The 139,701-nt window shown below is 56.0% G+C and overlaps 1 protein-coding gene across 4 annotated transcripts; it reads left to right on the top strand.

Moving 5' to 3' along the window:
- The first annotated feature begins 36,004 nt into the window (after positions 1 to 36,004).
- Positions 36,005 to 115,359, top strand: B4GALT5 (beta-1,4-galactosyltransferase 5). 4 transcript variants are annotated; one of them, XM_070051709.1, is made up of 9 exons: positions 36,005 to 36,260; positions 92,551 to 92,685; positions 103,045 to 103,158; positions 105,027 to 105,151; positions 106,035 to 106,151; positions 108,750 to 108,937; positions 109,577 to 109,699; positions 111,257 to 111,358; positions 112,435 to 115,359. In XM_070051709.1, the coding sequence occupies exons 1-9, from the start codon at positions 36,020 to 36,022 to the stop codon at positions 112,580 to 112,582; spliced, it is 1,293 nt and encodes a 430-aa protein (XP_069907810.1). In that variant the 5' UTR covers positions 36,005 to 36,019; the 3' UTR covers positions 112,583 to 115,359. The 4 variants fall into 4 exon arrangements, with proteins under 4 accessions (XP_069907810.1, XP_051700895.1, XP_051700894.1 ...); XM_051844935.2 differs by lacking the exon at positions 36,005 to 36,260 and adding an exon at positions 68,415 to 68,433; XM_051844934.2 differs by lacking the exon at positions 36,005 to 36,260 and adding an exon at positions 77,895 to 77,949.
- The last annotated feature ends 24,342 nt before the right edge of the window (positions 115,360 to 139,701 follow it).

Below are 139,701 nucleotides of genomic sequence, written 5' to 3' on the forward strand. Positions count from 1 at the left end.
TCTCGAGTAGATAAAAATACATTTTAAAAAACAAGAACAGAAAGCAATATACGGATACCATGGCAGTGGATTTGGTAGCCCAGAACCTGCTGAGTAACTACCAGGCAGGTAGCAAACTCAGTGTGGATACACTGGACGGGGGACGAATCACACCCCAAGCAGGGTGGAGCCAGACAGTGCGAGATTTCATCAGTCTGCTCAGAATGGCATGCAATTTAAATTTACAAGGGCTGGCACCGTGGCATAGCAGGTAAAGCTGCCACCTGTGGTGCTGGCATCTCATATGGGTGCCGGTTCAAGTCCCAGCTGCTCCACTTCTGATCCAGCTCTCTGCTGTGGCCTGGGAAAACAGTAGAAGATGGCCCAAGTCCTTGGGCCCCTGCACCTACGTGGGAGACCCGGAAAAAGCTCCTGGCTTCAGATCAGCCCAGCTCATGCCATTGTGGCCATCTGAGTAGTGAACCAGCGGATAGTAGACCTCTCTCTGTAACTCTGCCTTTCAAATGAGTAAAATAAATCTTTAAAAACTTTATGAATTGTGCTTGTTTCTGGAGTTTTCCATTTCGTGGTTTCAGAGCACAGTTGGCCAAGCAGAACAAGACTGCTGTGGACAAGGGAGGCACTGCTGCCGCTGCCAGTGAGAACTGCCCAGCGGATCCAGACAGGTGTCTGTCGGACGACTGGATAATTACCTCTAAATAGTGGGTGGGTGATGGAAGGAGACAACAGTTCTGTTCAGAGTTCCCCGCTCAAGGTGACTCCTCCATCCCCGAGCGGGCTGACCGGTTGCTATGAGAGCCTGGGCCTTGGGCCAGGGTTTTCCTTCCTTCTGGGCTGGGTCCCTTATCTGGGAGTCCTTTACCCTGCAACCTTGAACAGTGACTCATGGGGTTCTGAGTGGAGGGTGAGGCCCCTGCCGACCAGCTGGTCACCTCCTGGCACTCAGTTCAGTGGCTCCGGGGAGACTTCTCAGGAGCGGGCTTGGTGGGGATGAGGGCTCCTGTGTGGTCTGCCGCCACCCCAGGAAACAGCTGTCAGCTGTGCGGGCCACAATGGTAGCAGGTGGTGTTAGGTTCAAGGTCTGCCAATGAACTTGAAGTGGGACCTGTATCCTGTTCCTCTGGCCAGCCGGAATGTGGATGTGATGGTGGGAGCTGGAGCAGCCCTCGGAAATCCAAGGACTGAAGTTGTGTGTTAAAGACGGCAGAGCCACTGCCAGGCGGAACCTGAGACCCTGGCTGTGGGGCCACCTTAAGCCCTGGGTTGCTTAACGCAGGCAATTGTGCAAGAGAGGAACAAACTCCGTCTTTAAGGTCATTGCTATCTTGATTCTTTAGTACCAGAGCCAAGCCCGTGTTTTAGCCACTGTGTCATCTCCTGTGGGAAAGACATCAGCTACAAAGTGTGGAGCGTCCAATGCTCCTTAAAAATTCAGAGAGTGGATAGGGTTTGTATCCACAGTGTCTCCCCGTGTGGAAGACCCTGCCGACCGCCCTGCCCCGCCGCCAGCCTGGAATACATCCGAGAAGAGGAAGGAGTTCCTGATGAGGAACGGCTTACGTCAGGGCGGTACTGAATACAGACGCAGGGCTCACGCCATGGAAGCGCAAGTACAGAGACCGATTGGGCCGGCGCCGCAGCTCTTGGCCACAGCACCCGAACAACAATCACCTACAAATGCACCACGCTTTTTTTGTACAGAAGTGTGGAGTTGATGGACGCCGCCTCTTTGTCCGTTTCTAATAGGAATCTCATGTTTACTAAGGTCAAGATATAGGCCGGCGCCGTGGCTCACTAGGCTAATCCTCCGCCTTGCGGCACCGGCACACCGGGTTCTAGTCCCAGTCGGGGCGCCGGATTCTGTCCCGGTTGCCCCTATTCCAGGCCAGCTCTCTGCTGTGGCCAGGGAGTGCAGTGGAGGATGGCCCAAGTGCTTGGGCCCTGCACCCCATGGGAGACCAGGAGAAGCACCTGGCTCCTGGCTTCAGATCAGCACGATGCGCTGGCCGTGGCGGCCATTGGAGGGTGAACCAATGGTAAAGGAAGACCTCTCTCTCTCTCTCTCTCACTGTCCACACTGCCTGTCCAAAACATAAATAAATAAAAAGTTCATAAAAAAAAAAAAAAGAGACCGATGGGAGAACCATGGGATTCATGACTCCCCTCTCACTCCCACTCCTGGCAGTAATGGAAACACTGTTACTATTTAAACCACTGTAGGCTTTTCCCCTCCTCTCTCCTGGTCTGCATGAAGTAGTTACCTCGTAGCCCAAAATGTCTGCTTTAGCCCCTGCCATCAACACTTACTTTCCCGTCAACAGTTGGAAGAAGGGTCACACGTCCACACCCAGTGTCTCCACTTACAGTGCCTCTGGCCAGACCATAGTCACATGGTCACAGCTAGTGTCAAGGGGGCTGAGAAATGCACTCTCTATTCCAGGTGGCCAAGTGCCCGGTTAAACTTGGAGTCAACGAAAGGACATGGATCGGGAGAGCGGTGTTCCTGGGCAGAGCACACCAGAAGTTGCTATAGCCATTTACTGAGCTCCTCCTGCATACCAGACACTTCACATCATTGACTCTTCTAATTCCACAACCCCCTGGGGCAGGTGGGATTTATTATTCCCATCTCACAGATGAGAAAGTAGAGGGCAAGGGACCAGGCCACACTTGCAAAGCTAGGCATGGCCAAGCAAGCTGAATGGGGGGCTGCCGCCGCTCGCTGGGGGACCCGGAGATGGAGGGGGCTCCTGGTCAGCTCCTTAGGAGAACACCTCCTCTGCCCCGTGTCAGTTCTTTCTTCTGAGACAGCTCCCCGGGGTTCCTCCCGCCGCCCTGGCCATCATCGTGGTGTCTGCGATTTTCCGGGTGAGCAGGTGTCGCTCTGCTCTGTAGTGGGAGTTCTGGTTGATTAACGCTCCTGGGAGCAGCTCTCAGACAGAGTTGGTGGGCAAAGACCTCAGCTCCCTCAGCCCTAAGCAGGAGAGTCCTCTGGTCCCTGGCCAGCTTTTGCCCTGGTTGTCCCAGGGGTCGCAGACCCGGTGACCCTTCCTGCGCTGGCTGCCTCTCGGTCCCTGCCCCGCCTCACGCCCTCAGTCCCCTAGTGGCGCGGCCAGGGATCGTCTCCCATCTCCGCACTGATCCACCTGCACCTCCATTCCTGGTCCCCAGCTTCTCCTCCCGTCCCCATTCCCCGGCCTTGAGGTCTCTGGCTCAGGTAGGACTGACCCTGGCCCCCGCCTCCAGGGTCTGGCCTGTCACCCCACCAGGCCTCTAGCTGCAATGATGCCAAGAAGCCCAAACCAGGCTGCCACCCACTGCGTGTGGGATTTCTGCTTTTGAAATAGAACCGCTGGGGCTCCTGGGCCAGGAGGGTGTTGAGGGCTCATAAATCCTCTTAGGATGAAGCGGAATCAGAGTGGGCAGCGCTGAGAGGGGAAGGAGCAGCCAGCTCCCGAGGCGTCCGCGCACCCTCGCCGCAGCACAGGGCACAGGCAATTTTTAGTCTCTTTTGTAGGCTGGGCCCTGAGCCCGGCTGTCCCCCATGGGCAGAGCCAGTGTCCTGTCTCACAGGCTCACCTTCCTCCCCTGGCGCCTGAAGCCATGCGGGTTTGCCGTCTCTGGATCTGGCTGGGAAGCTGTTCTCACCTCGGTGCTGCGAGCCGCTTCCTTCGCGACAGCGACAGCGACAGCGTGGCCCCAGGAGAGATCTGCAAAGCTTGATGCTGGGAGAGCCTGAGTGAAAAATCAGCTGCCTTTCATTTTCTCAACTGCAGGTCACTGGGAGAGAGAATGCATCCTGTTTCCTTTACTGTTTGCCAAGCGGGTTTCTTGGGCTTCTTTTACCCCCCACCCCCACCCAAAGCGTGATTGACAGGCCATCCTTTCCCAGGGTCCGATTATAACAGGCAGGGTCACCTCTGATGGGGGTCCGGAGGAACTTAATCCAAAGACGGAGTCTCAGCCCCCAACCCCGGTGACTCCGTCTCAGCCTCTGGGGACGAGACCTGCGACTCAGCCTTCCAAACCTGTGTCTCCGCCACATCACGGACAAGCGTGAGATTCTTTTCCTTGTAAATGTGGAAAACCCATTCAAAATGGGTTTCTGCCAAAAAAAAAAAAAAAAAAAGGCAATTTATTGGCTTAAGGAACTGAAGAGTTCTGGCGTCAGGCCTGGCTGGATTCAGGCGCTCCAACGAGGCGGGCAGACGCTGTGTCTTGCCATCTCCCGGCTTCCTTCTGCAGGAACTTGGCGCTATTCTGTCTCCTCCTGACAGCGAGATGGCAAGCGGCAGCCCAGGCCCGCACTGTGCCAAGAACAAGTCTGGTGGGAGAGCAGGTCATTTCCTGCAGTCGCAGCCAGGGCCCCTGCACACACGAGGAGCAGACTGACTGTGGCCCTGGCCGGTCCCTGAACCGTCGCTGTCACCTGAGGCCGCCGATGCCTGGGTCATCCAGGCCTGCTCAGTCACAGCCCCCTCCCTTCCACCCCAACCTGCAGGGACAGGAGGCAGCGGAGGGAAAACTCCTCAAAGCCATCCCGGGTGCCGGGCGTAGACTCGGGGTGGGCGGGGGAGGAGACAGATGCTGGACAGACAAGGACGACCTGTGTCTGGGGCGGAATCCCGTCCTAGGCCACAAACCTCCCCCTCCCGTCTGGGGGCTCTGAGCCTCTTGGCACCTGTGTGGGTCCAAGTTGCGCTTTGCTACAGATCACAGAGGAGACCCAAAGTACACACTCAGGAAAATCGCTCAGCCCACTGAGCAGATCTTGCTGACTGATTCGTTTCCTGCCTCGCTTGCCAATGGAACCTAGTTTTGTCGGGGTGATGAGCAACAGGCCAAGCCCTATTGAATTCTCGTGGGGCCAAGCCCGCCATGGAAATCTTGCACCCCTCAGTCTTGGTCTTGGGGAAAGCATGAGACCTGGTCCTGGCCACTGAGGGTTCAGGGGGAGGTTTGCTGAGGCTTCTGGGAAGATTTTCCCCCATGTTAAAAGAGGAAGAGGGAGCCGGCACCGTGGCTCACTTGGCTAATTCTCTGCCTGCGGCGCCGGCACCCCGGGTTCTAGTCCCGGTTGGGGTGCAGGATTCTGTCCTGGTTGCTCCTCTTGCAGTCCAGCTCTCTGCTGTGGCCCGGGAGTGCAGTGGAGGATGGCCCAGGTGCTTGGGCCCTGCACCCCATGGGAGACCAGGAGGAAGCACCTGGCTCTTGGCTTCGGATCGGCGCAGCGCGCCGACCACAACACACCAGCCATAGCGGCCACTTGGGGGGTGAACCAACAGAAAAAGGAAGACCTTTCTCTCTGTCTCTCTCTCTCTCTCACTGTCTAACTCTGCCTGTAAAAAAAAAAAAAAAAAAAAAGAGGAAGAGGGGCCGGCACTGTGGCGTAGTGGGTAAAGCCGCTGCCTGCAGTGCCGGCATCCCATATGGGTGCCAGTTTGAGTCCTGGCTGCTCCACTTCTGATCCAGCTCTCTGCTATGGCCTGGGAAAGCAGTGGAAGATGGTCCAAGTCCTTGGGCCCCTGCACCTGCGTGGGAGACCCGGAAGAAGCTCCTGGCTTCTGGCTTCAGATCAGTGCAGCTCCGGCCATTGCTGCCAACTGGGGAGAGAACCAACAGATGCAAGACCTCTCTGTCTCTCTCTCTCTCTCTCCCTCTCTGTCGATCTGCCTTTGAAACAAATAAATAATTTTTAAAAAATAAGACCCCTGCCAGTTGGATTCAGTTTTGTCAACTTCATTGTAAGCATTTGCAACAGTTGCAAGATGGGCTGCCCTGGGAGTCTGAACTCTAACATTTTTGTTTTTTACACTTTTGTTTGCTAACGGCTTCAAACTGATAGAAAAAAAGTTGCACAAACAAAATAGAACAAAAAATGCCTGTGTACCCCTCACCCAGATCGCCCGTTGTCCACCCGAAGCTCCGTGTTCTTCATCTCGCGCCCCCTACTCCCGCGTGCGCATGCGCAGAGACACACGTTCGCACACGGTTTCAGGGTAAGTCACACACGTTCTGTCCGCTTCACACTGTGTGTTCGCTGAGAGTGTGCACGTCCTGTTGCGTAGCCTCAGTACGGCCATCAGCCACGTCATCTTTAATGCTAGCGTCAACCTTTTTTCTAACTCACCGCTCGGGTACCAGGGTTGCTAACGGATGCAGAAATATCCTAAAGGTGTTTTTCTTCCCCAGTGCAGGATCCGGTTTGGTGTAGGAAACTGCATTTTGGACGTTTGCCAGCCTTTCTTTTCCGACACTGACATTTTTGTAGAATACGGTTTCCCACCTGTCAGCCTGCTCTTTCCGCAAGCCCACTCCTCACTCTGTGTTTATCTAATGTTTCTTCATGATCCGATTCAGCCAACACGGTCTCCACCTGGCCTCTGATGTTGCTTCTAGCAGAGCCAGGCCGTGCGACTCCCCTCTTTGAGCCTTAATTTCATCTTTTTTTAAAAAAGATTTATTTATTCGAAAGAGTTACAGAGAGAGAGGAAAAGACAAAGAGGTCTTCATCTACTGGTTCACTCCTCTGGCCAGGGCTGGGCCAGGCCGAAGCCAGGAGCCAGGAGCTTCTTCTAGGTCTCCCACCTGGGTATCAGGGGCCCAAACATTTGGGCCATCTTCTGCTGTTTCTCCCAGGCATTTGTAGGGAGCTGGATCAGAAGAGGAGCTGTCCGGACTTGAACCGGCGCCCCTATGGGATGCTGGTGTCGCAAGCAATGGCTTCCCTTGCTGTACCACAATGCTGGCCCCTGGCATGCCTGATTTCTAGCAGCTGAAACAAATGGGAAATGCCGGCATCTTTGATAGCAAAACACCTTGCCCCGGCCAGCACTGGGCTCCACAGAGAGTCACGGGGCCAGTACAGAGAGGAGGCTCCATTCCAGAACAGGGTCTCAGTGTAGGGAGAAACGTTTTCCCTGTACATAGAACGTTTTCGGTGCAGTGAGATTCTACACTGTACAGAGAGGCTGACAGCCAACACTGATGGGCGGATATTAGTGAAGATGATCACAGCCAACATCATAGAGTGCTGGTCACGGCCCGGGCGCTGTACTCCATCTCACTGAACCTCAGCTCTGCTGCTTGACAAACTTACTGAGCCCTGGGGCTGGCGCTGTGGCGCAGCGGGTTAGCACACTGGCCTAGAGCGCTGACATCCCATATGGGCGCCGGTTCAGGACCCAGCTGCTCCACTACTGATCCAGTTCTCTGCTATGGCCTAGGAAAGCAGTGGAGGATGGCCTGGGTCCTTGGGCCCCTGCACTGGCGTGGGAGACCTGGAAGAAGCTCCTGGCTTCAGATCAGCCCAGCTTCAGCCATTGTGGCCATCTGGGGAGTGAAGCAGCAGATGGAAGACCTTTCTCTCTCTCTCTCTGTCTCTCTCTGCCTCTCCTCTCTCTGTGTAACTCTGACTTTCAAATAAATAAATAAATCTTAAAAAAAAAGGAAAAAAAATAACTTACTGGGCCCCTCTGTGCCTCGCTTTCCCCCTCTGCCCAGTGGGCGTCGCAGCAGTGCCTTTTTAAATGGGCTTGTTCTGTGGATCCGATGGATTAGCCCTCTGGGTGAATACCAAATATCAGCTATTGCTATTACTTTTTAAAAGATTTGTTCACTTTGAAAGTCAGAGTTACAGAAAGAGAGGGAGAGACAGAGAAAGAGATCTTCCATCAGCTGGTTCACTCCCCAGAAGGTTGCAATGGCCAGCACTGGGCCAGGCCACAGCCAGGGTCCAGGAGCCTCATCCAGGTCTCCCATGCGGGTGCAGGGGCCCAAGCACTTGGGCCATCCTCCGCTGCTTTCCCAGGCCATTAGCAGGGAGCTGGATTAGAAGTGGACCAGCTGGGACTGGAACTGGTACCTGTATGGGATGCCGGTGCTGCAGGTGGCAGCTTAACCCACTAAGTCACAGCGCCAGCCCAGCGATCACTTTGATGACAACTTCTCATTCCTTTATCACCACTTCTGAAATGAAAAGGCCGCAAAGGCCGACAGTTGCCCAGAAGTCTGGCGCCAGTTTCGGGGCAAATCCTGACGTGACCTGCAGTTATTCATTCCTTTGTGTTACCCACTCCGTGTGCGACGCAGCTGTTTCACGTCAACATGTTTGGTTACGAAATGCTATGGACTATACGGCATGGACCCCACATCATCTTTGTAAAACCTACACATTTCTGAATTCTGAAACACTGATTTCTGAAAGGGAGATTATCAGCCTGGGCTGCCCATCTGACGCCTCTACCAGGTGGCCACAGCTGGGCCGATCCGAAGCCAGGAGCTTCTTCCAGGTCTCCCACGTGGATGCAGGGGCCCAAGCATTTGGGCCATCCTCCACTGCTTTCGCAGGTGCATTAGCAGGGAGCTGGATTGAAAGTGGAGCAGCCAGGATTTCAACCAGCGCCTATGTGGGGTGCTGGTGCCACAGACTGCCGGCTACTCCACAGCGCCCGCACCAGGAAAACAGGTTGAAGTTGCAGGACTTCTCAGAGCCTTTAGTGTGCCAGCAGGTGCTTTGGATCTCCAGCTGGGCCATAGAAAGCAGCGTTGTCTGGGTTTGCAGACTGGATTTCAAGGTCATTTTTCTTAGGGACTCTCCCGGTGCTGAGACTTTGAGAAACAGGAAGGCTTGGGCAGGACAACCTGGAGGAGCTGAGGACCCTGGGCAGGACAGAAGAAGCACCAAGGAGCCAGACCCAGTGGAGAGTCCTTGGTGACACCCACGCTGCTGCCAAATAACACTGTGTGACCTTGAAAAATAGCCCTGCTCCTCTGAGAGCCGTGGCCTCCTGACTTGTGAAAACAAAGGACAAAACCCTCTTTGAGGGCCCTGGCTGCCCGGTGCCTTTTTGCTACCATCTTTGGAAGAAGAGGAGACAAGCTGACGCCTTGAAGTAGACGTTCAAAAGAACTTCAAGTGGCTCAGCAACGCCAGGATCCCCATCCTGGAAATCGCTAGAAGCCTGGGCTGGGCTGGGCGAGCCGCTCGGAGGCAGGGAAGCAGGCAGGGGGGTTCTGGACGTCCCTGGAGCCCCACGACCCCCACGGAAGATTCCAAGCCTGCAGTGACGGAAGCCGACATGCACATTGCTTTCTTCCCTCTCCCAACAGCCTCCTGGAGGCCACTGCCAAGGGCGGCCCCGCCAGAGTAAATTTGTGTCTTCCGTGCACTTCAAAGAACGGTAGAGCTTGGTTATTCCGCGGAATTTTGAAGTTCTATTAGCTAGTTTATGAAATGATGAAAGCTGGCCCAAGATAAAGCAAATTGAAGCATGGTAAAATTACCTAGAAAAATTAAGTCTCCCAGCCCCCTCCCACTGCCTCCTGTCTCCCGCCGCAGTGGCATTCGATGTTACCAGCCTTGTAGTGCTCCCTCCAGCGCTCTCTCTCTCTCACTCTCTCTCTCTCTCTCTCTCTTTAAAATTCATTTGAGAGAGATCCGTCTGCTGGGTCACTCTCCAAATACCTATAACGGCCAAGGATAGGCTGGGGCCACCGCTAAGAGCCAGGAACTGAATCTGGGCCTCCAGCTTTGGTGGCAGGGACCCGACTACTCGAGCCGTCACCGCTACTTCCCAGGGTGTGCATTAGCAGGAAGTTGGAATCTGGAGCGGAGTGGAGGTGGGGACTGGAACACAAGCACTGTGACGGGACCTGGGCCGAACGCCGGCGCCTGGACAGGCTGGAGGCGTGCAGGCAGTGTTTGCAGCTGCTGGCACACTTTGGTCTGCAAGGACAAAACCACACGTGGCCTACAAATGTACGACTCCCTTGTAAGAGTTCTGGGCGAGGGCCGGCGCTGTGATGTAGCAAGTAAAGCCGCTGCCTGCAGTGCCAGCATCCCATGTGGGCGCCAGTTCAAATCCCGGCTGCTCCACTTCCAATCCAACTCCCTACTAATGTGCCTCAGAAAGCAATGATAGACAGCCCAAGTCCTTGGGCCCCTGCACCCGCGTGGGAGACCTGGAAGAAGCTCCTGGCTCCTGGCTTCGGATCAGCACAGCTGCGGCCATTGCAGTCATTTGGGAAGTGAACCAGTGGATGGAAGACCTGTCTCTCTGCCTCTGCCTCTCTGTAACTCTGCCTTTCAAATAAATAAATAAATCTTTAGAAAATTTTTTAAGCAAAGAGTTCTGGGTGCAGAGCCGTTTCAAGGTGGGTTCATTTAAGGGAGCGAGGACGTCACCAGGGACCCCGGCTCTTTCCTGTTCCTGCTCTGGTGTCCTTAGCAGGGGGACTTTGCGTCATGACCCGGGAGACGTCAGAGCATGTGCAGTGGGAGCGTCCCGGAAGCCGTCCGGTACCAGGACAGTGAGCAGTGGCTTTAACCACACCCGGCAGAGCTGGGGAGCTGCCTGCTCGCATTCCCACAACCCAGGAGAGGAGATTCTCCAAGCCGGCTTCCCGGTGGCCGACCTCCGCCATGGCTCCTGCAGCGCCAGGTGGGACTAGGAGAGGCAGCGTCTGACCGCCTGCCGTGGACACACCGCGTTCTCAGGGAACGCACATGCAGGGCTGTGCGATGGACCCCCGGAAAAGCCGGACAGGGCCGGGAGCTGGGCCTCAGTACGTGAGAGGTAAGCAGGAGGCAGAATCCACGGTGATTCTAATGTGGTTTTGGGTTCAGCAACCAGGTTGCTGAGTACGGCAGCTGTGGGTCTGCGAAGCCAGGACTCACGAGTTCGATCTTGACCTTTTTTTTTTTTTTTTTTTTTGACAGGCAGAGTGGACAGTGAGAGAGAAAGGCAGAGAGAAAGGTCTTCCTTTTCCATTGGTTCACCCTCCAATGGCCGCTGCGCACCGCGCTGATCCGAAGGCAGGAGCCAGGTGCTTCTCCTGGTCTCCCATGCAGGCGCAGGGCCCAAGGACCTGGGCCATCCTCCACTGCACTCCCGGGCCACAGCAGAGAGCTGGCCTGGAAGAGGGGCAACCGGGACAGAATCCAGCGCCCTGACTGGGACTAGAACCTGGTGTTCCAGCGCCACAGGCGGAGTTTTAGCCTAGTGAGCCACGGCACCGGCCTTGATCTTGACCTTAGTAAACATGAGATTCCTATTAGAAACGGACAAAGAGGCAGGCGTCCATCAGCTCCACACTCTGTACAAGTGAAGCATGCATTTGTAGGTGATTGTTGTTCTGGTGCTGTGGCCAAGAGCGTCCCATTAGTTACAACAGGTAGTTACGCACGTATAGACCTGTATCCGTGCATCCTTCTAGAATCCACCTGGAGGATGATGCTTGTCACCAGCAGTGGTGGATGTCCCCGGAGGTGGGGAGACCAGGAGGGAGGCTCGGGAGGCTCCGGTTTGCACGATGTGTTTTTTCTACTTGAATAAGGAACTGGAGGCTCAGAGACAGCTTGCCTGAGGTCACAGCCAGGGAGCGGCAGGGTTGCTTTTGGGGTGTTTTTTGTTCATTTGTTTTGTTTTTATTTACTTATTTAAGTTGAAAGGTAGCGTGACAGGGACGGGAGAAACAATGAGGGAGCGAGAGCTCCTGTCGGCCGGTTCACTCTCCAAACGCCTGCAGCAGCTGAGGCTGGGCCAGGCGGAAGTCAAGAGCCAGGAGGTCGGTCGATCCAGATCCCCCACGTGGGTAGCAGGGGCCCAGCGACCTCTCAGTCCCATTAGCAGGACGCTGGATCTGAAGTGGAGGTGGGACTCAACCGCGGGCGCTCTGGTGTGGGATATGGGCATCCCAAGCTGTGAAAAGACCCACTGCCCCGCAATGCCCGTCCCAGGGCCAGCATTGCAGTGAGGTTGGACCTGCCCCCGAGTTCAGGTGCCTGCTGCTCTGAGACTTGAGGGAGCCGCTCCGGGATCGGTGCGTCCGGGCGCACCTGTGCCTGGGCTGGCTCCTCTAGGTGTGTGGCTGCGGCATCTCCCATGGCTGAGCACCAGCGAGAGCCGGGAGACCCTACCTGGGCTCAGGAGAGGCCATGCCCCCTCTCCTCCCCTCCATCATGGGGGCCGCAAAGCCGTGGCTGCAGCTGCACCTGAAAACAGAGCTGTGCAGCCCCCAGACTGCACGCCTGCCCCGACACACGACGTCCCCTGCCTCCTTTACCTAAGGACTGAGCTGCTTAGGCTCTCAGGCCAAGAGGCTGGGTCCTGACACCAGCTCCATCACCGCTGCTGGCGGGTGTGACCTTGGGCAAGTGACTCAGCCTCTCTGTGCTTGTCTCCTCATCTGTACCGTGGTGTTAGCAGCAGTAGCCATTAGGGGCCAGTGAGTCAGCAGATGTCAGTCACTTGGCTCTCTGCTTACCTGGCCATCACCCTCCCTGCCACAGGGCCTTTGCACAAGCTGTGCCCTGCGACAGGTGAGTGCCTGCTCATCCTTCCTTCCCTCCAACATCTGGCTGCCGCCTCCACGAGGCCAGGACCGTTTTTCTTCCAACACACAGTGCACACTGAGTCTGATCAGCAAGCTGGCAATCATCGATTGTTCATTGAGCGACTTTGTGATCTGTCCATGCTAATTGATTCCATAAACGCTGGGTAAACGAGGCTAATAAGAACCCATCTCACTGCATCTTTGCGAGGGTTCAGCCTGGGCTTGTAGAGTGTCAGGGTGGGCACTTAGCCCAGGGGTGCGGGTGCCTGGGTTCAATTCCCAGCTCTGGATGCTGCTCAAGTCACTGGGTCCCTGCCACCAACATGGGAGACTTGGACTGAGCTCCTGGCTCCTGTCCAGGCTCAGCCCCAGCTGTTGTGGGCACTGCAGGAGTGAACAAGTGGGTGGGCACTCTCTGTCCGTCTCTCCGCCTCTCAGAGAAGGTGTCTATAGCGATGCTGGTGCCTCGGGCAGGCGTCCCGTGGCCTCCTGCTGGGCTCAGGCTCCCTTGGCCCAGTCTGTGCCTCCCCCAGCTGTGCGAGCAGCCTCAGCCCTGTTTTTTTGTTTTTGTTTTTAAGATTTATTTTATTTATTTGAAAGGCAGAATTACAGACAGGCAGAGGCAGAGAGAGAGAGAGAGGTCTTCCATCCCCTGGTTCACTCCCCAAATGGCCACAACAGCTGGAGCTGAGCCGATCCAAAGCCAGGAGCCAGGAGCTTCTTCTGGGTCTCTCACATGGGCACAAAGACCCAAGGACTTGGGCCATCTTCTACTACTTTCCCAGGCCACCAGCAGAGAGCCGGAATGGAAGTGGAGCAGCTGGGACTCGAACCGGTGCCCGTATGGGATACTGGCACTGCAGGGGGTGGATTCACCTGCTACTCACGGCGCCGGCCCCTGTCATTGCTTTGTGTACAGCCCTACAGCCGAGGATGTGTCTCCATTTGTAAGTAGTTTAACAAATCAGAAGAATGACATTTTGTGACACAAGAAATTCAAGTTTCAGAGTTCAGAAATCAAGCTTTATTGGCTGACAATCACGCTGGTTGCTTTCTTCGCTCTGCACAGCGGGTTGCATAGCTGCGGCCCATAAAGAGTAAAATATTTACTATGTGGCTGAGGGCTCGCCAGCCCCGTCTCATTCCATTCTTATCCCATTATTCCTTTCTTCCACCGAGCAGCCGGGTCAGAGAGGTTCTGCCAAGGCCAGGGTCACCCAGCAGGAAAGGCTGGGGTGGGGATTTGGGCATCCTGGCTTCGGAGTCTGGGGCTTAGGCACCGGGCCTGAGCCCCTCTCGCTGGCTGTGCGCTGAGAAGCCCCCCGCCCGCCCGCAGCCAGGGGCCAGCAGAGTCTCCTCAGATGGCCCCGCAGGGCGCCCCGCCAGGCCCTTTCTCCTCCGGAGCCTGGCCTGGCTCACACAGGCTGCTCTGTGCGGCCGCGGGCAGGCGGCCTCTCGGGCCAGCAGTGTTCGGTTACCCCAGTGACATTCAATTGTTCCTGAGAGAGGGGGCCCTGTCTCTGGCAAGTCCCAGACCTGGATTCCAGGAAGCTCCGCCTGACCCCTCTTCTGTTTGTTTCCAATCTGCAAATCTGCCTGCATCGTCTGCACAGGCTGCCCGCTCTGCTCACCAGCGAGGAGGAGGTGGGAGCTGCTGGGGCCCGGGAGAGACCCAGGGCCCATCCACAGGGTTCAGCACCTCTGGGAGGGGCCCAGGCCACAGCTCTGCCCAGCGCCATGGCTTCCACCATGCAGGACTTACCCAGACCAGGAGCCCAGGCTCCGACCCCTGGGGTGGCAGCAGCTCTCTGGGTGACACTGGCACAGCCCCACTGCAGATCAGTTTGGCCGGAGCCGGGAAAACAGAGGCAAATGTCTGGATTCAAATCCTGGCTCCATCGTTTGCTGGCTGAGTAATTTTGGGCAAATTTCTGAAACAGAGCCTGGGTTCCACGTCTGTACTCTGAAGATAATAACAGTGAAACCTCTCCGATTTGACCGTAATAAGAACAAATCGTTTGATGCTGGCTAAGGGCTTGGAGAAATGCCTGGAACATAATGAAGGCTCAGCAAATGCAAGCAATTATTATTATTATTAAAACAATAGCTACTACTGTTCAGCATTCACCAGATCAAAACCGGCATGCAAAGGGTGGCAGTGTGGCGCCGTGGACTAAGCCACCGTTGGCAACAGCAGCATCCTGCATCGAAGCGCTGGCTCAGACCCTGGCTGCTCTGCTTCCAATCCAGTTCCCTGCTGCTGTGCCTAGGGAGGCAGGGGGGGATGGCGCAAGGACGTGGACCCCTGACACCCATGTGGGAGACCCCAGTGAAGTTCCCAGTTCCTGGCTTTAGCCTGGCCCAGACCTAGCCATTGTGGCCATTTGGGGAATGAACCAGCAAATAGAAGGGGCTCTCTCTCTCACTCTCTCTCTCTCTCTCTCACTACCTTTCAAATAGATAAACAAACAAATCTCTTTTTTTAAATATTTATTTATTTTACTTGAAAGTCAGTTACAGAGAAGCAGAGGCAGAGAGCCAGAGAGGTCTTCCATCTGCTGGTTCACTCCCCAGATGGCCGCAATGGCTGGAGCTGCGCCAATCCGAAGCCAGGAGCCAGGAGCTTCTTCCGGGTCTCCCACATGGGTGCAGGGGCCCAAGGAGTTGGGCCATCTTCCACTGCTTTCCCAGGCCACAGCAGAGAGCTGGATTGGAAGTGGAGCAGCCGGGGCTTGAACCGGCGCCCACATGGGATGCCAGCACTGCAGGCGGCGGCTTTACCTGTTGCGCCACAGCACTGGCCCCATAAATCTTTTCTTTTAAGTGCCATGCATGTCCTAAGGAGGTATACACAGCAATATTCATTGCAGCTCTACCTAATAGAGGCACCTGAGAAACCACCTAAACATCTCTCAACAGAAACAGCTAAACAAACTAGCCCACACCCACGCCCTGGCGTTCTGTGCAGCTATTAAAAAAAGAAAAAAGAGGCAGATCTATAAGATCTTCCAAATACAGTGTTCAGTGACAAAAACCAAGTTCCAGAAGCATACACTGAGCACGAAACTTTATGTAAAGCGCAGAAACGCAAAGCAGTCCCTGAGTGTACACACATATGTAAACGCACGAAGAAAATCCAGACGGGGCACCTGCGCCATCTGATGTGGCTGTCACCAGCATGCGGCCATTTACATTTAAATGCAAAGTAATTAAAATGAAACACAATTTGAAGCTCATTTCCTCCATGGCATCAGCCGTCCTGGCCGCGCAGGCAGTGGCGGGCGGGTCCACCAGGGCACAGCACTCTGTCGGATGCGACTGTTCCAGGAGGGTGAAAAAGTCAGGTTGTGACCAGCAGCGGCCTTGGTATGGGGAGAGAAGGCTCACAGGACTTTATTTATTCTAATTTCAAAGGCAGAGAGAGAGACAGAGAGACAGAGAGAGGTACAGAGACAGACTGAGGTCTCCCCTCCACGTCCGCTCCCCAGCTGTCTGAAGCCAGGAGCTGGAAACGCCCTCTGGTCTCCCACGTGGGTGGCAGGGACCTCAGGACTTGACCGTTGCCTGCTCCTCCCAGGTCCACGTCTGCAGGAAGCTGGGATTGGAAGCAGAGCTGGGCTCAAGCCCAGGCACCCCCACACCGGATGCCAGTGTCCCAACAGGTGTCCCAATTGTTGGGCCAAACGACGGTCCCTTTCTTTTTTTTTCTTTTTTTTTTTTTTTTTTACAGGCAGAGTGGACGGTGAGAGAGAGAGACAGAGAGAAATGTCTTCCTTTTGCCGTTGGTTCACCCTCCAATGGCCGCCGCGGCCGGCACGCTGCGGCCGGTGCACCGCACTGATCCGGTGGCAGGAGCCAGGAGCCAGGAGCCAGGTGCTTTTCCTGGTCTCCCATGGGGTGCAGGGCCCAAGCACCTGGGCCATCCTCCACTGCACTCCCTGGCCACAGCAGAGAGCTGGCCTGGAAGAGGGGCAACCGGGACAGAATCCGGCGCCCCGACCGGGACTAGAACCCGGTGTGCCGGCGCCGCAAGGCGGAGGATTAGCCTAGTGAGCCGCGGCGCCGGCTCAAACGACGGTCCCTTTCTACTTTTAACACGTGTTCGTGGAGTACCTGCCCTTTCTTATTTCTTATTTAAGATTGATTTATTTACTTGAAATGCAGAGTTGCACACACATACACAGAGAGAAAGAGAGAGAGAGAGAGAGAGAGAGAGAATCTTCCATCCTCTGATTCACCCCCAATGGCTGCTACGGCCGGGGCTGGTCACAGGCAGCAGCCTGACCCACAGTGCCCAGCCCAGGCCAGGGACTGACTTCAGCACTGGAGACAGCGGTGTACAGAGAGCCCCTGTGCTTGGGAGCCGTGGCAGAGGAAGCAAGCCCTTGGCGATGGCCGGCGCGAGGGCGTGGGTGGAGGTGGGAGACGGCTCCGGCCTACCCGCCAGCTACTTCTTCCTCACGCACCTCGGCTGCTTCTTCAGATGAGGGGACCTTCTTGCCCGTGATTACAGCGTGTCAAAGAAGACACGAGCGCCCACCCTTGGAGAGAGGAAACCCGAGTTCCTACCCAGTGCCGATGCCGCCACTGACTCAGCCTGTGTCAGGCCAACTCAGCCTGTGTCAGGGCCCGGTGGCTTCCCCGCTCTGGGCCCTCTGTCTTTTCTTTCTTTTGTCTTTTTCCCCCTCAAGCTTTGCTTATTTTATTTGAAAAGCAGAGTTACAGAGGGTGGGAGATACACACACACACACACACACACACAGAGGGGAGGGAGAGAGAGAGAGAGAGAGAGAGAGAGAGAGAGATTCTCCATCGCTGGTTCTCTCCCCAAATAGCAACAATGGCCAGGGCTGAGCCAGGCTGAAGCCAGGAGCTGCTCCCAGGTCTCCCATGCAGATGCAGGGGCCTAAGGACCTGGGCCATCTTCTACTGCTTTCCCAGGTGCACTATCAGGAAGCTGGATCAGAAGAGGAGCAGCCGGGACCCAAACCGGCGCCCATATGGGATGCCAGTGCTGCAGGCGGGGGCTTAGCTTTCTCCCCCACAGCCGCGGCCCCGGCCTTGACATCTGACTGCTTCTAGGTTACTCCTGGTCTCACCTCCTAGGCTCCAGTGCCCACCTGAACAGCGGGGCACAGCCTAAGTGTGCTGGGTACGTCCCATGTCTCCCAGAGCTGCCTCTTTGTGGCCATTTGCCAACCAACCCTTGAGACAAAGCACAGAGGTAATGGCAGACTTGAGCAGTCAGGGCCATGTGGGGAGCAGGCAAGGAGGGTGCCAGCCCAGGGACCCGCGGGGGCCTCCCTGAGGACGTGACATTTGCTCTGATACCTACAAGATGAGAAGCTGCAGGCTGCGTGGTGTGGGCGGGAGCACCGGGCAGAGAGCAGCATGTGCAAAGGTCCAGGGGTGGTAGAAAATTTGCAGTGTGCAAGCAACAGCAGGGAGGCCGGTGGAGCTGGAGCAGGTGGAGCAGGGAGGACGTGACGGAGAAGAGGAGAGGCCGCAGAGCTGCTCCTGGGGCTGGAAGGGCACGGAGGCGCAGCTGGACTTTATTCTGAATCATACAGGAAGGATTGTGAGAGCGTAAGCGGTGAAGAGCGGGGGTTTGGGCAGCCCTGCCGTGGCTGATCTTTCTTCCTGAAGGTGGCGTGGCTGGGAGACAGGTGCCTGCCCGCCTCTGCTCCAGCCTGGCTCCCCAGGGCAGCTCCTGGGGGACGTCCTAGGCCCACCCCAGGCTGCTCCCTGGCCTTCCTCCAGTCACTCCCGTGAGCCTCCTCCATGCACACTGCCCAGTCTCCCCACAACGGCCCCAGGCTGCCAATCACTGGCTGTGTGGCTTCGGTGAACCTGGCCTGCAGCCCTTATTTCTGCAAAATGGGGATTTAAAAAACGTCGCCTGTGAACGGGGCTGTTGGGCGGATTAGGAGATGAATGTGTGCAGCATTGGCTGGTGCGTCTGGCGCCCAGTAGGTGCTCAGCGAACACGTGCTGTCCTCAGAGCTGCTCCTGCTGCCCAAAGTCCAGGGGCGGGAAGCTCGCCCATCCTTCAGGGCAGAGCCTGGGGGTTAGTGGAGCCCGAGCTGCTGCTTTGAGCCTGGGTGCGTTTCTGCCTTGATGAGCCACCTTAGCAGTCCACAGGGTCTAAGACTGAAAACTGGCACCCAGAGGTGGGGGCGCCACTGAAACAGATCTCTAAAATGTGGGAAGGGGGCCCGCGGCGTGGGGCTGAGCTGCTGCCCATATCTGAATGCCTGGCAGCATGGTTCCACCTTCTGATCCAGCCTCTGCCAACGCGTCCGGGGAGGCAGCAGAATGTGGTGGTTAAGTCGCTGACACCCACGTGGGAGACCTGGACGGAGTTGCTGGCCCCCTGGTGTCAGCCTGGCCCAGCTCTATTGGGGACATTTGGGAGTGGACCTGCAGATGGACGATTTCTCTCTCTCTCTCTCTCTCTCTCGTGTGTGTGTGTATCCCTTTCTCTGTCACTCTTTCAAATAAATTTTTTTAAAGATTTGTTTTCTTTATTTGAAATACAGAGTGACAGAGAGAGGTAGAGAGAGAGAGAGAGAGAGATCTTCCATCTGCTGGTTCATTCCCCAAATGGCCTCAACAGCCACAGCTAAGCCAATTCAAAGCCAGGAGCTAGGAGCTTCTTCCGAGTCTTCCTCATGGGTATAGGGGCCCAAGCAGTTGGGCCATCTTCTGCTGCTCTCTGAGGCGCATTAACAGGGAGTTGGATTGGAAGTGGACCTGCCGGGACTTGAACCAGCTCCCATATGGGATGCTGGTGCTACAGGCTGGGGTTTTAAGCTGCTACTCCACAGCATCAGCCCCTCTTCAAGTCAATTTTCAAAAATAGAAGCTTTGGAAGTAGGCAAAGGTAACGGCTGCAAGAGTTTCGAGTAACCGGCTAGGAAGGTCTACCCTGCCGTGAACAGAGGTTAGGTTCAAGGGAGATTCTGGGGGAGCTCAGAGAGAGGAGCCAAGCTCTGAGAGAGCCTCACTCGTCTTAGAGAACAGGTGCATGGCAGGGAGCGGCACGCTGGCGGGAATTTAGTCAGGTCCCCATGAAAACGAGAAACACACCATTGGAAGCTGGCAGAAAGGCGATCTTTGTCACCAAGAGGCGGAATCCTGTTTGTTGTGGGGACGGCAGGAGCTGTGAGTGATGAAACAGAATATCGAGCTGAACCAACTGCTAGCAAAGTGTTGAAGGCGTGGCTTGGTTTCTCTTGAGTGCTTGTGGTAAAACAGAGGAAGGCAGGAATGACGTAAAGGCAGAATTGTTCATTGAAAGGGGAGCCGAGTTTTAACATATGGAAAATTCACAGCCGGTGCAAACTGGAGAGAGAGAGAGAGAGAGAGAGAGAGGAGAGAGTTAGTTCTGGAGAGAACGATGGTGGAGTGAAGTGTCCACCCAATGGGGCGGGCGGCGTGGATTGGCCATCTCAAAGAAGCCAGGGTCTGCCGTCCAAGGGGGTGGACATCCCAGAAGTCCCGGGCTCCGAGGGCCAGTGCCCGGAGGGACAGAACAACTCCAAAGAAGGGGCAGTGGGCGCACCTGGACGTGACTGCCAGCGTGGCCTCAGGCCCTGCTCTGCTTCCGCGGGCTCCCCAGACGCAGTGTCTGGAGGCCCCAGGCTGGGGTGTCCTGCACCCTGCAAAGCTGTGGGAGTGTGAAAAGCTCGATGTGGGTGTCAAAGGGTGCCTAAAAGCTGAAGAGCCCACGCGGAGACCCATCACGGGGGCACAGCCGCTGCGGGGAGCCCCACTGTGTACACGTGCCACAGAGCCGCGGGCTACCTTTGCTGAGAGCCCAGGCCATCAGAGCCCCCAGAACCATGATTCCAGCCTCCGGGAGTCCCAGGCTCATGACTCCAACCTGTGAGAACGGTGGCACAGGCTGCACCCCACAAAAGCCCTGAACTGGGGCTGCAGGGACCTTTGGGGGCCAAACTGCTCCTGGCTAAACTGGGGGGTCAGGTCTTGCGTCGCATTGGGTGCAGGAGACAGAGCCTTGAGTAGAGTTGTTCCCAAGCTTTGCGACTGTGGATGGCCCCTTCCTTCTTTCCTCTGTCTCCCTGTTGGAATGGGAGCAGCTGGCCCTGTCCCACCCCGCCACTGCCTCCTAGGAGCCGGTGATCATCCTGACCACCCAGACTGGCCTCTGGAGAGCCATTTGCCTCTGCATGAGTCACGCCTTGGGGCTCACCCGCAGCTGACCTGGACGGCATTTGGACGAGACCTTGGACTTGCCCTTAAGTTCGTGGAGGAATGAGTTAGAACTTTTAGGACACAAGTGTGGTGGAATGAGAAGGCCATGCCAAGATGGCCGCTGGCAAGCAAGCGTTAGTTACTCAGGAATGGCTTTGAAACCCACATGGCAAACGGAGCCTGCCTGGCAACAGGCTGTGATTGGATGGCTTTGGAAACTGCCTGGCAACGGGCTGTGATTGGTTGGAGCATAGACCGCCCCTTGACCGGATTGGCTGGTCTTGGCTATATAAGCTGTTGTACTAACTGAAATAAACGAGTCTGCGGGCTGCTTGCCTCAGTCCCGCTTTCACCGGATTCCCGGGGTCTGTGTGGTGACTCCGCGCCTCTTGCCCCTACCACTCTGCTCCTCTCAGAAACGAATCCACTGCAACATTGTTGAGAAATCAAGTTTGGAGGGGAAGTTAGGAAAGTTTGTGCCCCGTCCAGTCCCAGTCAGAGATGAAGGGAGCCCCCCCTCCGCCCTGGGAAAGAACTGACAACAGATGCAATAGGAGAGCAGACAGGCACATTTGTTAACGCGCCTGGGGGACCACCGCGTGGGGGTCCACCCTGAAGCACCAGGTGGCTGAGGCTTAAGCAACTTCCCGAGCTATGGAGAGAAAGAGCCTGGAGTCTCCCGGAGGCTCCATAGCCGGATCCAAGCCGTGCAGGGGCGAGGGGAGTCCGGCCTGTGGGTAGAGCTGACTCTGACTTTTCCAGAAGAGAAATGAAAAGCTGTCCAGAGACTGGTTCATGTTACTCTCTGGTTCATTATTCCCAGTTACGGATATTTCATAACTATTGCATCGCTACTGGGCAGGGCGCTGCAGAGGGAGCCCCTGTCTACACCCTGTGGCAGAAAGGATTCAAGACAGGGCAGCGGTGAGGATGGTGGGGGAGACTCAGGGCCCTTGAGCTGGCTCCTTTAGATCAAAGCTGTCGTACTTCGGGGTTTGGTGTGCTGTTTTCTGAGCCCCCAACAAAACCTAGTGACAGAGGTGGTGGCATTAGGAGGCGGGGGGCTTGGAAGGTGACTGGGTCACAGGGACAGAGCCCACGTGGCTGGGATTAAGAGGTCCCAGAAAGCTTCCTTGTCCTCTCTCACCACGTGGGGCACAGCAGAAGACACCGCCCATGAACCAGAAGCTGAGCTTTCACCAGACACCTGCCGGCACGGTGATCTTGGACTTCCAAAATTCCAGAACTTGCAGAAGTCAAGTTCTATCATTCACAAGTCGCTCAACTATAGACAAGACAGCGGGGAGGGGCTGCGGGCCGGGGGTGGAGGTGCAGGTCCAGGCAGCAGGAGAGAAGGAGCTTCAGCGGCCACGAAACACATGGCTCTTAAATATATTCAAAGATGCTTGGAATCTCACAGGGGAGGAATGGGAGTTGAACAACACAGACAAGCGTCCGCTCTGCCGGCCTGGCAGAGGCCCAGCGCCGTTATACGTTGCTGCTGGGCATGGAAACTGGCACAAGGCCCCAGGCCACACTGGCAGCCTTGGGCAGCATCACAGGGTGACTTCTGGTCATTTATCCCCTCCAGCAAGCTGCTCATGTGCAGACAAATGGGAACCCATTGTGGCACTGTTTGTTACAGGAGAAAGATTCGAAACAGGCTGAATTGCTATCAGTGGACCAGTTATACTAATTATGGTTTAGTCATAAAACTGAAGGGCATGTGGCTATTAAGGAAGAATCGGGTGTTGACGCACTGACACACCACAGCGAGTGGAATGCACTGACACACTGTTGAGGTTGATCTGTTCCGAGAGGAGGAGCGTGGTGGGGGCAAGAGGGGCGGAGTCACCACATAGACCCTGGGAGCCGGGTGAAAGCAGGCCTGAGGCAAGCAGCCTGCAGACTCGTTTATTTCAGTTGGTACAGCAGCTTATATAGCCAAGGCAGCCAATCCAGTCTAGGGACAGTCTATGCCCTAACCAATCACAGCCTGTTGCCAGGAAGTTTCTGAAGCCATCCAATCACAGACTGTTGTCAGTCAGGCTCCATTGTCATGTGGTTTCCGAAGCCATCCAGTCACAGACTGTTGCCAGGCAGTTTCTGTTGCCAATGGCCATCTTGACATGGCCTTCTCATTCCACCACAACACACCCTGGTGAGTGTGGACGCACTGACACACCACGGCGAGTGTGGACGCAGTGACACGTGTGTAGGTGGGAAGGGAAGAGAGGGCAGGAGTAGGGCACATGGTTCTTGTGCAAGAGTGGGGGAAGAATCTGCGTATTTACTTTTAAAAGCGTAAAGACTGGAAAAACACAAGAAACTAACCATGACAGTGAGCTGTGTGTGTGTGTGTGTGTGTGTGTGTGTTCATGGGGTGGTATGTAGTGATGGGGTCTGGTTTAACAAAGAATAGGAGTGGGAGGAGGGGATGGCCGTTGGGATGTAGTGGGTTGGGACACCTACAACCTGTTTTGGAGTGCCTGAGATTGAGTTTCACCTCTGCTTCCAATCCGGCTCTGTGCTAAGGCGCCTGGGAGGCAGCAGAAGATGGCTAAGCACTTGGGTTCTTGCTACCCCCGTGGGAGTCCCGGATAGAGTTCCTGGCTCCTGGCCTCAGCCTGGCCCAGCCCTGCCTGCCTGTTGCAACCATCTGGGGAGTGAACCAGTGTATGGAAGATCTCTTTCTCTCCCTCCTTTTCCCGCTCCTTCTCTTGTCTCTCCCTCACCCCTCTCTGTCTCCCTGTCATTTTGCCTTTCAAATAAATAAATAAAAATGGCCTTATTGAATGGTAAGTCACATACCATATGACTTAAATGTGCAACTCAGGAGTCTTTAGTCTATTCACACAGTGAATCCTATGCACACAGACTCCTACAACACGAAAGTGTCTGCTTCTTCCATGGAGTTTCACGTTTTCAGGATTCACGCAGTTGTCAATACATCGTCTTTTTTCATCCATCTTTTTATATCCATTGCGCGGATCCCTGCCCCCCACTCCCTGTGTGTGGATCGCTGCCCCCCGCTCCCCGTGTGTCCATCCTCGCCGGGAATTTGCACTGTTTGGGATTGTTTCCACCTCTTGCTGTGAGCGCTGGTGTGGAGCCTTCTGTGGCCATGAATTTCCATCTCTCTTGAGCATCTACAAGGAGCGGGATGGTGATTCTTCGAGTTTATTACCTGTTGAGCATTGCTAAGAGTTTTTTTCCAAAGTGGCTGCACAGTTTCCTATTTCGCATGAACAGTGCCTGAGGGGTCCCATTCCAGGCCACCTTTAGTACGTTTTGTGTTTTGTGATTCAGCTACCTGGCTGTATTGGCATACAGACCTCCAGAAAAAGGCCAAGATAGGAGGAGGTAGTGGGAAGGGGTGGGATTGACGAGGATGGCCAGTGAGCGACCACGTGGGGCCGTGCAGGCCTCCGTGGGGTGTGGAGCTTTGTTGTGACCTCAGTGGAAGCCTTCAGAGCAGAATCTGCGTGTGCGAGTGCACGCGTGTGTTCTCACTGCTTTCGTACTGAATCCGTAAGTGGGTGATAATTCGTGGGCCCCTCCCTCTGCGATGGGCAACTTCTGTTCTAGTTTCTGATCCTTAAGAATCTCTAAGCATCATCAGCAAACGCAGACACTGAGTCTTGTTTCCTGCTGTTTTGCACGGACGGCAGGTGCTATCGCACTTGCTTTTGAACCTAGCAGTGTATCTTAGAGGCTTTCTCTGCTTCAAGAGAGTCAACGCTTTTTTTTTTTATAAGCTGCTGCGTAGTATCTACTGCCTCTAATGGATGATGGCATTGTTTTCCATTTTTTATCTTTTACTGTTTATTACAAACTACACTTTTTTTTAAATTTATTTGACAGAGTTAGACAGTGATAGAGAGAGAGAGAGAGAGAGAGATCTTCCTTCCATTGGTTCACCCCCCAAATGGCTGCCACGGCCGGAGCTACGCCAATCTGAAGCCAGGAGCCAGGTACTTCTTCCTGCAAACCACCCTTTCAATACATAATTTTTACCAATATCATCTTAACGTATATACAGGCTTACTGTAGGATGAATTCCCAGATGCAGAGTTGCTGGGTTGAGAGCGTACATGCACTTGTCGTTTTGAGAGTTTGCCAAAGGCCCTGCAGTGAGGTGGGGCCAATGGCCTCCCCCGCCCCCAGGAATCCTGAAGGTGCTGATCCCCTGCACCCCCCCGCCCCCCCGCCGGGGTGCTTGATCCCTGCCAGTGTGGCAGATGGAACCTGGCTGTCCCATCTTTGCATTTGCATTTCGTAGGCTGAGAGAGGCTAGGTTTACAGCATCTGCACTTCCTTTTCTCTAAGCTGCCTGTTTGCAACCTTTGTCCATTTTTCTTACATCTCCAAGCAGCGCCTGGCGGTGCTAATCTCTCCCTGTGGGAAGCAGGTGTTTGCCCAGCAGTGAAGATGCCCACATCCTGCGTCCCAGAACCTGGGTCGATACTGAGCTCCACTCCTGACTCCAGCTTCCTGCTAAGTTGATTCTGGGAGGCAGCGGTGATGGCTCAGGTAGTGGGGTCCCTGCCACCCATGAGGGAGACCCTGACTGGGCTCTGGTCTCGTGGCTTTGGCCTGGACATTTGGGGAGTGAACCTTCAGATGGGTCATCTCCCTCCACCTTTGCCTTTCAAATAAATAAAAAATAAAGAAATAAAAATGAGGGGTGGGGGGCTGGCGCTGTGGTGTAGTGGGTAAAGCCGCCGCCTGCAGTGCTGGCATCCCATATGGGCGCCGGTTCAAGTCCTGGCTGCTCCACTTCTGACCCAGCTCTCTGCTGTGGCCTGGGAAAGCAGTAGAAGATGCCCCAAGTCCTTGAGCCCCTGCACTCACAGAAACTCCTGGCTCCTGGCTTTGGATTGGCACAGCTCTGGCCATTGTGGCCAACTGGGGAGTGAACCAGCAGATGGAAGATCTCTCTCTCTCTCTCTCTCTTTCTCTCTGCCTCTCCTCTCTCTGTGTAAATCTGCCTTTCAAATAAAAATAAATAAATAAATAAAAGACAGAAAAATGAATTTTAAAAATTCTGTCTAGTCAATATATTAATCCTTTCCTTTTAAGTTTGTGCTTTTGTGCCTGGTGTAAGAAATTCCCTCCTCTCTGACATCGTACAGATACTCTTCCGTATTTTCTTTCTTTTAATCATCTGAGAGTTTTCAGGAAAAAAATTTTAATCTAAAATAATGCCAAAGAAGACTGTGAGAGGCTCTTCTGCTCCTTGAAGGGGGATTTGAATTTTAAAAAATTGAGAGGAGATGGCTCTATGGCACAGGGTAAGCCTTCACCTGCAGTGCTGGCATCCCATATGGGCACCGGCTCAAGTCCCGGCTGCTTCTCTTCTGATCCAGCTCTCTGCTAATGCACCTGGGAAAGCAGTAGAAGGTGACCCAAGTACTTGGCCCCTGAGTCCACATGGGAGACCTGGAGGAAGCTCCTGGCTCCTGGCTTCTGCTTGGCCCAACCCCAACCGTTTTTGGACCATTTAGGGAGTGAACCAGTGGATGGAAGATCAATCTCTCTCCCTCCCTCTCTCTGTCTCCCTCCCTCCCTCTCTCTTTCTCTCTCTCTCAACATGCTGCCCTCAAATGTGCCTCTTTGACATGTAGAGTGTTTGAGCTAAAGTCTGTTGAGAGCCAGGAGAAATGTTCTCAATTCATGTTCAAAGTGAAATTTTTCATTTGTAAAAGGCTTGCACAATGCACATGTCATAAACTTCCGCTTGCTTTTCTTCTGTCAACCCATCTTTGGCAGGTCGAATTCACAGAGCCCCAGCTGAAGAACCTGAGGTGTGGGGAGGAAGAGGTGTTTTTTTTTTTTTTTCCTTCCCCTCCAGGCTCTCGGCCAAGGCCAGAATATTTGCTGTCATGTGGGGGTGATTGATTGTGGCTCGAGTACAAGATCCCAGACTCGGGCTTTCCCTCCCTGCCTTTGATCAGCATCCCTCACCCCTGCCTGTGACCCTGGGGCTCAGCTGTAGCCTGGGCTCCTCCCTCTGGCTGGCTCAAAGCCCTCCCCTGGGACCTGGAGGATGCCTGGGGTGGGGTGGGGGACGGAGGGAGGGGGAGGAGTAGAAACAGCTGTTGTTCCTTCCTGAGCCTGTGACTATATCTGATTCCATCAGACGCCTGCCACCACATCATGTCCGGGCTAATTGGCCTCCCCTGTGGCCGACAGGGATGGCTTCTCCTCTCGTTGGGGTGATATTTGCAGTCCTGCGCATCCCTTGAGGGTCAGATTTTCTCACCCAGAAGCGAAGAAGCTAAGCTCAGCCTTGGAGCGTCGGTAGTCTGCTCGGGGCTGAGCTGGAGCAGGGACCGCAGGCGTCCGGGACACAGGGGTCCTCAGACCTTCCCATAGGAACTTTCCAGACACTTCCTCTAGGTCTGGCCATTTTAGGATCCTCCTGGGTCCCTGACGTCATTACATTGAAGGCCTTTTCCACATCACTCCTGGTGGCCCACTACACCCTGTGAGATGGGCTCATCTAAGTCTAGAGGCGGTTGACCAGTTGGCCCAAGATTAGGTTTGGTAGGCATTTTAATTAAACATCCACCTATCTCAGTTTGGAAATTGCCTCTTATATTTTGGAGTCGATACTGGTTTCTAGGTCTCAAACATCTTTGGGTGCACTTGACACATTTGGGGGCTCTGGGCTCTGGCCTGCAGTGTCCACCGCTAAACCTGGCCAGGCCCCGGCTTCCCTTCGGCAGACCAGATTTCCCCAGCCCTCTTGAGCGCCTAGACTCCTAAGCGCTTGCTAAGCACCTTCCTGTCTTGAGGAACTGCTTCCAATCTCCCGCAGCACCCGGGGATATTTGCAGAGGCTCTTTGTCCTCATGCGGAATTGGAAAATGCTCTCTGGGTTCCTGCCTTTGTGTGAAATCTTGGGGTGCAATCAGAGCCCCCAAAGTACAACTAAGATCCTGGAGCATTTGCAGCATTCACATCTTGTGCATCCCGTCGTGGCCAGCGTGCAATCAAGAACTACTTAGGGGCCGGCGCCGCGGCTCACTAGGCTAATCCTCCGCCTTGCGGCGCCGGCACACCAGGTTCTAGTTCCGGTCGGGGCGCCGGATTCTGTCCCGGTTGCCCCTCTTCCAGGCCAGCTCCCTGCTGTGGCCCGGGAGTGCAGTGGAGGATGGCCCAGGTGCTTGGGCCCTGCACCCCATGGGAGACCAGGATAAGCACCTGGCTCCTGCCATTGGATCAGAGCAATGCGCCGGCCATTAGAGGGTGAACCAATGGAAAAAGGAAGACCTTTCTCTCTGTCTCTCTCTCTCTCTCACTGTCCACTCTGCCTGTCAAAAAGGTAGGAAGGAAGGAAGGAAGGAAGGAAGGAAGGAAGGAAGGAAGGAAGGAAGGAAGGAAGGAAGGAAGGGAATACTTTAAAAAAAAAAAAAAGAACTACTTAGAGAACCCTCTCCTGTCCGTGGGGTCACTAGCTGCAGGCGGAACTCCCGGCATTCATGGTGGAATGTACAGAGCAGAGCACCCCTTCTGGGTGGAGAATCGCTGTCTCCAGTGAAGGAATCACTCACTGTGTGCCAAGGCCATGGTAAAAATCAAGGCAGGTCTGCTCGGCCCATTTCTGTCTGTAGAATTATGCAATCCTTAGAAGGCCCCCTCAGCGACATGTGGGTTAGTCCACTTTTTGTTACCATAACAAAATGCCTGGGGCAGGCAGCTTATTTCACCCACAGCTTTGGAGGCCGAAGGTCCAAACAGCGTGGTGCCTGGCAGATGGCGGGAGTCTGTGTAGGAGGCAGTGGTCAGTGACAAGGTAGGAAACAGGGTCTTGGTGGGCCAGGATCAGGCTTTTGTAACGACCCGCTCTTGCAGCAAGTCTCCGAGGTTCCGGAGGAAATACTTTAGTCCCTTCTGAGGGCGTCCCCTCCCCCACCGACCTGGGGCTCTCCCACTGGGCCCAACCTCTCAAAGGCCATCCCCCTTCCCCTGGGGACCAGGCTCCTGGCACAGGAACCTTTGGGGAGACAAACCCACTCAAACCATGGCAGTAAGAAGTGGCAAGATGCTGACAGGGCGCTTCCCGTGCACAGAACTTTGTGTTGCTAGAACAACTCTTCCTGCTGGTGCGTGGGGTCGTGACTCTTCTGGAAGAGCGTCCTTGCTTACGTGGAATCATGGAATGTTTCCAGATCCCCTTCTTGTGGCCTGAACTTCGTGTGGTTCGCAGAACCACTTGGGAGACCCGGAAGAAGCTCCTGGCTTCAGCCTGGCCCAGCCCTGACTGTTGTGGCCATTTAGGGAGTGAACCAGCAGACAGAAGATCGATCTCTCTCTCTGTAATCTGACTTTCAAATAAATAAAATAAATCTTTAAAAACTTTTCTTTCTCCAAACAAAGCAAAAGATCGAGCTTGCAGAGGGCAGTTACTCCTGGTGAAACTGACAAGACGAAGATTCACCTTCTAGAACCGGAACCAGTGACCCACAAACCCGGGGCCATGTCTGGCCGAGCTCCCGGCTTCACAGTCGGAGCTTTGCTGGACTGGAGAAACATACACTTCTTTCCATATTGCCCGTGGCTGCTTCTCGTCTACAACGGCAGAATTAAGTGGTTGCAACAGGTGCTGCATGGCTGCGAAACCCCAAATTCTGTCCCTTTATCAAAGAGGTTTGCTTATCCATGTTACAGTACCAAAAATATAGAAACATCTTATTTAATGTTTGGATTTGGGGTTTTTTGTTTGTTTGTTTTCTCACAGTTGGATTCGTAAATATTTCATTCATTCACTCATTCAACCAACATCTACTGAACACCTGCCATAGGCCAGGCGCTTATTTGGACACAGATGGTGCAAGACCAGAAGTCAGACAGTTCTGGCCATCGAGGACACATGAGCCCTGGTCCCAGCTTCCCATGGTTGATAAGGAAGTCCCTGTGTGTGACTCTGGACAAGTTCCTTTACCCTGGGGACCCCAGCGCCCTCGCCTATCACAGAGGACAAGCATGAGCACTTCCAGAGTAGAGAGGGCGCATGGCAGGTCGGGGGCGCCCGGATTTGTCGGCATCACTGCCTCTGGCTGGTCGGCCCATCCTGGAACTGTCACTGTCACCAGAGTACGGTGTTCTCACTGGCCAGGTTGGTTCCTATGGCAAGGCTGCAGGCAGAACCGGAGTCGGCAACCTCTCGGGCCACACAGATTGGGAGGAAGAGGAGAAAGAAAAACTGGGGCTGTGGCAGAAATCAGGTGAATGGAGACCAACTGGGCAGCAAAAACGTTCTAGAAAGACCTGGTTCCCAGGCAACATCTTCACCGTAGGCCCTTGAGCACCTAGGAACAGTGCCCATGCCTAGTTTGGTTCTTTATGAGTATTCGTCGAATGAATCACTTCTTCATTTTATTTTTTAAATATTTATTTATTTGCCAGGTAGAGTGACTCAGAGAAAGGGAGACACACACGCACAGAGAAACAGAAAAAGTGAGAGCGAGAGCGAGAGAGAGCGAGAGAGAGATCTTCCATCCATTGGTTTGTTCACCAGATGCCTGCAACAGCTGGAGCCGGGAGCCTGGAACTCACCCAGGTGTCGCACATGGATCGCAGGGACATCATCGGTGGCTTCTGGTACATTAGCAGGGAGCTGGAACGGAAGTACAGGGTGCGGGCTTCCCGCGAGGCGGCCTCACCTGCTGTACCACAGTGCCTCCCCCAAGGGGCTTGTGCCCATCAGGCTGCAGTCTCTGGGAGCAGTCCTGTCCTGCGTGGGCCTTGCCATCCAGGAAGGGGAGGGCAGTGGGCAGAACGCAGACAACACCTCCGAGTCAGTCTCTTCCACGCCAAGACATGGACTTTCGCTAACCCTGCCACCGCAGTTCCTCGTGTCTTACTCCGGCTTCAGGGGGGCTGCCACCGGCAACTGTGGGTGCAGCAGGAAGTGGCCCCACTGCTGGGAGCCTAAACGGGGGAAACTCTCCTGGAGAACACTTTGGAAATCGCTGCACAGTGGATGCACCTCTCTCTGCTGCTCAGTAAGTCGCCTCTTGTGTGTCCGTGCTTGAAGAGACCCTGGCCTCTGGGCACAAGGATGCTGTCCCTGTGACCGCTGCTGCTACCTCCCAGAGCCCCGTGCTTGGTGCAGTCAGGTGACAGCCATTTCAGCTAAGCTCACAGGGTGGGAGGGGCGAAGTGGGACGGCCCGGGCCTTCAGCAGGGAAGGAAGACTGACTGCGGGCGGCTGGAACATCTCAAGGTTTGTCCTCTCGCCTCCGGCTTCATGTTGGCTGTCGGCTGGGACCGCAGTTGCTCAGAGCACACGCGCCTCTCCACGCCGTCCAAACTTCCTCACTGCCTGGTGGCCCCAGCCCCAAAGGTGAGCACCCCGTCACGTGCTCTGCAGTATCTCAGGGGCTGCACAGTGTCACCCCCGCTTCTTACCGGTCATAGCGATTCACAGCCCCACCGAGATTAAACGGGTGGGGAATTAGAAAAAGCTCTAGAAGAGCCTGGAGAGGAGAAACATTGTAGAAAACACATTCTGGGACTAGCGTGTGGGCAGTAGTGAAGGCGCTGCCTAGGGTGTCTGTGCCGAGTCCAAGCGCCCAGATTCGCGTCCTGGAGTCCGCTGCTGTGTACCCTGGGAGGCAGCAGGGACTGGCTCGAGTGGTTGGGGGCCTCGCCACCCGTGTGGGAGACCCGGATTGAGCGTCGGGCTTGCAGCTTCTGCCTGGTCCATTGCTGGCTGTTTCAGGCATTTGGGGAGTGAACCAGCAGATGGGCGATCTCACTGTCTGTCAGTCTCTGTTTCCCAAATAAAAAACATTTTCCTAAAAAGGAAAGAAAAGTGTGTCCTGCCCCAGATGCTCACTGCGGCTGTCTGAGCTGGTTCCCAGCTGTCACCCTAACTCCGTGTGTTTCAGAATTTAGAAACTCTTAGACTTTTGGGAGGTCATATGTTGCATTCACTGAATATTCTACAACAGCCCTTGAGAGGACTGGCTTGCCATGTATATTTCCTCAGTGGAACATACGAATATCTGCCTTCAAGAGAACAGAAGTTATAAATAACTTTCCATCTCTTCAGGTTTTGCTACTAAATAAGTTCCTGTCAGGTCAGGTCTTGCTGCAAAATAAATTATTTTAAAAAGCTGTTGGTTTTTAGGTTTTCTGGATTTTGCATTGTGGCTAAGGATCTATGGGCCAGTAAGAATAAAAAACTGAAAACAATGTAGACATCAGGAAAAGGGATTTTTAAAAGTATGGACTAGTTATCTGATGAAACACTAGACAGCAGCAAAAATGCATACACAGGAGCGGTGTGGATCATTACGGAAACAAAGAAGCAACGCGAAGAGAAAGCAAGTGGCGATCACGGGAGGGAGTGCCGCCTGAGATTAAGGAGGGAAAGTAAGTTGCAAGACGTTTCTGATCAGCCGGGACAGGCCAGGTTGTGCTGTAAGAAGGGATACCCGCTGTGTCTCAGCGGCTTGGAGCGAAGTTTTCTTTCTTGTTCACGCTACGTGTTCATCACCAGTCCGTGAGGCTGGAGAAGTTTCCTCCTCGTTCTGGAACTGAGTTTGTGTCCTGACTCCGCTCCTGCTTCCAGCTGCTGGCTCGTGTGTGCCTGAGGAGGCAGCAGGTGTAGTTGGGTCCTTGAGCTGGTGTGGCAGCTGCTCTGCCCAACATTGATGGTTCCTTGGTGGAGGGAAAAGAGGGCTGAAGGATGCGAGCTCTTAAAGCTGCTGATGGGGCCAGCGCTGTGGCGTAGCAGGTAAAGCTGCCGCCTCCAGTGCTGGCACCCCATATGGGCGCCGGTTCAAGTGCCGACTGCTGCACTTCCGATCCAGCTCTCTGCTGTGGCCTGGGAAGGCAGTGGAAGATGGCCCAAGTGCTTGGGCCCCTGCATCCACATGGGAGACCCGGAAGAAGCTCCTGGCTTTGGATCAGCGCAGCTCCAGCCATTGTGGCCATCTGGGAGAGTGAGCCAGTGGGTGGAAGATCTCTCTCTCTCTCTCTCTGCCTCTAACTCTGCCTTCAAATAAATAAATAAATTTAAAAAAAAAAAAAAAAAAAGCTGCTGGCAGGAGGCGATGCCTGTAGCTTCTGCTCCCAGCCTCAGTTAGGCCTGAAAGATGTTGATTAAACCCAGCTCAGCTGGGGACCACCAAGGTGAACCTCATGGTCAAGGTTCAGTCAACAGGATGTGCTGGCCCTGGAAGCACTCGATGCCACGGCTCCTGGGACCTGGCAGGCAGTCACACACTTGCCTCTGGGCGTTTCGGCTGGGGCCGGCGCTGCTCTGCGATGCTATCTTGCCACTGATGATTACTGTTTATGGATCGCACAACAGCTTCCTCCAGCAGAGGTTGAGGGGTGAGCCAGGCTCGGGTGTTACAGGGATTTTTAACTTCAGGCTGCGCATTCCGTGTTTGATCTGGCCCAGCCCCTGACATCTGTCCAGGCGCCTCCCTTTCTTCAGGCCCCGCTGCCCCTGCACTAAAACCGCCAAGGGCCCCGTATGCTACACAGACACGATCTGGAATCCTGGCGGCGGCCCAGGAAGGAGGCCCTATCTGATCTCCACTTCCCAGATGTGCAAGCAGAGGTCAGAGGGGTGAAGGGACAGGTGCAGACGACGGGGCAGGGCACGGAGGTGCAGGTCTAGTGGCCACCAGCTCTGTCTGACTCCAGGCTGCCGCAGAGCCACCACGTCAGCCCCTCCAGTGTCACCCTCACCTCTTCTTTTTCTTTGCAGGGACCCGCGGCTCCAGCCAGTCAGGCCTCCACGCACTGCCCCTTGAGCAGAGGCGTCTCCCATCCAAGTCCTAACCAGGCCAGACCTGCTTAGCTTCCGAGATCAGACGAGACTGGGCACGTTCAGGGTGGTGTGGCCGTAGACAAGTGTCTCAGAATCTCTACAGAACCATCTAGAATTTCCCAGAGGGCTTTCCCACAGGCAGCCTGCTCACGCTGTCCCCCGGTTACTCACCTTCCTGCCCATTTAGTCACCTCTGCCCCAGCCTTGCCCAGCACCTGTTCACTGCGCACCTGCTATTCTGTCCACACTCCTGCTGCAATTATTGAGCACCTCCTGTTGCTGTGCCACCTACGAGGACGCGGCAGGGAAGGAAGCTACGTCTCTGCCCTTGTGAGACAAATCTTCTGACACATGGGACAAAAATGGACACACGAACACGGGCCTGTGCCCAGGATCCGGGAGACGGAGGAGCAATGGAGGAAAACAGAGCTGGGTGGGGGAGGGGGGGGGTGCTGGGGCGGGAGGGGAGCTGCCGCGGAGGAAATGACATTGGAGGCGCAGAACGTGGTGGGCGTGGTGAGCTGGGGACCTGAAAGGCCAATGGACGGATGAATGCTTGAGAGAGTTCGAGACTTAACGTGGAGATGCAAAAGGAATAGGGAGGGAGGACTTGGAGATAGGGACTCCCAGCATCCTCCAGGGCTGGGCCATGTGGAGGTGGGAGCCTGGAACTCCATCCGGGTCTCCCACACGGGTGCAGGGGCCCAAGCCATCTTCTACTGCTTTCCCAGGCCACAGCAGAGAGCTGGATTGGAAGTGGAGCAGCCAGGACTCGAACTAGCACTGCACATGAGATGTTGGCCTTGCTACTGGTGGCTTAACCTAGCCGGCCATAACTTTTGCAGTGTTCTTGCAACTTCTCTGTATGACAGAAAATGCCTCCTAAACATGGGCTGGGAGAGGCCGCTATGTGAGCTTGACAAAAGGTATTTGCGAGGCTGATGATTCCAGCTGCTTTGGGGTTTCTGGTCAGGGCCTCCCTGCACTCTCACCCGGTCCGCTGCACCACACCCCTGTGGAGAGGCAGCATTGGGCCCATTTCACAGGTGAGGACAGGTGAGTGATCTACCTGAGGTGGCACAGCCGGGGGATACCACGCCGAGGTTTGAACCCACAACCACCTGTGTCAAAGCCCGTCTCGCTTGATGTGTTGCTCTAGCCTCTTCTCTTCCACACCCCATTTCCAGGGGTGTTGGGTCCGTGAGAGCCACGGGCATTCACCGTGTGTCACCCGGATCCTCACAATGCCTGATACAGTCGTTAGTGGTGCTGAGGAACAGAGAGGTTAGGTAACTTGCCTGAGGTCACACAGCTAAGAAAGCAAGAGTTGGGAGTTGGAGAGCCTGGGCAGTCGGGCTCTAGGGCCTCCTGGTCAAAGAAGCACCGTAAAAAAAAAAGTACAAATCGCTTGAGGGACACAAAGCAGGGCCCTGGAACCCCTGCAACGTCCTCTCCCCTCCACACCACGCTGTAATTCCAAGACAGCGCACGGGTTCTAGGTGTGTCTGCGAGGGGGGCCCTGCCTCCCCAGCTTAGCTGGCTGCTGGCTCCTCCAGCTGCTGCCCTGGAAGTCAGGGTTCACGGCCTCGGGGGCCCCACAGACCGCGGCTGCTCTCCAAGCACTGCTTTGGATATGGCCCGGGGTGGTCTAGGGGGGTGGGGAACACCAGCTGGCCTGCAGGAAGGAATGGGGAATACCAGACAGGAGGCCAGCTCCCGCCGCGGCCCCTACTGCCAGGCCGGCGGGAACCGCTGCTCCCTGCCGAATCTCACCACAGCAAGGGTGGGCACCCAGGGCTCAGGGCAGCCTGGGGTCGCTCGGCACAGATTTCCACACGGGTGTCAGGGACTGTTGGGTGGGAGGTGCACCCTGCCTGGGGCTGCAGCTCACCCCCACCTCTGCCTGCTGCACCGACTGCATCCGCCCCGGCCTTGCGCACAACCTGGGGACAGCTCAGACCTCTTCCCACCTCCGGGCTTCTGCACCTGCCGTTCCCCTCGGGAGTGGGAGGGACCCGGCCGCCCCGGGAGCCGCGGGCCCTTCCTCGGCCTTCGGAGTCTCAGCTCACCGAAGCCGTCCAGCGGCGGGGCCCTGCTTGGCCGCTCTGGCCACGCTCCTGGCCGCGACTAGCACCTGACACAATTAACCGACTGGGTTCTTGCTCGCTCCTTCCCCGCGAACGCGAGCGCCAAGAGGGCAGAGGCTTTGTCTCCTAGCGCATCCCCAGCTCCAGCAACCCTGCCCGGCGTTGAGTCCGCCCACGGCGCAGGGGATGGGCGGGCGCGCACACCAGGCCGAGCCCCCAGCCCCGCCGTTTCCGTTCTTCTGCCGCAGTGAGCAGACGCGGCTCAGACTTTGCAGACGGCCCCTGGGCCCCCGCGAGGGGCACGCCGGAGCGCCGCGCCGACCGGCACTTGAGAGACGCTCCCCGGGAGCCGGGGCGGTGGCCGCGCGCAGGCACAGGGGGCGTCGCCATTTGGCGGCACTCCCCGCGCTCCGCCCCGCCGCGCCCGCGGGGGTCGGCGCGCAGCGCGCGGACGCGGGTCTTTTGCGACGGTGCCCGGCGGCGCAGGCCCCGCCCCCGCCGGGCCCCGCCCCGCGCGCCCCTGCCCGCCCCGCCCCCGCCGCTGCGCCCGCTCGGGGCCGCTCCGGCCCCCGCCCGCTTCATGTGGCCCGGCCCGCGGCGGCCGGCGGCTGGGAGCGGCGAGGCGGCGGCGAGCGGCGGCCCGCGAGGCCCGGGAGGCGGCGGGAGCAGGCCCGGCCCGGCCCTGGAGCGGCTGCCCGGCCGCAGCATGCGCGCCCGCCGGGGGCTGCTGCGGCTGCCGCGCCGCTCGCTGCTCGCCGCGCTCTTCTTCTTCTCGCTGTCGTCCTCGCTGCTCTACTTCGTCTATGTGGCGCCCGGCATAGGTAGGGACGGGGGCCCGGGACCCCAGCGGGAGCCCCCCGCCCCGCCCTGGGCGGCCCCGGCCCTGCGGAGATACCCCCCCCCCCCCCAGCCCGGAGGCCGCCGAGCGTGGCCCGTGGGAGGCTGCGGGCAGCCCCCGCGCGGCCGCCAGACGTTCCCGCCCCCTGCACCCCGAGGGCACCCGGACCCCCGCAGCCCGGACCCTCCGGGAGCCGCCCCCCCCCCCCCGTTTCCCGCTCTTCCCGCTCCTCGGCGGAGAACTCCCGCGTCTCCTCCCCCGGGGTCTCCCGCGTTCCCCGCCCCCGCCGAGCCCCTGCGCGCGGTCCCCCTCCCCTTCCCCTGCAGCCCGAGCCCCCCCCCCCCCCCGTCCCCCGCTGCCCGCGCGCGTCCACTCCAGCTTCTCGCCGGCAGGTGGCCGGGTGGCACCCCTTTCCCGTGACGGAGGCCCCCTCACCCGCTCTCCGACGCCCCGCGCCCCCGCCGCCCCTCAAGGGCACCCCTGGTCCGCCCCGCCCCTGCCTCCCAGCCCCCCGGGCGCAGCCGCGGCTTCCTCCCGGTGGGGGACCCTTCCTTCCTCCTCCTCTTGCCGGGCCCGAGGGTAGGGGGTGGCAGCTCGGCCCTGGGTAGCGGCGGCTCCGGGGACGGAGGGGAAGTTTGGCCCCGGAGGAGGGACCGTGACCCGGGCCTTGGGAAGGGAACTGGTTCCTCCCCAGGGCTTCGCTGGAAAGGCGGCCGCGGGAGCACCCGAATGCTCCACCCAGTCTCCCCCTGTTTGAGGTCCTGAGACCACGAAGCAGGCATTTGGGACGCGGAGAGATGGGAAGAAGTGACAGGCCGAGGGCTGAAGGCAGAGGACGTCTAGGTCAGACTTGAATTCCAGGTGGTGCCCTCTATGACCTTGGACAGGTTACCAAGCCTCAGCTTTCCCTCTCTGCAAAATGGGCGTGCGACTCCCAGCCTCAGGTTGTGAGGATGGAGGGAGAGTGATGCCCACTGGCGCTGATACCTGATGCATAGAGTTTTCAGGAAGTGACAGCTGTTAGGCGCGGGGGGAGAAGGGAATCCACGACGGGTCTGACATCACCAGGGGGCCCACAGAGGAAGCCTCGCGGGCGGGCAGGGAGGGGGATGCTGCCCTGGCCGCTCTGGGTGGTTTGGTACCGTGGTAATCACCGGGTTTCTGTTGCCCGTCAACACTGAACTAGCTGAACGGAGAAGTTTCCGGACAGCCGGACGTTTCTGTAAGCACATTTCCCTGATGGTTGACGCGGACGTTGGGTGCTGTGCCGGGGTCGCGGGAGGTGGAGCAGGCAGCCTCGGGCTGCCCGAAGTTTCCAGTGTCCCAGGGGAAAGCCCTGGGGCGTGGCCTGCTGGCTTTGGTGAGTAGGTGCTGGAAGGTTAGCAATTGTGGCAGACCAAGAATAGATTGCTAATTAGTGGAATTAATTGAGAAGAGTCCATTAACATAACAGATATTAGACTGGGTGTGGAAGGATGGGTTGGACCTCCCTGCTGCCTGGAGCTGTCACCCCACATTTCTCTGGTAGGTTTGCAGGTCGGGGGAGCCCCTCGTGGAAGGCGGGGTTTTACTTCCCTGTATCACTGAGAGCTGAGACACACGCTGTGTGGTTTCATTTTCGTTAGCATCTCGCTGGGTGGAAGCCTTCTAAAGGGCACACCTGCTTGGGATTCGAATTCTGTTCTGGCAACGGGGAGCCTTCAAAAAGATGTGGAACCATCTCAGGGATCCCACAGCTAGGGTTGCGTTGAGCTCTGGGGCAGTTGACTTAGCCAGTTTAATTTTTCAAGTGTCTGGCTTTGGACTGGTCTTCCCCAAAGACTAGAGCCATCTCAAGACGAGTGAGGTTCTCCGTGGCTTGGCGTGTGAAGACCTTGAAATGAGTTGAGAAAACAGTAGCAGGTGAACCGTATGAAATTTCCGCTATCGTAGGTCAGAAGCGGTTGTACATGGAGGCTTTCCTAGGGTTCAGTCTGCCATCTCCAAATAGTGACAGGTGTGCTCCCGGCACGGTGGGAAGTGTTGGGCTCGTGTTTCCTTCCAGGTTTAATATTTTCCACGCCTGGCTTTTGATTGCTTTGTATGTCCTGTGGCCACGTTGTTTTCAGGAGCTAAGAGAAATCATCGCTCCTAGAGTGTATTACAGCTGTATTCAGAAATAGGTAGACTGGCATTCGAAATAAGAGAAAAATCGTGATTGGATACCCATTTGGTTATGCTGCCCATAACACACGGGAGATTTCTACCTAGATAACCCCACAAATCTGCGTTCAGGGGTGCTCAAGGTAGCCTCCCCCATCAAATTAGTAAGCCTTTGTCTTTAGGCTCCCAAAGCAACTTATCTTTTCATTCTGTTTTTCCTTGAACTGTTGAAGTAGGCTTGTATAAACACGGCACATGTTGAGCTTAGCCATTGACCTCGTATCTTGAGAGCTAATGCTGGATCTTCATGGTGGTGGCCTGTCATCCGAGGGAACTGCTCCTGGACCCGAGGCTCATCTGTGAGGTGGGGATCACGGCACCGCCTGACCTAGGAGAGTGTGTTGTGTTTGCAATGAACACAGGATGCACTTTGCTGCTGGGATCTCGCCATCCCCACACTTACTGTTTTAGATACGGCTGGGGACAGGTGTCTGCCCTAGGAGTAGAGTTGCCGCTTGTGGTGCCTGAATCCCACATCGGAGTGCCCTGGTTTCAGTCCCACACTGCTCCCATCCCAGCTGCCTGCGAATGTGCACCCTGAGAGGTAGTGGCAATGACTCAAGTCGTGGGGTCGCTGTCTCCTGTGGGAGACCCGGACTGAGTCCTTGTTCCTGGCTTCTGTCCGGCCCAGCCCAGGCTGTGGCAGACATTTGGGGGAATGAACCAGTGGATGTCTGTCTGTCTCTCCAATAAATAAAAGAAAATAAAAGTATGGCTGCATTGGGTGTTATGTTTTAGTCATTAATTCAGAAGTAGTGTTTAATCAGCAATTTAAAAGGGATGAAGAGGATGGGGTGGTGGGTTTGGAAAAGGAAGAGGGTGGTGACGGTGGGTGAAGCTCTGGCTGCCCTCTGGCCCCGCCCGTGTGACTCACCGAGTCACTTTGACCTGGGGTGTCCCTACGAAGGGCTCTGAAAGAACTTTGACCTTCTTTATGACCCTTTAACTTAAAAGAAATCTGAGAGCTCAGACTACTTACGATATTTCAGTCTGATCAGGTATTTTAAAAGATAACAGGTGAGCTATTTATAAATGCTTATGTGCACATGAAGTGCTGATTTGAAACATCGTAACTTTATGGTGCTATCATATGGCAAGGTTGTATAGCAGCGGCTGACCTTGGCCAATTGTTAAAAACAGCTGCCAGTTTTGAGACAGGTGTCTGTGTGCAGTTATGGCGATAGTTGATGCATTCGTGACTTCTTAGTGAAGTTCTGCCCTACCATTTAAATTAATTCCTCTTGCCCACTGTTTACTGAAAGAAGGAAATGAGGAGTGATTTTTCCATTTTGGCCTGCTTAGATGCAAGAGAAGTGATTCATGGTTGCCTCTTGGAAGGCTGGAGCCAATGAATTCTAATCCCGCCTGATTTGGCCAAACGACCTTGACAAGTCCCCTGCCTTTTCTGTTCTGAGACTTTCAGAAGACAAAGCTGTTTGAACAAAGTGGAACTGCATCTTAAACTTGTAGTGAGTTTTTAAAAAATTGGTTATACCTCAGTAAAGCTCGCGAGGTATGTGGGAAGGCGCGTTCTTTACAAATATTGGACCTAGGGTTTTAGAGGAGGTGCACATTTTATATAATCACCACAAGTGATTTTCAGATGTCCTCCCATCAGGAACAGTATGAAGGGGGCCAGCATTGTGGCACAGTGGGTTAAGTTCCCTCCTGCCACGGCTGCATTCCATTTGGGCGCTGGTTCAAGTCCCAGCTGATCCACTTACTATCAACTCCCTGCTAATGCACCTGGGCCCAGCTATTGTGGCCTCTGGGGAGTGAACCAGCGGGTGGAAGATCTCCCTCCCTCTGTCTCTGCCTCTCTCTTTCAAAAAAAAAAAAAAAAAAAAGTATGAAGGCAGCCACGGCCGCTGTGTGGTTCTTTCATGGGCGTGTCTTCTGCACACTTAGTGTCTGAGCTCTTCTTAGATTTATGTATTTGAAAGGCAGAGTCAGAGAGGGAGAGCTTCCATCCTCTGGTTCACTTCCCAAATGGCCACAACAGTTGGGGCCCAACTCTGCAGCTCCCACGCGAGTGTCAGGGTCCCATATTCCGCTGCTTTCCTGAGTGTGCTGCCAGGGAGCTGGGTCAGAAGTGGAGCAGCCAGGGCTGGAACTGGTGCTCATGTGGGATGCTGCTGGAGTTGCAGGAGGCGGCTTAAGCCACGGTGCCCAGTGCTGGCCCCGCATCTGAGCTTACATGGGAAGATGTGGGTTATTTCATTTTAGAAAATGAAAAAGACTCCTGTTAAAGATACCTTCTTTCTCTCCCCGCCCACCCACATTCTCTCTCCCGTATTTCCTCGAGCTTTGTGCATTCTCCTTAGAACGAATCCTTATTTGGAGAGCAGCAGGTTGAGGATTTAGAGCCGGACAGCACCGCGTGTGACAGACCTCGCCGGTGGTTTATGTCCTCTCTCGGCAGAGGTTTTGCTGTACTGGACGCAGAGTCTTGGGTTTGGAGTTGAACTTTATGTTTTCGTTGTGAAAATATGCTGGACCTGGACCATTTCTGGAAGCAGCTGTTCCAGCAGTATCAGTTACTGTGCTCGGACACGGATGCCCTAGCCAGGGGTGGCTCTGCTCCGATCCTGACATTCCGCCCCTGAGCTGGGCAGGCCAGTGGGAGCCTGGTGGGCCGGGACTCTTCAGCTCGTAGACAGCAGGAGTTGCAGAGCAGTGGGAGCCCGACTTGCTCAGTTCTGCAGGTTTTTAGGTCAAGGACAGTACATTGGGTACATGCAGCAAGCAAGGAGTGAGGGATGTCACGCTGGTGAGACCTGTCAAGGAAATAGGGACAAGTGGAGGTTGACCCCGCTCCAGGTAGAGGGGAAGCAGAAGCCAGCCATCGGGTTGTGTGTGGGCTTGGGCCGCAGAGGCAGGTCTGCGTGTCCCGCCAGTGATCACACGGCTCTTCAGGCCCTGGAATGAGCCGAATAACGGTCCTCACGCCTGCGCCCGTGGCGTGTGCTCTTGTAGAACTGGAGATTGGAGGGATTCACGTTCTGCAGGACTGTCATGCTACCGCCCTTGTGAGATCTTTGAATTCCAAGCTTTCGATGAATTCTTTCATTGTGTGTGATCCTATCAGCCCAGATTGAGTCATTGACTCATCTGAAGTTGAAAAATTAGGACACCCTCAGGCACGTAGCGCATCCCTACAAAGACGAGTTTGGTCACAAGATGCAGTTTGAGAAAAGTGAAAGTGTGTGGCCGCTCGCTGAATTGTGTGATACGGACCCTTCGTGGGAGGGTTTTAGATCCGGGAGAGGAATGTGTATTTGTTCAGCAAGTGTCTCTTGGGGAGACTTGGTCAGCTCACTGTTGGGTTTTGGGTAATCTACAGGTGACTAGGGCACATCCGTTCTGCCATTGTGGTGGGGAGGCTTTTATTCCATGGCAAGACATCCACGTGCAAGAGGATTCCAGGTGGTGCACCTGTTAGAGTTTGGCTGGTTGGGAAAAGCCCCATTGGAGAGAGACTATTTGGCTCAAGGGCCTGTCAATCACAGGTGGGGGCTGCTCAGCACTTGTGAAAGGGTGAGCATGGGCTGGGTTTTTGTGAGTGAGGGAAGTGGTGGGAGAGGAGTTCCGGAAGGTGAGGAGGGGTCAGGCAAAGGAGTTCCCAGCAGGCCCTGGGACACTTGGGTTGGAAGTCTGCAAGACCTTGGTTGAAACCAGCCCTGGCTGAGTGGGCACTGTTTTCAGTGTTCTTACGCATCAGATAGAAAACACTGCCTTTCTTGGGCTTGGTGGAGTTCAGTAGAATGTACAGATAGAAGGGCTTACAGCACAGAGCTCGATAGAAATTTCCACGTGGACAGAGCTCTCCTCTTGGTGTAATGCGAGTGTTGAGCTGAGGGTTAGAGGTGGGCTCCCGTCCAGCCGCACCAGCACTAGGGTAGGGGACTGTCCCTGCAGGTTGTGTGTCTGGGGACTGAGCCAACTGTGCCTAGTGCGGCTTCCAGGGCCTCTTTCAGATCCACAGGTACAGCAGATGTGAGTTGAGCCTTAACACAGAAGGAACAGTGACTTTTGTCAAGTAGACACTCCAGTTATTAAAAGAGCTTATTATTATTATTTTTAAAAACTGTTTGAGGCCGGCGCCGTGGCTCAATAGGCTAATCCTCCACCTTGCGGCGCCGGCACACCGGGTTCTAGTCCCGGTCGGGGCGCCGGATTCTGTCCCGGTTGCCCCTCTTCCAGGCCAGCTCTCTGCTATGGCCAGGGAGTGCAGTGGAGGATGGCCCAGGTGCTTGGGCCCTGCACCCCATGGGAGACCAGGAAAAGCACCTGGATCCTGGCTCCTGCCATCGGATCAGCGCGGTGCGCCGGCTGCAGCGGCAGCCATTGGAGGGTGAACCAACGGCAAAGGAAGACCTTTCTCTCTCTGTCTCTCTCTCTCACTGTCCACTCTGCCTGTCAAAAAAAAAAAAAAAAAAAAAAAAACTGTTTGAAAGGCAGAGAGAGACAGAGACAAGAGACAAGTCTTCCACTGGTTCACTCCCAAATGCCCACAGTACTGGGGCTGGGCAGGGCTGAAGGTGGGAGCCAGAACTGCATCAGGGTCTCCCGTGGGGGTGGCAGGAGCCATCACCTGCCGCGTTCCAGGGTGCGCTCGAGCAGGACACTGGGCAGGAAGCAGAGCAGGGGCTCGAGCCCAGAAGCTGTCACGTGGGATGTGGGCTCCAAGCGCATCCTAACCGCTGGTCACTGGGACGCTGTGGTTTCTGAAGCTGGGGCTTCCCATTGGCTCCTCCTCGCTTTAATGAAGTCCCGAGCCCCAGACACTGTCCCCAGATGTCACAGGCCACTCTCTGCGGTGCAGGGAGCGGTGCCCCCTATGCAATGCCCACGTGTTGGGTCATCTGCCTGGGAACTGAAAACCTGTGATTTCTACACTGAAGCCTCTTTGAAAACATTGTGACAAAGAAAAGGAAGCAGAAGAAATTTGGGTTGTCTTGGTCGAAGGCAGGACCAAAAGCATTTTATGGGAATATCTTCGGGATGTGAAGATCATTTTCTCTTTCCCTCCTCTGTGTTTGGGCTGTTTTGTCCTCAGGGTGATCCCTGTAAGGTGGAATCTGCCAACTCAGGCCCTTCCTCCAGCCTGGCTTCAACTTGTAGGAGCCCTGGGCTCACTGCCTGCCTCCTCTGGGCAGCTGGATGCTGACTGAACGCGAGCCGGGGTTCTGAGTGAGCTGCGGTTCCTCCAGCCTCCTGCCGTGTCTTCTGTCTTCCCGAGCATGGGATTCACACTGAATAATTTAGGGCGCCGTCTTCTCACATTCCCTGCTTTCCCCGTGCTTTTGTTGGTCCAAGGCCGTGGTGACCAGGCCCTGGGTCGTGTTCCTCCTCCTCTCCAGGTGACACAGATACCCGGGCGCCGTGCGGCCACCGGAGGAGCCAGGCCATTGCTTCGGAGGGTCCAGTTACGGACCGCTGTTGCAGGCCGGGGGTGACCTCCCGATGACGATGAGAAATGGGCTGGGGCGGGGGGGGGGGGCAGGCACGGGCGTGTGTCTTGTGAGGAAGCACGCCACTCTGTGCCAACACCGAAGTCAGTCCGGGGTTTCCCGTGGGCTTTTGAGGAGCCAAATGTCAGGAAGAGAGAACTTTTTTCCACCTTGTGCGTTGTCCTCAAAGTATGAATAATAGATTTGTGAACTTTTAACATTTACCATAAACTTAGAAGGAGGAGAAAACAGGAGTTTTTTTTTTCCTCACAGACCTGCTGATTGTCTCATTTTGAGGAGCTCTACTTTTAGTTTTCAAGTCTAAGTTGCATCCATCATTGGGAGACATGTATCCATGTAGTATGTCATATATGGAGATGTGTGTGTATGCACATGCATGCCGATGGGTAGACCATTACTGTGACGTTCAGAAAGTAGCCTTTTCCATACTGTATCGTGGCCATGTTCGTGTAAGTAAACAAAGGGAAACAGCCTATGCTCCTGTTCAGGCAAATCAGAAAATTGCTTCCCTAAGGAAGTCAAACCTGACGGCCCAAAAATATGGTAGACTGGCTTTAGGATTCATGGGATGGATATTTTGGAACTGTGTATTTTAAATAAAAGCATTTATTGATGTTTTAATTTTTTCAGAAAAACTCCTTTTATCTGTAGAATCGTAAGCTGTTTGAATAATGACCGAGACGTTTTCTTGTGCCAGCACGTGGGACGCACTCACGTGTTAGTGAACGAGTGAAGGCTGCCCTCTGGGTAGACCGGGCTCTCCACTGCTGCGTTGCCATTACCCTGGAGGGAAGAATGAACTAGTCCTGATTTTTGAAATGACTGAGTTCATTTTGTGCAAGTCTACTTTGTATTTTTTTCTCTTTCATTATGTATTTATTTTAGTGGTTAAAAAACAAGGTAGCGCTTGCCACGGAGCCTTGGTCATTTCAGTGACCAGGTTAGCGGCGTTAATGACCATCCACAGTGTTACCCCGTCCTCTCACTAGTTCCAAAATTTCTCTGTTTTTTTTTAGGGTGTTTTCTTCTTCACTCTGTTTTTCAATGTTTCTGTTTCACAGTTCTTCCTGCTGCACACAGAAACTTTGTTCCCACTAAACAGCAACTCCTCGCACTGGTAATTACTTTCTCCTGATTGCAGACATCTGGTAGACCTGAGCTGGTATTGCACTGTGTGTGAGGTCCCCTTTCCCCGAGCATCGTTTCTGTACTTGCTGGCCAGTCGTATAGCGAGTTTGGAGAAAACCTGATTGGGTTCTTTGCCCATTTTTAAAGTGAGTTGATTGTCTTTTTGTTACTGAGTTGTCCGGAGTTCTTTCCATATGCTGAATAATAAATCCTTATCACATAGGGTTGTCTCCATTCTCTGTGTTGTCTTTTCACTCTAATTTTTTTTGAGGGGTAAGATAATTTTTTCCTTAGTACTTTTAAAAATTTTTATTTATTTATTTCATTTACTTGAGAAATGGCTCCCATTCATTGGTTCACCCCACAAAGGCCTGGAAACCAGGGGGACTCAACCCAGGTCTCCCCTGCTGCTGGGGCCGTCGCCCCCCACCAGTGAGGCCGCGTGCCCACAGGGAGCAGAACCGGGGCCATCACCCACCGCTGGTAAGGCCGCGTGCCCACAAGGAGCAGAGCCGGGGCCATCACCCACCGCTGGTAAGGCCGCGTGCCCACAGGGAGCGGAGCCGGGGCCATCACCCACCGCTGGTAAGGCCGCGTGCCCACAGGGAGCAGAGCCGGGGCCATCACCCACCGCTGGTAAGGCCGCGTGCCCACAGGGAGCAGAGTGGGGCTCGAGCCCAGGCGCTCTGGAAAGGGACGTGAGCATCCCACGGGCAGCTTACCCTCCCTTTCTTAGCAGCGTCCTCTGATGCACAGAGTGTCTGTGTTGTCTTTAGTTGTGCCTTTGTGCACTGCTGCAGGAGCTCCGTCGCTCGGTGTCTCCGCCTGCAGCACGCCCACCCTCTTTCCTGCCCATGCAGGCCTGGGGAGTTCCTATTCTGATTTTTGAGAAAGCAGGAGTTTTGCTTTGTTTCTCCTGCCCTAACTTGGTGCTGGTTTAAGTTTGATGCACCAACTTAACTTTTGACACTGGTTTTGTTTCTGATTTCTGCTTTAAAACCATTACTGTATTTGTCAGACTTCAAACACTCTGCAGGTGCAGGGGAGAGAGAGGGCCTGTCCATCTGTATTTTATGTCATTTTTTGGATCTGTTTAATAGGAGTGAAATATAGGATAGAAATTAACTTTTTTAAAGATTTATTTCTTTATTTGAAAGGCAGAGTGACGGGGGTGGGGGAGAGGGACAGATGAATGGAGGAATGGGGAGAGATCTCCCAGCTGCTTGGTTCAGTCCCTAAATGGCCGCAAAAGCCAGGGCTGAGCCAGGCTGAAGCCAGGAACCAGGAACTTTGTTCTGGTCTCCCACGTGGGTAGCAGGGCCCCAAGCATTTGGGCTGTCTTCTGCTGCCTTTCCAGGCACATTAGCAGGGAGCTGGATCTGAAGTGGAGCAGTCAGGAACCGAACTCTGCTCTGATGTGGGATGCATGTTGCAGCTGGGGGTCTAACCTGCTTTGCCATAACGGTGGCCCCATAACCTAAGTGGTTTTTTTTTTTTTAAAGATTTATTTTATTTTATTTGAAAAGCAGAGTTAGAGAGGAAGAGATACAGAGAGAAAAGAGATCTTCCATCCACTGATTCAATCCCCCAATGGCCATAATGGCCAGGGCTGGGCCAGACTGAAGCCAGGAGCTAGGAGCTTCATCTGTCTCCCACGTGGGTGCAGGGGCTCAGAGACTTCCGCTGCTTTCCCAGGTGCAGTAGCAGGAAGCTGGATCAAAAGTGGAGCAGCCGGGGCCGGCGCCGCGGCTCACTAGGCTAATCCTCCGCCTAGCGGCGCCGGCACACCGGGTTCTAGTCCCGGTCGGGGTGCCGGATTCTGTCCCGGTTGCCCCTCTTCCAGGCCAGCCCTCTGCTGTGGCCAGGGAGTGCAGTGGAGGATGGCCCAGGTGCTTGGGCCCTGCACCCCATGGGAGACCAGGAAAAGCACCTGGCTCCTGGCTCCTGCCATCGGATCAGCGCGGTGCGCCGGCCGCAGCGCGCCAGCCGCGGCGGCCATTGGAGGGTGAACCAACGGCAAAAGGAAGACCTTTCTCTCTGTCTCTCTCTCTCACTGTCCACTCTGCCTGTCATAAAAAAAAAAAAAAAAAAAAAAAAAAAAAAAAGTGGAGCAGCCGGGACTGCAGCCAGCACCCATGGGGGATGCCGGCACTGCAGGCGGCAGCTTTGCCTGCTGCGCCACAGCACCAGCCCAGAAGTTAGGCTTTTATGCTTTCAGTTTCTAATTGCGGTTTTCTAAAAACGTAAGACAAGGTCAGATGTCGGGACACCAGCTTTTTGTTGTGAAGGACAGTTCAGTCTGCTGATTAAGCAGTTGATAGAGGAGAGGGATTTGGGGAGTGGAGCTTGGGGGGCACAGTGGGTGAAAGCCTGGCTCCCCTTGCCCCATGCGCCAGGAAAGGACCTGATGGTTTTGAAGACAGGGAGAAGTTATTCTTGGTGTTTTGTTGGCCTCAGATCTTCATGAACTGGCACCTCCTATATTTTGCTATTTAATAGTCAGTGGTTGGTCATAGTAAAGACCCTGAGGTCTGATTTTGGAATTAAATGTGGTTTCCCACCTTCCGTTTCTTTGGAATTTGCTAATTCTTCATTTACAAGAACCTTCTGTTCCCCCACGCCTCCCTAGTCCACGACAGGGGCACAGGGCAGCAGTGGGGATGACACGCAGCCTGCCATGGTGGCCCCGGGTGGCTGGAGGGCTTGGGATGTGAGCACAGGGCTTTCCCCCCACCGGTTCCTTCATAGCATCGTCAGAAAATGAAGAGGGCGCTGAAGAATGAGGGCAAAGAACAGATCCGACACGCAGAACCCGCTGCACTCCCTCCGTGAACGGACGGTGCAACGTGCCACTTTGGTGGCTTCTTCCGTGGGAGCGGTAGAGCTGCAGAAGTGTGTATCTGTGGGCGTGAAAGCAGTAGTGATTGTAGGCACACAGGTACTTAGAAGAGTTCTCTGTTGTGACCTATGATAAAAGAAAAAAATGTCAGCTTGGCCTATTCGGCTGTTTTCTTTCAGCTAAGTTCATGAACTTCACCTCTCTGGGTGCTGGGCGTGGGGTGTAGTGATGAGCAGAGCTGACGCCGCATCGCTCGCCCAGCCGCATGGCTCGAGTAAGCTTTCAGAGTTCTTAGTGATTATTCTCATCTGTACGGTTGTGTTTAATTGAGGGTCAGATCCGCTGGTGTTCGGTGGGAATCCGTGTTCCTTAATTGCCAGGAATACCACCGGTGAGTTTACTTTAGTCGGAAACGTCATAAGATGGCAAAAGGATTTTAAAGAAATTCTTCTCAAAGACTCTGAATTTCTTACCCCGTGGGGCGTGTTGGCTGTGTCTGCCGGTGGTGGTGTTCGTGTGCACTGGAAGCACCTCTGTGTTCGGTCTCTGTGCAGGTCCGTACTATGGCCGTACGCAGTGACCTGTGCGCTCTCTGGACCCCGGTCTCTGTGCACCGAGGCCTCTCCCTTCTGCCCTGAAGAGCGGCAGAGCAGAAGTCGGGGGCTTAGTAGGTGCTCCGTGGGCGTTTGGCAGACAGGACGAATCGGTCTCCAAGCCCTCTTAGGATCACAGGCAGGCTTCTTCCTGTAGCTTACAAGGCCTGTTAGGGTCAGGCCCCGCCCTGCTCTCCAGCCACAAAGGCCTCCACCTGCTCCCCGGAATAGAGCTGGTTCCGTCTCAGAGGCGTGCGCCTTGTGGTCATCCTCGTGCCCCCAGCGCTGGGCGCTCAGTAGATTCTTAGTCGCTGAGTGAGTGAAGGAAAGTGGGGGCGGACAGGTTTGAGGCCTGAAACACACAGAGAGTCCTGCTGTTTCCGGCTGGTGTGCCAACGTCGAGAGTCTCTGTGTGAGTGTGGCTTCAAGGCAACGAATTCAAGCAATCAAATAAAGACTATGGATTGTAGTTGGAAGTGTGATTCCCAGCATGATTTCGGATTAATCGTGTCTGCTGATGTCAGATGCTTGATGGTTAGGTGGGAACTGGGTTTGTGGGTAGATGACAAGAGGGAGGTTTTTCTGCCCATTTAGGAGGGACTTAAGAAAATGGATTTTTTTTTTTTTTAACAGGCAGAGTGGACAGTGAGAGAGAGAGAGAGACAGAGAGAAAGGTCTTCCTTTTGCCGTTGGTTCACCCTCCAATGGCCGCCGCGGCCGGCGCGCTGCGGCCGGCGTACCATGCTGATCCGATGGCAGGAGCCAGGTACTTATCCTGGTCTCCCATGGGGTGCAGGGCCCAAGTACGTGGGCCATCCTCCACTGCACTCCCTGGCCACAGCAGAGAGCTGGCCTGGAAGAGGGGCAACCGGGAAAGAATTCGGTGCCCCGACCGGGACTAGAACCCGGTGTGCCGGCGCCGCAAGGCGGAGGATTAGCCTAGTGAGTTGCGGCGCCGGCCAGAAAATGGATTTTTTTTTAAAGATTTATTTGAAATATAGAGTTACAGAGAGAGGTAGAGACAGAGAGAGAGGTCTTCCACCTGCTGGTTCACTCCCCAGATGGCCACACGGCCGGAGCTGTGCCGATCTGAAGCCAGGAGCTTCTTCTGGGTCTCCCACATGGATGCAGGGGCCCAAAGACTTGGGCATCTTCTACTGCTTTCCCAGGCCACAGCGGAGAGCTGGTTCGGAAGAGGAGCAGCTGGGACTAGAACCGGCGCCCATATGGGATGTCGGTGCTTCAGGCCAGGGCTTTAACCTCCTGCGCCACAGCACTGGCCCCAAGAAGATGGATCTTAACCTTACTTTTAAGTCACAATAAAAATTCATAGTATCCTATGAGGTATATATATGATAATGAAATTACAAATCATAAATCAATGTATTAATTGTTTGTCTTGTCCCTAAACTTGAAACCTAGATGAGAAAATAAATTGATAAACCTAACAATCAGCAGTGATTCATGATAGGGCTGATACAGTAATTCTTACGTATTGCTATGAACATTTTTTGTAATTTTTAATTTTTTTGAAGATTTATTTATTTAAAAGGCAAAGTGATAGAGAATCTTCCATCTGCTGGTTCACTCCCCAAATGGCTACAACGGCTGGGGCTAGGCCAGGCCAAAGCCAGAAGCTTCATTCTGGTCTCCCAAGTGGGTGGCAGGGGCCCAAGCACTTGGACCATCCTCCACTGCTTTCCTAAAAACATTAGCAGGGAGCTGGGTTGGAAGTGGAGCAGGCGGGACACGAACCTGTGCCCATCTGGGATGCTGGCAATACAGGCGGTGGTTTACCCTGCTATGCAGAACAGCAGCCTCACAGCTCTGTATGTCTAACTCTGCTTGCCGGTCTTCACTGAGACTTGGGATATGAGAAATTGGCTCATCGTTTACTCCCACTGACGGGGGCTGACGAGGAACCCTCCGTGCAGCGGGAAGTCTGTGTGGGTGATGCAGGGAGAGAGTCCGAAGTCCGTGTGGGTGACATAGGCAGTGGTCTGTTACTCTCAGTAAGCTGACTTCTTGCGATCTGCAGCGCTGAATGGAAAGAGGAAATAGCTCTGTGTCTGTGGCTGACATCTTTTAATAAAAGCGAGGCCAGCGCCCAGCGGCGGCCTTGTCTGGAAGGGGTGACCGGCCCTCCCCGTGCAGGTGCCTTGTGTATGTGAATGCGAGAAGGGGGACTTGAGACGTTCTAGCCATGGCGTTGGGTTGGTTTCCTGTTCCCTTCCTGACTTGGTGTATCTGGCTTTTCCTTCTGGGTTAAAGTATTAAAAATCGCAAGGTTCGTATGAATTAGAAGCATCGGATGTATCCAAATTTCATTTCACTCTGTGTTAATAGCTACCGTTTGGGTTGACTTTATGTTTAAGGTAATGTTTTCCATAACAATTCTTTTATTACAGAAAACTTCACACAAAAGTAAAGCGAATGTGTAGTGGACCCCGTGAACAGAAGTGTTTTGACATGACCAAGGATTTAATGTGAAAGTTAGGAAGGCGAGAGAGTGTGTCCCCTTCCCAACTCCAAACAGAATATAAGCACAGGGTTGGGCTCATTTCTAACCTGGATTATTACAGCTTTGGATAATTGGGTTTCATTTTTGTTCAGATGCTATATTTATGGAAGGCAGTAGTAAATAGACTCACAGATCGCTGTGAGGAGGAAAGGAGAGAGGATTTGTCACGTGTTTGCAAGACTTCTTGTAGCAGTTTGGTATCCACAGACGACTGTCTCTGTCCCCTTGCTCATCCCGGAGTCACACTGTCCACTTGGAATAGAGACAGGCGTGCGAAGAAGGAAACTTGGCCCAAGGAACTGGTACATGGTGGTGGTTGGGGGGGCGGGGGGGGGGTCAAAGCCGTTGATTCTAGGGAATCTTCCAGAGCATTTCATTTTTTCCGTTACCCCGTCCTCCACTTGAGCCCCCTTGATGTGGAGTTGGCAGCCCCAGAGTCAGCGGATTGAGGAGGGCAAGCCTCCCCACGCCCGCCCTCGTGCTGCCTGGGAGGTGCTGCGGGAGCAGGTGCAGCGGCTGCTGCCATTAGAATCTGAGGCGCCGTGGGAGCAGCCGACTCCCGCTCGTGTGTAGCACCTGTGTCCTCCTCACTCCCTTGGTGTTTCCACTCTGAGAATCTTGTCCCTAATTCTGTAGCTGTTTATGTCTGCTTTGACCAAAGCTAAGTACAGAGCTTGCATGGGAAAAAAAAGGAAAAAATGTCTTTTTAGGACTTGTGTTGGCATGGATTTTGTGGTTTGTGTTTAGTAACATTCTCCAGTGGCCATGAATTAAACACCACCACCAGTCTGAGTTATCGGTTTTATTAATGTATTATTTCTGTAATTAAAAGACCAAAAACAGAGTGCAAAGATTGCGGCTGCATGGGTTAACGCCCTGGCCTGAAGCGCCGGCATCCCACATGGGCTCCGGTTCAAGTCCCGGCTGCTCCTCTTCCGATCCAGCTCTCTGCTGTGGCCTGGGAAAGCAGTAGAAGATGGCCCAACTTCTTGGGCCCCTGCACCCATGTGGGAGACCCAGAAGAAGCTCCTGGCTTTGGATCGGCGCAGCTCCGGTCGTTGGTGGCCATCTGGGGAGTGAACCAGTGGATGGAAGACCTCTCTCTCTCTTTCTCTTTCTGTCTCTGCCTCTCTCTGTAACTCTGTCTTAAAAATAAATAAAATAATCTTAAAAAAAAAAAAAAAAAGATTGCAGGTGCAGTCTCAGGTTATATTGTCTGTGTGACAAATAGACCCGGCTTCCTTCTGAATTTTAAAGGCTTACTGGTCAGTTGTTTATGTAAGCTGTGTCCTTAGAAACATTCCCCAGTGAATCATATTTAATTAGGATCTAACAAATGTTACCCACCTTGTTCTGTTGAACAACATTGTTAAACTACTAAATCAACGTGAAGGCTGATAAAGAGAAGTGACAATAACTTACTCATAATCATCTCTTACCACAGCACTTTCACGTCTTTGTTTCTGTCTCATCTTTGCACTTAGACATTTGAAACATTCGCACCTTAGGACTTGCTGGAGAAAAAGGATGGGAGCAGTTAGTCTGCACCGCGTTTATGCTGGCATGACTTTTACAGTCGCTCTGCTACAGAATCTTTTCCTGGATAGTTCTGTTTTTCCCCACTGTAACTCAATATAGTAGTTTTTTTTTTTTTTTTAAGATTTATTTATTTATTTGAAAGGCAGAGTTATGGAGAGGCAGAGACAGAGACAGACTCAGACTTCCATCTACTGTTTCATTCCCCAAGTGGTCGCAATGGCTGGAGCTGGGCTGATCAGGAGCCAGGGGCCAGGAGCTTCTTCTAGGTCTCGCACATGGGTTACAGGGGTCCAAGGACGTGGGCTTTCCCAGGCCACAGCAGAGAGCTGGATCGGAAGTGGAGCAGACAGCACTTGAACCGGTGCCCATATGGGATGCCTGCACCGAAGACAGAGGCTTTATCCTCTATGCCACAGTGCCGGCCCATCAACATAGTCTCCCTCCCTCCCTCCCTCCCTCTCTCTCTCTCTTTCTTTCTTTCTTTCTTTTTTTCAAGATTTTATTTATTTATTCGAAAGTCAGAGAACTACACAAAAAGAAGAGAGGCAGAGAGAGAGAGAGAAGTCTTCCATCTGATGGTTCACTCCCCAGTTGGCCTCAACGGCCGGAGCTGCACCGATCCGAAGCCAAGAGTCAAGAGCTTCTTCTGGGTCTCCCACGTGGGTGCAGGGACCCAAGCACTTGGGCATCTTCTACTGCTTTCCCAGGCCACAGCAGAGAGCTGGATCAGAAGAGGAGCAGCTGGGACTAGAACCGGTGCTCATGTGGGATGCTGGCACTTCAGGCCAGGGCATTAACCTGCTGTGCCACAGTGCTGGCCCCAACATAGTGTTTTTTTTTTTTTTTTTTTTTTTGACAGGCAGAGTGGACAGTGAGAGAGAGACAGAGAGAAAGGTCTTCCTTTGCCGTTGGTTCACCCTCCAATGGCCGCTGCGGCCGGCGCACTGCGGCCGGCGCACCGCGCTGATCCAATGGCAGGAGCCAGGTACTTATCCTGGTCCCCCATGGGGTGCAGGGCCCAAGCACTTGGGCCATCCTCCACTGCACTCCCTGGCCACAGCAGAGAGCTGGCCTGGAAGAGGGACTAGAACCTGGTGTGCCGGCGCCGCAAGGTGGAGGATTAGCCTAGTGAGCCGTGGCACCGGCCCAACATAGTGTCTTGATGTGAGACAATTTCTGGTGAGATTCTTGAAAGAGAGGCTGTAAAGGAAACATACTTGGCTGTTTGCTGACCTGTGAAAAACTTGATGGGAAAGTCTGGCCCCTTTGGTGTCCAGTCTCCTATATCTGATTCCTAAATAGTATTGATAAAATTAAATAGAATTTCAGGTTTCAGTAAGTGCTGTATCACTGTGGCTGATGGAGTGGGACGTGGAATAGTCAGTTTCTCCCGTTGATTGCAGTAGACAGAGCGGAGATGGAGCCTTGGAAATCTGTGCAGATTCCACAGTTGTCTCCTCCAGACTGTGCTGCTCCTCTAGTAAGGAGAGCTCTGAACGCTCAGGAAGTGGCTGAGATGAGTCAGGTCACCCGCCGGCTTCCGTTCCTCTGGAGCAGAAGCCCAAGGACTGGCCTGCAGGGCCGCGTGGACGTGCACAGTCCTGCCCCGTTCCTGGGTCTCGTCCTGCATCGCTGGTGACATGGCCGGGCCTTTCAGCCTGTCATCAGAGGAGGCAGATGTATCGTTGAAGATAACCCACGTGACCTCCTATAGGGAGACCTGGATCCTCCAGCTCTTGGGAGGAGCCCACCTGGTCGTATCCGACAAAAACCGGGGCAGTTCCTAGCCTCGGAGCGGTGGGAGTGGTCAGGTTGGAGCTGCAGGTTTCGGCGCCCTCCCTGCGTACGGGACAGGGCGGCGGCGCTGGCGTGCACGTCCTTCTTTTCCATAAAGGTGACTGCGCTCAGCGCCGCCAGTTCTGCCCTCGTGCGGCATCCGCATTCCCAGGCATCGCCGTGCCGTGCAGTCGTGCAGTAACATCCAGAGAATTCTGAAAGACAGCAGTCAGACACGTAGCACTCAGACACCTCGTCAGGGACACTTTATTTATTTATCTTGCAAAGGGGAACTAAATGACCAAATGGACCAGTAGTACAGTTTTCCACATGTTAAATGCGTCAAAAATACTGTAAATATGGCATGTTCCTTTGCGAAGGACCCGGAGTTTGCCTGTGGATGTCAGACAGCTGCAGCCCGTGAGTGACTGTGAGGTGGTGGCACAAGGGTCATGGGAAAGTGCACGTTGGGGTGGGTGGTATCCCCCCCCCCCGCAGAGCTGAGTAGCTGGTGTTTGGTATGTGCGTGTACATGCACATGCTTGTGTGTGCCCAGCTGGGTGTAGTCTTTTTTATTTTTATTTTTTTATTTCTTTGCCAGGCAGAATTAGACAGTGAGAGAGACAGAGAGTTATAGACAGAGAGAGACAGAGAGAAAGGTCTTCCTTCCATTGGTTCACTCCCCTAATGGCCACTATGGCCAGGAGCCAGGTGCTTCCTCCCGGTCTCCCATGCAGGTGCAGGGCCCAAGCACTTGGGCTATCCTCCACTGCCTTCCCGGGCCACAGCAGAGAGCTGGATTGGAAGAGGAGCAGCTGGGACTAGTACCTGGCACCCCAACCGGGACTAGAACCTGGGGTGCCGGCGCCACAGGCGGAGGATTAGCCAAGTGAGCCTCGGCGCCGGCCTGGGCGTAGTCTTAAGTGTCCCGTGGTGGATGAAACACTACCTAAGCAGACACGAAATTTGAGTTATGCCTGTGTCACTCTCAGATATTTCAATCATATTGGAACAAATGTGTAGCTTCAAAACAAGTATTTTAGGGAGGCTGTGTATGACAAAATGTGATCTAATTTGAATACAGGTGTGAAAATTTACAAAATGCTTGATAGCATGGAAATCTCGAACTCCCACGTACAAAGCTGTGAGTACAGTCCAGCAGCCTCTCCTTGCACCGCCCTCTTCCCCAAACACTACAGTGTGTTTCCCCAACAAACAAGACCTTCAAGACAAGCAGCCATTACCGTCAAAGTAACAGAGGGACCAGTTTTGAGGTGCACCAGGTTAACTCGCCACCCAAGATGCCGGCATCCCATGCGAGTGCCGGTTCAAGTCCCAGCTGCTCCACTTCCAATCCAGCTCCCTGCTAATGCGCCTGGTAAGGTGGTGGAGCATGGTCTGAGGGGTTGGTTAGTGGGAGACGTGGGTGGAGTTCCAGGCTCTTGGTGGCCATTGGAGCCATTTGGGGAGTGAACCAGTAGATGGAAAATCTCTGTCTCTCCTTTCTCTCCTGGAGGCTCTGCACATCAAACAAACACCAACATTTGTTTTTAAACAAAGTGAACATGAATACTTCACTGCCTTCCAGCCTTGCATCCTGCTGAAGTCCTGCCAGATGCCCGGGTAGTGTCCTTTTAGATCAAAAAGGCGTCCCATTTCTTTGGTCTCCTGGAAATTTGAGAAGTTCCTCAGTCAGTCTTTGACTTTCGAGGGTCGGGGGCCATCTGATTCCGCGCACGTCCCTCCCTCTGGGTGCACCTGCCGTTGTCCCAGGTGTGATGTGTCATTCTTGGTGCCCAGGGACACAGGACTCTGATTTGCTCCATTGCTGATGATGCTCGCTTTGCTCACCTGAGTACAGAGGCTTCTGTTTAGTTTTTCCCCTCTCAGTAATTTTTAAAATTTGTAGTGTTTTTCCTATCAAGTATGAACTTACAGTTTTTCATTTTTATCAGTCTTCATTATTTATTTGTTTTAAAGATTTATTTATTTGAGAGGCAGAATTAGAGAGAGAGAGATCTTCCATCCCCTGGCTCACTCCCCAAATGGCTGCAATGGCCAGAGCTGGGCTGATCCGAAGCCAGGAGCTTCTTCCAGGTCTCCCACACAGGTGCAGAGGCCCAAGGACTTGGGACATTTTCTGCTGCCTTCCCAGGAGCATTGGCAGGGAGCTGGATCAGAAATGGAGCAGCCAGGACTCGAACTGGTGCCCACATGGGATGCTGGCTCTGCAGGTGGAGGCTTAACCTGCTACCACAGAGCTGGCCCCATCTATGTTTATGAGCACAAACTTGCAGTGTTAATCGGTCTCCAGTCATTTGCATGCCCAGTGTCTTGGTTGGGCCAATGGGAACCTCCTTGACCCGGCTGCTATCCTGTTGCCACCTCCCCATCCTTGGCTGCTCTACTTTCTGCATAGCAGAGTGTTCTGGGCACATTTCATGCTTCCCTTCACCCACACTTGGAGGTGGCTGTTTCTCCGAGGGGCTCTTGAGAATGGGTATTTAGAAGCCAGGATTTGAGTGCTGGGTGTGCTCGTCCCTATTAGGGTGGTTTGGCCTCTTGGCCTTTTTCACTGTGTGGAGTGTGGAATATATGCATGTGCACACACACACACACACACACACACTTCTGAATTTATTTCCCTGTGTATTGAAAGGCACGAATCCACACCACCGTGTCTGGTGTTCATGTGTATCGCAGGTTCCTCCGGTTCTGCATTTGCATCCGTTGTCTGCCAGTAGGAATCCCAGCTCCTGGCCTCCTCTTCTCTGCTAGGCGCTGCTCCCACCTCACCCTGCTGTGTCCACCACTCGCACCAGAGCGCTCGGCAGCACGAGCGCCCTCCTCACCCACTGGGCTCGCACACCGCACTCAGGCACTCCCCTCCGTGCCAGACTCCCCCCTCATGTCCCCCTCACGTCCCCTGACATGGACACCTCCCCGGCCGGCTTGGTGCCCGCTCCCTGCCTCACAGACTGTAGGACTAGGTTATCTCAGAAGAAAAGGGGGAGAGGTGTGTAATACTTCTGGATAAACACGTTTACGTTTCAGGGAAAAGAAATTGGCCTTGGCCCTGTCACCTGGTTTTGCATCCTGAAAACGTTGTAGTCACCACACCTGTTTGAGAGACTCCGGAGAGTCCTTTCTGTGTCTCCTGACTGCCAGCGTAGCCCCGATTTCCTCCCACAGAGAGTGGCAGCGTGAGACCCGGAGCCCACAGGATTGCCACGAGTCACCCCTCCCCTTCAGTCTTCCCTGTGACAGAGATGGGACCGCGGTCGGAGAGACCCCACTGCTGGGCATTCTCGCCAACAGTTTGCATTTCTATCCCTCCCCCAGCTGGTCTTCCTCGTCTCCCAGTGGGGCAGTGGCAGCAGGTGCAGCGCCCTTTGTGGGCCCTTCCTGTCAGTGACCTGAGCCCTTTGAGATGTCGTTTTACAGATGAGCTGACCCAGGCTTGTAGAGGCCAAGGAGTTTGTTGGAAGTCCCCTGCCTTGTAAGTGGTAGTCATCTCAGTCACTGTGTGTGTGTGTGTGTGTGTGTGTGAGTGGTGTGGCTGTTGCAAGTGGAGTGTGTGTGTGTGTGTGTGTGCTTGCGTGGTGTGGCTGTTGCAAATGGAGTGTGTGTGTGTGTGAGTGGTGTGGCTGTTTTTGTGATTGGAGTGTGTGTGTGTGAGTGGTATGCCTGTTGCGAGTGGAGTGTGTGTGTGTGTGAGTTGGGTGGCTGTTGCGAGTGGAGTGTGTGTGTGTGTGTGAGTTGGGTGGCTGTGTTGCAAGTGGAGTGTGTGTGTGTGTGTGTGAGTTGGGTGGCTGTGTTGTGAGTGGAGTGTGTGTGTGTGTGTGTGAGTTGGGTGGCTGTGTTGCGAGTGGAGTGTGTGTGTGTGTGTGTGTGTGAGTTGGGTGGCTGTGTTGTGAGTGGAGTGTGTGTGTGTGTGTGAGTTGGGTGGCTGTGTTGCGAGTGGAGTGTGTGTGTGAGTTGGGTGGCTGTGTTGTGAGTGGAGTGTGTGTGTGTGTGTGAGTTGGGTGGCTGTGTTGTGAGTGGAGTGTGTGTGTGTGTGTGTGTGAGTTGGGTGGCTGTGTTGTGAGTGGAGTGTGTGTGTGTGTGTGTGAGTTGGGTGGCTGTGTTGTGAGTGGAGTGTGTGTGTGTGTGAGTTGGGTGGCTGTGTTGTGAATGGAGTGTGTGTGTGTGTGTGTGAGTTGGGTGACTGTGTTGCGAGTGGAGTGTGTGTGTGTGTGTGAGTTGGGTGGCTGTTGTTGCGAGTGGAGTGTGTGTGTGTGTGTGAGTTGGGTGGCTGTGTTGTGAGTGGAGTGTGTGTGTGTGTGTGTGTGTGAGTTGGGTGGCTGTGTTGTGAGTGGAGTGTGTGTGTGTGTGTGTGAGTTGGGTGGCTGTTGTTGCGAGTGGAGTGTGTGTGTGAGTTGGGTGGCTGTGTTGTGAGTGGAGTGTGTGTGTGTGTGTGTGAGTTGTGTGGCTGTGTTGCGAGTGGAGTGCCCACGGAAGGTTTTGAGTTGTTTTCCAGGTGCAGCGAGGAACAGTTCCGTGCTCCATCTCCCTGTCTCCCTCGCGGCTGGGATTAGGGAGCCCCAGGACCTGTTCCTGCAGCAGACGGTTTTCGGGATTAGGGAGCGTGCCCAGGGCCTGTGCCTGCAGCAGATGGTTGTTGCTACGCACAGCTGCGGGCGTGCCGTGCTGTCAGACGGGCATCTCGACCTCCTTTGCAGCCTGTAGCCGGGGAGCCAGCTCATCAGACCCGAGCCTGAGTGCCGGCTTAAGAAGTGATGAGGCAAGCAAGCCTGCTTCTTGAGTGTCCAGGCCGGGGAGTAGGAGGACGTGCTCGGAGCCCAGATCTGCAGGCAGCATCGTCGGGCTCACAGGCTCGTAGCAGCTGTGCCCTCCCGGGACGAAGGCCCTGCCCCGCCCGGAGACAGCGGCCACAGCGAGCTGCGGGGCGCGGGGCCCAGGTGCTGTTCTGTGATGCGGGCGAGTCACTGAGCCACGCCGATTCTGCCTCACTGTTTCCAGCTGATGGGGGGGTAGCGAGGCCCCCGCAGCGGCAGGCGTGCCCGCGGATGGCAGCTGACCGGTGTTCTGCCTGTTGCGGGGTTGCAGGCTCAGGTGTGAGCTCAGGACACGTCCGCACGCGTGCGGCCTGACGGGCGGAGGGGGCGTGGAGGATTACCGAGCCCGGCCCTGTGTCCTCAGCTGTGGCCGGGGAGTCGCAGAGTCAGTGAAGGTTCCCTCAGCCTCCCGGGAGCACCGAGCTGCAGCTCAGCCCCGGTCCAGCTGGCGCCCTGAGGATTTTCCCCACTTGGGGCAGAGATCTTCATGCACTTGGCATTGATTTTGGTGATGAGATGGTGATACCAGGATTCTGTGTGTGTCTGTGGGTGTGGGTGTGGGTGGGCATGAGGCGGAGAGAGGCTTATATATGAAATGAAGCGGCACACTCAACAGATGTATTGTTTTTATATTGCAGGCTACAATGAGTAAGTTAAAAAAAAAGGGGGGGGGGCGGCGCCGTGGCTCACTTGGTTAATCCTCCGCCTGCGGTGCTGGCATCCCATGTGGGCGCTGGATTCTGTCCCGGTTGCCCCTCTTCCAGGCCAGCTCTCTGCTGTGGCCAGGGAGTGCAGTGGAGGATGGCCCAGGTGCTTGGGCCCTGCACCCCATGGGAGACCAGGAGGAAGCACCTGGCTCCTGGCTTCGGATCCGCGTAGCTCTGGCCGTAGCGGCCATTTTGGGGGGTGAACCAACAGAAGGAAGACCTTTCTCTCTGTCTCTCTCTCTCTAACTCTATCTGTCAAATAAATAAATAAAAAATAAATAAATAAAAAGCTTGCCAGGTGAGAATGCACGGCGGAGAGTGAGAAGGCGTGTGGTTGGGACAGTTTGATGACGGACGAGTTGCTATGGAATGGCAAGGGGCTTGGCTGCCGGGAGCGCCGGGTGATGCAGCTTTGGAGTGGCCGCGGGGATGAAGCAGGTACCAAGGGCACTGCGTAATCAGTGCAATAAACGTGCAGTCAGTGCCATAAACGTAGTCATTCGGGGCTCATTACAGGTCAGCTCCTGGCGAGGGTTTTGTTTCTTCCCCAATATCGTTTATTTATTTTACATTATAAAAATAATACATTCAGGGCCGGCGCCGCTGCTCACTAGGCTAATCCTCCGCCTTGCGGCGCCAGCACACCGGGTTCTAGTCCCGGGGCGCCGGATTCTGTCCCGGTTGCCCCTCTTCCAGGCCAGCTCTCTGCTGTGGCCAGGGAGTGCAGTGGAGGATGGCCCAGGTGCTTGGGCCCTGCACCCCATGGGAGACCAGGAGAAGCACCTGGCTCCTGCCATCGCATCAGCGTGGTGCACCAGCCACAGCGTGGCGGCCATTGGAGGGTGAACCAACGGCAAAAGGAAGACCTTTCTCTCTGTCTCTCTCTCTCACTGTCCACTCTGCCTGTAAAAAAATAAAAAAATAATAATACATGCAGGGGTCCGGCGCTGTGGCATAGCAGGTAAAGCCTCTGCCTGCGACACCAGCATCCCATGTGGGCACCAGTTTGAGTACCAGCTGCTCTTTCAGTCCAGCTCCCTCATGGGGCACCTGGGAGAGCAGCGGAAGATGGTCCAAGTGCTGGGGACCCTGCACCCATCGGGGAAACCTGGAAGAAGCTTCTGGCTCCTGGCCCAGCCCTGGCTGTTGCAGCCATTTGGGGAGTGAACCAGCAAATGAAAGATCTCTCTCTGTCTCTGTCTCTTCTCTGTCTGTAACTCAGACTTTCAAATAAATAAATGAATGTGTGTGTGTGTGTATATATATATATAAATATGTATAAATCTCAGAACCCCAAATACACTGTTACTGTTTGGTACTATTTCTTCCTGCTCCCCCTGCCCCTTGTGTAAGTTTTCGAAAATGCAATGGCTTTAGTATCCTATGCTAACTAAAAGTGTTACAAGCATAACACAGAAGCAGCGGCTCTGGTTTTCCGTGTTAGAAGGAAACGCGGACTCTCCCACGCCCCGTGGAGCGTGCTCTGATACGTGTTGTGTGACGCGGCAGTGTCTGAAGCTCGCCGACCGGCCACACTCTCATTGTTGCACAGTGATTCATCCCGACCCGTCCACAGGCAGTCTCAGAAATTGAAATTGTAAGAAGTTACATAATCCTCAAGGAAGTTTTGCCTTCTCCAACAAACAATATGCTGATAATTTTTAGCTTTTATCTCCTGAGTGTAAATAATATCCTGGGAGTGGAGCACAGAGCTGATCCACTAATATCTATTTAATGAACTGGGTGCCGGATACAGCCCGATGCCTACAGTGCACGCGGAGACAGCAGTCCGGGTTTGCCAAGGAAGGATTCAATGTGGCTGCAGAGGGAAAACCAAGTATTCAAGGAGTATAAATCATTGATAAATTGAAATCTCAGGGCTGTGATTCTTCCGTAGAATATTTTGTGCCTCCACAAATTCAAAAAAATAGCAATTAAGGGGGCTGGTGCTGTGGCACAGTGGTTTAAAGCCCTGGCCTGCAGCGCTGGCATCTTATTTGGGTGCCTGTTCAAGTCCCGGCTGCTCCACTTCCAATCCAGCTCTCTGCTATGGCCTGGGAAAGCAGTAGATGGCCCAAGTCCTTGGGCCCTTGTACCTGTGTGGGAGACCTGGAAGAAGCGCCTGACTCCTGGCTTTGGATCAGTTCAGCTCTGGCTATAGCAGCCATTTGGGGAATGACCAGTGGATGGAAGACCCCCCCCCCCCCCCCGCCTCTGTAACTCTGCCTTTCAAATAAATAACTAAATCTTTACTTACAAAAATATATATTTGTGATAAGGGAGCAACTAGTATCAAGATGGTGGGTATATGATAGTTCACTGTAAAATTTTTTCAGCTTTATGTTAGAGAAGTTTCATGGTAACATTCTGTTTAGAATGTTGTGTGTATGTTGAGGTTGCAGTGACTGGAGGACAGAAGTGGACACACTTGAACCTGACACTGCTATTTTAACTTTGAGACTGACAGAGCAGGAGCTAAAACGTGTCAGGTTCTGCATCTTCACCGAGTCCGGGATCTCTCAGTCTCTTTCTTACTGGGTTGAAAGGTCATTCTTCTGATTACTCTACTGTCCTGGAAATGGGGAAGTGACAGCAGCCCTGTGTGATTGTCAAGGAGACAGCACCTGTGTTCATTTCTGCACATCCAAGCCGAGGGATCCGTAAGCACACTTTCCCCAGGCCAGCACCGGCTACAGATCTGCAGCCTGCCCACCCCAGCAACCCCAGACTCCAGTCTGGATGTGTTCTGTTGGTGTCTGGCTCCCTGAGTCCTCCCTCCCTCTGCCTCTCTCCCTCTGCCTCCCTCCCTCTGCTATCTGATCCCGTATCAAGCCCACCTCTTCAGTTCTTCCTCACTGCGTTTCTGTTCTGGAATTTCTATTTGATGCTTTTTAAAATAGATCCCAAGTTTCTGGTGAAATTCTCTTTTCCCGTCTTCTCTTTCACTGCTTCCTCTCTCTGTTTTCTTGAGCGTAATTGTCTTTGAGACCATGGCTGCTGTCTCCCCGGGCGCTGGGTCCCTGTGGAAGTTTTGTTTCTCGTGTTCAGCCTCTTGTCTCTTGGCACGGGTGGCCACTTCGGCGGAAAGAAGATGCGGCAGCCCGTGGTGACTCCGCCTTCCTCTGGAGAGGGCTCACGCCATTCGCTAGAGAGACAAGATGGGGACTGAGCCCGGTTCTCCTCCTGGCCGCCAAGCTGAGCACAGCCAGGGCTCCACCTGCTCCTGGTTTGCCTGTGCTGTTACTCAGGACCCTGCAGGAACTCCACCCTCGGGCCTGGCATTCCGGGGGCCCTTCCCCCCTGGTGTGTCTGGAACTCTGGTCTCCCCAGCGCGTGAGACTGGAAACTCTGCTGTGTTCCTCAGGTTTCTGGTTGGTTTCCGAGCCTCCTGGCCCAGGCAGCCTTGAGATTCCGCAGGTACCTGAAGGCGCCGCCTCCACCCCTGTTTCTGGTTTCTTCAGACCTGGGGCCCTGCCATAGCCTCTGCTGCTTTCTCTGCCCGACAGGCGACAGTCGTGGCCCTGATCCTTATCTACTCCTCCAGCCGCCTTCCTGGAGCCCAGGACTGGCAGGTGCGGGACCAGAGTGGCTGCAGTGCGTTGGCACATCCCTAAGAGGTTCACCCCTGTCCAGAACTCCGTCTTCTCAGGTCGTGGCTGGCTCAGCAGCTCTGCAGAGTCTTCCAGGTTTTATTATTATTTTTTAAATCCATCTTTTCTAGCTGTTCCCAGGAGGATCTCTGGTCTGCCACCAGCTGTCCTCCATCATAGCCCCAAACTGAAACCACTTCATGCAAATCTTTTTTTTTTTTTTTGACAGGCAGAGTGGACAGTGAGAGAGAGAGACAGAGAGAGAGGTCTTCCTTTGCCGTTGGTTCACCCTCCAATGGCCGCCGCGGCCGGCGCACTGCGACACCACGACTGGTGTACCATGCTGATCCGATGGCAGGAGCCAGGTGCTTCTCCTGGTCTCCCATGCGGGTGCAGGGCCCAAGCACTTGGGCCATCCTCCACTGTACTCCCTGGCCACAGCAGAGAGCTGGCCTGGAAGAGGGACAGCTGGGACAGAATCCGGCGCCCCGACCAGGACTAGAACCCGGTGTGCTGGCGCCGCAAGGCGAAGGATTAGCCTACTGAGCCGTGGCGCCAGCCCATGCAAATCTTGCACAGATCTTGTAACTGTGTTTCCATATTCTGCAGAAAAGGTTATGTTTGTGAAAATCACAGATAATTGAAGTGTGGTGTTTATTACTATCAAGGTGAGACAGCTAATGTAAACTTCACGCATCACTGCTGTACTTCTTATCTAACAGTGTCAGCGTCGGCACAAGGACATCGAATGAGGGGTGTGAGGCAGGGTTGCTCGCTCAAACACTGTTAGCGTCAGGGGCTGATGGGTCCTTGTTGCTGCACCACCCTGGATGTTGTAGGATGTGGAGCGGCACCCCTGAGCCGTGCCCTCTGGATGCCCCTCCCCTGGCTGTGACAAGCGGCACCGTCCCCAGGGAGCAAACCCACTTTGGTTGAGCCCTGCTGGTCCTCATCCGATACACGGTCACGTGCTGCATGCAGGATTTCGGCCAGCAGTGGCCCACGTCTACAACTCTGGCCCCATAAGAGGATATTGCTAAGCAGCGCCATAGCTGTCTTCGTATGTGTGGGTGCACCGTGAGGCTCATAACACACAAAATCACCTAATGACACATTTCTCATTATTTGAAAGGTAGTAGTGATGGGGTTGGGGGCTGGGAGGGAGAGAGAGAGATAGACGGATTGATCGATGGATCTTCCATCCACTGGTTCACTCCCCAAATGCCAGCAACAGCCATGTCCGAGCCAGGTTGAAGCCAGGAGCCAGGGACTCCATCCCAGTCTCCCATGTAGATAGCAAGGGCCCAAGCACTGGGACCACCATCTGCTGTGTCCCTGTCATTAAGCCGCATGGAACTGTGTTTCTGGAGAACTGGTATTGAATTTGGAGTTGCTCAAGTCATTGTCTTTGACCACTGGATTATAATAGCTTCATTCTATTTTTTAAACGATATATTTATTTATTTGAAAGGCCGAGTGTCAGAGACGGGAGGCAAGGGTGATACTGATCTGTCTTCCATCTGCTGGTTCACTTCCCGACTGGCTGCAACAGCCTGATCTGGCTGGAGCCAGGAGCCAGGAGCCCCATGCTGACCTCTGAAGTGGAAGGGCCCAAGTGCTGGGCCACGTCTGCTGACTTCACAGGTGCATTGGCAGGAGGCGGGGTTGGAGGAGAACAGCCGGATCTCCAGCTGCTACTCTAGTGCGGAAAGCTGCCGTTGCAGGCCCTGGCTTAACCCCGTGCCCCACAGCATCAGCCCCTGATCCAGCTTCAAGCAGCTGCTGCTGCTGCTGCCTTTTTTTTTTTTTAAAAAAAGGATTTATTTATTTATTTGAAAGGCAGAGTTACAGAGGCAGAGAAAGAGTCTTCCATCCGTTGGTTTACTCCCCAATTGGCCTCAATGGCTGGAGCTGGGCTGATCCAAAGCCAGGAGCCAGGGGCTTCTTCCAGGTCTCCCATGTGGGTGCAGGGGCCCAAGGACTTGGGCCATCTTCTACTGCTTTCCCAGGCCAGAGCAGAAAGCTGGATGGGAAGTGGAGCAGCCGGGACTCGAACCGGCGCCCATATGGGATGCCGGTGCTTCAGGCCAGGGCATTAACCTGCTGAGCCACAGCGCCAGCCCCAAAGCTTCATTCTTGCCTGGGAATTTGATGGTGCTTTTCTGTGGAGTGGGGGCGTAGGTCACTTGCTCTCTTACTCCAGGGTTGAGGTCTTCCCTAGTCTGGTGATTTCACAGTGACAGTGACTGTCACAGCCAGTGTGTGGCCTTTCCTGGGATTCTGCGAGTGGGGGTTGCAGTCTGCCTGGACTGTCACCTAACACAGGAGTGGATCAACGCAGAAGTCCACTCAGAGATGCCAGTGACCATTTGGAATTTAGGGGAGGAAGGACCCAGATCAGAGTATGGGCTGACAGCCAGGGTTACAACAGAAGGGGCTTGGAGGAGCGCCGAAGTGTGGACGTCGTGGACGTCATTGAGCAGGAAGGCACTGCCAAGCGGGCCGAGCTGTGAGCCGCTCCTTCTCCTTTGCTGCAGGCGTGTGCCGGCTTTCCCAGGCACTCTGCTCTGGTGCCGGCTTTCCCAGGCACTCTGCTCTGGTGCCGGAGCTCTTATTCACGCCTGGCCTTTTCTGGTCCTCCTTGGTCCTGTCCTGGTGCTGAGTCAGGAGGCTGTGGGAACAGGCAGCCTCTCAGAGCTCAGGCCCCGCCACGCTTCCTGCACGTTTGCCTCGTGGCCGGCTCTGCTCCTGAGGTGCTACAGGGCTTCCACTCAGAGCGTGCCTTTTCCTCGCACTTTGAAGAACAAGCCCATCGCGCAGCAGAGGCTCGGGCGACTCTGCAAACTGGGCCTGACCCTGCGCCCGATTTCTGGGACTGCGGCTGCACTTTCTCACTTTTTTTATTTTTTATTTTATTTTATTTTATTTTTTGACAGGCAGAGTGGACAGTGAGAGAGAGAGACAGGGAGAAAGGTCTTCCTTTTCCGTTGGTTCACCCCCCAATGGCCACTGCGGCCGGCGCGCTGTAGCTGGTGCACTGCGCTGATCTGAAGCCAGGAGCCAGGTGCTTCTCCTGGTCTCCATGCGGGTGCAGAGCCCAAAGACTTGGCCCATCCTCCACTGCACTCCCGGGCCACAGCAGAGAGCTGGACAGGAGGAGGAGCAACCGGGACAGAACTGGCACCCCGACCAGGACTAGAACCCAGTGTGCCAGCACCACAGGCAGAGGATTAGCCTAGTGAGCCATGGTGCTGGCCCACTTTTTTTTTTTTTTTTTTTTTTAAGATTTATTTATTTACTTGAAAGTCAGAGTTACAGAAAGAGGCAGAGAGACAGAGAGATCTCCCATCTGCTGGTTCACTCCCCAGTTGGCCGCAATGGCCAGAGCTGTGCTGATCCAAAGCCAGGAGCCAGGAGCTTCTTCCAGGTCTCCCATGTGGGTGCAGGGGCCCAAGGACTTGGGCCATCCTCTGCTGTTTTCCCAGGCCATAGCAGAGAGCTGGATCGGAAGTGGAGCTGCCGGGACTTGACCCGGCGCCCATGTGGGATGCTGGCACTGCAGGCGGTGGCTTTTTTTTACCTGCTATGCCGCAGCACCGGCCCCCTTCCAGCCATCATCTGGACATTGTCTCTTCCAAGTCCCTGGTTTCTATTTTGTAAAATTTTAAAAGCGACATTTTCACATTGCTCTTGTGACGGACGTCTGTAGGAGACATAGGTGAGGGAACGCAAGAACTTGTCCAGTGAGCACTGGGACACAGGCCTGGGGCCTGCAGCCTCCTGGACGGCTGCCCAGCGCCCAGCGGCTGCCCCCCCCCCCCCCCCCGCTGCCTTCCAGTGCAGGTCTGTGCCGCAGAGGTTTCTGTCTCCTCATGGTAAGAATACTGCCGGTGGGGGCCCTGGTGGGCTTGGGGGGCCTTTGTGGTCTGTGTTGAGGTACCCCCCACACCTGCTGAAGTTCCTTTTGGAGGTGGTGACAAGAGTCGGGTTCCTAGGTCTGCAGTGAGCGTCGTAGCCTTTTACTGCCGTCTGCCTCTAGGCTATGATGCGTCGACACAGAATTGTTCAGTTACCTCACCTGACGGAGGGGAGTGTGTTTCAAGTGTTTCAGGCACTTAAATCAGGACTTTCCTAGAAGGACTATTCATTGTTATCATGCATTGCTGAAAAATTCATTCTTATTGGAGGGGCAGAGAGAGAGAGAGCTCATTACCTCCTTCAAATGCCTGCAGCTTCTGGGGCTGGACAGGGCCCAGAGCCAGGAGATAGGGATGCAGTCCGGGACTCTCACGGGCGTGGCAGGGGCTCAGTTACCTGGGCCACCACCTGCTGCCTCCTAGGGTCTGTGTTGGCAGCCAGGAATCGAGCCCTGGCTCCGATGCAGGCTCCCCATTGTCATGGATTTTATAAAATAATAAAAATAAAATACTGTGTATCATATTAGGTGGTTAATGCCGTGGATAAACGTAAGAGAAGGGGAGCAGTGTGGCTTTTGGTGGGGGCAGGAAGACAGTTTGCAATTCTAAATAGTGTGTGGTTAGGGAGGGTCTCAATGAAGTGACAATTGAAGGAGGACCTTGGGGAGGTGTGTGGCAGGTCCAGCAGGTGTCTTGGGGGAGAGAGAGCAGCCTGGCCAGGAAACAGGGTAGACAGTGGCCTGAGGGCTCGCATGGGGGTCTGCAGGACAACAGGGGTCTATTGTGGCTGGGGTAGGGCGAGTGAGGCAGAGGTAAGAGACAGGGTGGGGGCAGGGAACCACCCATCCTTGAAAGGCTGGCGTAGACAGACTTGGCTCTGTAAACAGCGAAATGTAAATGTTCTGGGTTTTACAGTGTCTGCCCCAGCGATGCTAAAGCATCTGTGGCCATACAGACGTGTATGCTCTGACCGTTGCAGCCGTCTGGGGAGGGACCCAGCAGATGGAAGACCTCTAACTCTGCCTTTTGAAAGTAAGTCTTTAAGAAAACTGATAGAATGCACACAGCGTCAGGTTTGCCTTCGTGACCAGTCGAGCGTGTGTCGGTGGCGTTGGTGTATTCAGATAGCGCAGCTCTCACCACTGTCCGTGTCCGGAACGCGACATCAGCATCCTCACCTGAACTCCGCCTCCAGCGGGCAGTGATCCCCAGCGCCCCTCGCTCTGCAGTCCGTCCTGACTGTGCCAGCCACCGCCTGCAGTTCCGCTGGGATCACACAGTGCGGGCACTGGCTTCACAGAGAGGTTTCCAAGGTTAGTCTACGTTACAGCATGTCTCAGCACTTCTATTATTTTTAAAAATGATTTATTTATTTGAAAGGCAGGGTTGCAGAGAGGCAGAGAGAGAGAGAGAGAGAGAGAGGTCTTCCATTCATGGGTTCACTCCTCAAATGGCTGTAACAGCAAGAGCTGGGCTGATCTTAAGCCAGGAGCCAGGAGCTTCTTCTGGGTGTCCCATGTGGGTGCAGGGGCCCAAGCACCTGGGCCATCTTCTGCTGCTTTCCCAGGCCACGGCAGAGAGCTGGATTGGAAGTGGAGCAGGCAGGACTTGAACCACCACCCATATGGGATGCCGGCACTGCAGGCCACAGCACTGGCCCCCACTTTTACTATTTTAAGAACTCCTTTGGGGGCTGGCATGTGGCATAGTGGGTTAAGCCTCTGCCTGTGGCGCTGGCATCCCATATGGGTGCCGATTCAAGTCCCGGCTGCTCCACTTCCAATCCAGCTCTCTGCTGTGGCCTGGGAAAGCAGCAGAAGATGGTCCAAATGCTTGGGTCCCTGCACCCGCATGGGAGACCCAGAAGAAACTCTTGGCTCCTGGCTTTAGCCTGGCCCAGCCTTGGCTGTTACAGCCATTTGGGGAGTGAACCAGGGGATGGACGATTTCCCTCTCTCTCTGTCTCTGTAACTCTGCCTTTCAAATAAATAAAATGTGTTTTTTTAAAAAAAAAAAACTCCTTTGAAGATCTCCATGTATTGAGTCTTTTTTCTCTTTAATTCAGCCTGTGTTCCCGGATAGGCATGGCAGGAAACCGTGAGTTTGTTCAAGTGGCCCTCTCACCTGCTGCTGCCACCAGTGTACTCACAACTGTGGCTTAGTTTCTGGCCCACACAATCGGGCAGATTTAATGTGAACTACACGGTGTTTTTAGTCAAGGGATAAGCTGGTCTCATTTTACACAGAAAGCCTTCCGGAGTGACCGCTTCAAGGCGGCCATCACACTTCCTCCGGAAATGGGAGACATCCACGTCGTGAGCGTAAGTGTCTTGGAGAATGCGGGTTTACCGCTTGTGCACCTGACAGAGTGCTGAGCTGGGGGCAAGTTAGCTAATGACTCCCTGCCACTTCAAGGCTGATGCAGTGGAAAAGTGCATCGGCTTGGTCTCCCCCATCACCTGTTCCTCCTTTGCCCGATAGCGGCAGTGTTTATGCCAGTGACAGGTGTTGTAAACCTGCCCTCCTTTGTGGTTCAGGACTCAAGTCCACTGCGTGCCGGGCTGACGTGAGCAGGCACCGCTTGCACAGTCACTGTCAGTGTCACAGGCAGGGCTCCGCGGCGGCGGAGAGCGGCCAAGGACGGAATCAACGTTTTACCTTCACTTCAGGGCTAGCAATGGTCAAAGACAGCTGGGAGGAGAAACTCAGAGGCCAGAGTTGCCTTTAAGGTGGAGCCGCAGTGGACTTGCAAGCCAGTTCCCAGGGTGCTTCGGGCCATCCCAGCAGTTCTGACCACAGCGGTGAAGAGAGCTGAGGAGGAAGATGGACGTGTCCGTTGTTCTCCCCTTTTGTGTGTGGTTAGCTTTGGGTGTCAGCCTTACCCCGCCCCCTTCATGTGATCATCGAGTGGGCAAAGAATTAACTTAATGTATGCAGGAGGTCAGAGAGGCCTTGCCCTGGGCTCCAGGAAGCCTGGCCCGTAGCAGTAGCAGTGGTTGGAGGCCAGGGTTCTGCACCGTCCTCGTGGTGAGCTCTGGAGCCGCATCACAGCCATGACTGAGTCGCTGCGTGTTTTTCTACAAAATGGGAATGATAACAACACCTCCTTTGTCAGCATTAATGAGACCTCTGAATCTTCGTTTTCTTCTCGGTTGAGGCGTGTGCACAGGGAAGATTGAGACAAGCGCGTTCTTATCGTGGGCCTCACTTTGTCCTTCGGGAGCCCCCGTGAGCCCAGGGCGCGGGGACTGTGTCTTATCGGCCGTGCCCTGCCTGGCTCAGCTCAGCTTGGCTCGCCTTAGGAGCTCGTGCCTACTGATTAGGGGGCCTGCCCTTCAAGGCAACACCCAGCCCAGTGCCCGGGCCCTGTCCTGGGGCTCCCACGGGCAGGCATGCCCGTTCTCAGTGCAGTAGGTGGTGAGGAAACTCAGGGGAAGACCTAAGCTCTTGTCCAGCCAAATTACTATTCTCCTGTCTCAGCCACAAATAATGCCATGAGTCTGGGTTTCTGGGGTCAGTTTTGCTTTTCTGTTCTGACGTCACTGGACTGTCTCGTGGGGCTTAGTAATGAAGTTGACATTCATCTTTGCACTTAGCCCTTGACCCGTATGCTGTGTCTGATTGGCATATCGGGAGTGGGGGTTGACATGTAGCCCCCTTCCTGGTCTCCTCTGCTCTGGGAAAGTGGAGCTGTTGACCAGATGTTATATTGCAGTCGGATTAAATATAATTCTTGTCTATTCAGCTGCATAGGAAGAAGCGGTTTCTGCCCCTTCCACGTGCAGAGAATCACACTTCAGAAACAGACCAAATGAAATCCCAGGCTTGTTCTTAAGAAGTCTTTGTTTAACACAGTCACCCACAAATGTTTGCACCTAGCACTTGGGCTCAGAGGTTGGCGTGTTTGCAGTCTACACTGTGCGAAAGTGGATAGAAAACCATAGAGTGGTACGCCTTGGCGAGGCCAGCGTCGTCGGTGGGTTAAGGAGTAGTGGCAGTGCTGCTAGGAGGGAGCCGGCAGGGTGGGGCCCGGGGGACCTGCTGCTGCACGGGGTGGGTAGCAGGAGTTCCAAGCACCTTCTCGGGCTGAGTGCACGTGGTGTGTGTTAGGGCTGGCTCTGGGTGGGGGATGATACACAAGCCTGTGTGCTTCTGCCTGCAGGTGAGCTGTCCTTGTGTGCCGGGTGGTGTGGACACAGAGGCCCTGGCCCTCCGTGGTCCCCTTTCCAGCCCGTGCTCACCAGATACCGTCAGAAAGGTGAAGCGCTGTCTGACTAAAGAGTCTTACAGTTAAGGTTTTTTAAGAAGGCTGTCGAAAATACGCACAGGAGCAGAGAAGGCAGCAGGAGCATGATGCCATTAACAAGAGAAGCACACACGCACTCACACACACACACACACACACACACACACAGGTACCAGCACACTCGGCCGCGGGTGGATTCGGAATGTCCCAACCTGGGGCTGATTGTGTCTGCAGGGGAATACAGAAGCGGTCGTCTGCTTTCCAGTTCGACTCCCCTTCATTGCCTAACAGAAAGCGGCGGGTACTGGATGGTCAACACAGGCTGAATGTCCGCTTCTGCTGTCTACGCCGCCTTCCCCCAGTGGGGCACACGGGCAGCTCACCGGCGTCCCTGGGCCGGGCTTCAGGGGACCACGGAGGGCCAGAGCCTCTGTGTCCACACCACCCAGCACGCAAGGACAGCTCACCTCAGGCAGAAGCCGGGCTTCACCTGCTCTCCGCTGGGACAGGCCCTCACCCCCAACCCCCGCCCCAGCCAAGAGCCGCAGGGCTTGGTGAGAAGGACGTGCCCCCTTGGCAGGTGCATGAGAGCAGGGTCTTGGCGGTGCTCAGGCCCCCTCCACGCGGGGTTATTTGGGTCTTCCATTGATAGCTTAAGTTCATCTCTGCTTTTATTACTGCACCCAGCATAAATTATTCAGCACGAATGCAGACACAATCTCATACAATTACTTGGCACTAGTGTCCTGCTGTGAGCGTCATTTTCTGGAGTGTGTTGTATGTAACCACAGACGAGCAGGAGAGATCTTCAGGAAGCCTGCTCTGGGGCTTCGTGTGAGGGACAGTTAGGGTGGAAGGCTGCACGCTGATCGGCTTTGCTCGTCTCTTCTTTTATGATTAGCACACTAAAAGCATTCCTGTAACAATGTGAACCTATGCTTTGAAGGTCTCTCTTTACCTGAAGGAGTTTTAATCCTGTAAGTGTTTCCTGGTTACTGCATCAGGGGACTGAGTCATTTTATGGGTAAGGATCTAGAAGAGGCCAGGCCGTGTCTGGGTGTTTGGAGTCCGGACTGGGGAAGAGATGGTAATAGAAACCGTCACCTGCACACCAGGGAGGACCCTGTGTCTCAACCCCACGTGAGACGTGTTTTAGGATGGCCTCATGGAGGAGCAGCACCCCCTGCTCTAGCCATGAAGTCACACAGCCCCTTAATGACTCGCCAGATTGTTGAAGGAAAGTCTAGAACTGAAAACAGGGCTCCTTTTTAACCGTGATCTAATTGTGAAAAAGCACAGATGGCTACTGACAGTTTTCAAATATTAGGCATTTGCTGGTTTTAAAAATAACCACGAGAAGGGAAAACCAAGGTAAGAAGAGAGACTGAAAATCAAATAGCCACGTTAGGTGGAAACAGCAAAACAACCCGCGGAGTGTGGAGCTGCCCCAGTGGCTCCTGCACACTCGAACCCCTGGGCATTGAGCTCTCTGGGGCAGAGGCATCCGCTGATAAGTCTGCAGAGTCTGTTCACCTGAGAGTCTGACTGTTGGGCGTGGCGGGAATGTTAATTGGCCTCCGAGTGAACTGGGGCGGTACAGTTAGGATTCTTACTCCCTGTGGCAATCCTGTTAATATTTAAAAATAAAGCACTAAGTCTATTACAGAACACTCTAATTTAATTGTTGCATTTCAGAGGGACATAGTTGCAGTACAGCATCCTGCCCGAAAGTCTTGCAGCCCCGAGAGTCTGAACTCTCAGTCTCTCCCGTGTTTTTCTGTTTCTCACTGTGGGGTACGAGGGGCCGGGACCCGAGGGGCAGCAGCCTCAGGAGTCAGCCCCTTGTGCTTGGTGAGCCTGCGGCGTGAGTGCGGAGAGCCCTGGCAGCTGCCGTGCAGAGACCAGCTGTGAAGAGAGGCCCACCGGGCTGTGTCTTCATTAGACGGGCCCTCCTCCCTCCCCTGTCTCTTACTCCTGAGCTCGTGCATTTGCTATGATAGACTATTTTTTCCCTCTTTTTTTTTTTTTTTTTTTTTTTTTTTTTTTTTTTTTGACAGGCAGAGTGGACAGTGAGAGAGAGAGACAGAGAGAGAAAGGTCTTCCTTTGCCGCTGGTTCACCCTCCAATGGCCGCCGCTGCAGCCGGCGCACCGCGCTGATCCTGGCAGGAGCCAGGAGCCAGGTGCTTTTCCTGGTCTCCCATGGGGTGCAGGGCCCAAGCACCTGGGCCATCCTCCACTGCACCCCCTGGCCATAGCAGAGAGCTGGCCTGGAAGAGGGGCAACCGGGACAGAATCCGGCGCCCCAACCGGGACTAGAACCCGGTGTGCCGGCGCCGCAAGGTGGAGGATTAGCCTATTGAGCCACGGCGCCGGCTTTTTCCCTCTTTTTTATAGGGGAAAAAAAAATATTTGAAAGGCAGAGAGACAGAGACAGATCTTCCATCTGCTGGGTCATTCTCCAAATGCCCACCACAACCCGTGCTGCGCCAGGCTGAAGGCAGGAGCCTGGAATGGCTGCCAGGGTCTCCCAGGTGTGGGGAGCAGGGACTCAAATTCTCGAACCATCACCTGCTGCCTCCTAGGCACGGTAGCAGGAAGCGGCATTGGAAGGGGAGTAGCCTGGACCCGAAGCAGGCACTCTGTACCAGGTCCCATGTGGCAGCTTAATCTGCGGCTGAACCACAACAGCCACCCACGGTTTTCCTTTGGAAATGTTGAGTTTTGTGTCTTCACGATTGAGCAGTCTGAGACGTTGGCTGGTTCTGAGAGCAACTAGTAGTCCCTGACGGCTGGGGTGGGGCAGGGCGCAGGCTTGAAGAGCGCTTCCACGTCACGCTAAACATGGGGAATTTGGACTTCACCTTGAAGTCTTTGGAAAGCTGATCAAGGGCTTTTAGTGAGGGAGCAAAGGGAGGGTTTATTTGTAATTTCCTTTTGTTCCCCGGTGAACTTACAGGTAAGGAGTAAATGTCATTCTTGGCTGTGGAAATCAAACACTGAATTTTTTTTCAACCATAAAATAGCCATTGAGTGCTTTAACTTCCTATGTGTGCGTTCCCACGGTTTTTATTCCATATGTTACAGCTCTTAGGGTTCTCAGTCTGCCGGGATTCAGGTTTGGTTGGCGATTTAGGTCATCCAAAATCAAACTTCCCCAACTTTTTATCACGAGCAAATCCAGACACACAGGTGGAGTTAAAGGATGGCGCGGTGAGCGTGCCACTTCCCATCTCAATCCGGCGTCGCCACCGTTCATTGCTGTCACTGCGGCTCCACTTCTCTCCCAAGCCGCGTGAAGCTAAATTACTGACAGATGAGACCGCTAACCCCTTACACGGCAGTGCGCGTGTCTCCTGTGCAGCGTAAATTCTGTTACCGCAGTTCAGAAAGTCAGCTGTACGTCCCACGTCCGTGTCTGGATTCCACAGTGGGGCCAGGATGCTATACAGCTGCCACTCCCCCCGGATCTCAGCTGGCATCTGGTCTGTCTCTCTGGCCCCTTCCCTCCCGCCTACGGCCGCAGTAGTAACTTCCTGGAGAGGCCAGGCTGCTTGCTTCGTGCGTGTTGACCGCTACATCCTGGGATTGCCCGCTGTCACTTTAATGTTCTTAATCTCCTGTATTTTTATATCATACAGTAGTTAAATAGTACACTATATATAGCTTATATGGTTTATAAACTATATATAACTTATATGTATAGTTTATATAGTTGTGTAATAAACTATAAGATAGTTCTGTAAGCTGTGTTAGATTTTTTTAAAATTTCCGGGCACTAGTACTGTGAAGGCGGTATTAACTTGTCAATGTCAGCGAGTGACATTCATCTTGCTTCCCTTGGTTAAATAGTACCTATCTGATCTCTCCATTATGAATGCATATGTTTCCTCTCCCTGTGGGAGGGGCCAGATTTGTGGCCTAGGTGGGTAAGGTTACTATCTTCCATGCCAGCATCCCTTATTAGCCCCGGTTCGAGTCCCGGCTGCTCCACTCTGATCCAGCTCTCTGCTAATGGCCTGAGAAAAGCAGTGGAAGATGGCCCAAGAGCTTGGGCTCCTGCTACCCACATGGGAGATCTGGAAGAAGCTCCTGGCTCCTGGCTCCTGGCTTTGGCCTGACCTAGCCCCAGCCATTATGGCCATCTGGGAAGTGAACCAGAGGATGGAAGACCTCTCTCTCCCTCTCTCTGTAACTCTGACCTTCAAATAAATAAATAAATCTTAAAAAAAAAAAAAAAGTAACCTGTGGGAAGAACTTGTCTTTGCTATTGCAGGGTGTGCTGTCCTGGGCGCCGTGAGGCATCATGGGTGTGGGTCTCCCTCCTAGAGTGGATTGGCCCTTCTGTTTCTGGGACTTGGTGGGTCCTAGCTTGCTTTAACACGTTTAACATCATCACTCAGCTACAGGACGGAAAGCTAACATCTGATCTTTCCGTATTGAGCAGAGACTGTGCGAGTAGATGACAGAAGAACAGCCCGGCATTCTGTCTGGCTCAGAGAATCCCGCTGGGGGCGGGGCCTGCACCCAGAGGTCAGCAGAAGGCCTGCTGAGGTTTCGCCTCCCAGCCTGGACAACTTCACGTGCTTTCTCCAGGGTCTCACCTGCACCTCTGGAAAGCACGGTTCTGATTGTATGTGTTTGGCAGTTTGGGTATTAATATCGGCTGGAACGATGCCTTCTTGGAAATACTTAAATTCTCGACAAGCAGGGAACCTCATTAGTGTGTTACAATCTTCCAGGCTACCAATAATGTGATTATAATATATTATCCCCACGCAGCACGAAGAATAATCTCCTTTCCCAAAGAGGATCAGGAGGGAGACGGCGGACGGTCCGCAGCAGCATATCTGAGCTCTCTGGAGGCCGGACTGCGGGGACTGGCTGGGCAGAGCTGAAGCTGGACGCGCCAGGATGCTGATGGGTCCCTGGGTGGCGCTAGGGGAAGGGACGGGACCAGGGGGCTGACTTGGCGCCGGAGCAGTGACTTAGTGCAGAAAGCTTGGCTAGGTTTTTGTACGCCCCCCCCCCCCCATGTGAAAGTGTATGTTTTATTTATTTGAAAGTCAGTTAGTTACACACAAACAGAGAGAGAGAGAGAGAGAGAGAGAAAGGTCTTCCATCCGCTGGTTCACTCTCCTATTGGCCACAATGGCCGGAGCTGTGTTGATCTGAAGCCAGGAGCCAGGAGCCAGGAGCTTGGGCCATCTGCTTTCCCAGGCCACAGCAGAGAGCTGGTCAGAAGTAGAGCAGCCGGGACTGGAACCGGCGCCCATATGGGACGACGGAACTGCAGGCAGCGGCTTTCCCCACTACGCCACAGCGCCGGCCCCTGATCATTGTTTTAAAATATGAAAGAAAAACCGTGTGCTAAGGCGTCATTCATGAAGTGTGCGCGTAGATGCTGTGCACAAAGGCATTCCCAGTAATGCTGGAGACTGAAGTTTGGGGTCAGCTCGGACAGATTCGGCCCCTCCTCCTCATACGAGGGCTCTGTGATGATGGACGCGCTGCATTGTAACAGAATGGAGCGCACAGGCAGCTGTCATGCCACGCAGGGTACAGTCTCCGAACATCTCGGGGTGTGTCCAGAACTGTTCCTCTTTTTCCTTAACACGGCACGATGCATACGTTGCCATGCGTTACAATTTTTTAAATCAGACCAAAGGCCAGCACTTCTAAAGCAGTAACCTAAACGATCGCTGGTTTGCCACAGCATGACTCTGCACATTTGGATCAGTCGCCGTTATGGTTCTGCTCTCCTAGGTAGCGCTGAGATAAACATCCGTGAACGCACCCCGTTCCCGGACACCTGCACGTAGGAGCTGTTGGGTTAGATCGGGGTGGGGTGCCTTTTTTCTGCCTAGGGCCATTTGGACATAATATAAATAATATAATATAAATAACATCATTCACGGCCACACAAAGGATCAAATTAGCCTGCTGTCGATTTGTTGAATTTTGAGTCCCGCCTGCGGTTGCCTTGCCAGGGCCAGACCAAAGGATTCTGGGGGCCTTAGACGGCCACGGGCCAGACGCTCCCCACCCCTGGGGCAGAGTATGAATCACCCTCCAAAAGCTATACTTATTTACCTCCCCGTCAACAAAGTGTAACACCTGTCCCCACCAGTCATTTGAATCATTTATAGACAAGCGGCTTCTGGCTGCCTTCTGGAATTTTCTGTTACCTATTTGCAGAGCGTCAGAAGGGATCGAGCCGTACACAGGCGGCGTCTCCGAGCTGGAGAATCTACAAGCTCCCTGATGAAGAGGAAGCTACCAGGAGACCAGAGCTGCTGCCGTGGTCCGTTTTGGTTGCTAATAACAGGGTGGCACAGGCTGGGTAACTTACAAAGAAGGTTTATTTTGGCTCACGGTCCTGCTCCAAGGAAGAGGGCCTGCGCTGGCGAGGACTTCTGGCTGGCGGAGTGCTGAGGCCTCGCCGGGCTTCCTGCGTATGTGAGGCGAGTGTTCTTGTCCCTCTCCCTCTCCTTATAAAGCCACCAGCGTCCAGTGCCGGGGCCTCCACCCTGATATGACTTTCCCTAACCCTAATCACTGCCAACACCCCACCGCTAAGCACCATGGTCAGAGTCACGGTCACGTTAAACATCCACCCTCCCTCTGGGCACTCACAGTGGGGCTTAAACTCCACCAGGAGTTTTTGGGGGAGAGGGCAAACCGTGAAATGCAGGTTCTTGGCATGGTGAGAGAGGAGGGGAAGACAACAGAGGATTCGCTGCACTCGTGTGACTCAAGGTCACCCTGCATAGCTCCAGCACGCCTCACGTGCCAGGGTGCGAGGGGAAGGCGGTGGCTCCCAGCCTGTGTTTGTCCGTCTAGTTCAGGCTCCACTCCCCTGTGTCAGTGGCCCCGGATGGAGAGCTGGCAGCAAATGACAGGGAGACCTGGCGTACAGAGGGAGGACGCAGGGCATGGCAAACCTGGGGTGCATGTAGACCAGTTTTTCCAAAATGAAGAGAGGCGAAAACCAAGTTTCTCATTGTGAGCTTTTGAGCTGCAAGAGGCTTGGTCGTCGAGTGATCCTCAAGTTCCCAGGGAAAAGGGAGAAGACTGAATTCCGAGGGGTGTGTGGAATTCATAGAAGCCCGTCCGATATGATGTGGTCTTACGTTTGGGAAGCATTCCTTGTGAATGTGTACTGATAGCATTTTTACTTAGGAAGCATTTTCGTGATGCAACAGGTGAGGTAGGTTGGTATCCACAGGCCTCCTGTGCTGTCAGTGGTGGGGTCAGGGCTTGGCTGAAAGGTTAAGGAACCTCTGAGCAGTCAGCGCTGGCGCAGTGCAGGCTGGAACCTGGTCCAGAGGTCAACAGGACTCAGGCCAGGGCCCTTGGCCTCCTGCATCTAGGAATTCTCTCTCTTTCCGTCATGACTATCATGTAGCATGTGAGGGGTCTTTAAGAGTAGAACACGCCTACTATGGAGGAAACTATGCCTATATTTCAGGCATTTTTTTTCCTTTGTGGAGGTTTTGGCCCAGCAGATAGGGTGCCTGCGTCCCGTGTCAGAGGGCCTGGTGCAGGTTCTGGCTCCGTTCCCAATTCCAGCTGCTTGCTAACGTGCACTCTGGCAAGCAGCAGGCGATGGCTCAAGTTGTTGGGCGCTTGCTACCCACATGGGAGACCTGGATTCCTTCTGGCCCATTCCTAGCTGTGGGCATTTGGGGCAATGAACCAGTGATGGGTGAGATCTCTCTGTCTCCCCCCTCCCCTTCCTCGCTGTTTTCTCTGTCTCTTGTTCTGTCTTTTCAACAACAACAACAACAAAAATCTGGGGGGCTGACAGTGTGGTATAGTAGACTAAGCCTCTGCCTGCAGTGCCGGCATCCCGTGTGGGCACCGGTTCGAGTCCTGGCTGCTCCACTTCTGATCCAGCTCTCTGCTATGGCCTGAGAAAGCAGTAGAAGATGGCCCAAGTGCTTGGGCCCCTGCACCCACACGAGAGACCTAGACGCTCCTGGCTCCTGGCTTCAGATCAGCCCAGCTGTGGCCATTGCAGCCATTTGAGGAGTGAACCAGCAGATGGAAGACCTTTCTCTCTGCCTCTCCCTCTCTCTGTCTGTAACTCTACCTTTCAAATAAATAAATAAAATCTTTGAGAAAAATTTTGTACCAAAAATACACATCTTTTAATTCAGTTTTTCCATAGATTGCTTGAAATGCTTTGTTGCTGTGGGCCATTCCCAAGGGCCGGAATCCTAGAGCCCTTTGTCCATGGGTCTGTCCTGCAGTTCTGGTTCTGAGAGGCTGTGGCTCTGCCCAGGCCTTGTGGACAGGAGGACTGAGACGCTGCGGCCGTTACTGGCGACGCTTCCAGAATGGAACGTTGTGGAGCTGACTCAGGGCGGCAGCTGCACACCTGATGCGCTCACCTTGCTCTCGCCCCCAGTGCGCCAGACAAGAGTGCAGTGCTGAGTGTCTCATTAATATCGATCATCGCATTCAATAAATCCAGTTTGGCCAGGATAGTCCTTCATCCCCCCCTCCATTACCTATTTGTGTATTTTTTAGGAGTTTTTAATTTAATGACTCCATATTTCATATGTACAGCTTTTAGGAATATAGTGGTCTCCCCATTACCTATTTAAAAACAATAAACTGTTACAGTAAAAGTTGTTAGCCACAGAAGAAAGAAGGAAAAAATCAGCTCACATCATTGTGACACCCAGCATCTAAGCTTATTGGTAAATTTGCTGCTTTTTTAAAAAAAAATATTTATTTATTTATTTTAATTACATAGAAGGAGAGACAGAGAGAGACGGATATCTTCCATCCACTGGTTCACTCCCCAAATGGCTGCAATGGCCAGGCCTGGATCAGGCCAAAGCCAGGAGCCAGGAGCCAGGAGCTTCATCCAGGTCTCCCACATGGCTGCAGAGGCCCAAGCACGTGGGCCGTCTTCTGCTGCTTTCCCAGGTGCATTAGCAGGGAGCTGGATCGGAAGTGGAGCAGCCAGGACGTGAACTGGTGCCCATGTCGCAGGCGGCTGCTTGGCTCACTGTGCCACGGTCTCTGCTCAAGGAACTCGCAGCCAGTGGAGGGAGAGCGAGCTGGGTGGGAGGATAGGCATCAGCCAGCCCAAAGACGGGACCGGACGGTGCTAGCACAGGAGGGATGGTACCAGGAAGTGCTAAGTGGCACGAGAGTTCAGTGTGGGCAGCGTCAGCGCACTTTCCCCCAGAGCGGTGTCAGCAGCAGCAGGAGCCAGATCGGGGCCAGCGCCCGGGACCCCTTCCAGGTCAGGGTGCGACCTTGCCCACGCGGCAGCAGAGCCCACGTCCTAGTGTTAGCTCCAGAGAGCCGTGCTGATGTCACTGTCTTCAAACCTTGACCTTACCCCCGTGGGGAGCAGGTACTTCTCTGAAGCAGGGTTCCACCACAGTTTGGGTGCCGTCCTCGCTGAGCCCCTCGTCTGAGTGTGTCTGGATGTCTGCTGTTGATTGTGCTGTTAGGAGTTTTATAGTGGCTGGCGCTGCGGCACGGTGGGCTAAGCTGCCACCTGCAATACCAGCATCCCACACGAGCGCCAGTTTGACTCCCGGCTGCTCCACTTCCTGTCCTACTTCCTGCTTCTGTGCCTGGGAAGGAAGTGGCTGATGGTCAAAGTGCGTGGACCCCTGCCACCCATGTGGGAAGACCCGGATGGAGTTCCAGGCTCCTGGCTTCTGTCTGACCCAGCCCTGGCCATTGCAGCCACTTGGGGAGTGAACCAGTGGATGGAAGATCTTTCACTCTGTCTCTCCCTCTCTGCCTATAATTCTGTCTTTCGAATAAATAAATATTTTTTTAAGTTTTACAGTAAGCTTTTATTATGAATAAGAATTTATATGTTGTCTGTATAGGTGATGAAAGCTGGAGTCTTTATCAGCTAAGTGATTGCCACAGTCCACGCAGCTGGTTAATATATGTTAAGATAACATTTTCATGTCTAATCTCATGTACAGTTTAATAATTTAACAGATAACATACTAGCAAGTCAGGGCAAATGTTTGCAGCATACTTCAGAGTTGTTAATTTTTACCACTTAAGATTTTTTTTAGGAGCTGAGAGGGTGGAACACATCACCTGTGGTCAGCTGGGTGGTTTTCTGCCTCACATAGGAAGGACTAGAAAAGCAAAAGATTCGTCAAATTGAGGTTTTTGCCCAAAATAATTCTGGGACTTCTGTGTTGTGTTAGTGTGGGTATGTTTCTGTTCCTTCCCTCCAGTTTCCCTTAAACACTTTTTGTGTGAAGGTTGTCACACAGGTGCTCCAAACATTTAAGTAGATGTGCAATGGATATAAATTTTGTTCACCAGAACTTTCCGTATGACTTAAGAACATTGGATAGTGTGAGTATCCGCCATTACTTTAAGTAGATTTGAAATGCAGGCATTCATGATTCACACTGGATCATGAAACTTAGCAACATTGTAGAAGGTTTATTAAAGAGGCAGACGGACTGAGAGCTCCCACTCCCCAAATGCCCACAGTGGCCAAGAACTCAGTCCAGGCCTCCCCTTGTGGCACAGGGACCCAGTTACTGAGCCGTCATCGCCTGCTGCCTCCCAAGGTGTGCGTTCGCAGGAAGCTGCAGGAATCGGGAGCGGAGCTGGGACTGAAAGCCTGGCGCTCCAGTGTGGGTGCTGGCATCCCAGCTGTCGGGCCAACGCTGTGTAAAACACAGAATCCTAGCTGTGTCATGGATGTTGGCACCTGCTGCTGCCAACTCGGCAGCCAGTTACACTGAATACTGACAGTGATGAACCAGGCAGAAGCAATCCGTCGGCGCAGTCAAGGATGCTAACTGTGCATGCAGAGTGCTGAGCTCCCGGGAGGAGAGAGCACGTTTGTTAAGAACGCTGGCTGTAGGGACAAAGGCCTCTCGTGAAATCTTGGCTCCACGTGGTCAGCTCTCTGTCGGACTTCAGTCCCCTTGTCTATGGACCGAGGGTAATGACTGAGCTACCTCTCAGTTATCGGGGGGTGCAGTGTGCACAAAAGTGTTTGGAAAGACGGTAGGGTGCACGCACTCCTAATTGCATTCTGTCTTTCTAAGCAGAACGAGCAGGCTGGTTGGTTACAGAACACCTGTCGTGCAGACCAGGGCGGTGATGATCTGAGATGGGGGTGAGGTTCAGTTATTTTGCAGGCTCTGTTTTTGTCTCAGGATTGGTCAAGATAGGCAGTGCAGGTCCTGCAGATCATAGCACGGCAAACCTGGTCCTTTGACGCGTACTGTTCTCAGATTCCCTTCACTCTCATTCTGTCCTATACCGCAGGAGGGACAGAGCAAGCCATCGTCCCGTTTTCTTCTATTTATTCCTCTTCTGCCTCGGTCCTGTTTCTCTCCTCTCCCTACACAGGTGGGAGGTAAAACCCTCGCTCCCAGATCTGGTCCAGGGTTTTCCTGGGATCTACCTGACTCTCCCCTAAGCCCCACACGTTGTAGTCTGTAGGGTGTGTTGAGGACACAGATAGATGCCTTGGGCAAATCCCGGGAGAGAACACCTGGTCTCCAGGCCCACCCTGGCCACCAGGCGGGGCCTTAGCCAGCATGGAGTCCCACACCCCCGTGGTTTTCACTGGCGGGGCCAGAACTCCCCGCACCCCAGCTGTTCCCTTCCCCAGGAATCAGGAGACGTGGGTTCCTCTTGTCGCTTTGCGTGGACAGAAAGTACCATCTCTGGGAACACGTGGGCACCCAGCGCATGGTCCCCACAGGGGCTTCACCTGCAGAACCTTCTCAGGTTGGCCGAGAACAGACACCTACGTGCCGGAAGTCCGGTCTTCAGCTGAGCCCTGGGCTTTGAGTGCAGTGACGTCACTCACTTTGATTGCTTCCTGCCCTCTGGAACCTTGGGAAATCTAGTGCCGTGGCTGGAAGTCTGGGTGCCGTGGCTGGAGGTCTCAGCGCGTGGCTGGAAGTCTGGGTGCCGTGGCTGGAAGTCTGGGTGCCGTGGCTGGAGTCTTGGCGCCGTGGCTTTCAGAGTGGAGCTCGGCCCCCATGTGCGTGACACATCAGGCCCTTCGTGATCTCGCCCTGTGTCTTTCTGGCCTCCCCTGCCACGTCTCGCCGTCCACACTCACCATTCCAGCCTTTCCCAGCCGCCGTCAGTTCTTCAAGTGTGTTTCCCCTCCGTGTCCCTTCATCCTGATCTTGCTCAACCTCAGCCGCCCTTCCTCCTCCCGGGCCTGCGCTCCAGGGCCCCCCTCTGAGTGTTTCCCGGTGTCACTCCTCTCCCGAGCCCCCCGGACACACGTGACTGGGTGATGGCAGGAACTGTGTCTTCTTTGTATCTCCTGTTCCCGGGCCGAAAGCAGTCCTTGCATGGAATGCGAATTTAATGAATGGTGAGCGAGTGCGTGCCTCTGTGGCTGGCGTTCTGTATCCGTGCGTGTGTGCATGCGTGTGAGAGAGAGACTGAGTGTAAAGAGTCCTTAGGAGAGTTTGGGAAACTTTGCTTTCCACATCCTTCCCTCTGGGAGAAAGCTCTGAAAGTCCAGCCAGCAGGCAGGTGACCTGTTTAGCCTGGTCATTACAACACATTTCATTCACAGCTCTTTTTCTTTTTTTAAAAAGATTTATTTATTTATTTGAAAGTCACAGCTACACAGAAAGGAGAAGGAGGGAGGGAGGAAAGGAGGGAGGGAAAGAGAGAGAAGAAGGGAGGGGAGGGGACAGAAGGGAGGAGAGTTGTCTTCCATCTGTTGGTTCACTCCCCAAATGGCCACAATGGCCAGAACTGAGCCGATCTGAAGCCAGGAGCCAGGAGCTTCTCCCAGATCTCCCATGTGGGTGCAGGGGCCCAAGGACATGGGCCATCTTCTACTGCTTTCCCAGGCCACAGCAGAGGGCTGCATTGGAAGTAGAGTAGCCGGCGCTGCAGGCTTTACCCGCTACACCACAACGCTGACCCCAAATCTCTTTTTTTTTTTTTTTTTTGGAAAGGAATTGCACACGTGTGCGGCGTTGGAAACAGAACAAGGAGCGTGCGTGAGCGCTGAGCTCTGCTCTGACTGCTGGCGTTGTGGCACATTCCCTTAACTCAGCATGCACGTGTGCGTGCTCACACACACGCGTGCTCACAGACACGTGTGCACACGCCTGTGCTCTCACACACGTGTTTTGGACCCATTGAGAGCAAGTCTGTCAGCATCATGATGCCTCGCCCCTCAGTACTTCAGTGTGCATTATCTGAGAGTGAGAGCACCCTGGGGGGCAGCAGGTGATGGCCCACGTACTGGGCCCCTGGCACCTGCTTCGAGATCAGGGCGGAGTTCTTGGCTCCTGGCTTTGGCCCTGACTCAGCCTTGGCTGTTGGCAGGCATCTGGGGAGTGAATCAGTAGAAGGAAGATTCTCTCCCTCTGACTCAGCCTTTCAAGTAAATAAATCTTAAAAACAAAGCAAAACAAAAACAGGCGTTGTGAGGAAGGAGAGCACCCTGCACAGTCTGGGAGAAGGCCCGTGTACCGGGCAGCTCTGTCCCGGGTGAGAGGGCGCTGCTGGGGGACAGGTGAATGCGGGTGACTGGCAGCATCTCGGGGCCCTGAGAGGAAGGAGCAGGCAAATGCAGAGGCATGTGGGCATGTGAGAGCCCGCCTCCACGCCTCCTTGCGCTCGGTTCTGCAGGTGGGTTTTGTCCCTCTTCTGTGTCCCTGACACGCTGTCCCAGCCGCCGGGGGTGGGCACTGAAGGAAGCAGACCCCCGTCCCTGCCCTTGCAGAGCTCATGTTCTAGTGCGGGGGGTGGGGTGGGGTGGGGACGACGAGAGAAATTTGGAAATATGCTGTCTGTTGAATACAGCAGTGAGGCAGGGCAGGGCGGATCTGTGCGTGTATGGGCAGTCGGTCAGGAGTGGCCGGGAGGGGACCCTGGAGGGGACCGGCTCTCTCCTGCTTGTGTCTCCTCGGCTTCCCAGGCCCCATGGCAGAGAGTCCTGAGCCCTTCCCCAGCAGGTGGAAGCGGGCGCCCTTCCCCCCCCTGGGGTTCATCGCATCAGAATCTCTCGCTCCTCCTCTGGGAAGTCGGACTTCAGTGCCCTGTGGGGAGTTTTTATGGCCACGATCATTATTAATGAGAGAACCTGGTCACCTACTCACGGGGACACGGGGGCTGAACAGAATTCCCTTGGAGGGAGGACAGCCTGGCCCTGCTGGAGTGGGGGACAGAGAGGAAGAAACCGCTGAGCAGGGACCCTCAGTGAAAGCCACGGCCCTGGGCTACCCACGCTGGGTCCGGGTGGAAATTTCCGAAGCTGTGAATCTACACGAGGCTGGTTTTCCTCAAAGGAGTTACGGCCACCACAGGTCCCTGGGCCGAGGAACTGGGCTGCATAACCATCACAAGGTCTCACGGAGTGAGAAAAGTCCTCGGCCTGGATTCGGGCTGGGTGATGCTCAGCGTGTCTCGCGCTACACCGTGAACTCCTGTGTAGTCGTGTGTCTGCCGCACTCTGTGTTGTCTTACACATCCCCGGCCTGGGCTGCACGCCGCGAAGTGGGCGTTAAACAGACCTGTGTTGACACAGTGGCCGGGGCCGGCACCTGCAGCACCGGCATCCCCTGCGGGTGCTGGATCCAGTCACAGCTGCTCCACTTCCAGCCCGGCTCCCTGCTAATGTGCCTGGGAAAGCAGTGGAGGATGGCCCAAGTCCCTGGGCACCTGCACCCACGTGGGAGCCCCGGAGGAAGCTCCTGGCCAGTTGTTGTGGCCATTTGGGGAGTGGACCAGTGGATGGGTGACCTCTCTCTGTCTCTGTCTCTCCTTCTCTCTGTAACTCTGCCTTTCAAGTGAATAAATAATTCTTCAACAGTCGTGCGCCACATTGGAACGGACGCTGTCAAAGTGCAGTTCAGCCGCTGTCGATCAGGACGGTCGTGGTGGGAAGTACGGCTTCTCTGAGGTTTTAGGATGGGGCTCACCAGCATGCTGTGGACACCCCGCTCCTTCACTCCCAGGTTTGACCTGGGCAGACTCCCTGACCTCCTTAAGTCCCGTAGAAAGTTGGCGTCCACTTAACGGGGGGCAGACAGGACAGGAGACGGATCAAAGGAGCACGTGTATGCCTGTAAAATTGTGTCATTGACTTTAAGGACAGAAAACTTCCATCCTCTAGTTTACTTCTCGAATGCCTGTAGGAGCTGGGGGTGGGGAGCAACTCGGACTAGACTGTTACTGGAATTAAGACTTATTCTATGCATCTGCTCTCCCACAATATGGTGCTGAGAAGGGAGTAAACAGCTTCTACACAGCTGCCTCTCGCCAATTTGATTGACTAAGCTGCAGGAGCTGATCTTGCTCCTGATTGGAGGAGAGCAGCGTACTCGGCGTGTGGGTAGCAGAGTTGGGATTGGTGGAAAAGGACTATAAAGGAGGAGAGAGACAACATGCACCAGGAACATCTAAGAGGAACACCTGTGCAGCCCCCGAGAGAGCCGGCCGGCGGTGTGCCGCTCCCCCGCAGAAGTGGGGAAAGTGGCAGGGGGAGCCGTCCTTCCACGGAGGTGGAAGGGTCGGTAGCCAACCCAGGAAGAACCAGCAGCAAACCCAGGGAGGGCCGAGCAGACAAAAGAACAGCGCAGGGTCCTGTGTCGTTCCTCCACGAAGAGGGGGAGCGACATAATGGTGCCGTGACTCGGATAGGAAACCTAGGCGGGAAGAAGTGGGAAAATACCGGAGAGAGAGACTAGCAAAGAGCCTAGGGAAAAGCCGGATGGAAGAAGTGCCGGAAGAAGTTAGGATTGAAAGCGAAAGTGAAAGCTGGAGGAAACATAGACTCGGATGCGGACTATGGCGGGGAAGCTAGGAGATTAAAAGCGAAAGTGAAATCTAGAAGAAACTTAGACTCGGATACGGACTGTGGGGAGAAGCCAGGAGAAATGACAGGGGAATATTGTTGGAAGAAAAGTTAGGAAACATACCAGGTAGAGAAAAATGTTAGGGAAAATGAAGCCGCGGGGGCAGGCTGAGGCGGAGACGTAAGCTATGTTGGGATTCGTCAAGTCAGCCTAGGGAACAAAAGGCGAAAATCTAAAACCAGAGGCGGAGACGTAAGCCAGGTTGGAATCCGTCAGATTAGCCCGGGGAGCAAAAGACGGGAAGCCAAACCGTAAGGCGGAGATGTAGGCTAGGTTGGATTTCGCCAGGTTAGCCCGGGGAACTTAGACTGAAAACCAAGAAGCGGAAACGTGAGCTAGGCTGTGTGATTCGTGGAAGCCGCCGCGCGCAGAGAGCGCGCGGGGTGTGAGTAGATAGGAAGTGCGGGGCTGGCGCGGGGCCGTGGTGCGGGCGCGAAGGGCGCTGAGACCGCGGAGTGTGCGCGAAGCCGGGAAGCCACGCAGATGAGAGAAGCGCGGGCTGAAGCGGCTCAGAGCTGGGAAGCTGCCACGGGGCGAGGCGCCGAGAAGCTGCGGGGATAAGAGAAACAGAAGTATAGAAGTAAAATGAGAGAAATAGGAATGCTGGCAGATAGAAGTAAAACAGGAGAGATAGGAATGCCTGGAGATAGAGAAATAGAGAAAAATAAGGCCTCCCCACAACATGGCAATGAGAGAGCTTGGATTCGGTCTGCCTGATTAGGTGATAAGCACCAGCAGGCAGCTCGACCAGAGTATGAGCTGCAGGTCACCGAAGATAGGCACGAATCAACATCAATAAGTCTCCCCACAATACGGCAATGAGAAGGCTCGGATTCGGTTTGCCTGATTGGTAGGGCTTGTAAGCACCTGCAGGCAGTTCTAGCAGAGCAGAGCATGCGCTGCAGGGCACCGAACACAGGCACGCATCAGCGCCTAAAAACCTCCTCACAACAAGGCGAAGAGAGGACCCGGATTCGGTTTGCCTGATTGGTAGGGCTTGTAAGCACCTGTGGGCAACTCCAGCAAGCAGAGCAGAGTGTGTGCTGCGGGGCACCGAAGACAGGCGCGTATCAACGCCAAAAATAAAAAGAAAGGGGGAATTGTGGGGAGCAACTCGGACTAGACTAAGTTACTGGAATTAAGATTTATTCTATGCATCTGCTCTCCCACAATATGGTGCTGAGAAGGGAGTAAACAGCTTTTACACAGCTGCCTCTCGCCAATTTGATTGAGCTGCAGGAGCTGATCTTGCTCCTGATTGGAGGAGAGCAGCGTACTCGACGTGTGGGTAGCAGAGTTGGGATTGGTGGAAGAGGACTATAAAGGAGGAGAGAGACAACATGCACCAGGAACATCTAAAGGGAACACCTGTGCAGCCCCCGAGAGAGCCGGCCGGCGGTGTGCCGCTCCCCCGCGGAAGTGGGGAAAGTGGCAGGGGGAGCCGTCCTTCCACGGAGGTGGAAGCGTCGGTAGCCAACCCAGGAAGAACCAGCAGCAAACCCGGGGAGGGCCGAGCAGACAAAAGAACAGCGCAGGGTCCTGTGTCGTTCCTCCACGAAGAGGGGGAGCGACAGCTGGGGGTGGGCCACGCTGAAGCCACGAGTGGGGAACTCGGTCTGCGTCTCCCACGTGGGTGACGGGGACCCAACTACTTGAGCCATCACTGTTGCCTGCCTGGATGCACGTTAGCAGGAAGCTGGACTTGGAAGCAGGGCCAGGACTGGTATCCAGGCACTCGGGAGGGTGTGGGTGCCCTACGCAGTCCACCCAGCGTGTGTACATACACACTTCCTGGTTTCGGCCCAACCTCGGGCTCCGGTCAGTGACGAGTTTCAGCCGGGGCACTTGGGATCTTGCTGCGGGATCTGCAGAACCAGCTGTGTGAGCACAGAGCCGGGGGCTTAGTGGCAGCAGCTCGAATAGGATTCAGGAGATCTGCCTCCAGCAAGCTTGATAGGAATGAATAATATGATGTTATTGCTGTTTGCCAGCAATCATCAGTTGATTACCCAAGCAGGTAATAAAAGTTTGAAAGTCCATTCCTGGAAGGGCCAGAACATAATTTCCCAGATTGAGTTTCTGCAGAGAACCAGTTGATGGACTGGTCATGGGGTGGGGTGGGGGAGGGGCCAGCACAGAGCGCTGGCTTGAGAAGTGGCGGGTTAGATGGCGGAGCCTCTCCATTCTGGAACTTTCTGGGCCTTGAGTTAGAGCTCTTCGGTTAACAGATGGATCAGGGCTGCCACGGCTTGCGTCTGGGCTCCGCCCCAGCTCGCACCTGCACCACTCTGTCCGCCTGGGCGCCAGTGTGGCTCTGGCAAGTGTAGATAGCGAGCCCCGCGCGAGAGAGGAGTGGGGCGGGGAGGCACGCCCAGGAGTGGGGGGAGGGGGCCGAATGAGGACCAGCGCGTCCCAGTGACTAGGGGACGTGTTGGACCCCTCCCACCAAGGTAGTTTTCTTTGCGGGTGGCTGTGTTCCGGCGGTCAGGGTTTCTGGACGCACTGGGTGGTGCTGGAGTGCGCTCTCACACGCCGTGCGGTCCTGAGTCTGCCCATTTGTGACCTTTCCCTGCGTCGGGCAGTGTTTGCTCCCCTCTGTTATGTCTCCAGCATTGTGTTCGTCTCTGTGGGCGATTAGAAAAGCATTCGGAGTATGTGGCCTGCGTGAACGTGTTAGTTGAGTGACAGGACTGACACACCAGACGGTGTTGGCAAACCAAGACAGGACAGGAACGAGAGTCACGGGGCTTGGAGGGAGACCAGCGTGGTCCTCCCTGGGGAGAGTGTGGCGAAGCAGGGACCCGCTGCAGGCCGGTAGCGCCCCGGGACGAAGGCAGAGGCAGGGTGCCTACATCTGTAATTAGGAACGATGCGTCTGGCCAGCTCTGTGCGGCAGAGAAAGATCTGAGAGCTGCCTCCTTGGAGTGATCATTCAGGTCCTGTGGGTGCTGGGGAACAGAGGGAGAGGCGTGGCAGCGAGGTGTCGAGCAGGGGTCCCCGACCCGGGAGAGAGCACGGGGGCACCTACCTGGGTCAGACCTCGGTGAAGGCGCTGGGGAACCTGAAACCTGCCTGTCACTGCGGATTAGAGAATAGTGTGTGATCGGAAGGTAATTATGAGGATTAAGTGAGATACAGAATCACGCAGTTTAGTACCAGTGAACGTTGCTTACTACTCTCACTGCATGGCTGGATCCGTGGTTTCCACAGTGTGGTCCTTGGGGTCCCCTGTGAGTTGTTACGGCGCAGACCCACACCCTCACTGTGCCTCAGGCAGGCAGCACCACGGTCCTCATCCTCGGGGTGGGGAGAACGCGTGGCCCAGGAATCCTCTGGATTGGGCTTCCACTGAGATTCCCACACGGGAAGAGGAAGCTATTTAAAGCGGGGACGGGGCAGCTGTGTGCTTCGCAGCGCGGAAGAAAGGGGGTGGTGGATTCTTTGCCATAATTAACTGGAAGCTGTGCACACAGCGCCAGGACGTCTTTGTTCTTATGTTTATGGAAGACAGCTGGTTCCGTGGGCTGCTAGAGAGAAAAGAAAATACCGGGCAGTGGGGACATGTTGTATAGCCTCAAGGATAATGACGCCATGGAGCCAACCAAGCAACTTGAGATTAGGTGAGGGTTGAGTCTTCGTCCAGCAGGTGCTTCTGACCCGCCTGCCTCCTGTGAGCCGGCACTGCGCCGTGTGCCGGAAGTAGAAGATCACATACTCTCCTGTTCACGGGCTTTGCAGAGCGACACCTCCCCGGGGACTGGAACCTGTCTTTTTTCCTTAGCAACTTTGTCTAGCTACAGGGTCAACCATCCTGACCTGTTCTGTGTCTCATTTCTGGAAGCATTCCAGACGTTGACTTCTTTTGCTTATCTGTTTGTGGCCTGTGATGATATAAGCCCCAGAGATGATTGAAAGATTCTGTGTCCCTGTTGAATGCTGACCACCTGGGGTTGGCGACCTTGTCTGTCCCCGGCGCCACACCCAGTGCTGGTATCTGAAGAAGCACCAGACATGACAGCCTGGTGTAAAGTAAACTGACTTCCACACTCCATCCGTGCGGTCACCACTTGGTGCCGTCCTGGGCAGGGCACTGTGGTTGTAGAATGGCCAGCCCGAGGCCCCGCCTGAGTGTGGAGCTGTACTGCCTGGGGCCAGGTCAGGGGTCAGCCAGGCGTTCCGCTGATTCCACCGCCAGGTGCTCGGAGCTCAGATGAGCGCATCTGCCCCCCTGTAAGGGCCGAGTCTTCGCCACCACGGCGGATGGTCACCAGCTGGCTGGGACTGTGTTAAGCCATCCAAGTTCATGAAAACAGGTGGCATAGTGTTTGAGCAGGGAGAGGAATGAGTGAGGCTGGTCGGCGGGGTGTGATCCCCTAGTCTTGTGTCGTGGGGACTTCAGGGACCACTCCCCCGAGATGACCGACGTGGCCTGGTGGTTCTGAAAACTTGTGTTGTTGAGAGTGTCTTTTAACAGCCAGGGGCGCTGAGCCGCCTGCGCCCACCCCCTTGCTGTGGCCGCTGGGGCTGGGTGGTCATGAGAACTGCCGACGTTCCTTCCTTATCTCCTTTGCTCCAAATCTCCCCGAGGACGGTGGTGGGAGCCTCTGCCTGGCGCTTCCGCGTGGTTGCCAAGAGCAGACCCGGCCGCGAGTGGCCCTGGCAGTCAGGCCTCTCCCGTCTCTCTGTGTGGCCACGAGGGATCGGGAAGTGAAAGGGAAGAGGGCAGCGAGCTTTCAGGAAATGTTTTAATTGAGTCAGAAGCCTTTGCGTTCTCCACAGTGCTGGCGTTCAGAGCCAAGGGGGAGTGTGCTTCCCTAAGTTCATGGTTTTTCTAAGACTACTCAGTGTTGGCAGATGTTTCCTGGAGCCCTGCCAGCTGCCCAGGAAACACGGAATGTTGGGATGCAGTTTGGAGGAGAGCTAGGCTCTCATGGCGTTAGAGCTGAAATGGGTCTCGAAGGTGAGGACAGAGGACGGGCGAGGCCCCCTCAGGGCTGCCGCTGGCCTCACCTCTGTGCCCCGCCCGCTGTCGTCCGCAGTGAACACCTACCTCTTCATGATGCAAGCGCAAGGCATCCTGCTGCGAGACAACGTCAGGACGATCGGGGCCCAGGTGTACGAGCAAGTGGTCCGCAGCGCCTACGCCAAGAGGAACAGCAGCGTGAATGACTCAGGTATGCGTTTGAGAGGAGGCCTGGCTTGGGTGTTCCCAGAGGGGGAAGGGCGAACGGGTCGAGGTCTGCAGAAGCTCTCGCCAGTGCCTCTGCGTTCACTTGAGACTGATGGGAGAGAGCGCTCCTTCCACTGGTCCACTCCCCAAGTGGCTGCCGTGGCTGGAACTCTGCCCTGGTCCCCCTCGGGGATGTCCCGGGCTCACGCACTTGGGCCGTCTTTTGCTGCTTTCCCAGGGGCATCAGCAGGGAGCTGGATCGGAAGTGGAGCTAACGGGACTTGAACTGTCATCCTGTGGGATGCCAGTGGCTTAGCAGGTGGTGGCTTCACCCGCTGTGCCACAGCACTCGCCCCTGTGTTTGCTCTTGCTCGTGACCTGTTTGGGGTGACGGGGGAGCTGCCTTTCCCTCCTGATACTTTTCGGGGAGGTAATTCGAAAGGTATTTGAAAATACTCCGGACGACCCGCTCTTTGGTCCAGCTGCCACCAGGATCTCACCAGGAGCAGATTAAGCACACGCTTAGGACACTGGCAAATCAGGAGCTTCACGAGGTGTCTTGGGAAACAATTTGGTATTTAATCTCAAGAAATATATTCCTCTGCCAGCAGGGAGAAGCAGAACTTGGCCACACTTCCTTGTTGCTTATGTTATGGCTTCCCATTGTGAGTTTTCTTTTTTCTTTTTTTAAAGATTTATTTATTTATTTGAAAGGCAGAGTTAGATCTGCCATCCGCTGGTTCACTCCCCAAATGGCCACAAATGGCTGAGACTGGCCAGGCCGAAGCCAGGAGCTTCCTCCAGGTCTCCCACGTGGATGCAAAGACCCAAGCACTTGGGCCATATGCTACTGCTTTCCCAGGCCACAGCAGAGAGCTGGATCAGAAGTGGAGCAGCTGGGACTCGAACTGGCGCCCATATGGGATGCTGGCACTGCAGGCAGTGGCTCTACCCACTATGCCACAGTGCTGGCCCCTATATTTTTAAAAATGTATTTTAGAGGCAGAGAGACAGACAGATGGACAGCAAGCTCCCGTCCACTGCTTCATTCCCCTGAATGCCCGCAACAACCAAGGCCAAAGCCAGGAACGGGGAACTCAATCCGAGTCTCCTGCATGGGTGGCAGGAGCCACCACTGAGCCGCCCAGCTGCCTGCCAGGGTCTGTATCAGCAGGAGGCTGGAGCCAGGAACTGAACCCAGCCTCTCCGCCATGGGGCCCGGGCGTCCCAACTCCAGGCTCAATGCCTGCTTCTGTTGAACTTAACAGATTTCCATGTCACCTGGGAACAGTGTTCCCGAGTTATCGTAGCTATTGAAGAGACTTCTGGAGGAAAAGGTTAGAGTCACCTGCTTCGCCGTCTCGGTCAGCGGGGCGTCCGTCCTGTGCCCTAATCCCAGCGCTGGGGTTGAGCCCGGTGGCGAGAGAGCTTCCCGGGCCGCACTGCCAGGCCCAGCGATGGCGCCTCGAGAGCAGACGTTTCCATCTTTGCAGCTTTTACCTGTGGCTTTGCTTGTCTCCCGCACTGACCGTGCAAAGAGGAGAAGGAACACAGAGGGGGACGCCCGCCCGCCCCGCACTGTGTTCCGAGGGCTTGCTCCTGCATCACTCTGCCCTCAGCTCTTTTTAGAAAAGACTTTGGGTGACAAGTTCACCTGCAAGGTAAAGCTTTTTCCTCTTTCTCACTCCTGCTGGAATACAGATGTTTCCATGTGGCTCAGTGGGACAGCCGTGAGGCTTTTCCCTCCCAACCAGGGATGGTGCTTCAGAGGGAGAGACAGAGAGACAGAGAGACAGACAGGCGGCTCCCACTCACTCCCCAAATGCTCGCAGCAGCCAGGGCTGGGCCAGGTCAAAGCCAGGGCTGTGCACTCCACTCCGGTCTTCCACATGGGAGTCGGGGTCCGACTGCTCGACTCCATGCATGATTTATTTTTAATTACAGATTCTGAAGTTTCATTTTGCTAAGCATTCATGATTGGCTGCTGATTTCTTTAACTGGGGATAGTGGGCTTTTCTGTGGCTTCTTCCTCTTTTCATCCAAGCCCAGCATAAAAAATGCGTACACTGGAACATGCCTTTGGCCTAGCAGTTAAGACTCCGGTTAAAATGCCATGTCCAACGTCAGAGTGCTTGGGGTCCAGGTCTCCTGACTCCCAACTCCAGCTTCCTGCTGCTGTGGACCCTGGGAGGCAGTGGTGATGGTTCAGGGAGGTGGGTCCCTGGCCCCCACGTGGAAGATCTGGATTGAGTTCCCAGGCCCTGCCCCTGGCTTCAGCCCAACCCAGCTCGGCCAACCTAGCCTACCTGGTCCCAGCTATCGCCAGCTTTTGGGAAGTGAATCAGAGAATGGGAGCTTGCTTTCTCTTCCTCTCAGTGTGTGTGTGTGTGTCTTTATGCCTCTATAAAATAAAATAATAAATATAAAAGTTTTGACAAAATATGTGAAGGTGGACATTGTGACGCAGCTGGTTAAGCCTTTGCTTAGGAGGCCTGTGGCCCTCATTGGAGGGCCTAGAATTGAGTTCCAGCTTCCTGCTCAGGCACCTGAGAGCAGTGGACGACTGCCCAAGTTCTTGGGTTCCTCCCACCCATGGGGCTTTGTTCCTGGCTTTGGCCTGGCCCAGCCCCAGCTGGTGTGGGCATTTGGGGAGTGAATTAGTGGATGGAAGACTCTCCTCCCCCCACCTTCTCATCTCTTTCTCTCACCCCACCTCCACTTCTCTGCCTTTCAAATAATAAATTTTTATAAACAAGCAAGCAAGCTTCTTCCCACCAGTTCAAGCCTCTGGTCCTCTGTCTAGAGTTCATCGTGGATTGTAAAACTGTGCGTATAAAACGTGACAAACAAGAATTCGTCGTGGTGCTTGAGAGACGGAGAGAAAGCATTGCCCTCAAGGATGTCGCCCCCTCGGTGCAGCCGCCGGCCCGCCTGCGCACTCCGTACTGCCGCCCGGCACGAGCAAGCCCGGCACGAGAAGCTGAGGATCGCTTTCCAGGCATTTCTTCCCGAGTGCCTGGAGCGCCTCGGCCGTGCTGTGCCTGTGCCGGAACAGACTGCCGAGCTCTTCCCCCAGCTGGGGCAAGGGCAGCTCCTGAAGTCAGGAGCCCGCCGGCGCGTTTTGCTGTCCCCGTTCACGGGAGGTTTTGCACGAGGCACCCGCACACTTGGGCTCGCTCAGTGCCGATCTGGCTCTGTCCGGGAGGGGAGGGTTTTGTGTCAGCCAGTCGTCCTGGTGGGGACGGTAGAGTGGCTTGATCACGTGACGCCTCCCACATCCCACCCCAGAGCTGCTTCTGGAGAAGTGGTGAAGCCGGGCCCCCTCGAGCTCCATGCCAGGGCTCCTTCCCTGCGTCACGCCGGATAGGGAGCGTGTGCTCTCCCGGCGTCTCTGGGCCAGGTGTCAGAGGAAGCTAGCACGGCTCTCTGGGCGTGCGGAGAAACGGTCGGTTCTCTGGGAAGTTGGAGGGGGCACGGAGTAGGACCCCATCCCCGCACCACTGCCGGCCTTGCTGCACGGGATTTCACTGCTTCCTGAGGGGCCGGCTTGGAGAGCCGCACACCCAGTGCCATTTTCATTGGACTTTGCATCCTTTTATCCTCAAGCCATTGAATAATTGAATTCTCAAATTACTGAGTAATCGAATAATCCCCAGGTCCCTCTCCCTCACGTACCTCTGGTGGGAAGAGTTCGTCACTTATTTTGCATTTACCGTGTGCACCCCCAGCCATCGCAGACTGGTGATCTTTGCCGTCAGGGACTGCGTGGCTGAGTCGCGGATGCCTGCATCGTCCCACGGATGCTCCGCGTGCCCCTGTGCAGACGGAGGCCCCGAGGCACACACAGAACTGATGCCCCGGGGGTTAGCATTTGCTGCCCGGCCCCAGTGCCCGTCCTCTGGGCCCCAGCAGTACCATCGCTACCTCGGCCGTTGCTGTGTCTCTAGTGCCGTGGCTGCCACCTGTCACACAGGAGCCACTTGGTCAGTCAGTTTTGAGTGATTTGATGAGATTTATAAAGGTGGCGCTTTTTTGTGTTGTGTTCATTGCTGAAGAAGCTGTCGTCTTGACTGAATTTTGTTTTACTGGCACGTTCGTCTCCTCCCTCCCTCCCTCTCCCTCCCTCTCTCTCTCTCTCCCTCCTTCCTTCTCTCTCTCCCTCCCTCCCTCCCTCCCTCTTTCCCTCTCCCTCCCTCCCTCCCTCCCTCCCTCCCTCTCTCCCTCTCTCCCTCTCTCCCTCCCTCTCTCTCTCTCTCTCTCTTTTTCTCTTTTGTTAAGATTTATTTGTTCGTTTGCAAGGCACAGTGGCAGAGAGAAAGATTGATCCTCCACCTGCTGGTTCACTCCCCAAACGGCTGCAATAGATGGGGCTGGGCTGGGCTGGGCTGGAGACAGGAGTCAGGAAGCTCACAGGAGTCTCCACGCGGGTGACAGGAGCCCAAGCGCTTGGAGCCATCGTCCACTGCTTCCCAGGCGTGTTAGCAGGGAGCCAGATCAGAAGCAGAGCAACCGGGACCCAGACTGGCACTGTGATGTGGATGAGGGTGTCCCAAGAGGCAGCCCAGCCCCTGTGCTGCAGTGCCTGCTCCCCCCTCTTGGGGACTGTTTAGAAAAGGAAATACCATTTCCCTGAACGCGTGGCCAATGAAAACCCACCATTCACCTGGCGTCAGAGCAGTTCTGTGGCGAGCACAGTCAGAGAGGACGTCGTGGGCTCAGGAGGCCGAGACTGCCCTCAGAGACAGGACGGCCGGTCCCTCGGGACAGCATCGGCTGCATGGGGCACCTGCCTGGTGCCTGTCCACCTCTGTCCAGAGGCGATGCCTTCCCTGGGCCGAGTATCCCTAAAAAGCTCAGTGTGACAGTTAAGTAATGTTGGTTTTCTTTTTTTTTTTTTTTTTTCTCTTTTGAGAGAGAGCGCATATTCCCGTCCACTGATTCCCTCCCTGCACGCCTGCAGTAGCTGGGCCTGGCCGACAGAGGCGCTGCCCTGAGCCCCTGCGGCCGGGGTGTCTGCTGTTTGCCCCTACAGGGGTGCAGGTGGCCGCCACCTCTGCCCTTCTGTGTCCCTGGCTGGAACAGGTCCTGACTTGAGACCGATGTGGCCTTAGACAGTCGGTGAGGTTCTCTCCCAGCAGCCCCGCCTAATAGGCAGATGTGACCGGGAGACAGCGACGCGGGGCCCGGCCATCCCCAGGCGGCAGGAGCAGCGGCAGGACCTGGGCTCCGAGGCAGCGTGCCGGCTTTCACCAGGGCTGGGACGGGAGCCGTCCTCTGCCTCTTTCACTTCTATAAAAGGTTTCTGCTGCTGCTGAGAAAGTAGGTTTCATTTAACCTAAATCGCTATTTAAAGAAAGTAAAATTAGAAATGAGGAAACCGGGGGTTCTGTCCCTCCGAGGTGCAGGGTGAGGCTGTAGGACGCAGAGCTGCGTCCTTGCAGGTGTTGTTAATTATCTGCAATCAGAGGAGGACAGAGTGGCCGCTGTGGGGTTTGCCGCTGGCCTGGCCTCCAGGGGCTTGCTATCTCGGTATTTGCAGGAAGCAGTCAGTTTATCTGGTCTTCAGACAAGCCCCCAAGCGTAGGTCAGGAAGGTCGGAAAGGTCCTGTCCCACAATTCTCATTTCGCTTTTTAATTTCTAAGCTTCTTGTTTCCTACTTGGGTGGCAGCTCTAAGGCTCGGGCCCTTCCCGGCCGGAATCCGTCTCCTCTTTGTTGGTCTGCAGCTGAGGACGCTAAGCATGAGCGCCATGCCGACCGCTCGCCGCGGGCCGTGTGATCGCCGCGCATGGCGGAGCGGCTGCTCTCTCCACACACAGGCAGATCGCAGGCGCGAACCCGTTTGCTCGTGCCGGTGAGGTCTTTAATCTGTCTCCGCCAAGACAATCATTTGGTGTATTGTGTGCAGGGTTCATCCAGAGCAGCAGTTAGCACTGGAGCTTCTTCACGGAGCTTCGAAGCTCAGTACTTTCAGAGGAAGGGTCAGCTCGGCGGCGTGGACGGAGAGCCCTGCGCTCCTTTCTGCAGGGGTGACGGTTCTGAGTTCTCGCCGGCTTGGCTTCTGTCTTTCTATAAAGCCATCTCCGGGCCGGCGCCGTGGCGCACTTGGTTAATCCTCCGCCCATATGGGCGCCGGGTTCTGTCCCAGTTGCTCCTCTTCCAGGCCAGCTCTCTGCTGTGGCCCGGGAAGGCAGTGGAGGATGGCCCAAGTGCTTGGGCCCTGCACCCGCATGGGAGACCAGGAGGAGGCACCTGGCTCCTGGCTTCAGATCGGCGCAGCTCCGGCCGTAGCGGCCATTTGGGGAGTGAATCAACGGGAGGAAGACCTTTGTCTCTGTCTCTCTCACTGTCTATAACTCTACCTGTCAGATAAAAAAAGAATGAAAAGCCATCCCCGCTGGTCTCTGTGAATAGACTTAGTGTTTCCAGGAAACCACAACCAGAAGTACAGAAACTATTCTGCTCCGTCCTCCCTTGTCAGAGAGACTTCACGTCCTCTGCAAGTGGCCAATGGCTGAATTTTGTCCCCTGAGCGCTTACAGAGTAGGCAGCTGTGTGCCTGTAGTAGAAAAGGGATCTAGAGTATTATAATCATTTGATTCTTGGAAACCTTCTCATGGTACTAAAGGGGGGGGGGGGGCTGAGTTGAAGATTCTAGAATTCTTGGGTGAACGTGAATTCAAACAAGCAGTTTTGATTTTCATAGAATCAGCAGCCATGTGAAAGAATCGGTGAGAGAGACCTTAATGCTCTATGAAAAAACAGTGCAGCAAAACGGACAGTCCCCAGCCCGAGCTCCGTGTGGGCCCCGCCACACGCCGGCCACCTCGCGCACCTGGCGCTTCAGTGCCTCGAGGTCAGAGGGCCTCTGTCGCCCTGCCCCACCGCTACAGTCCCCTGGGAATAGGCATCTCCACACTCTTAAAAAAATATTTATTTTGTTCATTTGAAAGAGAGAGAGAGAGAGATGTCTTTCATCCACGGTTCACTCCCCAAATGGCTGCAATGGCCAGAGCTGAGCCAATCAGAAGCCAAGAGCCAGAAGCTGCTCCTGGGTCTCCCACGGGTGCAGGGACCAAGGATTTGGGCCGTCCTCTGCTGCTTTCTCAGGTGCGTTATCAGGGAGCTGGGTCGGGAGCGGAGCAGCCAGGGCTGGAACCAGCGCTCATGTGGTCGCCAGTGCTGCAGGCCGGGCTTCAACCTGCCGCCCCCAGCACCAGCCCTGCGTTCACACTCTTGAAATCCCCCTGAAATGACCACACAGCGGTGCACAGAGGTGTTGTGTTTGCAAGGGCGTAAACCCTGCAGGATGGAGAGAACTGACCACAGCCGGCCATTTGGAAAGTTGGAAGCAGATGGGCCTGTGATAGGGACTTAACAGACGGGGAGGCCAGTGACTGGCCCAGGGCTGTCCCTGGTCCCCAGGAGCATGGGAGTTAGCAGTGCAGGTGCCCTGGGAAGTAGGAGTAAAGCAGGCAGCTCAGGGAGAGCAGGCTGAAGGTGGCAAAACGCAGCCCCAGGCTCAGCCTGCCTTCCCTGGCCTGGTAACACCCCCGAGGCGTCAAAACACAGGTCCCTCAGCTGGGCAGGCCGGGCAGGACACAGCCTCTGTGAGCACGCTCTTTCCTCCTCAGCTCCAGGTGCTTTCTCAGGCCTGTGCTGTTGGGCAGGAGATGAGCGTGGATTCCTCTGAGGAGGCTGAGCAGACCAAGAGGGAAGACCCCAGAGAGTGACACTGGGGGTCTCCAGACCAAACCCTGGGCAGAGCGCCCTGCGGTGAAGAGCCTCAGTCCAGAGCCTCCCATTGGGCTGTTGGGTGTCCCACTCTTAGCATTGGCATCCGGGACCGGCGCTGTGGCATAGCGGGTAAAGCTGCCACCTCTAGCGCCAGCATCCCATACGGGCACCAGTTCAAGACCCAGCCATTCCACTTCTGACCCAACTCCCTGCTAATGCACGTGGGAAAGCAGCGGAGGATGGCCCAAGTGCCCGGGCCCCTGCACCCACGTGGGAGACCTGGAAGAAGCTCCTGGCTTCAGCCTGGCCCACCCCAGACCACTGCAGTCATTTGATAAGTGAACCAGCAGCTGGAAGATCTCTCTCTCCCCCCCTCCTCTCTCTCTCTCTCTCTCTCTAGTTATCTATCTTGGTAACTCTGCCTTTAAATATTCTAAGCAGAGGATATTCAGAAAATAAAAGGAATGCTTCAAAATTAAAAATGATGTTAGCAGAAATGATTTAAAGAAGGGTTGGCTGAAGTTGAGAAACTCTCTTGGAAAGTAGAGCCCATGGCAGGATGGAATCGGGATACAAAAATGAGGCAGGGACGGGGCCGGGAGCCCAGCGTGCACTCTGCTCTCCAGGGGAGGAGGCGTTGTCCCCAAGCACGCTGCCTGTCGCTCTAAAGGCCACCCAGGGGCCCGCACAGTGGGAAAAATAGACCTCCGGTGAGGAACGCCAGCTTCAGATTTCCTGAACTACGTTTCTCCCGCCTCCAGAAAGGGGCTGCTGGTGGGTGGTCTGCAGAGATCAGAACCAGGCTGGCTTCGGGCTTAGCAGCCACGTGTCATCTGGAAGACAGTGGGACAGCACCTTGACCGTGGGAAGACACTTCCAGCCTAGAATTCTGTACTGCACCCACCCCAGCAGAGATTGAAGGGAGGAAGAACAGAAGCCAGACTGGAGCCAGGTGTCTGACGTGGCCATTAGGAACGTCTTGTGACACCTGTGTCCCCTGTCATTAAGGGGCGTCTCGTGACACCTGCGTCCCCTGCTGGACTGCCTGGTCCGAGCCCCGCTCCATTTCTGTCCCCGCTTCCTGCCGATGTGTGTTCTGGGAGACAGCAGTTCTGTCTCGGGGGCTCAGTCCCTGCCCCCTCTTGGAAGACTCAGATGGAGTGCCTGGTCCTCCTGGCTTCAGGCTGACCCAGCCCTGGTCGTAGCAGCCTTTTGTGGAATAAGCCAGCAGATGGAAGTGCTCTGTATCTTTTTAATGTTTTCTTTTTTAAATATTTATTTATTTATTTATTTGAAATAGTTACACAGAGAGAGAAGGAGAGGCAGAGAGAGAGAGAGAGAGAGGTCTGCCATCTACTGGTTCACTCCCCTGTTGGCCTCAACGGCTGGAACTGCGCTGATCCGGAGCCAGGAGCTTCTTCCAGGTCTCCCATGCGGGTGCAGGGGCCCAAGCACTTGGGCCATCTTCCACTGCTTTCCCAGGCCATAGCAGAGAGCTGGATCGGAAGTGGAGCAGCTGGGACTCGAACTGGCGCCCATATGGGTTGCCGGCACCACAGGCTTTATCTGCTCTGCCACAGCACTGGCCCCTCTATCCTTCAAATAAAATGAAAGCAAGTAAATAAAAATATTTCAAGCTGATATCACCTAAAGGTTTTGAAGTCGTGTACTTCTGGTCCTCCTTCATGGGCTGGCTGGAGGGTGAGTTCAGGAGGACTGGGGCTCAGCACCCTGTGGGGACAGCACCTAGTGTCTGGGAGGAAGTGCGGCGGGGAGGGCGTGGGGTTGCCTCAGCGACCCTTCCGGGCGGTGGGCGCAGCCAAGCCGGCAGGAAAACGCTACTTGCCAGGCCTGTGACTTCCCACGTCTCAGCTAGCGCTGACACTCGGAGCAGCAGCATCCTGAGCCGCTGTAGTCTGTGCTGTGCCTGCACAGCTGTGCTGGGGGAGGGGAGAGGAAGGGGCGCAGCGACCCCCACCCCCACCGCCCGGCTTCCTGTGGCGGGAGGTCAGACCTGAGGTGGAAACAGCGGCCGATGCTGAAGAGTCCTTTAGTGGATGAGGGGCTCTCGCTTACGTCCGTGCACTTGACTGAGGCTGCGTGCCAGCCGCGTCATCGGTCACGGTTTCATTGATGAGTTCGGTTTTTTTAATCTTCAATTTTTGAAAGTTATTTTTAAAACTTTTTTTATTTGAAAGGCGGAGCACTGGGGTGTGGGGGCGGGGCGGGGGAGAGAGACAGAGAGGGCGTCCACCCACTGGTTTACTCCCCAGGTGCCCACAGCAGCTGCACTGGGTCAGGCTGAAGCCAGGACCCAGGAGTCCCATCTTGGTCTCCCGTGTGGGTGGTGGTGGCCCAAGTCCTCAAGCCTCCGTCTGGACCAGAAGCAGGGGCAGGACTCGAATGCAGACCCTCCGATACGGGCTGCGGGCGCTCCCAGCAGTGGCATCCCCGCAGCCCCACGTGCGCCCCCCCACGGGCTCAGGGTTTTCGCTGTGGTCAGAGCTGGTCCAGGAGCCCTGGCGCCATCCAGACGACGATGCAGAAGGGGTGTCTGAGGCCAGCGTCCCCCAGCCCCGGGCTGCGGATGTGTCCCCGTCTCAGCTGCCGTCTTCCTTCCCCTCCAGATTATCCTCTGGACTTGAACCACAGCGAAACCTTCCTGCAAACCACCACGTTTCTTCCCGAGGACTTCACCTACTTTGCAAACCACACCTGCCCCGAGAGGCTCCCTTCCATGAGTGAGTAGAGCCCCAGCCGCCCTCCCCGTGTGCCGGAACAGCCCCGCCTCTGGAGGGGAGCCCGGCTGGGCTGTCCCCGGCCCGCCGGCCTGTGCCGCTGGGGTCACCTCCCACCTTGGCTCTCTTTCCCTTGACGCACACCCCTCCTTCTAACTTGGGGTCTGTTAAAATGTCCCCCAGACCACGTCGGCGGCCGGTCTTGTTAGTATAAACCTCCCTCTGACTGTAGCTCGATGCTGGGGAACGAACTTTCTTAACAGAGTCCAGCTTAAAATAAAAACCTGGGCTCGCTTTTCAGAATCTCATGTGTGAGTTAAAATAATGATGCGATTCTCTGTACTTTGGGGCTTCCTGGGTGGTTCTGCCTTTTTTTTTTTTTTTTTTTTTTTTTTTTTAAAGCAAAGGGAAACCTTAGCTTTGCAGACATTACTTACACTGAGGCGTAGAGGACATGTTGGATACAGGCACAGTATCTAAGCCTGCTCTCACCCATACATGAATAATTAATTATGGGTGCATAGATTGTGTGGGAAGCCTTGCCGTCTGGTTTGCATGTCTGACCACATGTACGCGGGTCACTTTAAATCTGTGTGCCTGCGTCTACACTCAAGCTTATGGGAAAGCCAAGACTGTGGATTGGAACGAGGCCTTTGACAGACCTAACCCTGATGTCCAGTCATTCTTGGGCCAGCATTTACTGGTTGGTTGCTCATGGTCTGCTGATTTTTTGTTTTTGTTTTTGTTTTTTAATATTTTTAGGAAAATTATCTGGGGCTGGTGTTATGGCACAGTGGGGTAGAGCCGCCACCTGCAATACGGGCATCCCAGAAGGGCACCGGTTCGTGTCCAGGCTGCTCCTTTTCCAATTCAGCTCCCTTCTAATGTGTCTGGGAAAGCAGTGGAGAGTGGCCCAAGTGTTTGGGCCCTGCACTCACGTGGGAGACCTGGAAGAAGCTTCTAGCTTCGGCCTGGCCCGGTGCTGGCTGTTGTGGCCATCTGAGGAGTAAACCAGCGGACTGAAGAGCTTTCTCTGTCTCTTCCATTTTGTAACTCTTTCAAAATAAATCTATAAAGAAAATCACCTTCATTGCTCACACTGAAACGGTGACTTAGTTAATGAAGTCATTTATTTTTAATTTTTCAGAGGTTTCTTTATTTGAAAGCAGAGTATCAGAGAAAGAGGGAGAGAGAGAGAGAGAGAGATCTGCCATCCGTTGGCTCACTCTCCTAATGCCTGCAGTAGTCAGGGCTGGCTCAGGCTGAAGCCAGGAACCAGGAACTCCATCCGGGTCTTCCATGCGGGTGGCAGGGGCCCAAACATGTGGACCATCATCTGCTTCCTTCCCAGGCCACTAGCAGGGAATTGGATCAGAAGTGGAGCAGCCCAGACTTGAACCAGCGCTGCAATGTGGGATGCTGGCATTGCAAGCAGCGGCTTAACCTACTGAGCCACAGCGCCGGCCCCATCTGCTTCTTGACCTAAGTCCGACTTCTGACTCTGGCTCTGAGCAGCCAGGGCCCCCCACTCACTCATGAATGAGACAGTGGGGGTCTGCTTGGCTTCAGGAGCGAGCTGACATGGCTCCAAGTACTTGGCACCTGCTGTTTTACTTGAACTCTTAATTTTCTTCTACAGCCTTGGCTGAAACAGACCTTGAAATCAACCTTCCTTGGTTTGCTCCTTTACCCAAATCCTAGTGACGAACTTAGACGCAGGGAAGTAGAAAGCAGAGAAGATATGCACGTCGCCATCACAGACAGTCCGCTGAAAGAGCGCTGGACCTGCCCAGAGAGCGGAAGCGGACGTAGGAAGTCTGGGTCGGTCGTTTTCTGGCCTCTTAATCCATTCCCTTCCCCTCTCTGTTCAGAGGGCCCGATAGACATCAACATGAGTGAAATCGGGATGGACGCCATCCACGAGATCTTCTCCAGAGACCCGGCCATCAAGCTCGGGGGCCACTGGAAGCCGTCTGACTGCATGCCTCGGTGGAAGGTAGGGCCTGACGCCCCCCACCCCACCCACCGCGTGTGGGGCAGCCCCCCGGGACCTGCTTCCCGTGACGGTCAGAGGGTCGCCCCACCACCCCTCGGAAGGCATTTGCATTTCCCCAAGGACTCTGTCATAGCCGCAGAAATGCGTGGCATTCTGATGACGGCACCGGACCCTAGTTTCTGCCTAACGGGAGTAGCAGCAAAGCCGGGGCATGGCGGGCTCGGGCTCTGTGGCGACACCGTGGCCAGAGCGCCAGTGCACGCCTCCTCTCTGCAGTCTGCTGCAGTAAAAGGCGCAGGTGTCGGGCTGATGGCAGAGGTGGGTTTGGTGGTTTTCTGCATGGCTGTAACCAGGAGAGGAGTGCAATCAGCAGCATCAAGCTTAGGACACCATCCATTCCCTCAACAAGTGTTTAATGAAGTGCTGGCTCTGCAGTGATCAACTCGATCGGCAGGTCAGGGCTTCCTGTCCATCACAGGCGTGGACGGTCGGCTTCCTGACCAGCGTTAGCCGTGTGGATGGTGGGTGGGTGTGAGTGTACCTGCGTGGTACTATGCTACACGCAGGCGCACAGAACAGAAAGCTTGTGTTTGCTTATCTGCAGTTGTAGTCGCAGCGTAGCGTGTGTGTCCTCCCGTGAGTGTGGTCTAGGCTGCACCCACGCAGCAGCCCTACCGGGCACAAGGCACAGTGCATGTTGAGTGGGGTCCGTGTGGTCCCCAGAGGTGACTTGCCAACCGTCTTTACTTAGAAGAAGTTGAGAAGAGGCAGCAGCCTCCCACAGGTCCCCGGGGGTTGGGCCCTGACTGCAGGGGGTTTTGCCGTCGAGCGCGAGTTCGGGGCCCAAGCCCATCGGTGGCTTCTTCTGCTGTGGCCGCTGCAGGTGGCGATCCTCATCCCCTTCCGGAACCGCCACGAGCACCTCCCCGTCCTGCTCCGACACCTCATCCCCATGCTTCAACGCCAGCGCCTGCAGTTTGCATTTTACGTGGTCGAGCAAGTGAGTGGTCTGCCCTGGTTTCTCTCTTCTTCTTTCTCCTCTGAGACAGCAGTTGGGAGCTTGCAAACAAACCCGTTCTCCGCGCAAGGAGCCAGGAGAGCTGGAATCCCCCAGCTCTGCGCACCTGGGGCCGGAGTTTGCCCAGCACAGCAGATCTGAGCCCAGAGTGGAGCTGTGTTTACTGATGCGTGCGGGTTTCTCTGGTGGCCGCCTCGGTGGTGTCTTCAGGCTCCAGACCCTGGAAATACCCCTGGAGACAAGGAGACACGAACAGGTCCAGAGGACATGGCCTTGGCACCAGGGGATCTCATCTCATCTGCCATTGATTAACCCTGGGCCTGGGGTGTTCGCAGGCTTCCGTTAAACCCTGGGGTCGGGCTTTGTTTTCATCCTACAAGTATCAGGTTGGAAATGGAACCCACATGAGGGTCGCTTTTTTTTTGGTTCCGCATAAAACTTTTTCATTTGCCTTTGGATGGAACGTGAGTGTGCAGTTGGCCTGGCTCTCAGTGCCCCATCCTGGAACCAGGGCCCTGTGGCCGATTCCCCTGGGTGCATTGGTTCTCAGCCTTGAGGACTCTGGCCAGCAGCCCTGCCTGTGAGCCCCGAGACTCGCTGCCTGAGCCGCCCCTGTGGGCACAGCATGGCTCGCCTTCTGCAGGACTGAGGGCAAGGGCTCAGCACCCCTGTCTCAGAAGGGAAGGGGGAGGGATCTGGGGTCTGGGATCTTCTGTTTCTGTCTTACTGAAATGTGGGCGAACACGTCTTTCCGATCGGTGACATAGCAGAGCCAGCGGCTCCCTGGGTTGACCCAGGTTGGGAGGGTGTCGGCGCCAACATTCACGTTAACTTGGCTGTGACTGATTGGAGCTGGTGTCCCCACGGTTGCCCAGCTCCCTGGCGGTGGGCACGCGTCCCTGTCTTAGTTGCTCCTTCAAAGGGAACAGAAACCTCTCTCCTTGCTTGACTTGGTTTGGAAACAGAATGGAGATGGGGAGAGCGTGCTTGGTGGCTCGGCAGCGTGGCGACAAGCAGATGGCTGTGGTGCTGCCGCCTGTCCCTTGGTGGAGCCGGGTGTGCTTATCTTTTACTTCCAAAATTTACATTTTTTAAAGATCTATTTTATTTATCTGAAAGGCAGAGTTACAGAGCAGGGGGAGAGAGAGAGAGATCTTTCATCCTCTGGTTCAGTCTTTTTTTTTTTTTTTTTTTTTTTTTTTTGACAGGCAGAGTGGACAGTGAGAGAGAGACAGAGAGAAAGGTCTTCCTTTTGCTGTTGGTTCACCCTCCAATGGCCGCCGCGGCCGGCGCGCTGCGGCCGGCGCACCGCGCTGGTCCGATGGCAGGAGCCAGGTGCTTTTCCTGGTCTCCCATGGGGTGCAGGGCCCAAGCACTTGGGCCATCCTCCACTGCACTCCCTGGCCACAGCAGAGAGCTGGCCTGGAAGAGGGGCAACCGGGACAGAATCCGGCGCCCCAACCGGGACTAGAACCTGGTGTGCCGGCGCCGCTAGGCGGAGGATTAGCCTAATGAGCCGCGGCGCCGGCTTGGTTCAGTCTTCAGATGACCACAACAGCCAGGGCTGGGCAGACAGAAGCCACTAGCCTGGAACCCCATCCGGGTCTCCCACATGCGTGGCCGGGGCCCAGGGACCTGGATCGTCTTCCACTGCTTTCCCAGGTGCATTCGCATGGAGCTGGATGGGAAGTGGAACAACCAGAACTCACACCAGTGCCCATGCGGGTGCCTGCATTGCAGATGGTGGCTTAACCCACTGCGCTACAACGCCAGCCCCATAACATTGATTTATTTTTGAGAAGCAGAGAGGATGGAGAAGAGGGACAGTGCTTCCGTCTGCTGGCGCACTCCCCAAATGCCTCAGTCCCGGAACCCAGCTACGTGAGCCATCTCTGCTGCCTCCCAGGGTCTGCGTTAGCAGGAACGTGGAGTCAGGAGCCTGGAGTCGAGCCCAGGCACTGGTGTGGGGAGTGGGCATCAACACCAGGCCGAATGCCTGCCCGGGGTCTCGTCTGCTGTTTGGTTGTCTCTGTGCTTTCAGAGCCTTGGGAGAGAGGAGCTTGGGCGTGATCATGCTTAGTTCTAGAGCAGTCAAGGCCAGAGGCCGGGCGACTGCTCGGGTCACCTTGTGCCTGATGAGCGCTGCTGTACCTGGTCACATGGTTAAACCCAGGGATCTCCGTAGGTTCTGGTAGGCTCTTTAGGCAGGTCAAAGGCACTGAAGATTTTGCTTCCAGTCCTTTTAAAAATAAAGTTCTAGGCTCTGGTGGTGACGCAGCAGGTTAAGTGGCCACCTCTGACACTGGCATCCCATATGGGCCCAAGTTCAAGTCCAGGCTGCTCCACTTCTGATCCAGCTTCCTGTTAATGTGCCTGGGAAGGCAGCAGGGGATGGCCCAAGTAGTTGGGCCCCTACCTCCTATGTTCAAGACCCGGATGAAGCTCCTGGCTTTGGCCTGGCCCAGCCCCAGCTATTGCGGCTGTTTGTGAACCAGCAGATGGAAGATCCCCCACCTCACTCCATCCTCTGCCAGCCCAGTAGCTCTGCCTTTCAGATAAATAAAGGTGTATTTCTTTTAGGTTGGCACCCAGCCCTTTAACCGAGCCATGCTTTTCAACGTCGGGTTTCAAGAAGCAATGAAGGACATGGACTGGGACTGTCTGATTTTTCACGACGTGGATCACATACCAGAGAGCGACCGCAACTACTACGGATGCGGCCAGATGCCGAGGCACTTTGCGACCAAACTGGATAAGTACATGTACCTGTGAGTGTCCTCCCCTCCCCTCCCCTCCCCTCCCCTCCCCTCCCCTCCCCTCCCCTCCCCTCTCCTCCCCTCCCCTCTCCTCTCCTCTCCTCCCCTCCCCTCCCCTCCCCTCCCCTCTCCTCTCCTCTCCTCTCCTTAATGAGAGAGGTCAACTCTAGAGGAAGAATGAAGGGTACAGAGATGGTGATGGTCAGTGGCCACGCAGTGTCCACGGGCGGGGAAGAGACACACAAAACGTAGCCTGTCCGTACAGTGGGAGCCACGTGGCGCCACGGAGTTAGAAAGGACACTCGCGTCCCACAGCACACCACGTGGACCCTGAAAACCCGGTGTGCTGAGCAGGAAGCCGGCATGAACCGTCACACGTGATCCAGATGTGTGACGTGTCTACAGAGAGAGAGGGTAGATCAGTGGCTGCTTAGGGCCAGGGGCTGGGGGAGGGGCGCCGGCTGGGGGAGTGGTGACGGGCTTTTAGGGGCACTAAGAAGCGTCCTGATGTTGATTGTGGTTGTGCATTAGAAATGGGCGAGTTACCCGGCGCTGGGTGTCGGGAGTCGGCAGCACGGCTGGTGAGGTCCTGTTCCAGAACACTGCCGCCCGTACCCGCATGGGTGATCCACGCTCCCTGTCTTGTGTTAGGCTTCCTTACACCGAGTTTTTTGGCGGAGTGAGTGGCTTAACAGTGGACCAGTTCCGGAAAATCAACGGCTTCCCCAACGCGTTCTGGGGCTGGGGTGGAGAGGACGACGACCTCTGGAACAGGTACCCCCTCTCCCGATGCCCCTCCCCCTCCCCACTCCCACCCCTACCCCCCCACCCCTGCTGTCAGTCCCCAGCTTATCCCCCCTGCCCCCTGCACTGACCCCAGGGGCACAGCGCAAGCCGCTGCACCCACACTGGGAAAGGTTAAAAGGAAACAAGAGGTGAGGCTAGTTTTAGTAGCACATTGATAATACTTTTTTTTTTTTTTAAAGATTTATTTATTTATTTGAAAGAGTTACACAGAGAGAGAGGTCTTCCATCCACTGGTTCACTCCCCAATTGGCTGCAATGGCCAGAGCTGCACCGATCTGAAGCCAGGAGCCAGGAACTTCCTCTAGGTCTCCCACGCAGGCGCAGGGGCCCAAGGACTTGGACTATCTTCTACTGCTTTCCCAGGCCACAGCAGGGAGCTGGATCAGGAGTGGGGCAGCTGGGACTCGAACCAACGCCCATATGGGATGCAAATACTGCAGGTGGCCGCTTTACCTGCTCCGCCACAGCACCGGTCCCTGTAATTTGAACATCCTTTGCTCACATGTGCAAATCTTTAAGCAAAGTCAAGGACTGTATATACTTTTAAAATCCAGATTGTTTTTGACAAATTCCCCCCTACAAAAGCAGCTGAGCAGCAGTGCGTCGGTGCTGCCCTTTTTCCCCACCTGTGTGACCGGGGAACAGCCTTGGACACCGTGTGTGACCGGGGAACAGCCTTGGACACCGTGTGTGATCGGGGAACAGCCTTGGACACCGTGTGTGACCGGGGAACAGCCTTGGACACTGTGGCCAGTCTAACGTGTGACAGTGACATCTCGACCTTTTCACTTGGGCTCCGCAGAAACCCAGTGAGAGTGATCCTGTTTTCCTGACCAAGTGAACTGGTTCGACTGGTCCTTGGGTGCAGCTGCACTGGCCCCGGCTGGCTCTCGTCCTGCCCTCTGGGTCAGCACTCCGGCTCAGACACGGCTCTGGGCACACAGGAGGCGTTCCGTATCTGTTTTGTCCGAGTTGAGAGAAAACACATCGTCCTATGTCAAAACTGAGAGTGGCATCAGGGGGCCGGCCGCCCACAGATTTAAGATAAGAAAATGACCGTGAATCTCACACGCATATGCCACCTGCCCTCCTGCATCAGCTGTGTTTTGGAGTCGCGCCGCACACACACACACACACACACACACACACACACACTACCCTGTAAAGCACCTGTCGAAACTTCCGTCCTATCTCTTGAAGGGTCAGTGGCCATCTCTCCCTCCTCTCCCTTCCGTTTCCTACACGGGGACTTTGTGCCTGGTAAAGGTTGTGTGTGCAGAGCAGGGAGCGCAGTGTAAGTCAGCCCCCCGCCGCCAAGGCCAGGGTGGGGCGGAGACACGAGTCCAGCCCGAGTCAGGGACCCCGCCTGACCGTGCTGACTCGCTCTCTCACGGGCTGCAGCAGAGAAGGGTGCACAAGTGGTGGGAATCAGTGAGCCGGCCCCAGGGCGCGTGTGCCCGCCACTGCCCGCCACGCTCACCGACCCGCTGGGATGTGACGGTTGCCTCTCTTGCTCCTGCACAGGGTACAGAACGCAGGCTACTCCGTGAGCCGGCCGGAAGGGGACACGGGCAAGTACAAGTCCATTCCACACCACCACCGCGGAGAAGTCCAGTTTCTGGGAAGGTGCGTGCGGTCGAGCCCGTCCTGCTGCTCGGCCTCCTGCCCCGCGTCCCCTCCTGGAGCTGGGCGGCAGCTGTGGGGGTGGTGGTGCGGCCCTGGGGATTTCCACAGCCACATCTTTCCAGGAAATCCCTCGGCCCCTTCCTGAGTGTTCGCGGCCTCCACCGCAGCTCCAGGCAGTTAGAGAAGCCGCGCCCGGCGAGGCCGAGGGCCCCAGCAGAGCTGCACCTCTGCAGTTGCCGACCTGGGCAGGCGTCCAGAGCTCTGCCTGTGCCGGCAGGTGCTGTCCCAGCCTCTCATCTCAGTAAATCCGCCATGGGGCAGAGGGCCGTCTGCGTGCTCGGGAGTGGCTTTATGTCTGGCTTCCATGAGTCATGGGGAGGACTGTGCCCGGGTCGCCAGTCCTCACTGCTTGGGCTCTGTTTCTTAGGAAGCTGGAGGCCCTGACCGAGACTGTGACTGTCTCCTCTGATGGGTTTTTCCTGTCTCGCCTCCCACTTCCCCTGACACTGGGCGAGAGTCACCCAGCATTCCCAAGCCGTGGTTCCTTCATTGGCGTGGGGGCTGGATGAGCATTAAAGAGCGTAGCAAGGCCGGTGCCGTGGCTCTCTAGGCTAATCTTCTGCCTTGCGGCGCCGGCACACTGGGTTCTAGTCCCAGTCGGGGCGCCGGATTCTGTCCCGGTTGCCCCTCTTCCAGGCCAGCTCTCTGCTGTGGCCAGGGAGTGCAGTGGAGGATGGCCCAAGTGCTTGGGCCCTGCACCCCATGGGAGACCAGGAGAAGCACCTGGCTCCTGCCATCGGATCAGCGCGGTGCACCGGCCGCAGCGCGCCGGCCGCGGCGGCCATTGGAGGGTGAACCAACGGCAAAGGAAGATCTTTCTCTCTGTCTCTCTCACTGTCCACTCTGCCTGTCAAAAAAAAAAAAATAAATAAAAGCATAGCAAGCAAAGCGCCTGGCACGCAGCAGGTGTCTCTGGTCGTGGCAGCCCCGTGGACGGCCCGACACCTGCCTGTGCCCGGTCCTGGGGGCCGCCCGCGGCTCGCTGCCAGCCGCCTCCCTGTTCTCCACCCACCCAGGTACGCGCTGCTGAGGAAGTCCAAAGAGCGGCAGGGGCTGGACGGCCTCAACAACCTGAACTACTTTGCAAACGTCACGTACGACGCCTTGTACAAGAACATAACCGTCAACTTGACACCCGAGCTGGCTCAGGTGAACGAGTACTGAGAGGAGGAGACGACACGTTTGCCCCCACCGCCACCGCCGAAGCCGCCTGATGGCACGTTCCGGGCTCTGCCCAGGAAGAGAGCAGAAGCCGTGCGTCACGCGGGCTCATGGGGTCCAGGAGAGCGCGTGACCGAGCACACACACAAACGCCTCCCGTGTCCTGACCCGCTGGGACGGGGACCCCTCGTCGGCACCGGCTTCCTGTCCCCGCCCGATGGACGATGGGCGTGTGTCCTGCTGCTCCCCGCCCCCACCGGCTCCCCCTGCGTCCTGTCTCAGCCACGGCCTGCAGAGCCCGTGACGACCACGACCGGCGAGCTGCCGGGTCCTGCCCGCCCTGCAGCCTGTCTCTTTCCAGGGACCTTCAGAGCCACTCGGCCTTGGGAGCAAAGGGGCAGCCCCGCACAGGGCAGGCGCGGGTCAGGAGGGGCTGGCGGAACCCGCACAGCAGCCTCCACGTCTCTGGTCTTCTCTTTGGGTTCAGTTTTTTCTGTTTGTTTGTTTTTTTAAATTACCTGCTTTGGGTGGGGGTTGAGGGTGGCGGGGAGGGGTCTGGGGAAGATAAATAGACATAAATATATAACAATCACTTCTTGAAGAAGTGTAATTGTAAATAAGCCATGTAAAATGCCTTTTTAAAATTTAATTTTATAGCTGGCTCCCATTGAAAAAGTGAGGATTTATACACGAGGTCACGTCTTTGGTTGGCAGATGCAGGAACTCGGCTGAGACACAGCTGAAGGATATCACCTCCCAGACACCGGGCCAGGAGGCAGCGGGGTGGCCCCGGCCCTGGCTGGCTCTGCCCCCGCACGCTCTCACCCCAGCCCCCCACCTGCCACTCCCCCAGGGGCTCGCTACACACAGCCCCGGCTCAGGACTGCGATTCTGCCCTTCCTCGTGGGGAACTTGGCCAGGGTCTCCCGGGGGCTGTGCCTGGGTCACCAGCTGCTCTTCTCGCACTGGTTTCTGGGGGCGTTCCTTTGTCCCCATTGTTAACTGCGGAGCAGGTGAACCCAGGAGGATTCGTCCAGGGAGCAGGTGCCGCCTGTGTGTCGCGGGTCACGTGGGACTCAGGTGAGCCCGAATCAAAGCTATTAAATTAGACCAACAAAGCCCCAGAACACACAGCCCACAGCCCCACCCCCGCCCAGGGCGGGCTTCTGGAAGTCGGATTCTAAATTGTGTTTGAATTTGTGCCTCTGTTTTGCCCTGAGCCAAAGCCCTTAAAATCGTAGTCCCCAAGGAACTGCAGAATTTTGGGACGTGCCAGTCTCCCTCCCCCGTGAAGCGTGTGTAGATTCTATGATCCGGAGCGGTTTCTCAAGAGGACTGCCTATTTTTTTTAATTGCCTTGTTTGCCTTCAACTTCCTTACTTTTCATGGTTTACATAGGTGTGTGTGCAGGGCTCCTGTGCGTGTGCGTGTGTGTGTGTGTGCGTGTGGGTTGGGGTTTTCTCCGTTGCATGTGTCGGGACCGTGGACATATGATCCCCACACGCTGTGGGAGTGATTGGCCAGGCCTTGGTTTTGTTTTCGCTCACGTTCTCGTTCTTGTGAAGAGTAGAGTGGCGTTTAGGAAATGAACTGCTCTGTAACGCTCTTACCGGCTCGGATGAGAGAGCAGGCGCCTGCCCTTGAGCGCGCTGGTAAGTCGGAGCCCACGTTGAACAGCGGCTGAGGCACTTCAGGCTTTGAAGCCCTGGCAAGGGGACGTGACACGCGCAAGTCCAGTCGCCGTTCCTGTCTTAGGTGCACAGAGCAGTAAAGGCCCCGCCCCCGCCCTGTGCCAGCCTTGGTGCGCCCTGTCCTGCTCACTCACCGCTTGGGCCGCTGATGGCCACGAGTCGCTCGCAGCCGGGTCACTGGGAAGGATCAGCCCGCACAGCCCCAGTCTGGTCTGGGCTGCTGTGTGTGTGAATGTGAATGTGTCTGTGTGTGTGTGCATATATGTGTGTTTGTAGCTGTGCGCACATGCGTGTGTATGTGTGTGCTTGCACGCGTGTGCATATGTGCACATGTGTGTGCATTTGTCAATGCACATGTTGCAAATGTGCCTGCGTGTGCATATGTGCACACACATGTCTGCACTCTGCACACGTGTGTGAATGTGTGAGTGTATGCATGCATTAATGCATTGTGCACTTGTATGTGTGTGCGTGTGTGAATATGCACATGTGTGTGTGTGTGTGTGTGTGTAGAGCAGGGTCTTCCAGAGTGACCTCGTCTGGAGCTCCGTGGCAGCACAGCCCCCACGGCGTACAAGCCACGCTGGTGTGAGGGCGGCAGGCGGGGCCCCGTTGGCTTTGCCGGGGTGGCGTGTCTCCGTGTGCCCCGTGAGTCCTGTGTCCCCTCGCTGAATGCTGCGTGGGTCGTGGGAGGGAAGGGCACGCAGCCAGGCACTGTGTGCTGCCCGGAGCCCGCACTTCTCACCCGAAAAAGCAGCAGCCCCTCAAGGCTACCGCTGGGCGGCCCTGGTCAGTCTGGTTGCTGTGTGCGGGGAGGGGCTCCCCCTCGCAGGCCGGCCGGTCTCTGTCGGGCGGGGGGAGCAGCCGAGCCGAGCGCTCCCGTTGCTGCGTTGTTCTGAGCTTGCTCTCGCGTTTTAAGAGGTGCCAGGGGTACATTTTTGCACTGAAATCTAAAGATGTTTTAAAAAAAAAACACTTTTCACAAAAATAGTCCTTTGTCATTACATTTATTTACCCATGTGTTTGTACATTTTTGTATGTTAATTTATGAATGATTTTTTCAGTAAAAAATACATACTCAAGAACCAAGCCTCGGTGCTCGGCTCTCTTTGTCTCGGGCAGTGTGGCTTCCCCGGCCTTCCCTGTCTCCTGGGAGTCCAGATCCTGGTAGCTCGGCTGACCCCCGGGGTCCCGGACATGAATACTGCCCACCCCACTGTGCTGTCCAGAGCCGCTCGCCGCTCACCCGTAGATGATGCATGGGGAGGAGGGGGCGGGGAGAGGACAGGGAGGCTCTGCGGGGGCCAGGTTCCCAGTTTGCTCCAAGACCAGAACTTTTGCCTTGCACGCTGTTTGCTGGTCAAAGTGTCCAGATGCTGGGGACAAGATGATGGGCCAAGGGAGCCAGGCCGGTGGCTTCATGATGCCCACCGGCGGCAGGCGGAGCGGGGGATGAGGGAAGGTACCCAGGGTGGGTGATGGGGCTGAGGGCCAAGGGGCTGGAAGAGGGGGCTGGGCCTTGAGGGCCCAGGGGAGAAGTGTGGGTCTTGAGTGGAGCACTGGATGGAGACCTTGGAGCAGGTGGGGCTGCCGTAGAGACCAGACAGCATTTGTAAAAGAAGTTGGGAGGGGGCAGCTGAGCGCGGGGCGGGGCTGGAGGAGAGATGGGCCGTGTGGGGACCACACCCCGGGCCTGGGCAGTTCCATCTCCAACGCTGGCTGCTGTGTGAGCTGGGGGCGCTGGAATCAGACCGGGCTGACCATGGTGAAGGTGGTGGACAAGCAGGTGCCTGTGTCCTCTCCCACAGCCCCAGGTGTGGGAGGTGAGTGCAGACCCAGGCAGGGATGAGTTTCGCCGGGCAGGGCAGGGGGAGGCACCGGGGTGGGGAAGGCACCGGCTTAGCAGTGGAGATGGTGCCGGGCGCGGGGCAAGGACAGTTTTGCTGCCCAGTGGGGCGGGAGCCGCTGCAGAATGGGCCCAAAAAGCCTCAGCGAGGGGCATCTCAAAGTTTATGTGTAGGGGTGAGGGGAGGTGGGGCCTGGAGGAAGCAGGGGAGGCGCAAGTAGGCTCTGGGTTTTCAGCACCCAGCAGAGGGAGATCGTGAATATGCACAGGAGACCAGGGAATATTCCAGAAGTCCCAGCAGGTGATGAGATTTAAAAAGAAAAACAGGAGGAAGCAGGTGCCCTGGGTGTGCCTGCTCCTGGGCAGACAGGCGTGGAACCAGGGTTGCGGTGAGGTCGGCGGTCCCATCTGTGACTCGCCCGCCCTGGGGTTCAGCGGAGCTGGTTGCTGGTGTGGGCGCATCTTGCCTACTCACAGCATTTTAAAATTTGTGTTTATTTTCATTTTTTACTTGGAAGACAGCTTCCCTCCGCTGGTTCACCTGCCAGATGCCTGCAACAGCCAGGGTTGGGCCAGGCCAAAGCCAGAGACCCAGAACTCAATGCAGGCCTCCTGTGTGGCTCTGAGTTTCTTTTCTTGGGAGCTGGTCTTCAACACAAGGCTCTGGGGGCCCAGTATTGTGGGCAGAATGGTAGCAGGTCACGCCGCCACCTGCGATACCAGCATCTCCTGGGAGCACCTGCTGAGCCCTGGCAGCTCCAAGTGCTAGGACCCCTGACCCGTGTGGGACACTTGGATGGAGTTCCAGACTCTGGTTTCTGCCTGGCCCAGCCCGGGCCACTGCAGCCTTTGGGGGAGTGAACCAGTGGATGGAAGATTCTCTCTCTGTGTAACTCTGCCTTTAAATAAATAATCTTAAAGGAGAAGCCGAAGGTGGCTTTGGTAGTGAGTGCCCTGGATGTGTATACAGTGACGCTGCTGTGACCCCGGGCCTCCCCGGCCTGGCCCCGTAATTCCCACAGTGTGGCGTTTACGCATGCCCATGACCTCACGTGGCAAGGATTCTCACCTAACAGTCAAAGTGAGCGACTGCCGTGCGGGCTTTGGGCCTTTCTGCACCCGTCATCTGTTCTTCGCCTGCCCGACTGAGAGTTCACGGCGCCCAGTCCTGGACGAGGTGCTGGGGTCGAGCGGTGAGCGGCGGGGCAGGAGGACACAGCACAGGGTGAGGACGAGGGGCCCTGAGCAGGCCTCACGGCGTGCAGGGAGGGTCCTTTCAGCTGCTTCAGGTCTGGTTTGGGTCAGCTGCTCACCGAGTGGCAGACACCAAAGTGGAAGTCCCCCATCACCCTGAGTCTCCAGCTGCCTCTGTCCCTGGCGGCAGAGTGGGGACCGCCTCCCGATGCGTGCAGCACGGGCCTCCCGGGGTGTGTCCTCCCCTCGCTGGCCAGCTCGCTGCCCCCTGTTCCTGTGTGACCATCCGCTGGGTCCCTTCCCAGCCTCGTGGCCAGCCTGCTGCTGCCGGACGGCACGATGCCCTGGCACGCCTGCCCGCTCTGTGTTGGGCGGCTGTGGAGCCTCGCTCCCGCCTCCGTCCTAACCCACACCTGCCTCTCTCGATTCTGAGCCGGACTCGGGGTCGCAGAGCTGTGATCTGGGAAGCAGCATCGGCGGAACACAGCCCTGCCCGTCGGTTTCCGGGTTGTCCATGACCGCTTGGGCTGCGCCTGGGGACTGGGAGCTGAGCAGTAACAGAGACCACGTGTGACACTCAGGCCCCCACGTTCATGGGCTCCTTGCCAGACACACTCACTCGCAAGCGTAGGCATTAGCTTGTGTGTAGGGCAGGGAGTCACCACTGGGGACCTTGGCTTTGGGGGACTGTGCCTGGCCCACCCCTCTGCTGGGAGTGCACCGTTGCTTTCAGAAGCTCAGAGCGATGCTTCCGGAACAGCCAGCCTGAAGCACCCAGCCATCTCCCCATCTCCGCCAGCCCCCAGCCCCCAGCCCCGCCACCCCCCTGCGTAGCTGATCTTCCCACCCCTCCCCTCCGGGCGCACCCGCCCACTCATCCGTTTGCCCCTGGCTCCTGTCTTCCCTCGGAACCACAAACTGCTTAGGGGTGGGAATCTCCCTGCGAACCAGAGCTGATAGACTGCTGAAAAATCTCAATGAATGAATGAATGAATGAAACGTGCTTCCCAGGTTTCTTTGCTTCTCAGTTTGTCCTGAGATGAAGCCTGGTTTGGCCGAGTGTTCCCCACGTGAGCGCAGGAAGAACCAAGGCCCCAGGGAGGTGGTGCGGCTTTCCCGAGCCGGGAGTTCCTTTTGACTTGAGAGGCAGGGACAGAAACAGACGGATCAAGGTCTCCGCCCACTGGTTCACTCCCCAAATGCCCACAACAGCCAGGACCGGGCCAGGCCGAAGCTGGGAGCCCAGAGTTCAGTCCAGGTCTCCCACGTGGGTGTCAGGGACTCAACGCTTGGAGCCACTGGCAGCCGTCTCCTGGGTGTGCACTAGCAGGAAGCCAGAATTGGAAGCAGAACCAAGATTTGGGCCAGCGCCGGGGCTCAATAGGCTAATCCTCCACCTAGTGGCACCGGCACACCGGGTTCTAGTCCCGGTTGGGGCACCGGATTCTGTCCCGGTTGCCCCTCTTCCAGGCCAGCTCTCTGCTGTGGCCCGGGAGTGCAGTGGAGGATGGCCCAGGTGCTTGGGCCCTGCACCCCATGGGAGACCAGGAGAAGTATCGGGCTCCTGCCATGGGTTCAGCGCGCCAGCCAGCCATGGCGGCCATTGGAGGGTGAACCAACAGCAAAAGGAAGACCTTTCTCTCTGTCTCTCTCTCTCACTATCCACTCTGCCTGTCAAAAAAAAAAAAAAAAAAGAACCAAGATTTGAACGCAGGTGCCCTAGGATGGGATGTGGCTGTCCCTAGTGGTTTTTCAACCACTCGTCAAGGATCCCCCCTAGTGATGTGTTCGTACATAAAAACCAGTTTGCATCACTGGTCTACTCTCCAAATGCCCACAACAATCAGGGCTGAGTCAGGAGCTAGAAACTCCGCCCAGGTCTCCCACATGGGTGGCAGAGCTACCGCCGCCGCCTCCCAGGCTGTGCCGTAAGCGCAAAGCTGGCGTCAGGAGTGGAGCCAGGGCTCGAGCCTGCATCTAGGTGCTCTGACGTGGGGCGTGGGCGCCTGCACCAGCGTCTTGGTCGCCAGGCCAGAGGTTTAGCTTTGGAAATGGAACCCGGCGACAGAGCACCTTCCTGCCCTTCAGGGCAGATTTGCGAGCTCCTTCTACATATTCCTTACCCCCAGCCTCCCCTCCGAGTGGGGGCTTCTTTCCCACAGGCTACTTCCCCGAGCCCCCCTGCCCACCAGTCCTAGGCATCAGCTGTGTCTGTCGGGCCGAGTCTGGCAGAACTGGGGATGTGGGCAGGTGCGACAGGTTTGCCTTGGGGCGATGAGCTGAGGACTTTGAGCTGTGCTTCCTCAGCTCTGGGAGGGGCCCTTGGCTGCCTCTCCATAACCTGAATACACCCAGAGCCTCCCAGATACACAGATAACAGGTGGCATCAAGACAAGTTCCCCGGGCTCCTACCCCGGACCAGGTGGCCACACCCCTCTTACACAGAAGCATCTTACAGGTGAGACACAGACCACAAGAGGCAAAGTAACTTGGTCTAAGTGGAGTCAGTTATGTGGAGAAGTGAAAATTCATGGTAGAGGGAGCTGGCGCTGTGGCATAGCGGATAAAGCCACCACCTGCAGTGCCAGCATCCCATATGGGTGCTGGTTCTAGTCCTGGCTGCTCCACTTCCAATCCAGCTATGCTTTGACTTGGGAGAGCAGTGGAAGATGACCCAAGTCCTTGGGCCCCTGCACCCACGTGGGAGACCTGGAAGAAGCTCCTGGCTGCTGACTTTGGATTGGCACAGCTTCAACCATTGAGGCCATTTGGGGAGTGAACCAACAGATGGAAGACTTTCTCTCTCTCTCTCTCTCTCTCTCTCTCTCTCTCTCTCTCTCTCTCTGCCTTTCTGTAACTCTGCCTTTCAAATAGTCCCTGACTCAGAGGAAAATCAAACTGAAATGACATATTATCTAAAGAGTAATAGGAGGCCGGCGCCGCAGCTCACTAGGCTAATCCTCCGCCTTGCGGCGCCGGCACACCGGGTTCTAGTCCCGGTCGGGGCGCCGGATTCTGTCCCGGTTACCCCTCTTCCAGGCCAGCTCTCTGCTGTGGCCAGGGAGTGCAGTGGAGGATGGCCCAAGTCCTTGGGCCCTGCACCCCATGGGAGACCAGGAGAAGCACCTGGCTCCTGGCTTTGGATCAGCGCGGTGCGCCGGCAGCAGCGCGCTGGCCGCGGCGGCCATTGGAGGATGAACCAACGGCAAAAGAAAGACCTTTCTCTCTGTCTCTCTCTCTCACTGTCCACTCTGCCTGTCAAAAAAAAAAATTTAAAAAAAAAAGAGTAATAGGAAGCAGATACTGTTCACACCAAAGCATATGAGACACAGCTAATGCTGCCCACAGAGGCCAAAATTCATAGTCTTAAAAACATTTATCATTTTAATGGATTAAGTATTTAAGTCAATAGAAAACATAGTGTAAAAATAAAAAGGGTAAAAAAAATGTTGCAATTGGTGCAATGAAAACAAATTAGTAGAAATAACAAATAAAATGGAAAAGGGAACACTGGAAGATAAATCCTGGAGGGTGCTGGGTGCAGCGGTGAAGCCGAAGCTTGGGACACCCGCGTCCCAGATCTGAGTGTCTGTTTGAGTCCCGGCTGCTCCATTTCCCGTCGAGCAGAGCATGGCCCAGGAGCTTGAGTCCTTGCCACCCACGCGGGAGACCAGGGTGGAGTTCCTGGCTCCTGGTTTCTACCTAGACCAGCCCCGACTGTTGCGGTGAACTAACAGTTGGGAGATCTCTCGCTCTCCCTCTCCCTCAAATAAAATTACTTTTCTTAAAAGAAAAAGAGAGCGAGAAAAGAAAAGGTTGCTGTATGGTAGAGGAAGACGCGGTGGATGGAGGCGGGACTCACCCCGCAGGGCCTGTGGGCTGTGGTGGAGAGCGGGGACTTTGTTCTGAGACTGCCTGTCCTGGGAGGCCGTGCACGGACTGCAAGAGCCACTCTGTCTTCAGGCTGCTGGAGGGATGCTGGCCCCTGGGTTGGGAGAGGGTCAAGTGTAGCAGCGGACACACCCAGGAGGAGCCTCAGGCTCCCCGTAGTGCCAGGGAGTCACCCCTCCGCCCTGGGAACCGCCCCGCCGCCGAGGACCAGGCCCCTCTGCAGGGGCAGCCCCCGGCCAGTGGCCCCCTGACACAGGAACCTCAAGCCCCGGTGGCAATGAGCTCCACGGAGGCCTCTCGCGCCCTGCATAGCCCTGACCTGCAGAGACACTGGGCGCCCCTCCGCCACCCAGTGCTCCTCTGCGCACACAGCTCGCTGTCCGGAGAACCCAACCCAGGTGCTGTACAAATAGGACGTGCCTCTCCCCGGGCGACAGGTCCTTATCCCAGAAACGATGACTCAGAATCGGACCCGCCCAAGGTCACGGAGCCGCAGGCAGAGCCGGGGTGACCCGGGCTTCTCCCCAGGACGGCTCTGTTCCCGCCCCATCTGCAAACACAGTTTGAAAGGGCCAGGAGCTGGGAGCTGGCAGGGCTGGGACTCCAAGGCGGGCTGTGGCGGCCTTGGTGGCTTTGGTGGCCTTGGTGGGAGTGTCTTACAACTGCAGGATTGCACCGTCGTCATTCAGATCCGCTCCTCCCAGCTCCCGCTACGACAGCGGCAGTGACCTGAAACTACGCTGTCGTCCAAGTTCAACTCTCCCCAGCGAAGCTTCCTGCTTCTGACGCTCCTCTGCTGCCAGCTTCCTGGGTCACAGCGGGGCCACCTTCACCCTCCCCACCTGGGGTTCCCGGCCAGCGGTGACTGTGGCCCCGCCCTCAGACTGTCAGGGCTGGGCTGGGGGCGCCACTTCCTCCTGCTCCCAGAGCCCTCTGCAGGCACACTGAGCGCCATCTGCACTCAGTTTAGGACGTCTGGGAAATGACCCAAAGAAAACTCACTGTCCATTCTCCAAGCAGGGCTCGAGGAGGAGGACGGTGTGGTTAAAGCTGCATTTCTCTGGCTGGACATCCAGCCATCAATCAGTCCATCCATCTGTCTGTCTGTCCGTCCATCCGTCCATCTATCCATCCATCACCCATCCACCCACCCATCCACCATCCAGCCAGCCATCCACCCACCCATGCAAGTGTCCATCCATTGATCCACCCACCCCTCCCCATCCATCACCCCCCACCCATGCAAGTGTCCATCCTGTGTTTACTCTGGCAGGCACCGTGCTGTGCCCCTGACCTGACTTCCTCCGCGGCTGGGAATCAGACACAGGTGCCCGTCTTCGTGGACCCAGCCTCCTGGGGAGGGGCAGTGAGTAGACACAAACAAACCAGCAGGCAGAGGAGTCCCGGCGCACCGAAGGTTCCTGGGAAGTGGTGTGGGGAAGGCCGAGGGGGCAGCGGCCTTCACCTGCTTAGAAAAGGAGGAGGTGCTGACTAAGCCGGGGCTCAGAACAGAGAGAGGCGGCGCTGTGGCATAGCCCTGGACTAACCGGTCTTGTACTGTCCACGGGATCTAATTCAGATATAAATTATGTTGTTGGTTAGTATTAACTTTGATACTGAAACTTTCCCAAATTCCAGTTACCCCACTAAAAGGACATCCCTCTGCCACACAGAGCACACTTACCTCTCTCTCCAACCTCCTGTTCTTTTTTTTTTTGACAGGCAGAGTGGACAGTGAGAGAGAGAGACAGAGAGAAAGGTCTTCCTTTGCCGTTGGTTCACCCTCCAATGGCCGCCGTGGCCGGTGCACTGTGCCTGGCACACCGCGCGATCTGGAGCCAGGAGCCAGGTGCTTCTCCTGGTCTCCCATGCGGGTGCAGGGCCCAAGCACCTGGGCCATCCTCCACTGCACTCCCTGGCCACAGCAGAGAGCTGGCCTGGAAGAGGGGCAACTGGGACAGAATCCGGCACCCTGACCGGGACTAGAACCCGGAGTGCCAGCACCGCAGGTGAAGGATTAGCCTAGTGAGCCGTGGCGCCGGCCCAACTTCCTGTTCTTATAAGACATTTACAAGCTGACAAGCAGCAGCTTTGCTGGTGCTGTAGTGTAGCAGGTAAAGCATCCTGCGACTCCAGCATCCCACATGGGCGCCAGTTCAAGTCCCGGCTGCTCTACTTCTGACCCAGCTCTCTGCTGTGGCCTGGGAAAGTAGTAGAAGTTGGCCCAAGTCCTTGGGCCCCTACACCCACGTGGGAGACCCGGAAGAAGCTCCTGGCTTCAGATCAGCTCAGCTCCAGCCATGGTAGCCAATCAGGGAGTGAACCAGCAGATGGAAGACCTCTCTCTCTCTCTCTCTCTCTCTCTCTGCCTCTTAACTCTGCCTTTCAAATAAATAAATAAATAAATATGAAGAAGAGAGACCCAGTTATCTGAGGAATAAGCGGGGCAGGGAGTCACAGATACAAGAAACAGCCAGTGCAAAGGCCCTGGGGCAAGGAAGAACCCTGCTTGTCGCAGAACTGGGAGCAAAAGGCGTGTGGCTGGAAAGCGAGGGCAGAGGGACCACTGGAGAGGGGGCCGGGCCTGAGTTGCTGGGTGACATCGCTGGGAAAATCAGACGTCGTTTTAGGGCTTTCAAGATCTCTGGGTTCAAGTCTGGAGCTGCTGAGCCACTGCACACCTGCTGGTGGTGCTGTCCACACAGTCTTCCAGCACCCCTGTGAGACTGGTTTTGTTTCTGCCCCTTTTTGGAGAAGAGGGGCCCGAGGGTCGGAGAGGGGGCGTGAGGGGCTGCATTTAGAACCGGGCAGTGGGGCCTCGGAGGCCTCTCCCGCTGCCCTGCGTGTCTCTCCCCCACCCAGGAAACCTGAGTCCCCTGGGAGGCTCCAGCCCTCCTGTGGCTCCCACCCAGCGCTTCCTGGGAACAGACAGGAGGGAGTCCCGTGCTCGGGCTGTCTCGGGCCCTTCCCATGTGGCCATCAATGGGCCTTTGTCTCGCCCAGCCCCGCCAAACCACAAGGCTTCCTGACAGCTCCAGGACTCTGGGCCAGCAGCTGTGTGCAGCTGGGAACCCAGCACCCAGTGGGCAGCCCCCTCCTCAGTTTCTCCCACAACGAGCAGTGTCTATCCCTTGAGCTGCCACTCAGATGTCACCACCCCAAAGAGGCCCCTCCCAGCCACCTGGCCTTGCAGGTCAGCTGCGAGAGGGCAGAGGCTTGAGGCCAGCGTTGTGGTGCCGTGGACTAAGCCACTGCCTGTGATGCCAGCATTCCGTGTGGTTCCCAGGGCTCTGCTCCCGAGCCAGCTCCCTGCTAATGCGCCTGGGGGAGCAGCAGAGGACGGCCCGAGTGTTGGGCCCCTGCCACCCCCATGGGAGACCTGCATGAAGCTCCAGGCTCCTGGCTTTGGCCTGGCCCAGCCCCGACCATTCTAGGCATTTGGGGAGTGAACCAGCAGATGGAAGATTCTCTCTCTCTCCCTCTCTCCCTCTCTCCTTCTCCCTCTCTGTCACTCTGCCTTTCAAATAAATAATTTTTTATTAGAAGAGGGCAACTATTTGCCGTTTGGGAGAGACCAACGATAAAAAAGCTGACACTCGACAAGATTCTGACTCCTGGTGATGTGGGCTAGGAAGAGAATCAGGGGATGGATTGAGTGGGGCTGCTGTGAGCTGGTGACATTTAACCAGTGACCAGGGCGACAGCAAGGAACCATGCAGAGATCTGGGGGAGAGTTCCAGCTTCAGCAAGTGCAAAGGGCCTGTGGCAGGCGTATGCCCCATGTGCGAGGCTCTGTGGGGAGCTGGGCATGTCTGCTGAAGAGGGTGTGGGGGAGAGGTCAGGAGAGAAGGGAGCAGGCTGTGGGGAGAGTGCCTAGGGACCTGCTCTGCTGACGGTTCCCACGGGGCCCCTGGGCTGCCTGGGGAGCACTGACTGTCTGGTGGCGATGACAGAAGCAGGGAACAGATTCGCCCTGTGTGCCAGGCTTGGTCCTGGCCCTGGGGATTTGGCCAGGAGTGTCGGCCTCAGGCAGGCCATGTTCTTGAGAGGCAGCCAGGAAAATGGGCGTGGCTGTTGGGATGCTGGCGTGGGGACTGCGGATGGGAGGCGGAGGGAGTTCTGGGGCTCAGGTGCACACGGCTCTCACAGCGTCCTCGCTGCCGATGTCACTGGTGCAGGCCTGTGAGCGGCTGGAGGGGTCAGTGGCCTCGTGGTCACAGATCCCAGACCCCTTCTTCACTCTAACATGGGAGACCCGGGACCCGGGAGCCACGGCCACCTGCCCACGAGCACTGTGCTTGGCTAACAGAAGGCAGAACTGGGCCCTCCCCCTCGGGCAGATGGGCTGGACTCTTGGTGACCTGCTGCTCCGAGGGCTGCTGGCGGCCACCTGGAGCCAGCCTTGCCTGGCGAGTGGTCCCTGTGGCTCTCGTGGAGGGAGTCCCCCGGGGCAGCCATGGCCCCATTCATGGGTGCTCAGGAAACGCACGTGGCTCCCATGGGGGTACTTGGCAATGTTGAAGGCTGCTACTGACATAAGGAGAGGGGTGGTCAGGGCTGCTGCCAGTACCAGGTGTCTGCCCGGCGCGGTCCAGCCACCAGGAAGGACCCTGTCCTGAGTGCTGGAGAGGAGGGCTGCTGGTGTGAGCTGGCGCCACCTTGTGGCTGCACAAAACATGGCAGCAGCCCTCAGGGGAGCCGAGAGTTAGATGATCCCTCCAGCATGGTTGTAGTGGTGATGGTCACAGTCGCCAGGTGTTGTAGCAGTGACACCTGTGTGTTCACAGTCGCCGCGTGTTGTAGCAGTGACTCCTGTGTGTTCACCATCATAGGGTGTTGTAGCTGTGACTCCTGTGTGTTCACCATCATAGGGTGTTGTAGCAGTGACACCTGTGTGTTCACAGTCACAGGGTGTTGTAGTGGTGACACCTGTGTGTTCACAGTCACAGGGTGTTGTAGCGGTGACACCTGTGTGTTCACAGTCACAGGGTGTTGTAGTGGTGACACCTGTGTTCATACAGGGTGTTGTAGCAGTGACTCCTGCGTGTTCACCATCACAGGGTGTTGTAGCAGTGACACCTGTGTGTTCACTGTCACAGGGTGTTGTAGCAGTGACTCCTGTGTGTTCACCATCATAGGGTGTTGTAGCAGTGACTCCTGCGTGTTCACCATCATAGGGTGTTGTAGTGGTGACTCCTGTGTGTTCACCATCACAGGGTGTTGTAGCAGAGACTCCTATGTGTTCACCATCATAGGGTATTGTAGCAGTGACTCCCGTGTGTTCACAGTCACAGGGTGTTGTAGTGGTGACTCCTGTGTGTTCACAGGGTGTTGTAGTGGTGACTCCTGTGTGTTCACAGGGTGTTGTAGCAGACTCCTGTGTGTTCACCATCACAGGGTGCTGTAGCAGTGACTCCTGTGTTTCACCATCACAGGGTGTTGTAATGGTGACTCCTGTGTTTCACCATCATAGGGTGTTGTAGCAGAGACTCCTGTGTGTTCACAGGGTGTTGTAGCAGTGAACCTGCAGTCAGTCAGTGGGTGGTGTAGAGGTGACACCCGTGTGGTCAGTCACAGCGTCCAGATACCTGCTTCCCCGGCTCCCGGCAGTTCCACCCACCCCATGCCCCAGGAGTCGCCCCTACCTCCTTGCCCTGTCACCCCGTGTCCCCCTCCAGCGAACCTTCCACCTTCAGGATACATCGAGGATCAGGCCCCATCGTCCCACCAGGCCCCACCATCCCCACCGCCTTGGCCACCTCCTCCCTGGGCTCCCAGCCCCCACCTGTCCCTAACAGGCTGCCTCCCTCATGGCGCCCGCGGCATCCAAGAGAATCCGAGTCAGGCTTGTCCCTGCTCAGCTCAGAACCCTCATGGCTCCTACCTCATCTGCAGGGGAGGTCCCTAAATGGCCCACTGCTCAGCACTGAAACACACTCCAGCCCCCATCTGGGCTCTGTTTCTATACACAGCAAGAACCCAGGACCGATGCTTTACTTACCCAGCTTAGCGCCCATCTCCTCTGTGTGAACAGCTCCTGGTGTGGGGGTGGGGGTGGGGCTGAGTCTGCCAGGCACTGATATCTTCCCACCCAGCCCTGCACCCGGCACACAGTAGGTGCCCAACAAATGCTTGTTAGATGGATGCATGCATGCATAGATGGATGGATGGACAGACGGACACATAGGTGGACAGATAGTAGGTGGATACGTGGATGGACAGACGGATAGATGGGTGGACAGATGGGTGGACAGAGAGACTGGTGAACGCATGGATGGATGGACAGATAGATGCATGGTCGGATGGATGGATGGATGGTGGATGGATATGTGGATGGATGGCAGGCACAGCGGCAGCTCAATGCTTCGAGAGGACAAACCCAGCCTCACACTAGAACTCGGTGGGTTCCAGGCCCACCTCCCCACCTACAAGCTGGTCAACCTCTCTGGGCCTCAGTGTCCTAACAGGAGCAGAAACAGTGCACTCCTCGTGTTCTGACAGGTGGGACGCATCGCTCACGGGACCCGAAGCTCAGCCCAGGCCCCGCACTGTGGGACGCAGAAGTGAACGCGACGGAGCACAGGCAGTGGTTCTGACTGCTCTGGGGACAGACGACAAGTGCCCGAGAGAGAGAATATCTAACCCCATTGCCATCCCAGCCTCCCCCTCCACTCTCTGCCCCCGAACCCCTGAAGCCAAGGCTCAGTTCTCGGTCATCTTCAGTCCATTGCACGCGTAGGTGCTCAGTAAGTGGTGGCATTGAGGGGCGGCCGCTGAGGGCACCTCCTGTGTGCTCTGCAGACCGAAGGGCGTTCACTCCGGGCCGGTTCACAGGCGAGGAAACCCAGGAGCCCAGACGGGCAGAGGCGTCCTCAGAGCCCCAGCCCTCTCGGCTGTCATCCTGCAGGGTGACCAGCAGGGGGCGAGCGGAGCCTGGGTCTCTGTGGCTCTCAGAGTTTGCACCTTCAGAGTCCAGCTTGTCTCGCGGGAGTCCAGGCCTGACGTGGAGGGCCCGTCGGACCCACAGCACCTTGCTCCTGCCTCACCTCGAGTGCTTACGACAGCCCCGGCTTCCTGCTTGTGTTAGCTCGCGTGGTTCTTCCACCGTAAGAAACGGGCAGGCCCGTGGTTGCCCCCATTACTCAGAAGTGATAACTGAGGCTGGACAGGTGCAATCATGAGCCAAAGGCAGCGCTGCCCACCTTCGGGGGCTGGGCAGGTGGAGCTCACGCCTTCGGGGTTGTGTGCTGGGAGGGCGCCAGGCACAGGGTCCAGGGGAGTGTGTGTGTCTCATCATCCCGGGAACGCTGGGTGCAGCTGCGGGCCAAAGACAGGGAAGCGGAAGTCCATGGCCATCTGGCCCTGTTTACGTTACGACACTCACGGCTCCCCGAGGGTGACAACCAGAGAATGTCCAAGAATCGGGGAGCTGGGGTGCTGGAGAGGACACCCGCGCTCAGCCTCGGCTCGCCTGCTGGAGCGGGGAGCAGCGAATCCACCCAGTTTTTCCTTTTCTGAAAAAGGTATTTGAAAGGGGGGGGGAGGGAGAGAGAGAGAGAGGGAGGGAGAGAGGGAGTTGGGAGAGAGGGAGTTGGGAGAGAGGGAGGGAGAGAGGGAGAGAGGGAGAGAGAGAAAGAGAGAGAGGGAGAGAGAGGGAGAGAGGGAGAGAGGGAGAGAGGGAGAGAAAGAGAAAATCTTCCATCGCTGGTTCACTCCCCACGTGCACCCAACAGCCAGGGCTGGGCCAGGTGGAAGTCGGGCACCAGAGGCTCCAGGGGCAGGGACCCCAGGACTTGAGCCATCACCTGCCACCTCCAAGTACATTAGCAGGAAGCTGGGGTGGGAGGCAGAGCTGGAGTCCCCCCCCCCCAACCTTGCCGCCATGCACGCTGCTGAGGGAGGTGGGCGTCTCCCCGCTGTGCAAGGCCTGCCCCCAGCTGGCCCAGGGGAAGCAGGAGGGCATTCCCTGGGGAAGGAACCCCATAGCTGAGTGTGGCTAAAGTGACGGGCAGGGGGTGGGGAAGGCAGGACGGGCCAGAGAGACGGCAGGGGGATGACCAGGCCACACGGGCGCCGTGGGGTCCCAGGAGATGCCCCCTGTTGTGGGGACTTCCGAGGGTGGTCAGCGTCCCCCTTCACTGGCGGAGACGCCAAGGACTTGTGCGACAGCCAGTGAGGCTGGGCTGGTCTTGATGCGCACCCTGGGCACCCACTGTGTTGTCTGCCTGTCGGGAAGACGTCCGGGACCCCGGCCGGGTGTGTGAGGCCGGGGAGTCCTCTGGGCTGCGTGCTTTCCTGGGGTGTCGGAGTGACCCCCGAGACAGGCTAGGAGGGCGCTGCTGTGATGCATTTGCTGTTGTTTTACGGAGCGAGAGGGAACGCTCAGAGAGGGCAAGCTACTCGCCCAAACCACACAGCCCACGCGGGGCAGATTCAGAGTTCAAGCTGGGCCCTCAGGCCCGCACCTGGGGCTGCACAGCTCCGGCGGGCTCTGAGCTTCCGGAGTGTGTGGATTTTGCGGGCAGACTTGTCTCGGCCATCTTTATTTATTTATTTTTTTTCTTCCTTAAACTAAATCTGTTTCTGACTTGAGGAAACGTTGCATCATAAGCCAGCATGGAAAATCGATATCTGTTATCACAGACAATTAGGAAAATAAACACACTGAACGGCCTGCCAAGGCAGAGGCTCGCCCCAGGGGAGATGAGTGACAGCTGGCAGGTGCAGGCAGCAAGGGAGTGTCTGTCCCTGACGCTCAGAGCAGCTGCAACAGGGCCCCGGAGGAAGGCCCTCCCTCCGCAATGCGACACGTGCACCACCTCCGCCACCCCGGTCCCCGCCCGCCAGTGGCTGAGCAGGTGCCTGCGTGCCAGGCCGTCCACTGCTTCCCACCTGGCCAGCCCCTCCCGGGGCCTGCATCCAGACCCCTCGGCCATGTACTGTGTGGCGTAGAGGATGCCGGGAACAGAGGCCCGACTGGTCCATATCACCTTCTGCTTGTCCCAGGCAGGGTATACAGTTGGCGCTCATTCAGACCTCCAGAGGCTGGGGTGCAGAAATTCAGCGTTTGGTGGTTGCTTCTATTTTTTGGAGTTCTGTTTAGTTTTGTTTTTAGTAGCAGAATGTTCCCTGCGCCACCAACTCTTTCCTGGGCAGGGTTTGGAAACCGTTTCCAGATGGGAAATAATTTTAGGGCACAGGCGCAGCTAAAATTACAGGCCATTCTGCTGCCAGCTCCCACCGGGACAAGCCGCTGTGGCCCGGGCGCTTTCCGGAGCCTGGGTGTGGGGTCTGAGTGGTGGAGAGGAGACGGGAGGGATGGATCGGTGTCCCTCTAGGCCTCCCTGAGCCGGCATGGCTGGGCCACGTGGGCAGCAGCAGCCCACAGGCTGGGCTGTTGGGCGGGGGCTGCCCCCACGCCAGGGTCAAACACTCCTCGCCCAGCCTGTCTCACTGCAGCCGTGAGGATGGGCGCTCAGAGCAGCCTGATGGGGCCTCTGGATCCAGCTGCCCCCTGCTGGATCCAATCCCAAGAACAGAGTGGGCGGACCAATGCCACCTCTCGCTCCACTCGGCGCACCCAGGCCCCAGGAGAGTCTGCACATGCTAGGGTTAGGGTTAGGGTTAGGGTTGGGGTTAAGGTTAGGGTTAGGGTTGGGGTTAGGGTTAAGGTTAGGGTTAGGGTTGGGGTTAGGGTTGGGGTTAGGGTTAGGGTTAAGGTTAGGGTTGGGGTTAAGGTTAGGGTTAAGGTTAGGGTTAGGGTTGGGGTTAGGGTTAGGGTTAAGGTTAGGGTTAGGGTTAGGGTTGGGGTTAAGGTTAGGGTTAGGGTTGGGGTTAGGGTTGGGGTTAGAGGCCGGGGTCTCGGTTTCCTGCTCTGCGGAGCTCCTAACTCCAACTTCCCGCAGGTGCAGACCCCGGAAGGCAGCAGTGATGGCTCAAGCGACTGCGCCCCTGCCTCCCACGCGGGAGACCCAGACTACACTCTTGGCTCCTGGATTTGGCCTGGCCCAGCCCAGACCCAGCCATGGCCATCGCAGCTGTCTGGCAAATGAACAGCAGATGGATGTGCTCTCTCTCTCTCTCTCTCTCTCTCCCTCTCCCTCTCCCTCTCCCTCTCAAATAAATAAATTTTTTACATTCTTAAAAGTAGAAAGAGATGGAGCACAAATAGAAATGTCAAAGGTGGCTCCAAAGCTATCACGTTTTTGAAAAGTGGGCAAAGACAAAATACAGCGGGGACGGAGCAACGAGGAACAGGGATGAAGCTCACAGGGGCGAAGTCGTGGTAAGTTCTGGAAGGAGGGAGGGGCTGTGAGATGAGAGGACTCCCGTGGGACTAGTGGGGGACAGAGGGCAAAGTGGGGTTGCCTGACCTGGGGGTGTCCCAGGCTGGTTAGCTGCCTTAGAATAAAGTCATTAAGACATTTATTTGTGCATTTATTTCTGTTCCCGTTTTATTTCTTAATATAATAATAAAAGGTTGCTTTAAAAAAAAAAAAAACAAACAAGAAGGAATATCCGCACGTGGAGGAAGGAGGCGGGGCCTGGAGGGTGGACGTGATCCTTCCGTGGGGGTGAGTGGAGATCAAGAGCAGAACCCGGCCTTTAACCCCCAGCCGTGTGGGCACTGGGCAAGTGTGGCCCAGCCCCGAGTCTGGGCAGGGGCTGGGCATACAGCAGTCAGGGGCAACCGCGAGGCCCGGGACCCCCACCCCTCCCCACCCCGCCCCCGGCCAGGACGCCGTCCAAGCAGCCTCATTCGAGAGAACTTCCTAAAGCTCATGGGAAACGGAATGAAACGACACGGTTATTTCCACGCAAAACTTGTTGCGGGACAAGTGTTCAGTGCCGCTGTTGAGATGCTGTTTGGGGCGCTCATGTCGCTATGGGAGGGCCTGGGTTCAGGTCCTGGCTCCGCTCCTGAGTCCAGCTTCCTGTTAATGCGCACCCTACGAGGCAGAGGATGAGGGCTCAAGTCCTTGGGTCCCTGCACCCACCTGGGAGACCCGGACTGAGTTCCCATGTCTCAGTTTTGATCTGGCCAAGCCCCCGTCTATCTCTGTTGCTCCACCCTTCAAATACATAACAGCAGGTTTTTAAAGTTAGACATAATGTTTTAGAAGAAGTCAAAGGGCTGGCACTGTGGTGTAGCAGGTAAAGTCACCGCCTGCAGTGCTGACATCCCACATGGGCGCCAGTTCGAGTCCCGGCTGTTCCACTTCTGATCCAGCTCTCTGCTATGGCCTGGGAAAGCAGTGGAAGATGGGCCACGACCTTGGGCCCCTGCACCCGCTGGGAGACCTGGAAGAAGCTCCTGGTTCCTGGCTTCGGATTGGTGCAGCTCTGGCCGTTGTGGCCAATTAGGGGGTGGGCTGGTGGATGGGAGACCTCTCTCTGTCTCTCGCTCTTTCTCTGCCTCTCCTCTCCATGTAACTCTTTCAAATAAATAAACAAACAAACAAAAAAGAAACCCGTCTCTCTGTCTGCCTCTCACTGTCTGTAACTCTACCTCTCAAATAAATAAATAAATAAATAAAACCTTTTAAAAACTCTAATTCTTGAAAGACAAAGACAGAGAGATCCTGTGTCTGCTGGTTCCCTCCTCAGATGCCCACGAGAGCTGAGTTGGGCCAGGCTGAAGCCAGGAGCCAGGAGCTCCGTCAAGGTCTCCCCTGTGGCTGGCAGGGACCCAAGTACTTGATCACCACGGCTGCCTCCCAGGGTGCGCATTAGCAGGAAGCTGGGGTCCGAGGCCGAGGTGGGACTTGAACGAGGCGTTCTGACCTGGGATGCAGGCGTCCCGAGCAGTGTCCTGACCAGATGCTCTCCCACCCGCACATTTTGTTTTATTTTCTCCTCCGCCGTGGGTCCCTGGGGGTGCACGCATCCCGGCAAACACACGGCGCTACTGGCTGCATGGCTGTTCTCAGTGACAGCCAGCTCTCGCTCTGTTCCCCTGATCTCCCGCTCCCAAGACCTCTGTGAGCTGCTGGGCTCGGCCGGGCCTCCTTCCCACACCGGAGGGCGTTCGTTTTTGGCTCCTCGGCGGCCGTCACTGGCTCCTATATTTTGGGGGAGGACATTCTTCAGCCGTGAGAAAGCCTGGCCGCTGAGCCTGTCTGCCTTGGAGGGGGAGCCGCGAGGGCTGGAGGGAGACGGCACAGCTGCTCCATGACGAATGCCCGCCCTGCTGGCGCGCCTGCCTGCCTGCCTGTGCAGCCCCTGCCAAGGTGGGCCTGGCCTGGGCAGCTGTCTGTGGCCTGGGGGTGCTCAGAGAGAGGCGGGGGACCAGGATGACCCCCTCTGAAGGCCCTGACCGCGGGCCTGTTCTCTGGGTCTCTATGACACAGCCCGGGGCCTGTGGGAGATGTGAGAAGCTTGGTGCCTTGCAGGGATGCACTGAGCGGCGTGCCCCGGCCACCGTCTGCGTGCGGGTGCATGGTGACCAGCAGGAAGTGGGCGGCGGTGGGCACAGTGGAGGGAAGGGGGGTGGTCTCTCTGAGCCCCTGTCTTGCCCTCAGGATGACGGGGGGCGTGGGGGCCTGGTGGGAGTGCGAGTCACTGACCCTGCCTCCCGTCAGGCAGTGCGGCCCCGGCAGCCACTGCACACCGAGCCCCCAGTGCACCAGGCGCCAGGCCCCAAGCAGGAAGCAGTGCCCTCCTGGGACAGTCTGGATCCAGGGCGGGGCAGACTAGCGCCCCCACTCAGGGTCCCCCAGTCCGTGACACCCGTGAAGCCGGCGGGCCGCCTCCGAGGCTGCAGGTGGAATTCAGGTTGCTGAGCCCCTGGACCACCCTGGAGGGACCCAAGGTCACGGCCTGGGTCCTTACCAGCACGGACAGGGAACAGGAAGTCAGAGCCAGGCGTGAGAGACTCCACTCGCCACGGCTGCCTCTGCCGACGGGACAGGAGTCACGCGCCGGAGAGCAAGCTGGAAGCTTCTAGACCTACAAAGGCAAGAAAGCAGGTTCTCCCTCGCAGGCTGCAGGAAGGAGCACAGCCCCACCCTCCCCAGACGTGAGCGCCGGGATCCCCACTTTGGACTTCTGCCCTCCAGAAACGAAAGCCGATCCGTCCGCACTGCGTGCTGCAGCCCCCACAGGAAGCTGCCCGGCCAGCGTGACACCCTGCGTGGTGCGTGCTGCGGGGCACAGGAGTGGTGCGGGGTGGGGGTGCCTGGGATTTGTAACAGGGTGAGCAAGCAGGGCGGACCTCAGGGAGGAGGTGACATTTGAGCACAGGCCCCAGCGAGGGAGGGTACGAGGCTTGTGCGTCACCAGGGGGAGTAAAACCTGGCAGAAGGAAGAGCCTGACGAAAGGTGGGAGCAGGGCTGGTGTGACGCCTGGAGGGAGATGGGGCTGGGGCTGTGACTTCCCCCTGGGGGCTGGGTGGCGTCTGCAGTGTCCGCCCACTCTTCAGCTTGGTCTAAGCTCCTTGGATGAGCTCCAGTGAGGTGGGCCTGCTGGGGCGGTGGTCCCAGCCTCGGGGGAGCAGGCCTGGAACAGGCACTTTCCCAGCTCTGCCTGGGGAGGAGGTGCTGTGCCCCACGCCCGAGGCCCGCCCGGGGCTTGGCATCAGCCTGGTGATCCCAGTGCCTGATACGGCCTGGTCCAGGCCCACCCCAGAGCTGCCGGGCTGGGAGCATCCGGCAGACCCAGATCTGCCCAGAGCTGGACGTCTCCTTCCCACTTCCTGTGCCCTGTCACCCAGGGCTGGTGGCTCAGCCTCTCCGGGCCTCAGCCTCCCCACCTGTGTCCCAAGTGGTTAGAACAAGCAGGGTGTCAGACAGCCTGCAGCCGCATCCTGCCCACAGGCGCGATGGAATGTTTTAAATTCGCTGCCAAAGCCCGGAAATGGAGAAAGCTCTGGTAGGACGCCAGACTTCCAGCTCTCGTTGGGAAACTGGGAGATAGGGCCATGCTGGTGACCACGCTGAGAGTGGGCAGCCGCCGCAGACCCCACCCGGCCCACGGGGTCGTTCCCAACTCCCGCCTGGCTCTGGGCTGCGTGAGCTCGCAAGCTTCCAGCTGATGTCATGTGGCCACGCCTGTCCGTGGCAGAAATCCCTCGTGTGTGTGACACACATAGGACCTGGGAGATAAGCGGGCGACGCCCATTGCACGGATGTTGGAAGAGGGGCTCAGGGCCGGGCCGGGCCGGGCCAGGGTCTCAAAGCCAGTGGTGGGGGTTGCACCTGAGCTGCAATGACTGACACTCCATCCAAAAGTTCCTGGATGAAAATGTCCTGCGGCGAGCCTCATATGTCAGATGTGTCCCACATGGCAGTGCCTGGGTTCAACTTCCAGCGCCTGCTCTGACTCCATCTTTCTACCAAAACAGATTCTGGGAGGCAGTGGTGATGACTGAAGTGGTTGAGGTCCTGCCATCCATATGGGAGCCCTGGACTGAGTTCCTGACTCCTGGCTCTGGCTCCTGCCCAGCCTAGGCTCCGCATCTGGAGGAAGGGAGAGGAAGAGATGGGAGCGTGCTCTCTCTCTCTCTCTCTCTGCCTCTCAAATAAGTTTTTGAAAAAGAAACCAAGTCACTGAATCCCCTGTGGCCAGGGCTGGCTGTGGCCTCTGACCACACTGACAAGGTCCTGCTCAGGGGGCTGGTGCAGTCCCAGAGCCAGGCCAAGTGAGGGCCCCCACTGCGGGGCGGAGGCTGCAGCAGGGCCAGCAGGGACGGGGAGGGGGACCCAATTCTTGTGGCTGATTCTCCGCGCAGGAGGCGGTCACATGCGGGGAGCCACCCACGCGTGACCTTGGACAGCCCTGAGTCAGCTTCCACATGCGAGTCCAGCACATGGGGGCCCTGGTGGTGGGCGGAAGAGAATCAGGAGGCAGAGTGAGTCCGCCGAGACACGCGGGAGCGCCCATCGGTGCTGGGATCAGAGGGGAACTCTGCCGACGGGAGGAGCAGCGTGGCGGCGTGGCCCACGGAGCGTCCGTTCCCCAGGGGCCGGGTCAGAAGACCAGCAGAGGGGAGACGCGGGACCAACCCGGAGTGGGTTTTGAACTCACAACTGACTCTGCCTGTGGGGATTTTCCACCTCCGCAGAGGAGCCCGGGCCGACTCTTGGAACGAGGAGACTGGGGCCGGTGTGGGCCCTCTGGCCCCTGGCTGAACCCAGCGGGCCGAGGGGTCCCAGGCGAGTGCTCCAGGACGAAGGGAAGGAGCGGGGAGGCAGGACAGCAGGGCCTGGAGCCGCCGAGCCCGGGAGGAGCAGGGCTTCCTGGCCGGATCTGAGCAAGCTTCCTCGGTCTCTGACAAGCGGCTGGAGTTCTCTGTGTGCCTGACAGAGACGCCCACGCCCTGCGCCCCCACGCCTCCCTGGCACGCGCGCTCGGAGGCAATGTTTCCCCAGCAACTGCTTCTTAAGGCTCCAGGAGCCCAGCCCCAGCCGCAGGCGCCCTGGCCGCAGTCCTGGGAGGGAAACCACAGCTTTTCACTTTTTCCACGTGGGAGGAGCCACGGCCACAGCCGAGAGCAGTCACGGAGGCCCCGACTCTTCCATCCCTCACCGCTGCCTGGCACTGCCCCTCGCCGTGGAGCTCCCGGGTCAGGAGAAGGATGAGGGAGGGCGACGGCTGAGCGAGGCCTGTCTAGTCCCCACTCGGGCCCTCCCCGCCCCGGGAGCAGGTGCACCACAGGCCCACACCAGATGGATGGGTGGGTGGGTGGATGGGGGGGGGTGGATGGATAGGTGGGTGGGTAGGTGGGGGGGTGGATGGATAGGTGGGTGGGTAGGTGGGTGGGTGGGTGGAGGGGGGGGTGGGTGGATGGAGGGATGGATGGATTGGTGGATGGTAGATTCATGGTTAGAGTTTAAGCCTGAGAGTGCTGAGCTTGGAGGACCCTTACTGGGCCCTGTGATGCTGATCTCAGAGTCGTCCAGGCCCATGAATGCCACTTCCCCTCTGTTCTGGCTCCCAGAGTGCGCTCAGGGCAGGAGGCGAGGTGGGCGGGGTGCAGGGGGAGAAGAGGCCCTGTGTCCTGGACAAGGCGAGCCGTGGTCTCGTGGTCCCCGGGCCAGCAGTGCTGGGAGGGAGTGTGCAGAGAAGCTGGCCGACCTGCCGCGTGCAGCCCGCTCTCAGCGAGAGCCTCGCGCCTGGAGGACTGCGAAGCAGCAGCAGCTTCAGGCTGGAATCACCCCGAGGTGCGTGCTCAGCCCACAGGCGGGGAGCGAGCCCAGTGCCGGCCCCTGCTGATTCCGCCTCTGGGCCCCTTCCGGCACAGGGACGGGAAGGAGACGGGACACACGCGTTGGTAGGTGAGCAGGCGCCCAGGCACACACAGCAGGGTGAAGTCGCCAGCGGACAGCTCCCAGGCGCGTCCCGCTCTCACCAGCGTCACTCCCTCCCCAGACAAGCCCAGCATTCCCTGCGGTCCCCGCACCGGGACTGGCAAGCGCGGGGGCCATCATCCTGGCCGAGAGCTAAGTGAGGCCCCTCTCACTGGGACGGGCGCCCCCTGCAGGGCGGTGCACACCACTGCCACGCAGCCTGGGGAACCTCAATTTTGACCCCTCCCTCATCAACCCTCGTTTGCTCTCAGCTCAGAGTCAGGCCTTTCACAGCAACCATTTGTATAAACAAAGTATTCTGGGGTCCAGAATACTGGTTCCGTCTCTGGGCGAGGCCTTTTGACTCAATTGTCCACTCACCTCCAGCTCCCCTGCTTAAAGTGATCAAGACTGGGCAACAGACACATGTCATTTTATTTGGCCTGTGTCTTAGGAAAACAAAACACACTTCGGATTCCATGCCTCCCTGAAGGGGCTGAGGGCCTTAAGCCCCACCCTGGAAGGCCTTGCTGGCGAGCGGAGGGCACGGAGGTTTATTTCTGGCCCCCAAGAACTGGCCCCTGGCCCCTGACCCCTGGCCTCGCCTCTCCCTGTCCTTGCATTTAATTTCCCGGATTCTTGGATCCCTCTCTGAGCCTCCATCTGGCCTCGCAGGAGGGAGAGCGCTCGCAGCGTAAATATTTAGCCTGCGGGCTCGCGGAGTGTTCTGCAGAAGCTCCTGGCTCGGGATCCGGGCCCGGCTGACCTCACGCGGCTTCTCCCCACGGCGCCATCTTGGTCATCCCGCCCTGCCCGCAGGAGTCCCTGTGCCCGGGGCCATCTGGCCCAGGGGTTGGGCTATTGCTCGGACTCCAGTGTCAAGTATCCGCGTGCCCGGGTTCAAGTCCCAGCTCTGCCTCCGACTCCAGTTCCTCCTAATACGCTCCCCGTGAGGCGACACTGGTGGATCAATGCCTGGGTTCCTTCCACCCAAACGGGAGACCCGGATTGAGTTCTGGGCCCCTGACTTCGGCCTGGCCAAGCCTTGGCTGTTTTGGACATTTGGGGGGTGAACCAGCAGGTGGAGGATCCCTGTCTCCCCCACACTGTCTCTGCCTTGAAAATAAACACATTTACAACATAGTTGAGAATCCCGTGTCCCTGCTTGGCTCCACCATCCAGGGCAGCAGGCGGTGGCCCTGGAGGAGGCTTGGTGCTGGCGGTGGATAGGTTTGCCCGTGCCGCGTAGGGTCACATCCAGGGCTCTGAGTCGGACCTGAGCCCCAGTCCTGCCGCTCCTCAGCCGGTGACGGTGGGCAAGGCGCTCCGGCTCTCTGGGCCGCCACCCCTCCCCTATAGAATGGCTGTCACGGCCGGAAGGGGACACAGAGGGGCAGGCCGGGGATGCCGCAGGGCACGCGCACAGGGAAGAACTCTGCAGCACAAGTCGCCGTCGTGTGGAAGGTGAGACACCTGGGGACAGAGCGACACCCTCACCGCGGGCTGCTGCTGGCCAGGCAGCCGACCCAGGCCCAGAGCCGGGCAGGCAGAGCCACTCAGCCAGGCAGACGCCGACCCAGCGCCTCTTCCCACGGACCCTGCCCACTCCTCTGCTGCCCAGGCCAGGACACATGGTCTTGTGCAGCGGCCCCTGTGCGTGCCCATCGCCCCGCCCCCACCGCCAGTGGGCCCTGGGGGCCTCCCTGCCTCTGTTCTTGCTCCTCCCCCGCACGAGCAGGGCCTGGGGCTTTGTGGATGTGACCTGTGCATCCTTTTGCATAATGCCTAGAACACCAAGATGGTCTACGTTCTTGGGAGGGGGAATGAGGCGGAGAGAGGCAGGGGAACGGACTTCCAGGCCCATGGCAAGGAAGTGGCACGCCGGGGGTTGAAAGCAGGTGTGGCGGAGCCCGGACCCTGTAAGTGGAATGTTAGCAGCCTCTCTGGGGTCCCTAAAACAGCGGGTGTGGCACAGAAGCCCTCGGAGTGGGGCTGTTGGAATGGTGGCCCCCACCGTAGCCACTCTGATGCTGATGGTCCAGGAACAGTGTCAGAGCCTTTGTTCCTCTCCCAAACCACCCGAGGGTCCCTGTTCCCCTTGGATTTGACTCTGGAGTCCTGGCTCACAGCCGCTTTCTCTCACACACTCTAGGTATTGAGCATGCGCAGTCTCTCTCACCCCCGGGCATTTGCACGTGCCGTACTCCCCGCCT

The sequence above is a fragment of the Oryctolagus cuniculus genome, chromosome 11, assembly GCF_964237555.1.
Source record: "Oryctolagus cuniculus chromosome 11, mOryCun1.1, whole genome shotgun sequence".
NCBI classification, from domain to species: domain Eukaryota; kingdom Metazoa; phylum Chordata; class Mammalia; order Lagomorpha; family Leporidae; genus Oryctolagus; species Oryctolagus cuniculus.

Bases quoted from the DNA above. Each gene is read 5' to 3' on its own strand.
- B4GALT5 (XM_070051709.1), top strand. From the start codon at position 36,020: ATGTGGCCCGGCCCGCGGCGGCCGGCGGCTGGGAGCGGCGAGGCGGCG. The intron at 92,686-103,044 runs GTATGCGTTTGA...CTTCCCCTCCAG, and splicing joins CAGCAGCGTGAATGACTCAG to ATTATCCTCTGGACTTGAAC. The intron at 108,938-109,576 runs GTGAGTGTCCTC...GTCTTGTGTTAG, and splicing joins CTGGATAAGTACATGTACCT to GCTTCCTTACACCGAGTTTT.